At 46.9% G+C, this 128,119-nt stretch overlaps 2 protein-coding genes across 3 annotated transcripts; one reads left to right on the top strand and one right to left on the bottom strand.

Moving 5' to 3' along the window:
- The first annotated feature begins 28,453 nt into the window (after window positions 1-28,453).
- Window positions 28,454-61,199, top strand: LOC149335273 (uncharacterized). Of its 2 annotated transcripts, none has more exons than XM_089551939.1 (17): window positions 28,454-28,667; window positions 39,374-39,589; window positions 40,436-40,581; window positions 42,796-42,901; window positions 46,724-46,881; window positions 49,301-49,420; window positions 49,580-49,676; window positions 50,888-51,024; window positions 53,052-53,150; window positions 54,459-54,533; window positions 55,385-55,511; window positions 57,172-57,287; window positions 57,923-57,995; window positions 58,454-58,554; window positions 59,716-59,758; window positions 60,320-60,355; window positions 60,905-61,199. In XM_089551939.1, exons 1-17 carry the CDS (start codon window positions 28,610-28,612, stop codon window positions 61,048-61,050), a joined length of 1,854 nt encoding a protein of 617 aa, XP_089408065.1. In that variant the 5' UTR covers window positions 28,454-28,609; the 3' UTR covers window positions 61,051-61,199. The 2 variants fall into 2 exon arrangements, with proteins under 2 accessions (XP_089408065.1, XP_089408066.1); XM_089551940.1 differs by having other exon boundaries at window positions 28,455-28,667; window positions 54,474-54,533.
- Window positions 61,200-62,166: 967 nt separating this feature from the next.
- Window positions 62,167-126,430, bottom strand: LOC149335272 (sodium-dependent proline transporter-like). The gene is made up of 15 exons (XM_089551938.1): window positions 125,405-126,430; window positions 80,412-80,570; window positions 78,938-79,069; window positions 77,585-77,760; window positions 75,943-76,163; window positions 75,204-75,336; window positions 73,707-73,841; window positions 72,685-72,788; window positions 71,961-72,085; window positions 70,840-70,952; window positions 69,491-69,619; window positions 68,107-68,206; window positions 66,781-66,881; window positions 66,133-66,291; window positions 62,167-64,756 (listed from the first exon to the last, which is right to left on the bottom strand). Exons 1-15 carry the CDS (start codon window positions 125,439-125,441, stop codon window positions 64,610-64,612), a joined length of 1,971 nt encoding a protein of 656 aa, XP_089408064.1. The 5' UTR covers window positions 125,442-126,430; the 3' UTR covers window positions 62,167-64,609.
- Window positions 126,431-128,119: the final 1,689 nt, after the last annotated feature.

Genomic DNA, 128,119 nt, shown 5'->3' with positions numbered 1-128,119 from the left:
TTCGGTTTCTGTTTGGGAAGCCGTAGCGAGCTTCGATTTCAATTCAGTCAGCTGAACCACAGTAGCATCTAAGTGTGGCCATCACTTCAGTCGCGCAAGAAAAGTCTTTGCATGTGGTACATGCGGGAGCAGACTTGTTTAGAGCGCTGGAGCGGTGTGCTGCGGAACAAACCATAGCGCACAAGAGCTGTGCTGAGGGCAGTGTTCTCGTTCCATGCTGAGGTATTCAAACTCTTCGCCCGAAGATGTTTCAGTTGCTGAACAGCCGTAACGGTTTCATGCGTATGCATATCATCTCGGAGGTAAACGTCAGAGGCGTGACCAAAAAAGGTTAGCACAAGTGACACCACCACAACAACTAATTCGCACTCATCATAACCTCACAAGAGTGATAACGCTACGTCACAAGGGTGATAACGCTACGTCACAAGGGTGATAACGCCAGCCCGAGAGTATGAGCGAGCTCTACGTGTCTTGCACTACGTGCTTGCCCTGGTTATCACCCCCACACTCCAAGAAATCGCGTGGGTGTGGAAGTTTTGTTCCCACGTCACAGGTCTGTACGATAAAGCCCATTCATATACCGACTCCTTGCGTTCAGCCCTTTGAAGCAGTGCTTTGAGCAACATTTCCTTGGATACTTTCCCGTTCTTGCTTCCGTCTTGCTATCTCGTACAAGACGCAGCGGCCCTCCTTTCTGCAGATAGGAGATGTCACGAACAGCTGGCGTCATTTATCGCAGCTTAAAAGCAGCCGCGGCAGTGTCTTCGCCCCAAACCATTCCTGTGGCTGTGCTGTGCTAGTGATCACCTCGTTCCAACTCCCCGGGCATGGCTTTTACCCGCAATAGACCCAGCGCTCTTACTGCCGAGAAGTCAACAACCTTTTCCAACACCTCATCGTGTTATGAACCAACAAGAGAACAACTCCACATTTACCAGACTATTTATGCGTTTCTCATGGTCCTGCACTGCTGTCTGGCAACCGTAACATGTAAGTGTGCAGCATGCTTCTGGTATCTTTGGAATCAGTGTTTGTGTGCGTGCTCTGGGTTTCGTCCAGTAGCCTGTGAATACACAATGTGTAAATACTACTTTAAAGCTCCGGACTACGAGAGGTGAGCATAGTAAAATTCCTGAACCCTTTCTTGTTTTAGAGCGACAGCTATTAAGCGCCCGTTCCTGCTTTTCGCGTCAGTGTAGTAGTAGTAGTAGTAGTAGTAGTAGCAGTAGTAGTAGTAGTAGTAGTAGTAGTAGTAGTAGTAGTAGTAGTAGTAGTAGTAGTAGTAGTAGTAGTAGTAGTAGTAGTAGTAGTAGTAGTAGTAGTGACAGTGGTAATATTAGTAGTAGTAGTAGTAGTAGTAGTAGTAGTAATAGTAGTAGTAGTAGTAGTGGCGGTAGTAGTGGTAGTAGTGGTAGTAGTGGTAGTAGTAGTAATAGTGCTAGTAGTGGTGGTGGTGGTGGCGGTGGCGGTAGTTTGGTTTAGGGGTGTTCAACGTCCCAAAGCGACTCATGCTATAAGGGACGCCGTAGTGAAGGGCTCCGTAAATTTCCACCACCTGGGGTAATTTAACGTGCACTCACATCGCAGATTACACGGGCCTCTAGAATTTCGTCTCGATCGAAATTGGACTGCCGTGGCCGAGATCGAACCCGCGTCTTTCGAGTCAGCAGCCGAGCGCCATAACCAGTGAGCCACAGCGGCGGCAGGGGTCGTAGTGGTGATAGTGGTAGCGGTGGCGGTTGTGGTGGTGGCTTAGGAGGGCGGTTACCGTTTAAGGAAGCAAGCATGACGACAGAGGAGGAATGATTAATAAGAGGATGGTTATCACCGCGACCATCCGGAGGGAGATTACCGTGGAAGGAGAAGTGTATGGTGAGGGCGGAGAGATGCGCAACCGGTGGGTGCTTGTCACGGGAAGGACCCGGAGAGTGGTTAGCCTGGACGAAGGTTGGAGAGTAATATCTTAAAAGGTGCCGCTCAACATCGTGCTACTGTGTGGTAACCATCCTGTGACTTATTTTTTCTTTGTCAAATGTTTAGGGGAATCCCCCAAGGTGGAGTAAATTTGTAATAAGGGAGTAATTACTCATTGGCATCCACCCAAGCGCAGCCATACGGCTACAAAGGAAAGCTATACAGCTTTCTCAGAAACTTCGTAGTTAAAGAAAAATTAGCTCAGTTGGTAGAGCGACTGCTCCGGTGAAGCGGTGGTCTCGGGTTCGAACCCTGGACCAGGGCGAATTTTTCTTTAACTACGAAGTTTCTGAGAAAGCTGTATAGCTTTCCTTTGTAGCTGTATGGCTGCCAATAAGTAATTACTCCCTTAGTAACTTTTTTTTTTTTACAAAAATTCTTTGTGGCCTTAAAGCAACTCACCGGGGCATTGTGGTTCTCCCTGCGGTCTGATAATATTAAGGCATCATTTCCCACCGCTTTTCCGTTGAATCTGTGTACCTCGGAGGAAATTCACTTTAGGTCCGAAAAGCGCAGCTTGTGAACAACGTTTAATCTCTGCACCCTGTCTGTGTACCTTCGGTGATGAAAGATGTTCATGAATGTACAGATAATTTTGCTCGGGTAAAATTGGCGTTAACGAAAAAGAAATGTTTCAGAATTAGCACATGCAAAGTCGCTCAGTTAAGTTGATGTTCTCATGGCATCTGAGTCGCTGGTAACACGGCGGCGACCTTCTGGCTCAAGAAGCCCGGTCTTATACATCTTTAGTGGCTGTCCCGAAGGACGAGAACTTTGCTAGGCAGCTAGTGGTGCAACACTTCTCCGAACTTCGGCCACTTTTGCACCTGCATTGCGTTACGCGAGGCTTGTCGCGCGACATGATGGCGCATGATGTCCTTAGCTGCCTATGTGCCATTAAACCCAACACAACACAAGACAGAGCCACTCTCTTGCATCGAGTGTGCACGAACTCTGCCTATACGCCGTTATGTTTGCACAAGATAAACCGCGCCACCTCACCTGTGTGTGTACACTGTGATGTTGTGGGTGATCTAAACCATTTCTTCTTAGCGTGCCCGCGTTTTTGTGCCAAGCGTGAGACACTCCTGGAAAGCCTGAGGAGACTGAACGTTCCCGTGGACCACGTCTCACACATCGTGTACCCTGAGGGCTCCCGAACTATGCGAGTTGAGTTCAGTTGAGCTGAGTTGCTGTATGCTACAGGTGGAATTAGCCGAACTATGCGACGATTAGTGCCACGATCACTGCTGTAGTGTTTAGAGTACACTGGCCTTATGGGTCAGTGATAGGGAAGCAATCTGTTAAATCAGTGACCCAGGGGGACCAATTGCCGGCAGGCTTCTCTAGGGCTAATCCCTTCACGTATATTCACACCACCACCACCCATAGCATCTAGAGAAATACTGCAATGTATGTGTTGCTTCCCAAGCACGCAGGCGCCTAAGTGTGGGTGCTGAACCCCACACCCTTGCGAGTCGTGTAAACGATAACAGGTTTTCAAAATTGTACGCGTTTTCTTCCTTGCAGATGCCGCGCCACTCGCCTCTCTGTCTTATCGGCAAGCCGGCCTGCACACTCGAGTCGCTCCTTCTTTGCCTTCGGACTTCAAGATAAACGCGATGTGCAGCTCGTGGATTGACAACGATGTCAGGAACTGCTCGCTCGCCTACGCCCGTGAAAGTAGGGGCAAAGGAAACCTTCTGTACGTGAACTGCCTCTCGAAAGGCGTGAACAGGACCAAGCTGTACGACTTCTACAAGGACGTCCTTCTTGAGCACGATGGTGAGCCGCACTGTCTTCGGTATCAGCCCAGCCTTGAGACATTAGCCGCAGGTTGCTTCCCTAAAAAGTAAAAACAGCAAATTAACTTTTTAAGGGGATGCACTGTGTGAGGATTTGTTTTCTCCTTATTAGTTTTGATGCGTGGTTTATTTTCAGCAGAGTGTTTGATAGAGCGAAGCCTGTTACTTGCTAGCTGGCCGTGACGTTGCATCTGGCAGTGGCCAAAGGTACACAGGGGCAAAAGAAATCAATTACCACCTGCAATATTATCGGTTTTGCTGTCTGTATCTGCTTCACGACCAATACAGTGAAACATCATGAACGCCGTTTAATACAGAGGAAATCGCGGTACAGTGTCAATGTCCGTGTTATCTGCCGCCATCGGTCTAGTATTTCAGTCGTTGCTCTTAGTGTCCTGTAAATATCTTCGCCATCCGTTATGTAGACAGAATAAACACACTGGCCGGTTTTCTGCAGTCCACGGCTAACTTTTTAATTTTTTTCTTTGCAAGGCTTGTGCTCTCCTGTGGGCGATGCAGCCGGCCTCCTTGAGGTTTCGTTTTAACCATTATCATCACCGAGACCTGTGTGACTAGTTAGCCCAGACAGAAACTGTCTAATCGCTTCCAGTACCTTTTCATAAGGGTCTATTTTTTTCCCTTCCTACTGTTACCCTTCCCTTCCGTCTCATCCGCGGTATTAGCTAAAACCACTACTGTACCGCTCTTTGGCAACGCTTGAGTCATTCTCTGTAATTCGAACTAACAAGATGTCATTAACAAACTGAAAGTTTCCAAGCTGTCTTTCCTTAAATTTTGTAATTTCTTTTTCTCAGTCTTATGCATTAAATTCTGCTTTGAGCTAGACCGGATTCTACTCTTCGATACTGTCTCCGATTGCTAATCTCCCACTCATCTCGTTACAGACTAAGGTCGCCTAGCAGTTCATGCGCTTATTTTCTATGATGCCTCGTGAGCTTCCTTGATGCCTTGGAAAAAGAATATTGTCATTGCTCTGATCTGAACCGATTGTCTTGTCCTAATCTGTTAAGGCTGTTGATAGGGAGGCGTTTGATTAAAAAAGAGTAGTTTCTCTCATACTGAGCACATGAACACGGTCTATTCTTGACAACCATTTTCGAAGCCAGACTACCTCGTAGATTAATTGAAGTATAATTGGTGTCTTTATGTGATTCAGCATAATAATAATTGTAGTTTAATTGACCTACTTATAAGATTTAGCATAATATTAATTGAAGTATAATTAGTGTCTGTATATGATTTAGCATAATATTAGCAAATGTTTTGTTAACAGTAGGTTGATCGCTCATAATTTTGCTCATAACATCCATAACATCCCTCTTCTAGTAAGCAAATGGTGCACAGAGCTTTCTATGTATCTTGCACTGTTCATATCCTGAAACCCCGTGTATGCTTGCTGTGTGAACCGGTATCACCTACGTCTACACGCATCTTCTAGATCAGCACTACGGGAACATATCAATCAAGACAAAAAAGAAAGCCCGCGTCTAAATCATAAGAGGCAAAAAAATGTCATTGACCGAGTAAACAGGACAAAATCAAAGGCACAAGACTGAAATTCAGTGCTTTCTCTTGATTTGTGCTTACTTTTTAAGTACCATGTTATAGCGGTACATGTTGACATATGCGTAATCCTTCTGTTCAGCGACACTATGCTGGCAGTACTACGAACTCATGGCTTCGTCGGTATCACACAGGCGGAAGCGGGAAGACGAAGCTGTTCAAGGGGATCCCGGAATCTGAAAAGCACGACCTGTACTTTCCTGTGGAATTCCGTGCAGCAGTAAACCACAAGGTCTTCGACAATCCCGATTCTCTCATCCACTTCGTAGGAGAAAATAAAGTAAGATATATCAGCGTGTTTTCTTTGTATACTTCACTTGAAAGCGTAATTGCTCAGTCGACACTCAACAGCAGTTTTGGATGAGTCATGGAGATGGTCTACTCGAGGAGCATCCGCCTTGTATAAGTGTTAATCTTACCGGCGTGAAACATCTGCAAAAATTGCGATTCTGTCTATATGTTACCAAGCCAATGCTGCCTTTACGAATGCTCTGCCATCCAGCCATCGCAGAGATCAGTGCTTCATGGCAACGACGTAATAATTATAATTTACCTTCAGGAGCCTATGTTACCGTCTGCTCAATAGCGTCTCGCTGAGACGTAACCGATAGCGCCTGGTACAATTACGTTAATGCTAACTGCTACGTGGGACTTTCGGTGATGCGCCGCTTACTCGCAAACGCAGTGATACTAGCCAAAACATAAGCAAAACTCATTCTTTCCGAAGACAATACGTGAGTTGAATCGGCTGCCAGCCGATTCTGTGGAAAGAGCAACTACTGAATCATTCGCTGAAGGCCTTCAGTTGTACTTGTAAGCGCTTTGGGCTTAACCACGTCTAATTACACTATTTTGTTATACTATTTTGTTAATCCGCGCGTGCATTTCCTCGGTTGTTTGTGAAGATTTGTGGAGGTAGTCTTGCTGTGGTTTGGTTTGTTTTTCGCTTGTATTACTTGTGTCTGTGCTTCGTACATACCAATCCTGCTTAGAGCCTTGCCTTGAGGCTAGCAGTATTAAATAAATAAATAAGTTAACATTAACCCTTAATTGGCCCGAAGAAAAGAATGAAGAAATGTTTGAGTTTTTGTGCAGTTTTAGACACTGCATACAACTTTCTCGCCACCCCTTAACTGTAATTCTGAGGAGTAGAGTTTCTTTTCCATACAGAGGCCAGCGCAAGACTCGCAAGCGGAAACCAACGATTGGAATGTCAGCTTAAATGTCACTGTCCAAGGACAGTCTCACGAATGCACCACTCACCTCCTCTTCACGAGTGAGTATGCTTACGTCACTGTCTGAAGTTTCGGGACGGATGCTCCCTCACTTGCGCACCCGTTTTCGGCTTGCGCGTTGATTATTGTTTGAATAAATTGCTTTGCGATGTTCCGACAAAAATTTGGTTCCAGATGAAATAGGCAGGTTTCGAAGGAACTTGTTTTGCGTATGTTTAATGTTTCTGAAGGGGCAAGCCAGATGATTTTTCTGCTCTGCCAATGTATAGTAAGGCCCTCTAGTGTTGTACGCATAATCTCTTCAATACTAGCAAATACTCCCAGCAGTAAACGCCTTCCTACACATATCCTTAAGAGCCGGCTCGGAAGAGTCTAGGTATAGTAAAATATTCTGGAGGTAAACTTTCTTTAACGCAATAATGCAGAGGAGAGAGCCGGGACTCACTACTGCAACGGCCAGGCGCAAGTCAGGATTCCATGTCCAGACGTGCCTCTGAGTGAGGCGGTGGAATGCGAAGGCAAGAAGTTTGTCCGCTGCTATTTCAGTGGCTATGAAGAGAACTACGACCACAGCATCTTCGAGGTACGTGAAAGCCGTTGGCCAGTGGTGAACGACCAGAGGCATTGTTAATGCGAGAGCGTTGTATAGCTGTGTGCGCGTCGCCTAAAAGTGTCCGCAAAACGTGTCCGCAATTTTCACCGCATATCCCTGTTGTCCTATAAAGAGATATTAAAAAAAAATCTTGATTGTATCAGATGGAGGGCGAAAAAATATCGCTATGGGGCATGTTTGTGCAGCATGTTGGAAAATGTTTGTGCAGCTGGTCTTGAAATGATTGGTGGTTGCCGATAGATGCGATACAGTTGGGAAGATCATTCCAAAGAATAATGGCACGTGGAAGTGCAGATGAATTGAATGTTAGGGTCCTTCCGTAAATGCATTTAATGCTATACTGATTATGTAGGCGGCGTGAAATGCGTGAAGGCTCTTCGAGGGGCAAGGGAGATGGCCTGGTGCTGTGACGATATTTATGAAGTAAGCATAAAAGAGCGATGGAGCGACGAATATGTAATGGTTCGAGGGAGATATCAAGTTTAATCTTAGTGATACTGGACCGGGGGTGGTACTTTTGTGTGATGAAACGAGCGGCTCTATTTTGTACGGATTCAAGCATGTTGATCAGGTAATTTTGATAAGGGGACCACGCTGCGCATGCACTGCTGTTTTGAGCTCATTTTCAAGATTAATAGGCCCGTAAGCCTCTTTCAAGCAAAAAAAAAACGTGGTCGAAAACTTCGTTTAATTACTCTTTTAAACCAGCTAAACGATGCTGTTTACGTTTGTATGCAGCTACATTTGGATCTACCTAACCGTGAAAGGGACCCCGTGGAAACCAGCCATGCTTCATGTGAGTGGTTGCAGTCTCTCGATATTGCCTCATATAGAACAAGATGTTAATGTTTTGTCGCGATAAAGAAAGCGAAAGCTTCGAGTAATACCTTGAGATATTCTTTCTAATATCTTTAAAATGATGTTCTTGGAAGCGCCCCCCAAAACCTCGCACAGTCATTTGTAAGTTTGGGTGAATTAGAGCTGACCGGATTTACTTTCTGCCTGTATCTCGCACAGAGCATACGGCCTGCCTTAGCCCGCTGAAGACGTGAAGTCAAGGTAAGCTTCGCTTGCTGGCCATGCAGTGACCACGTACGAAGAGGGTAATGAACACGAAACATATTTTATAGGCTGATATCTAAAACTAGAATCGCGCCATTCGTTGCGTTATATAATACGTGCGTGGGGTGTCATCTAATTTGATTACAACAATGAAACAACCTTTATCATGGCATCAGTTTCCTGTCCCTAGTGATTAATCCAAAGGTTGTCGAGTAATCGTACTAAATACGTGTTGCAAAGCAACCAGTCTGTACGTTTTATGCTATGTCAGCCATAAAAATCTGAAAATGTTAGCGTCAAGTTTCTAAACCAAAGAGGAAAACATGATGCGAAAGTTACGGCGTCAACTTAAGAGCTTCAAATTTTCCTTTTGTTGCGAAAGCAACGCTATGCTAGTTGCCGAGCCATTTCACGGAGCTGACGAAAGGCCATACTGCGCATGCGCGAGGAGCAGTGACGTCACACGGCGCACAGCGGGCGCGCCGCCGCCTGTCGCTGCGCGGGTGACTCAGAGGGGCCGCCGCCGCGCTCGCCAGTTACGCATGCGCACTAGCGGAGCATAGCTAGCGTGCCGGGGCCGTCGCCGCTGCCGGCGCTCTCCATCGTCTCTCTCTACGGTCATGCGGTCGTGCAGTACGGTCGTGCAAGAGCACGCGAAACGGCGAGGCTGTGGGCTGTGTACCTCACGCAAAAATATATGGCGGTGCGCAGATGGTGCTTTCGCAATCCTCCAGGTTTAACCAGAGCTAAACCACAGCCATTTTTTTTTAATATTTTACAAGCTCCACCGGTGGTTGTGTTAGGAACGGCCACCATCGCAGGGCAGTGGTGCATCGCTTAACCGCGGCACCACTGGGCCAGTAGGGGTATGAGGACTCCCAGGGATCTATGAATGTAAAATAGAGAACGACTGTGTTTGCGAAGTATATGCAAAGAGATATCGAGGCCACTGAAGGGACTCGTTAATGCTACCGCATCAGACCCTTAAGGCGGATCTTGAGTGCCTCATCAAGCTATTGTTTCAAAGAAGCAATAACTTCCAAAACATGGCCCTCACGTTATTCTGGAAATATCATAATCTTCAGCCAACATCTTAAATTGTCCATCAACGTGTTGGGGACTGTAAACACTGTCCAAAGCTGCACAAATACCATGTTCTTACATTTTTACGATATTTTCCTATCATTCCAAACCTCACGTAATAAAAATTTCAGAAAAACTACGAACACCCATGCTCGCATATTGCCACGAATTTATATATTATCAACTAACTTAACCAATGCCCCAATTTGTGGGATTACGGGAAGATAATTACAAAAAATATCACAGAAAAAAAATATTGCTGAAAGCTTTGAAAAGCAGCAAGGAACCAATAATGAATGCCGGCTGTGTGTAAAAGTCTGTGGGCGGAATGTATACCCAACCTCTCTTTTTCTTTCTAGCTGCATAAGCATGTCGCGTGGTGGCAATCAGCAATTCAGAATGTGTTTTTTCGCTACCGGCGAATTTTATTACACGCAAGAAAATTCACATTAGCAATAGTTGTGCAAGCAGTACAAAAATGCAGCCCGATAAGCAAGAAAACGCCCCTCGCTATTTTTTTCATTGCGTTTCATGAGCAAGAACACCACTGACCTCTCTACTCATTTTCCTCATGTAATCTGCCGTTCGGAGCGGTGGAATATTTTCTGTTCCCTAAGGCAATGATGTCAGGGCTTCGACTTTTTTCTTACCGTGATATCCGAAACCTTTAGCATGTGTTCTAGGCAAGCGAGACGGCAATGGGCTGTACCTACGTTTCAGCCGCCTCCAGCCGCCCGTGATTCCGCATTTTGCTTGCTCGAGCCACGGAATTTGCGTAATAATATTTATATCGGAATTCTTTCATTTTATAAGTTGAACCCAGCAGTATCAATGTCATCGTTTACTCTTTAATTATTTAGTCATTTAAAAGTAGCGTTAACCTTGCACAAAAGAGCGAAGACCTCATGCACTTTTTATACCTGTTTACGTTGACTCAGTACCATAGAAAGTGTTTGTGGACCCTTGGGTTTGAAAGTGTGCAAAAACTTCTAAGCAACTGGCTCCCACAAGAAAATATAGGCCATGGGGTCTGGAACACGACGAGTCGGCGTGGTCGACAGCCAACGGCATGGAAAATTTTTGTCATGCTCGACTCGCAGAGACAAGTGGCCATCGAGCAGTCCCCAACCTACTATTTATCATGAGCATGCACCCTTGGTAGCTTCTGCGCATAAAGTCCGTGCAGTCGGGTTTAAATTTCAGAATAAAATTTCATGCCTCTGTAACGAGTTGTGACAGCACATGCCAAAGCTAATTTACGAGAGTTTCTGCCAGGACTCACACACTCGTACTCGGAGCTTACGTTCAAGTATACCGGAAAAATTCCCCGCCATTCTCGTACTCCGAAATCCATGTACACGAGCTGATATCGGTTAAGCCTTGAACAGGCTCTGCAGACAAGCCTGGAACCGTTTCTCGAATGCTTCACTTAACCCGGCCCCCCCTCGATGTGCTTTACCTGCGCAGGTCCCATGGCGGCGCTAGTTGTCATCATGGGCATCATCACTACGCCGGTCCTGTTCTTCGTAGGGTGGTGGTGGCACACAACAAGAGAGAAAGGACAATCTTCAAGCAGTCCTGGCGCAAACAGTTTAGAACTCCGCACATCACTGGCGAAGAATACTGACCTGTCGGACCCAGCTACCTGCAGCACCCGGGGAATCCGTCCTACAGGGAATGACGCCGTTAGCGATAACACTGAAACAAGATCCAACTCCCCTTCGGTTCCGGCCACCTAAGAGAAGCAGGCAGTTCTGATGCTGGCACTGAGAGCCGAGCCAAAGCAGCCTCTTTTTACCTCGGACAAAGAGGGCGCAAGTGCGCGATGAGCCAACATTCGATACAGTCCAGTGTCGCACAGTTCATGAACGAATATCCAGGCATCCCTACTCGCGGACGACGCCACACTTGGCACGCAATGCTCAGCGGCGTCGCAGCTCAGGAAGGCGGTGCAGAGTGTTTAGATTGAGAACTACGCAAGGAGGACAGAAGTTCAGGATCGCAGAACGAGTATTCTCCGCAAGTGACACCGTTATCCCTTACGTGACACTGTTGGAGGATCCCCCTTGGAAATGCTAAAAAGAAAACGAGCCAATAGGTTCGAACAGGTTGATGAACGGTAGAACCAGCCTGCACAATAGTGTTCTTAAACAGGTTCAAGGACAATGCTAAGCATTGAGAAATTCATACACACACACTGTGTTCTTTTCATTTGTTCCGGAAGTATATTTAATATAGAGTCAAATCCGGTTAGAGCGCCAGGCTTGCGCATAACTTTTATTGCGAAAGCAATACTCTCCGCGACTTTTGTTGAATTAACTTTTCTTGCGTCTTTCTTGCTTTCATGGTTCTTTTGTATAAGTTTGCTCAGTATTGGAATGCGTTATATTTTTTATTGTTTGTTTGTTTTGTACGCAGTGTCATCTACATGACAATGTATGCTTTGCAATTGTATCCCCCCTACAAAAATGCCCTCAACGGGCGCTGTAGGTACCTGAATAAATAAATAAATAAATAAATAAATAAATACCACTTTCACTTTCAAGCCTTTCACGGTGCGACGGCGGTGCACATGAAATGACCTTTCGCATGGCCTCTGTGTGACGTCACGCCGAAGAGCTGGGCGACCATCTCGCGCCGTCCGTGTGCGACGGCGGTGCACATGAACGGCGGCCTAACTCCCGCTCTCTCCGCCAGGAGGGCCACAGGTGTTGTGACGTCACGCCGAAGAGCTGGGCGACCATCTCGCGCCGTCCGTGTGCGACGGCGGTGCACATGAACGGCGGCCTAACATTAGACTAGGTTAGATTATATTGAATTGTATTGGATTGGATTGGATTTGATTGGATTTGATTGGATTGGATTGTATAACCGATGCACCCGCGGTACTTTAGTGGAGCGGGCGAGGTTACTTTCAACCTCAATCTACTTTCTGTCTGTATAACCGATGCATCACCACAAGTCTAACCACAAGCACCAGCACCAGCTACACTACCAGCTGTACCATGGCGTAGGTACGGATATTGCTTTCGCAATTACCGGGCTTAACCAAGCTAAGCCACAGCGAATTTTTTTATGCGAAGCATATTACTAGAGCTACACTACAGCCCGTCGAGCGCGGCGGTGGAGCTACCATTGACCTTTAGCGTGACCACGTGACACCACGTGACAACATGACGTCACAGCAGAGAGATGGGCTGCCGGTTCGCGTGGTCGGCCGCGGCGGTGGAGGCTCCACATCAGAGGCGCGGCGGCTGACCACGTGACAACATGACGTCACAGCAGAGGAGAGATGGGCTGCCGGCTCGCGCGGTCGGCCGCGGCGGTGGAGGCTCCACATCAGAGGCGCTGCAGCTGACCACGTGACGCTACAGCAGCGGTATAAAGCTGAGCTTGCCTCGCTCTCCGGGCACTTACGAGGCGGCCAGGTGTTGGGATGCCGCCTAGAAGCAGGGCTGATTTGAACGAGAAGCGAAAGCTTCAGCGTGCCACAGAGACCGATGAAGAGCGGGATGAACGTCAACCAAGGAAAGCCATGTATTACCAAGCCTAGCCATCAACATGCTTCGCATCTGACTAGGCTTAACCTTAGCTAAGCCTCAGCCATTTTTTTAGCCTCCTCCGCCTTTCCAGTCACTGTCGTTCGCCACAAGCGTTGCAATAAATGGTCGTTCTTGCTTGCGAAGGGGCTCTTTGTGGTTTCTTATTGTTTAGCTATCTTCTGCAAGAATTTTTTATTGCTTCTTTCTTTCAGCGATATATTTTTTTTTAAATTGCTAATCTAGCATTCATGTTAACGCCTCAGACGAAAACGAACAAAACCACAGTCACACGAAAACGTTACACCGCAATTCGCGCGCTTGACAGTCCAGGCTGGGCACAGAATCACGTGACCGCACGCATTGCTTTCATTGGCAATCTTCCACTCCTTTCGTAGGTGGCGGCGCCTCGTCGGCGTTTTTTTTTTGTTATATTTTGGCATGCATTGGCATTTCCGCGCAAATGAGTTTCGCCTCACTTACGCCGCGCAAGAGCCATCTACGCCATCTAATCGCTCGAAAACACCCTGCGAAGTGCGCACACTTCTTTTTTTTTTTGTGGTGTCACATTATGCCACTAGTACTGATTTCGCAGTTTAAAAAACAAAAACAAAAAGAAACGTAGCATATCGGTCTTAGCTCGGGTCATTGGTACAAAAACCCGAAATGATTCAGAGTACCCGCTTCATGGAATGAACATGAGGTTCAGTGTGAAAACAATGTGTCCCCGGAGGCCAAGAAAACTTCTCGTTTATATCGAATTCAAACGGCACGAACAACACAAATGAAATATATCATCCCTTAAACATAATTAGCTTCTCTGCGCTTACTTTAGCAGCTTAGTTGGCATGTAAAACACACTTATCGGTGTTTCTGCAGAGGTTGAGGTTTTAACCAGTTCGAGTAAATGCTAGGCGGTGTTCGAAGGAAAAGCCGAGCGGCGAAAAGTTTTGCCGAGGCTTCTCAACGAAGAAATGCGCCTGCTACTCCTAAGCACCTTAACATTTGAAAAACACAGGGAACTCAGCAGCATAAGCGACCAAAAAGTGGCACGAAGGGCATGCCTACACTTTCACTTTGTACGTTAAATATAATTAAGTCGCCCTGATTGCCAAAGGTCAAAGGTGTCAACAACTTGATCCAGAAAAGCTGATCGCTACCCGGCCCTAATTTGATCCTTAATGCAGTCTGAGAAAGCTGAGTTACGAAAGAGAACACAGGGAGTGTGTTCTTTAATGAAAAAATGCAAATAGCGTCTCAATAGCAATAACATGAAGTCACCGCTTTCGCTTCCATCATTAGTGCGCTTTGTATGCGTCGTAAAAAAAATAAAGCACTTGGGAATTTCACAATGACGTGTTTTGTGCTGCCACCTTCCGCAAGACAACGTCACTTTTGAACAATGGTATCCAAAATCTCCGTCTGAATATTGGGCGCTCGCGCTCAGAGGCATTCAATGTTTAGCCGCTGCTCGCGGGGTGGCGCTGGCTGTCCGTGTGCGCACATGTCTTGCACTGAGATCAGTCTCGCATCGTTTTGTAGGGCGTTGATTCAAACACCTCATCGGAATAGTCACTGCGACGGGCTGCTTAGTCTTATCGCTTTCTCTGATTTCGCGCTTCTCCCTCCACCAACATTCTCCCCTGGTCTATCTTAACGCCATGGTGAAAGAGGCCATTTTGACGACTGGCGCGAGCCCGGGCTATTGCCTTTCCATTTTCCTCTAGCTGCACACTTCTACTCTGCCTACCGCTTATTTATAGAGAGAGGCTGGGGGAAGAGAGGGAGTAGGAGTCATTGTCTATTCTCTGCGACAAGGCTAGCAGAGCTGCTAGAGCCTCTTTGGTTGACTGCGGGTTCTGCGCTAGTTCTGATTGTGTTGTAAATGCATGGGCACTGCAAGAGTGGTCCACGGAAAACAAATGGATAAAGGCCGTGCTACCGCCAAAAAAAGAAGAAACTTAGGGGACGCCTAAGCCACCTTAAGCCCGGAATGCGATAGCCTTAAGATTTCACATTTGTCTCAGCTGCTGTTCCAAGGTGTGGGTATTGACGTCAATACCTTTGCAGCCGGCGGTCCATCAAACGTGATATTCGGACTGCTAGCCGCGGTAGCAGGTATCGTTATGCTGTGACGGTGCCGACATTTGCTTGTATATTGCTTTCTCGGTGCTTTTCATTTTGGAACGGTGTTATTCATTTTGGATGGAAACAGCGCAAACGGACGAAAGACATACTCGCCTGTGCGTTCCTTGTTCCTTTTCTGTCCTTTGTCCGTCTGAGCTGTCTCCAGCCAAAATGAATCATTACCAACTAGCCAAATGGTCCATCCAAGGGAGGTCATTCAGGTCGATGCAATTAACAGGGACGCTAGCGTTATAACTTCACTTTTTATAAACATTTTCATCAAATGACGAGCCAGCCACACTCAAATACTATCACACACGAAGAGTACGGACAAGGAGACTACAAAGAACGTGCGACGGAGGCTACGACCGCGTGCTCTAACACAATGCAGAACGCATTCGAAAGACAGACGCTAAAAGATAAAAAAGGATAAAAAGCTGCAACGTTATCAAGGAGTCAAATTTGCGCTTCTCGTGAGGATATTGCGCAGTCATGAGCGGATGTGAGTGAAATAACTTTTATTTATCCAACATGGAGTTTTTTCGGATTTGTTTTCGGATGGAGTTTTTTCGGATTGAGCAAAATGGCAACATAACAAATGGTACGCAGAATAAAAATCAAACGCATTACGGAGAACGGAACAGAACTAGAAGAAAAATTACACATCACTTGCATTTTTAAAAGTTCCTGAAGTAATGTTGGGTTCATTTCAGTTGCGATTGCAGAAGGCAGCCGGTTCCAGTCACGAATAGTTTTGGGAATTAAAAATTTAGCAAAAGTGTTAAGTTCACATGGCGTGTGGTAAGACTGATCTTTAAAGGTGTGCCATGGTGTGGGAAGACAGCTGAGGGTGAGTATTGTGTCTTCTGGACTTTGGAGGGAAGGTAAAGAAATAAGGAAATTGGATTAATTTTTGTTTGTTTTTTAAAGTCAGTTTTTGTTGTTAGCGTCGGACTAATACTAACAGCAAGCTTTCACATGAGCAAATGGTCTGTGCGTAAGCTTCTAAGGTGTTGCATGCTAGGTGACAGGGGAGTATTCGGCTTGTCTTTTACAGCAGCAGCCGTCGTTTTCATTGTTTTGACGGACGTGGTTGTTGACGGGCTCCTATTCTTCCAAATATTTTCTTTGGCATCTTTTTGTAACCACTATCTATTGTTGGCACGCGGCAGTGATAGTGGCCTTGTTGGAGCCAGTCGTCAGGCCCGAACACTTTCCTCCCTTTTCGTCCTTATGTCTGAGCAGTGCGGCCGCAGCTGGCAGGGGACCGGGTTAATTGGAGAGACATGGGAGAGGCCTTTGTCCTGCAATGGACGTAGTCAGGCTGATGATGATGATGATAACGAATAACAGCCGCCATCGACCTTCCAGTGACCTCCCATAAACCATTCCTATAGGGCAGCATTAGCTGCCCTGTACTCGGCATTTTCCTAATCTAATGTTCTGGCCTTACAAACTACCTCTCCCTACAATGTGAGCCTTTTCTTGGAAACCCCTCCGTTCTACTAATTCTACCATTGCTTAACTTTTCAGCATGCATTACGTGCGTGGCCCACTTCTTTTTCTTTAATTATTTCAGTTAGGATATAATTAGGGCACGTAAACCGTCTTGGCCTGTGATTCATATGGAAATGTATTTCTATGATAGAGGAAATGCGGACAGCAGACAGCTTATGGAGTGTCAGAGTAACACAGCGGGTTCCGAACGTATGGAAACGCAGCTTGGAACGAAAGACACTAAGGTGAGGACATGAGATTATGAGATTTGTTGGAATAGAGTATAGGCGTGGCTGGCGCGAGACGAGGAAAATTAGAGATAATGGGAGTGGCCTGAGCTCATTGTTGTGTGTAATCTGAGAAACCATGATGACGATCGCGGCGATGATAAGGACGATGACGTTTCAGATCATGTGTTTACAGGTGTTGCACCACGATTGCTTAAAATCGTAAGAAAGACAGCTCAGTGAAGCTACTGCAACGCATTGAAAAACTTACAGCGCAGGTAAAAAGTACCCAAGCCACAGGGTCTTCTTTCAAGCGCTATATTCTGGTACTTAAGACATCTGCGAAACTACGAATGTACTAACAGTTGAGAGTGAAACTTCCCCTATTCCTTACCGGGATTTTAAGGTTCGGAGACGTCACAAATGACCCACTTCTCGGGTAAAGCCTTGGAACCTACGCCCTGCATTTCTTTCCCAGAAAGGCACACACTCGCTGCAAAGGATTGAACTTGATAATCGATTAGACTCCGTAGATACAACACTTGCTCATCACTTGTCTTGACTGGTTGCAATACATTGCGGTAGAAAAGCACAGAATAATTAAATAATATATAAACAACCTGCAACACCCAGCGATAAAGGAGCAGCGGCGCTATGTTGGTGGCTATGGAGTGGCGCTATCGAGCGTCGTCTGATTACAGCGCTAGATCGCCAGGCTTGGCGATTTGCGTCCATTGAATAGACGATATGCGAAATGCGCAGCGCCATCTCTCGACGCTCCGAGAACTAAGTCCTCCATGTTGGCACGGTACAGAAAACGAAACCGCTGCCCAGCGTTGGGTTAAAACGGCTGCGCTTCGTTTGAAAAGTAAAATGCCGATGCAGTGTTGCGCTACCCTCTCCACTGTGAAAAGACACTACGATGCGTGCCAGAACTAGGTGCGTTCCAGCTTTTCGGTTTTCTATTTTTTTACTCCGTCCCAACGTTTTAGTAACACAAAACGCCATGCGAGGTATCGTGTCAGCACGCGGATCAGTGCGCAGCTTTCGCTTTCTGCGCTGATTTTTGACAAATCTCTCGAGGTGATTTGCGTTTAAATTAAGATAAGGACTAGGTGTCCCTGCTACGGTGGCTGCACATCGCTCCAGTGAAAAATCTCGCCATCCGCGTAAATACGTTCCTTATACCAAGAGAACTGACTTCATACCATCTGAAGAAGCTCCCGAAGCTCATGCGCCGTCTGGCTGTGTGGCATTGACAGAATGTCCCACAGTCATCCCTGCAACTGGACTGTGCTCCGAGACTAGGCCTAGGGCCTCCGGTGACGCGCTGGCGGGGGTAACTCCGCCGGTGTCGCTCGTCGCGACGGCTTCAGCGGCACCTCTTCTGACAACTGAGCCTGGGTCCCAGCTCCTGGTTCCTACTCCCGGTCCATCAGCGGCAGCGCACATCCCGCCTTCTCCAAATGTTTCTCAGCCCGTGAGCGATCTGCCCTCTGGGCGGAACACGGCAATGGCTACCCAGCCTCCACTTTTGGACGGGGCCTCAACCGCGCTGCGTGAGGAGGAGAGCTCTCCAATGGACATGACTTCAGCACCTGCACCCGTGACTCCGGCTTCTCGCGGTTCTCAAAAGCGTCCATCAGGGGACACTGCACAGGATTCATCTTCGGCCAACAACAGCTCACAAGGCAAGCGTTCCTGCCTAGCAAATGCCAGCCACGTTGTATCGACGCCTGGATCGGCATCGTATAAAGTGGCCATTAAAGCTCTGGCAAACACAAGCCTCACAGACATCCCGAACAGGATCCTTCAGGCAAACCTGGACGCTTGTCTTGGAACCAAAGGTTTTCGTGGCTTCACGGCTAGAACGAAATCCAATACCATCGCTGTGTGGCTCCCGACTCTGGCTGCTGTCGAGCGTCTGCAAACGCTCAAGTGTATATCGATTACAAGCGAGATTTCGGTGCCTGTACAGGTGTACCTTGTAGAAGGTTCGGACCTACAACGGTGTGTTGTGTACAACGTCGACGTCGCCGAAGACCAGGCAACCCTACAGCGTGAGCTATACTGCCCTTCGCACCGTGTTATCCAAGCGCGGTATATGGGCAAAGGGCGCTCCTGTATCGTCACACTGCAAGGCCCACCAACTCCTCCAGAACGCCTTTACTATTATGGCTGTATTCTGCGACCTCGGCCATACAAACCGAGCGCTGTCTACTGCTACAGTTGCTTCAGATCTGGCCACATGCGCCGATCATGCCCTTTTACAACTCAAGATCAGGCTACGCCACAAGGCACACCGTCTTACCGTTGCGGACTTTGCAAGACCGACGACCATGAGATCACCTCTCCAACCTGCCCAACAAAACAAAAGGCAACTGAAAAGGCTCGGCGTAGGATACATAAACTCGTGCCTCCACCTGAAAATGCAGCCCCGATACAGACATCCAACAGGTTTGCGGCCCTCCAGTGGGATGACGACGACTGGCCAGAGCTTTCTGAGTCCAATCCGCCTGCAGCCTCTGTTCAACTGTCTTACAGAGATAAAGTGCGCAAGGATCGCCGTCGCCTTCAGGCTACAAACAATACCAGCATGCTGGAGCCACTGCCTGAGGACATGGCAGCAGTTGACGACCAAATCGCACGCCTTTTAGCCGAGGTTTCTAAGCTACGACAGCGCCGTGAGCTGCTTGCTCGTCGAAGACCAACAGCGGAATCCAACCCCGCGCCACTGAGTGCTGCCGCACCGTCGACTACGTCCAGCCCTCACGCATTGTTTGCTGACTCTACCAGGTCTTCTGCTGCACTGCGGGATAATTCTACAACATCCCTCCTCCGATTTATGGTAACCCAGTTATCTAACCTGACATCCGTTCTTTTACAACGCTTGGACGCTTAATCGAAAATGGCGAGTACACGTTGTTGCGGCGTGCTCCAGTGGAACTGCAGAGGCCTCTCCACAAAGGTGGGAGAGCTCAAATATCGACTTCGCATGAACAAGCTCCAGGTGTGGGCCCTGCTACTGCAGGAGACCAATGCCTTGCCATCCATTCCGGGCTTTAATGGGTACATGTCTCCATCAATGACCGACCGTCGTGTGCACACTGCAGCCCCTCCAGGAAAGGCGGCGGTATATGTCGATGCGCGCTTTCCTCAAGTTCGCCTCTCCCTAGAAAAATGGTGCACCTCATATCAGGAGGTAGTTGCAGTGGCCGTGAAGTTTCCCAAGACAACTGTTGTGGTCGTGTCATGCTATGTAAGGCCCGCCGGTGGAGCTTCCTCCCGCATTAATCTGGGGTGGTTATTAACTCTGCGACGACAACACCCAGGGTGCCCAATTTTAGTCGGTGGTGACTTTAACGCCCCTCACCCAGACTGGGGATACCCCACTTCTAGCCCCCGTGGTAGGCGTGTGCGGGACGCCTTCGCGGATGCGTTGCTTGTATTACTCAACCATCCCGATTCAGCAACGCGGGCTGTGCACCATGCTCGCAGTCCAACGTATGCTCCGGACCTTACGTGGTGGTCCGGTCCCGGCACTCCCTCGTGGCACCTGGAGCCTGACTGTTGGGGTAGTGACCACCACCCTATCATCATCGGTCTTCATCCGTTACGAGCCCGCCGATTACGCCGTAGGTGTTCTGTGGTCAATTGGGACACCTTTCGCACCACGCTCGAAGATCTCTCTGTGCAGTCATCTACACTAGGTATGGACTGCATACAAACTGCGCTCAACAAGGCTACAACTGTCACCTGGACAGACGTCAATCGTCCGGCGCCGGATGTGGGTCTGCTTAACTTGTGGGCTGCTCGCCGACAAGCGGAGATGGCAGCTTCCCGAGACTCGACTTCTGCACAAGCACGCACAAGGCTGAATTACCTTACTGCCAAGGCTCGCAGATATGAACGTGATCTATCGCGAAGGCAGTGGCATGCGTGGTGTGACCAGTTTTCAACACAGTCCTCGAATGCTTCTTTATGGCGAACATTTCGCGCTATGGAACGTGGTTCTCGTCGTCCTGACGCAGCGGCCACAGCATGCTTCGCTGCTAACTTAGCTCCGGATGATTTCGCAAGAGAAGCAGCGCGGAAGTTTTTTCCGAAGTATGACGTGTTGCCTCCAAGAACCGCAGGAGCCTCCTTGGCTGGCATTCCAGCATATGTCGACAGGCTTCCATCTACAGCCGACGCCGAGGGTATCGCAAGCCCATTTTCCATGCCCGAGTTGCTTGCAGCAATAGATGAGGCCCGTCGGAAGACTGCACCCGGCCCGGACTCCATTCCGTACGAGGTGTACAAGAACATGAGTTCCGCTCTACTGCCTCAACTCCTCGCCACCATCAACAAGGTATGGATAGAAGGCGTCGTACCAGAAACTTGGAAATCGGCTATTGTGATCCCCATCCCAAAGCCAGGGAAGCCGCCGACAGACCTTGGTAATTTCCGGCCTATATCACTTACGCCCACTTTGTGCAAGCTTACTGAAAAGATGCTTGCCACACGCCTGTCGTGGTGGCTTGAGCACCACGGTTTCTATCATCCCGCCCAAATCGGCTTTCGAACGTCCATAGGTACAGAAGATGGATTGGCTGTCTTGGCGTCATCAGTTCTAGCATCAACACGCAGCCACAATGTGCGTACCGTACTGGCCATGGACGTTGAAAAGGCGTACGACAATATCAGTCATGCTGCTATCCTGGAATCACTTGACATGCTGCATTTCCCCGTTAGAGTGCGCAATTTTGTAAAATCCTTTCTGGAAGGCCGATACTTTGCCATACGCCTCAGTGGTGAGGCCGTCGGATCCTTTGTACCTCTTCGCGGCGTGCCCCAGGGATCGGTACTATCGCCAACATTATTTAATATTACTTTTATCCCCCTTGCTTGGCGCTTACATGAAGTGACTGATATTAAGTTTTTATTGTACGCTGATGACATCACTGTGTGGAGCACCCACCACGACCTGTTGACTCAAGCCTCCGCCCTACAGTCAGCCCTAGATATAACGTCGACTTATGCCTCTTCAATTGGTCTTCAGCTTTCAGTGAACAAAACTACGTATGTGTCTGTTGCCAACCGCTGGGGACGCCGTAAACTCGCTGCGACACCAATTCGTCTCCATCTATCCGGAACTCCACTTCAAGAAAGTTCGATAGTCAAAATATTGGGCTTGACGATTCACGAGTCAGGAACAGGGACTGCTTGGCTTTCTCGAGCTAAAAAGCAAGCGATTCAGGCGTTAGGTCTGATTAGACGAATTGCTCCTAAAACAGGCGGCGCCCGCTCTCATGTTGCAAGGCAGTTGGTGCGGGCGGTTGTGCAACCGCGCCTCGTGTACCAAGCCCAATTCCAGCATTTGACGAGGGCTCAGTGGGATCGCCTTGAAGCCGTAAATCGAGAGGCAATGAGGGTCATCACTTGCCTTCCCCGCATAACCCCGATCGTGGCGCTCCAAGAACATGCGCAGCTGAATACTCTAGATGAGCTGGTGCAGCAAAGACGTGATGCTCGCCGGCTTAAGTCTAACCTTACACACGCAACGTGTGCACTCAGGGCGTATGCTTCCTCGCACTCCATTCGACAGCCGCCTCCGCCAGTTCTCCCTCCCTGGCATTTTGTGCAGCTAAGCGATAATAAACCAACAGATCTACGCCGGCCATCATCTACCCTCGCGGCGGCGTCGTTTCGCGAACGAATTACACAAGAAGACGCCCATCTGCCGCATGGCTCCATCGTTTTATACGTTGACGCAGGCATCCAGGCTTGCGAAACCACTACTGCAATTTACTGCCCTTGCAAGCCTGCCCTCAACAAAACGTCTAGGTTTCGCTTCCCAGAACCTCCTTCCTCCTTCTGTGTGGAGATGCTTGCCGTTCAAGAGGCACTATGCTCAGTGGCCGCCGTTCCCCTACTACCTACGGCTCGCATTGTCATCCGCACCGACGCTCTTCAAGTCATACGCCTACTACGACGCGTCAGTCGCACCCCAGGCATTTGCCAGGACATCCATCGTCTCGCGGCACGCATCCCGCAGCCAGTCCGAATACAGTGGGTCCCACGAGACCTCCTGAGTTCGCAAAGCCGTGCAGATTCTGCGACCCACCTTGTGACCCCAACTTCGTCTTCGCCTCGAGTCCTAACACTGGATGACACCACCCTCCTTTTAACAAAAAAGGAACACCTCCGGCGCCGCACACGTGCTCTAATCCCTCCGTGTGCGGTAACCCTCCCCCGTGGTCTTACCCGTGCAGAGGAGGTTGCGCTTCGGAGGATCCGGGTCGGGGTTGCCCTAACTCCAGCCGTAACACGAAAGTGGCCGCAATTTGAAGGTGTATTTCCCCGCCCCGGGTGTCCAGTCTGCAAGAACAGAAATCTTGAGGCCGACATTCACCACCTGCTGTGGGTTTGCCCGGCGCTGAAGCCTACAAGAATTCGGCACCTGGCGGCAGCGGGTCTTTCGCCCGAGAACAGTGCGTCATACACCGCTTGGACACAAGGACCTCATCATCGTTCACTGCTCGATTTCATTAGATCAGCGAACCTTTACTCATTTATTTAGGCATCCTCATTTATCATTACATGCCGTTTTATGCCCTGAGGCAATAAACATCGCATTAAAAAAAAAAAAAAAAGATAAGGACTACAGCCTTTGTTGTCTCTGATCAAAATTAGAAGCCGATTTCGTACATTTATCAACTCCCCGGTCGGGCGTGAATATATATAGACGCATACTTGAACAACGTAACAGCGAAGGTAATTTTTTTGAGCGGGCCAATCGCTCGTGCCGTGGCGAAATAAGTTCACTCGAAGAACCATATGCCGATTACTGCTTAGTTTGCTACGTGTTCAGTTAAGTTTTTCCCGCGTTCAATTAGTTTTAGAAGGGCGAGCAAACTCTCTGGACCATACGCATATGTTATGCGCGTTAAGGAGTTTTTGTGAAGCAATACACCCTACATATAAAAACTGAGGTGCGAATGCTTTATTTCTTGAGGATTCCTATACCTTCCATATCTGCGGCGACGAAAATCTAAAAAAAAAACCAATAATATAGCTACTTTATTATGAAGGAGGGACGCATTTCTAAGCTAGAAAGTTCGTGCAACAGTGTTCTGAAAACGCTTCAGGCCATCAGATTTTATTATCGTTGTGGCGAGCTTCAACAGCTTGCTTCGCAACAAAGCCATTTGTCCAAGTTTGGGAGTAAGCTAATTAAGTTTCGGAAGCAACCGAACATGCTAATTTCGCCCTTGCACACACAACTTGACCAGCGTATCGAGTCCGTGCAGGCACCTACAGCTGTACGCTCTTTCTCTAATCAAGCCGCCACGGTAGCTCAGTGCTTATCTGAAAAAAAAAAAAACTGCATCTTTGCTTACATTTTGAATTATATATGCCCACTTTCCTCTTGGTAATATCGATTGACAACATCGCAATACTCGCTTCAACTGCGTCTTAAGCAAGACGCGGTTTCAACGAATTGCGGCGAAAATCAACCGACGCCGGGCTCTGAAACGGTGACGTTGAAAACCGCAGATGCGCATTGCACATTACAGTAAAAGAATCGAATTACGCAGCTGGTCGAGGGTCTTGTGTGATTATACTGCAATGCACGAAGCTCCTCGCGTCGGCGCGAACGAAAGTTCGCACTATCACAGAAGTTTGTCAACACACGTGCGCACTCACCGCAAAATAACCGCTCGCTACCCTACCAGATGAATTCACGTCCACCTGGGAATAAAATAGCCATGATAATGCTTGATGCTTGAACTGGTGCTTTAATGCAAGCATTAAAACGACAACAGCACACGGTCACGGTTCGACTTTCCAACTCACTTTCGAGTGCCGATTATTGCGATCATCAGCGCCAGACTTCAAGCGAAGCTGAGGACGCGGTAGGAGTAATCTGGCGCTTATTGAAAGCACCTACATTTAGACAAAGATCAGCTGTGAAAACAACGCAGCAGCTGAAGCTTGCCTGTTGAAATTCCACTCGCAAGAAGAAAGTACGCATAGCAAACGATGCACCAGCTCGACGAGCTCGACCGCGCCAAGATGGAAACCGGAAGCTGTGGGCGCGGTGTTGCCAGACCGCCAAGCAATTTCGCATATCGTCTATTGCTCATGAAGAGGCAAAATACCGGATACACTCCTGTAAGGACCGCAGCTGTTTTTCAAGAAGCGGCATTTTTCTAATAAATTTTTCGAACCGCAGTGGCACCCAGATTCCATGTACCCCTTTTGTGCGATGACCTGCATTTTAAGAAAGTTTAACGTGGGCCTAGGATACCCTTTTTCAAGAAACATATTGAAGACCTAAAAATGATACAATGGCGGGCGGGAGCCGTTCGCGATAAACCATGCTTGTCGATCTTTTTGCTTCCTGACAATGCGTCACACAAAGTTATTTCGAATAAGAATTAGGGCGGATAAATATATATGCATGTAGCGATGTGATTTGGCGCTCCACCTTAGGTCTGGCTAACAGGCGCTTAACGCACGAGACCAGTGGGCGTTGTAGAAAGACGGCACTGGGGTCGCCTGCTTTTCCTCTTCGAGCATTGCGCCATCTTTTACCTCCGCCCCACCCCTAACTAGATAACAAACACGCAACACTCTGGCGCACACTACAGACACACTCTCTCCCCTCACCCCTTACCCTAGCCCACTATCATCCCTCCTTCCCCACTCCTGCTTGCGCCCTATGCCCAGAGCCCTTCGCTTCTTCCCTCCACATCCTTTCCCTCTGCCCGGCGGGCCCTGGACTGTTAGACCCTGGCTGCGCTCGGAGGACCCGGCCGTGCAGACCATCGCCACCGGCCGTGCTGCCGTTTCCTTGGGAATGTAAGCACTTGAATGCAGTGGGGTCGTGCGGGGACCCAGGGGTGCGCCCCAAATTCCTAAAAAAGCTTTTTTTTCTCTCTCTCTGTCGCTTGTGAAAGCGCTGCGGATATCAATCGCGCATTCATTTTATTCTGCGGTTAACTTATTGCGCTTTGGTAATTTTCCACTCAAAGTCTCACTAGAGGAACGCTAGACACGACATGAAACAGCTATTCTTCTTTTAGTTTTTTATATTTTAGCAAGAAATTCTGGGAACCGCCGTTACACGAGCACGGCTATTGCACGTGTTTACTGCGACCACTCTGTGTATTATGTTTACACTCGGCACAAGTTACTGTCTCTGCCGATAAATTTTTTAACACTGCCTTGTTACCGCTTATCCTTATTTCTGGTCATCGTACCTCAGCATGCAAACTCGCTTATGCGTGTTCAAATCCAAACACACAACTCATCGAATTCATTTCAACTGGCATCCTTTCAAGCGCACTTTACAGGCTAAGAAAAACCCAGGACTTTTTTTTTTATTCTTTATTTAAAGCTGTCGATACCACCACCGCGTCTCATCTTAGCCCATACTGAAAACGGCCAGAAATAATTTTCTACCAGGAAAGTGCTGTCAGGAAAGCTGCTTGTGTGCAATGTACTCCAAAGCTACGATATAGTCTCCAAATGTTTCTTAGTGTTTTGTAAACACTGAAAAAAAATTCTAGAAGAGCAGCATGGTCAAGCAGTTTCTCGTACGCATTTTTCAAGGAGCCACGCCGTAGTACAATTTAAGTTGAGTGATTATTTAATAACCCTTTGGATAAATCTCGCTCGCTTCGACTCATTACAAGAACAGTCTTTCAGTCTACCAATTCAACGACGATCATTCATGATGCCCTGGGATGCCACCTATTCGGCATCAACAACCGATATGCCTGTTACGCAGCAGACTGCGCTATCAAAGCTTGGGGAAGGCTCATGCAGCTGCAAACAAATGTATCAAGGCCTTGATTAGGCCCCGTGTATCTGCCTACAAACAGTGGCATACTCTGTTCGGTTGTAACACAGCAGTTACTAGAATAAGTGACAATTAATGGACAACACGATCAGATGAGAGTGAAAGTGAATGTTGCGTGCTGTGAAGGGGTTGCATTAAGTGTGCTTTTGATTTCATTCATTTAGCACCGCTTAAGCCTTAAAGGCAGTTCTGTGTCAATTTGTAACCTTCACGACTTCGTCGATTTATGAAACTTTCGCATGCCAAAGCTTCATACCCGGCCGAACGTATTAAGCACGCCTTAAGAGAGCTCTGGAATGCTTTGCACAACGCGATGTGCTCTAGCGCGTGCTTAAATCACTGAGACGCAGTGCTTCACAGCGATAACAGTTTATGACACTTTCCCTTGCGTAAACGGCTCCAGTGTTGCCGCCCTACTCAGCAGTCTGTACTTAGCTAATGAATACAACGGCGCAAAAGAACAACCCTGCTGAAACGTTCCATATGTGCCACTCGTATGGAATTATCGCAATACTGAGTCCTTAATTATGGATAATATATGGAAATCCATATATTATCTCTACAGAGTCCATAATCATTCTATATACATTCTATACGTGTTCCATACAGCGTACATGACGTCAGACATGTTCCCATAGAGTCCGTACCGACTCCATACGCACCATACTGACTCCATAAAAAAATTTTACGGAAACGTATGGAATTATGAAACTCGTCGTATGGAAACTTTCAGTATGGAAGCACGAGAACACATAATAGACAGGACTGGTGCCAACTATCAACTGATTTAATGTCTTGAAAAAAAAAACTGCTTATAACCACATGAGAGTGCACATACAAAACAACACAAGAAGCATAGAAAGGTAGCACACAGATTAAAACGCGGGCTTTAAATCGTTCAAAAATGCAATCCCTTCATCTGTCAGTGACACTGACGGCTTGCTCACGCAGGTGGGGCCACGTTGCTTGATCAAGTATTCCTCCGTTATTTTTTATTCCAGCCTATCTTTCGGCCGACCAATGAATCTAGCTTTTAAAAGCGGTACAGCAAAGACAACTTTTACAATGCGTCGCCCCGCGGCTACCATAGCCATTCTTCACCTGCGTTTTATATTGTCTCGCTCTACCGTTAAGACACCAGCCTGTCTGTCCTTGGTACCTGTTTGCAAGTTCATTTTTTGTTAAAACAGTGCAACAGTGGAACCGGCTCTCCGAAATGCTAGTGTGCTCCGCAAGTGAAGATGTATTTTTTGCCAATCTGTAACCCCCCCTGCTGAAAAGCCTTCGGGCAATGCGGGGTAACTCTTGAATAAAGAATATTAAAGGCCGCAGCTAATAGGAACGACATAAACCACATCATCGATGCACTCTGCGAACACAGTTTCGTGTTTCAGAAGAGTGGCGATCTGGGCCAGTTGGTACATGGTCTTGAACACTTACGTAAACGAGCCAAAAGACGAAGGACAGAGGACAGGCGAGGTTTATTTGTTCAATTTTCCTGTTCTTTTTTTGTTTTGCAACATTCTTTTATATGTTTTTCTTGTCTCTGTCTCTTCACCAACTAGTTCAAACCAGAGTTTTGCTGTACTCAGAAGCAGGTCGCCATTACCACTGAGCCAGCACAGCAGTTTCCACGATCTTTTCACAAACAGAAAAGTTCAATTATCTATGTGGAGGTGTCACCGCTTCAGCGAGGTTCTGAGGAACCGGAAATCCCAGGGAGTGGGGCAGGGAGGCATTCCAGACAACGCTTGCTGTAGAACAATGCCGGTGTTGCGATATCTTTGCTGGCGAAGCGTTCGCGCTTCGATCTCGTTGTGCGGTCAGATAAGGTCCGTTAGTGCTCCTTGTCACTCATTTGCCCCTCGGCCATTGTCTGGTGGGCGGATTTCTGCGGAGGCGGTCGCCAGTCTCCGGTTCAGAAGAGAAGCGCATAGTAGCGAGTATTCTTCCACCGCCGCCTACCGACACGCCGAGCGCATCCAGGAGGAGTGAAACGGAGTCTCCACCATGGCATCCGGCCCCTGCCTCTGCCTTGTTCTCTTAGCACTGCTTCAAATCACAGCATGTGAGTAAATTGCTGCTCCTGTGGCTTTCGTTTCATTTCATTTCATTTATTTTACCCTCAGGGCTTTCGCATTACAGAGGGGGTGGGACAGTGAAGAAAACAATACATAGATCAAAAACAGGGCTATATATACGAACAATATTGAAAGATCCTAGAGACATAGGACGAAAACATTGAGAACAAAAGTACAGGAGTAAAGAAATAAATAAAAGGATTACAAAAAAAGAAACCTTATGTAGTCTATATATGAGTAAACAACATATCACAATTGGTCTGATTCTAACAGTGCGAGTAATTTGCTTTTAAAACGCGCAGTGTCGCTAACACAGGTGGCTGTGGGTGAAAGACTATTCCAGTCACGACATGTTTTAGGGAGGAAGGAATTAGAGCAGGTCACTGTGCGGCAGTGTGGAACAGCTACTTTTTGATTGTGGTCTATGCGAGGCGAGATGAAAGATGGTGCCTTTACACAGATGGCTTTCAGGCAAGGATTGTGATAGTAAATTTTATGGAAGAGGCAAATGCGTGATAGCTTACGGCGAGTGGAGAGTAAGGGGAGTTTAAGATTAGATTTCATTTTTGTTACACTGGCAGTGCGATGGTAGTTTCCAACGATGAAACGGACGCTTCGATTCTGCACGGCCTCGAGTTCATTTGTTAATGTGATGGTGTCAGGATCCCAAATTGAACATGCGTACTCTAGTTTCGGACGAATGAGTGTAGTATATAATAGCATTTTCAATGAAGGTGGAGAGGATGAAAAATTCCTGCGGACGTACCCTAGCATGCGGTTAGCCTTTGAAGTAATGAACCTGATATGAGCTTTCCAAGAAAGGTTAGAACAAACATTAACGCCAAGATACTTGTAAGACGAGACTGGATTCAGCTGAGTGTCGTTAATAAAATAATCTGGGCTCGTTTGCTGGTTACGGGTTACGCGCATGCATTTGCATTTAGATATGTTTAATTCCATTTTCCACGATTGACACCAGTCATAAGTTTTATTTAAGTCTGTCTGTAGCTGAATAATATCATCAGTGTTATTAATTACTCTGTAAATTACGCAGTCGTCAGCAAACAAGCACATGTTAGATGAAATCTTTAAAGGTAAGTCATTGATGTATATTAGAAATAATAACGGGCCAAGAACCGACCCCTGGGGCACACCTGAATGTACTGGCACTGGTGATGAGTCGTGGTTATTGGCGAAGACGAACTGAGTACGGTTACTAAGAAAGGCACGAATCCAATTGAGTACATTAGGGTCAATGTTAAGTTGGCTCAGTTTTAAAAGTAAAAGAGAATGACTGACTTTATCGAAGGCTTTTGAAAAATCTAAGAATAAGCAATCAGTAATGAGTCCAGAGTCTAAAGAAACATGCAAGTCGTTAGTGAAAATCATTAACTGCGTTTCACACGAGAAGAATTTGCGAAAACCATGCTGTTTCGGAGTAAATAACTGGTCTGATTCCAGGAAATTAACAAGATGACTAAATATGATGTGCTCTAGAACTTTACATGGAACGGAAGTAAGTGAGATGGGACGATAATTACGTGGATCTTGCGTTTCCCCTGATTTGTGCACTGGGATTACTTTGCCGGTGAGCCAGTGATTAGGAAGGGTGTGATGGTTTAAAGACCGCGAAAAAATACAATGTAGAATAATGGAAGAATATTCTACGGTATTTTTCAAGAATTTAGTACTGAGGCCATCGATACCACAAGAGGATGACGTTTTAAGTTGGTTAATAATGCCACGAATTCCTTCTGAGGAGATGACGATGGGATCCATTGGTAGAAAGTGATATTCTATGAGCGAAGGTAGGCCGGAAGTGTCGGTGGGGCTAGAGAAGGCTTTGATAAAAGTGCTATTGAGAAGCGATGCGCACAGGTGGTCAGGAACTGGATCCCCATCCGGGGTAAATAGTTGTATGGTGGTATTTCCTTTGCCTTTCACTGTGTTCCAAAACTGCTTCGGGTCATTGCTTAGCATAGCTGGAAGAGTCTGATTAAAGAAGGTAAATTTGGTTGATTTTAATGCCTTTGAATAAGCGACTGCAGCGGCTTTATACGCGGACCACCTGACAGCAGAGTGTGTGAAGAGAGCTGTCCTGAAAAGTCTTTTTCTTATTGGAAAGCCTATTAAGATACCTGTTGTACCAGGGTGCAGCACTGTTGCTATATACCTTTTTGATTGGTATGTATTTATTTACGAGGTCAGAAACTTTAGATTTGAAGATCTCCCAGTTACGATGTACGCTACGGTCGAGATAAACACTCAAAAATTCATCTAAAAATAAAGACATATTGTTATTAATAGCCTGGAAGTCAGCCTTGCTGTAATCTCTGATGTATTTGAACTGCTTACGTGAGCGGGATAGGGGTAGAGAGAGGTTGAAGTTGATTATCATGTGATCGCTTAACCCAGGCAAATGAATGATAGAAGACACGATGTCTGGAGATGATGTGAGGATGAGATCAAGACGGGATGAGGCAGTGGCAGTGACACGTGTGGGGAGCTCAATAAGTTGCGATAATCCGAAATCGGAACATATGTGAAGGAAGTGGTTAGAATTGGAACACGAAGAAAGAAAGACTGGACTATCATGATTCCACTCAATGTCTGGGAAGTTGAAATCTCCTAAAAGAAAAATGCTCACATCCGGAAAGCGCACAGAAATTGTATTGAGGCAGTCGTGTAAATCTTCACAGAAACTAATGGGCTTGACGGTGGTCGATAGCAGACACCAATAACAATTTTCTTAAAACGGAAAGTTATACAGCACCACACAATTTCTAAACTAGTCACTACGGCAACACGAAAGCATTCAATTCGGTCGTTGACAGCAAGTAAAACACCACCACCTTGCCTTTCATATCTGTCACATCGAAATATGTTGTAATTTTTTTCACAAAAAAATAGTTCACTGTTGGACACGTTATCAGACAGCCATGTCTCTGTTAAGGCAATAATATCAGCGCTACAATCATTTATCAATGCACTCAAGTCATCTCTTTTGGGCAAAAGACTTCGTATGTTAGTAAAAACCACACTCAGACCAATGTTCTCAATGGCAGTACCACCACCCCTGGCGGGCCCCTACGTTACAGTACCAGCTAGAGTTCGACCAGAGCGAAGGGAGCGCGGAGACTGAATGGGTTCACTGTTTAGAGCAGGTCCAATTTCAAACACTAGGTCAGTTTCCGCATTATATCCATAGCATTTGCCATTGGCAATTAGTTTGTTGTGCCTTAAATTGACTTTTAAATCAAACTCTTTCGCATAGTCAATTAGCCGCTTTCTCGCCTTACGTGTCGCCGCAGAAAAATCTTCACTCATAGATACTTCCTTTTCCTTCAGCATCGATCGCTTTGAGTGCACCTGCACCTTGGTTTTATGCGCGGCGAATTTTACTACCACGGGCCTGGTTTTGTTCTCGTCGAATCTACCGATTCTGTGCGCACGAGCAATGCAGTCACTCGTTAAAGAGTTCTAATGTTTCAGCAATTAGGTTAAGAACTTTTTCTTCACATTGCTCGTTAGTCTCGGTAGAGCTATCATCAAATCCATAAAAGATAAGGTTGTCACGCCGTGAGCGGTCCTCGCTATCATCTAAACGAGCACGCAAAGCATGTGTTTCCTTTTGCACAAGTTCAAGTGCTTTACGTGTATCGCAAAGATCCCGTTGCAAGTTTTCAAAACCAGTCGCTACGTTTTCTACAGCTTCGAGACGCTTTCTGATATCGGCAATATCGCGTGTTGCCGCCTGTTGGTCTCGCTTCAACTCGGATAAGTCGTCAGACATTGTAGCCTGGGCTGCTTCTATGCGAATGGACCTTTGACGTATGTCATCCAGGATTTTCGAAATTTCCGGGAGCGAAGCATTTCCAGGACCAGGGTTACTTTCTATATCACCACATATCAACAAAAGAAGAACACTGAAGGGTTGCAGCACTGCTTCTGGGCGTGGAAGCACAACTAAACACCGGTCATCAGATTTAAAACATTCATAAGGAAGTTGACTGACCTGCACGAGGAACAGAGGCCAGCGTGAGGCCATTGCTGCTGCGGTGCTTCCACGCCCACTGACAACGATGCTCGGGTTGCTCGGTTTTGTTGCCGACGTCAGCGCCGCACTTGTCGTTGTCGATGTTCCTCCGGATGCCTTGTTTGCAGCGAAGTCTCCCAGCGCCACCACTTGATTCAAGCAGACGACGCAACTTGGCAACAAAGAGTTGAAGGCTAGCGCGTCAGGATTGTTGGGAAACAGATCCAAGGACGGGTCTGCGACGACGCTCCCGCAGGCCGGAGCCGATGAAGGGCCATACCGGCAGGGGTCCAAGAAAGCGCCGAGAAACTGCACAAGGAACAGAGGCCAGCGTGAGGCCATTGCTGCTGCGGTGCTTCTACGCCCTGCACGCGGTGCTTCCACGCGGTGCTTCGTTCATGTATCTTTGGTGTCTTCCACCAAGGCCTGAGTCTGTGTCCCCTGGTACGGGATCAAAATGTAGATGAAAAAGAGAGAGGACACATTAATGCCAGGGCAAGGTAAGATGCGGCCTGGGGAACGTATCTCTGACTTGCTACACTGAACTGGAGGAGGGAAAGGATATAGGCAATAAAGGAAAGAGAGGGAAGGCCTAAAACCATACAGGTAAAACCCGTGTGTCCGTAACTGTTTTTGTGATCGCCGAGCTGATTATTGGATTAAAAAAAACAGCACCTGAGCCGCTTGCCTCGAATTTATAGCGGGCGCTAACTGGGCTCTCAGTAAATTAAAGAGCTTACCAAACGGGCTGCCGACTGGTTTGCATTTTTCTGCTGCTGGGTTTGGAGCTCTCAGTAACGGTTCTAAAAGAATGCCATATTTACAGTTTGGTAAAATATCAAAAAGTCACGTGAAAGAAGCCTGGTGAGGATGTCTTGACGCTGGAGGCAAGTTTATTCAATTCGATAGGATATACAGTGCTGGATAGAAGTCTGGGATGCGGATTTGCTGCAAGAAAGTTATTTGGTCAAATGTTTTAGGAGAATCCCCAAGGTGGGATTCCCCTAAAATGCACGCTCTTTCATGGCCTCCTCATCGCTACTAGTGGTTATAAGGTAGCGGCATATATGTGTCCTACGCTGTGAATACTTTTCACTGCTACCTATACTATCTGCTAACCGCAGCTGCGTAATGTTGCGCATAATGACTATTTATGCTTCCTCTACCTCCCACTTCCAAAAGTCATGCAAATAGGCACAAGAAATAAAAATTAAAACTTGGTTTTGAGGAAAAGAAGTGACGCAGTAACACCTCTAGGTGGACACCTGAACCGCGCCGTAAGGGTAGGGATAAAGGAGGGAGTGAAAGAAGAGGTACCGCAGGGGAGGTCTCCGGTATAATTTCGACCACCTGGGGATTTTTAACGTGCATTCACGTCGCACAGCACACGGGCGCCTTTTACGTTTCGCCTCCAATCGAAATGCAGCCGCCGCGGTGGGGTTTGCACCCGGGTATTCCGGCTCAGTGGACGAGCGCCTTAACCACTGAGCCACCGCAGCGGGTCAGATAGGCACTTCATTTTCAATTTTTCTCCAACGCATCTCACTGGTTGCTTCTCTTGCTCATGACACTATCCTTCCCGGCGTGAACATTGCATCAGAAGAACAAATTTTTCGCACTTTCGCGGCAATTTCAACATCGTATGACACAATGATTGCGATTGGCACTTTGTCTATCCTTATCATTCGTTTAGTGCGCTTTGCCTTGATACCACAAGGTAAAAGTCATATTTACCATTTTCCCAGTTCAATCAGGCAATCACGCCTACATCTTCCCCTTTATTGTATCAGTTGTTTACTCGATCCCTTACTTCCAGTGGCGCCGACCTCTTCAAGCCGATTTAAGAGTTTTTTTTTCCTTCGGTCCTGACCGCCAGTGATGCAGAAATATACTGGCTGCAGTTGCAGCTGAAATAGATTTATCCCCTAACACGCGCATTAAACCGTTCCGTGCACTTAGAGGCAAGAAAGCGAACATCGTATTCAAATAATTTAATTTATTTTTCAGTCCACTGGATTCGTGTCTCTGCCGCTTGCTTTCTCCCCCACGATGTAAAAAATAACGCACAGGGAACACACGGGACGGAAAGTAAACGACGCAGACTTACTTTCCGTCCCGTGTGTTCCCTGTGCGCTATTTTTTACATGATGAACGTTATCCAACTTGCCCAACTTTCCGCTTTGCTGAATGTTATTTCTCCCCCACCTTCCTCCCACCCCTAAACCCAAGCAGACCTCCATGTCTACCGTTCCTGCCACCTCCTTACATTTTTTGCACCATTTAAAGCTGACCGCTGTCATTCCTCAAAGAAAGAACAGAGGTAGTTGTTGTAGCGGCGGGTGCCGCCCAAGTACACGAACTGCTAGCAACCAAACAAATCCCGCTTTATTGCCACATACAGTCATATATATACACATAGCGACACTGGTGCCTCTAGCGGCAGGTGATTCCCAAAACGGAACCGAAACCACATATACAACAGTAGTTCCGAAGCGTCGGATTCTCAGTTAAGCACTTCGCTGGAGGCTGCGCACCGCTCTAGTCTGCAAGTTGTACACTTCGTAAAGCTAATCAGCTCTTCCCATAGACGGCACTGAAGTGCTCGCCCAACGTCGTAAGTCCAACTAAATATCTTAATACTGCAAAAAGACAAAGGAAGTTGCCACTATTCTGCTCTTTCCATAAATCTTCATTTATCTTGAGACTTGAGCAGACGTCTGAGGCTTTACAATCTAATATATCCATGAGCTAAAATCAGTCTAATGCAAGAATCCGTCATTATGAGCACGAGCATTACTGCGACATAGAAAATCAGTTCACTCTGAAGGCTCTTTTAATGCGAAGGAAACAGCACCACATTCCACCCACTCGTTGGATGGCAGGGACAGCTTGCAAGCCGATTCCAGAGCAGAGTGTCGTATCGCGACGCCGGGGAGCCGATTAAGGCTTATCTGGGGGGTCATAAAAAGAAAGAAAGAAAAAAAGAAGCGAAAAGCGGCAGCGCTGCCGCACCGCAATGTCGGTCAGCTCGAGGACGGCTGATTTGGAGGGCGATGCACTTTTGATTGCCGTAGTTGCGCCGATTCGGCTACTGCGTATCTACTTTGCCGGTAGATATTGGGAAGCGTGTGGCAGTGGCGACCTTCTTTTTTTCGTGTGTGTGTGAGAAAGATTAACTCCTGCTACCTACTACAGTTCAACTTACTCATGCGCTTTCAGTATCGGGCTTTTTAAAGTGATAGATTAAGGTTTAACAATGTTACCAGTTGGATGAGGTGATCCTCAGCATTTATAGTCATGTTAGTAGCTCAAGGCAAGACTGGGTTTTTATTTTGTCATCGCCCTTGACTTTCGTGAATTTTAAAACTGACTAAAGATGATCGATTCTATGTTGCCGTTAATTATTTCTCAACTGGATGTATAAAGAGCCAAACGCATCCCTAGCACCAGACGTAACTGTATATATTAAGTATTTACTCTGCGTGTGCTCGGCGTGTGTGCGTGGGTCTGGCAAATAATTAGAAGAATTCTAGAAGAATTAATCGCAAACCAAATATAGGGGGAGGGAGGGGGGGGGGAGGGGGGGATGAAGTTTTTCAAGGAATTTGAACATTACTTCACTCTACACTCCTCGCGCATCTGAACTCGCCACTCTCGTGCGTCGTATAGGTCACGTGTTGTTCATATATTTCTATTCCTTTGATTCCTGTCCGCATCGCAACCAATCCCGCCCTTTTTCTGCTGTTGCAGCATTTAAGATGAGCTGCTACTCCTCAGGGTGTCGCGGGGACGAATCCCAGGCGAGGCGGCCGTAATTCGATGAGGGACGAAAGGCTTAGGCGCCCGGAGCTCGAAATCGAGTACCACGATAAAAAAAAGAATAATATGTAGCCCTTCAGTACGGCGTCTCTAGCGAACCACGTGCAGTATCGGGACATTCAACCCAACGACCACATCGTACTATGACGTTCTGTTCAGTGAACAAGTCGGAAGTAGAAACGGAAGCAGAAAGGAAGGAAGGTACGTAAAGGAAGGAAGGAAGCAGAAAGGAAGGTACGGAAGCAGAAACATATAAAAATTCATTCAGTGAACAAGGCTTCAGTACGGAAGCTTTGTTGACTGAACGAAAATTTGAGATATTCTGGCGTTCGTACGAACATTTTAACAACATCCTTCGGTCTGCATGCCTTACGTTTGACGTGAATGTACTATCCGACCAGACATCATGTTGTCAAAGCTTAAATTCGTAACATGACCACGTGAAGATTTTCCTCTTTACTAGGACAGGATAATCCCGACGTTGCGTAATTATTACTAATGTTTATCTCCTTGTTCTAAAGTCCAAAAAGTAAAGAATGTGTACGCCAGAGTGCATCCTGAAACTCCAAGGAGAAATGAGCATTTCTCCATACGCGGTACTCATTTTCCCGCTTCAGCCAGACTGAAAGCGCATTCATGTTAAAAAGAAAAAAGTCAGATTATCGCATCATCACGTGACCTCAGTACGTGATGATATCATGTGTTGCGAAGGATGCGACTTTTGTACAAGTCATTTCAGAGATGGCGCTGTGAAAAGCGCACAGCGCTAAAGCACAGCTCTACACTACGCAGTCATCAGTTGCAGCGTATCCAGCAATTATTGGGGTGCGGTGACTTCGACGGTAGTAAGGGAGCAATTACTCACTGGCATCCCTCCAAGCACAACAATACGGCTACAAAGGAAAGCTATTCCCCTAAACATTTGACCAACTTCGACTGTGTTGCTCTCCGCACAAAAGGGTTGCACGTGTTTTGGAGTTGCCGGGATCACCAGGGAGCTAAACGTTGCTCGAAAGCAACCAAAGATACGATAATACGCCCATTGTTTTCATCTTGACCCGTCGCACCTTTTCCGCTATCGCGCGTTGCACGGGCCTATTGACCAGGCTCAACGAAAGCGCATTCGCGCCGAAGTGAACTCTGACCTGTGATTCCCAGATAGATAGGCGCTCGAACGGTCTGCGGCACGAATTCCTCAGAACAGTAGCTCTGCGAATTCTGGATGCCTTCTCATGTGTACCAGCATCGAGTGCTTCTTGGAGACTGTCCTCATGTGTCTCTTGGAAACTCTCTGGCGATCAGCCTTTCCTGATATAGCAGCAAAACGCCTGAGACTACCGGTTGTAGAGAAAACAATTGCGTTATCGTGACATTATCAGTCCCATCTGTTGATCATACAGCATAGAATTGTATTCCGGGCTTTCAATGGGTTCTAAAAGTGGCACAACTACATGTCTGCAGGAGATCACCTATGCGTAAATTATGCTGCCGCTGCCGTGCTGCATACGGTACAGTGGTGATGAGGGCTGCAACTGCAACATGACACAGCGCTTACTCGAGGCATGGAAGTGTTGCATGTGTTGCATGTGGCGAGGAAAATGAGCTGAACGCTCCATTCCACGCGATTTGCAATCAGAACTTTCTTGCGTATACCCATACAGGCTATAGTGTCATACGCCTTTAATTCAGATGTTCTGTCATGCAGAGACCAGTTATCATTTCATCGTAATTCATTTGGCTTGCGCATTTTATTGTTTCCTTTTAGATGCTCATCCATATCACAAAAAAGGTATTGTTAATTTCACCTTTGGTGCTTTTTCAAATTTCCCACGCTCTCTTTTCTGTTTCGACGCCCAGAAATGAGCATGTAAATGCATTCTTAATATTGTTTTCTAGATTACATACCATGCAGTCGAGAGCGAGCTCCACATTTAAGCAGGCATGACGATATGATGCATTAAGGTTGACACACTGAGCCCCTGCTCTGGGTGCCGCTTGCACTATAGTGATTGCTGGGATGTTCGTACGTTTCAGCATAACCACATCCCATAATCATCTAAGGACGTCGTGCTGCGAATTCAGCTTCAAAGTGTTCAGTTCAACCCTCAGCCCTCGAGAACGCGGGTGCTACCCCGACTACGGCGGCCGCGTTTCGATGGAGGCTCCCGTGAGCTGTGGGAAATCAGTTCACGTTAATTATCTCCAATTCATCGAAATTACTGGGGAGACCTCCACTACGGCGGCTCTTTCTTTCTTCCCTCCGTCACTTCTTTACCTCTCCCCTTACGCCTTGGTTATCACCAAGGAGTGGGAGAATTACTGCGGCTTTACTTTCCTGAAAAACAGTTTTAACTTTTAAGGTTTATGGTTTATGGGGGTATAACGTCTTAAAGCGACTCAGGCTATGAGGGACGCCTTGGTGAAGGGCTCCGGAAATTTCGACCACCTGGGGTTCTTTAACGTGCACTGACATCGCACAGTACACGGGCCTCTATAATTTCGCCTCCATCGAAATTGGACCGCCGCGGCCGGTATCGAGCTTGCGTCTTTTGGGTCAGTTGCCGAGCGCCATAAACACTGAGCCACCGGAGAAGAAGCGTACGACTTTGAGAAGTGACTGATGAGCCCCTCCGGACCCCTGACACCATGCTGTGCTCGGCGGACTTGATGCACTGTGTTTGCGTGACCAGAATGGTACACTTATCTTAAACCGTTCCCCGCTGACAGCTGAGCAGGGGGTCTTTTTTTTTTTTTTTGCTATTTCACATCTGAATTCATCGCCATGTATCGTTCAGTGTATACCAATGTGGGTTCCTCCTTGACTTCTCCTTCTTGCAGGCCAAGGACAGACGAAAGCGCCGTTCCTCCCCTCGGACTTCAAGATGAATGTGATGTACAAGTCGTGGTTCGACGAGAACCTCTACGCCTTCACGGTGGCCTACACACGCCGGGGCATGGGCTTGGGCAACCGCCTGTACGTGTCGCGCCTGTCGCAAGGCGTCAGCTACACCAAGCTGTACGACTTCGAGAACGACATCCTCTATGAGGCCAAAGGTGAGAAGACTGACCCGAGCGCGCTGCTGTGACGTTGGAGACGAGAGACGCGTAAAGCATAAATTAGTGCCGTGACCTTTATGTAGACGGCTAACTCCAGTGCGAAGCAACACGAGCGAAAAATGGGGGGGTCAACGTCACCGTAACAAGAATAATAGCCGTTGATGTCACGAGCCTACACGAGTCATACACATCCCGTTGCCTACAGCACTGATTGATTGATTGATTGATTGATTGATTGATTGATTGATTGATTGATTGATTGATTGATTGATTGATTGATTGATTGATTGATTGATTGATTGATTGATTGATTGATTGATTGACTGACCGACTGATTCTTCTGTACTCAATTAAGCTGCTGCAGGGGGCAGGGACGTCCCGTAAAGCCTATACCTAGACTTTTTGTCCCCGTTCAGCACATCTCTGATTGGAAAAACCTGATTGATTTATTGATTAATTGATTGATTGATTGATTGATTGATTGATTGATTGATTGATTAATTGATTGATTGACTGATTGATTGATTGATTGATTTGACTGACTGACTGACTGACTGACTGACTGACTGACTGACTGACTGACTGACTGACTGACTGACTGACTGACTGACTGACTGACTGACTGACTGACTGACTGACTGACTGACTGACTGACTGACTGACTGACTGACGAACGGACGGACGGACGGGCAGGCTGGCTTGATGGCTTGCTTGCTGGCTGGCTGGAGATGGTTGAGTAATGCTATAATATTAGCAGTACTAGGATGAATCCACGAAATTAGTATCAATCACAGTACCCTGATCTTGATAACAATAAATTAAACGCGGTCGGATGGCACGCAGGCGATACGAGGCAGTGCACGACTACTCAAGGGATCCCTGAGTCCGAGAAGGAGGACCCGTACTTCCCTGTGGCATTTCGCTCGGCGAACGGAAAAAAGTTATTCGACACGCCAGACTCACTCATCCACTTCGACGGTGGCGAAAAGGTATTGTGCGCACTGCGTTCTTTGTACGACACGAACTAGAACGGCGAAGCCAAATTTAAAGCGGGAACTTTAGTGCTTTGTCCATTACGGCAGTGATTATGGCCCTAGTGCTTCATTTGCAGAATTTGCTAGCAGAGTAGACGGTTGAAATCTGTCTTCTGTTGCGGGTTGAGCACAGAAGGGCACATTTTATTAACCAATGACGACATGAACGTTCTGTGCAGAAAACAGAGACGTAATAACGGCACACTACCAAAAAGCTTTCTTAATACTGTTAACTTTAGATACGTGTGTGGAGTGCAAGCTGAAAGTCAGCGTTGCCAGCCGTACGTGAAAACAAGGCGTATGGGGCGCCAAAGAACTATTTGTGCCCTAAAAAGAATGCGCTGTTCTATTGGCTCATGAATGAAAGCACAAGCTTTTTTTTTATTATTCTCCAGTTTTCGTATATCGTAAATCTCTACGGCTCCACAAAGCTTCTGGATAGCCGAGGCTCTCAGCAAGTTAACGCCGTAATCGAGCTAAAAACGCAAGGATCCATTTTGACACTTTACACGAATGCTAATCAGGAAGCAATGACTCATTAGCATGCACCCAAGCACAGCCATAGAAGCTTCGCAGTTGAAGAAACATTCGGCTGGTCCGAGTTCACTCTTCATGCTGCCGTCATGTGTTCGGTGGGCCTTTTAAGTTCCGCGGGTGCACTCTGAACACTGATTACAGTTAGAAAAGGAAATACAAGATGTACAAGCCAAGGAAGGTCTGTATGCATAGTGCTTGTATCATCTCTTAATGAATGCCTGTTGCAGGAAACGTGCATGGACGCTAGAAATACACATATTTTATTGCAACTCATAATTCTGGCAGAGGTGAGTAGCATCCGGTTAATCGGGAGAAAGCGGGGAGCAGAGCGTAGGTTTGCGAGTGCTCCATTTGAAACGCTATCAAGCTGAGCTGTTTTACTTGACATATGGCATACCGATTGAGTCTGTGCGTGATAAGAGCGAAATATATATATTCTGCTCTTAAATTGTTCGGTGCCTTCATGTATGTTTTTAGTTGCTTATTTAAGAATACTCTAAGCCCTATTGTCAGGCAAAATGGCATACTTCCAGGCTAGGTGGTGCGATTCCATTTGAAAGGGCCAGAGTGAGCGTGGGGGACGAGGGAGACACATTTAACACATCGCTGACTGACAACTTTAATGAAAGAAGCGAAGCGACGCTAAGTATATTAGTTTAGTTTATTGGGGTTTAACGTCCCAAAGCGACTCCGGCTATGAGGGACGCCGTAGTGATGGGATCCGGAAATTTTGACCACCTCTGGTTCTTTAACGTGCACTGACATCGCACAGCACACGGCCCTCTAGAAATTGACCTCTTTAAGATGCACTGACATCGTACAGCCCACGGGCGTCTACAATTTCGCCTTCATCGAAATTCAGCCGCCGCGGCCGGGATCGAACCCGCGTGTTTCGGGCCAGCAGGCGAGCGCCGTAACCACTGAGCCACCGCGGCGGGATGAAGCGAAATATATAAATTGGTGGATGTGAAGTGGGACGAGGGAGAGGTGGTAGTGCACATGGCACAAGGGCGGAACAAAAACTATAGAAATAAAGGATAAGGTCACCTAGGCAGCGATGTGTTATGTCTCTCCTTCTTCCCAAAGTTCACGCCGGCCCTATCAAATGAAATCAAATGAAATCAATTGTCAGGCCCCCGCCGCGGTGGCTAAGTGGTTACGGCGCTCGGCTGCTGGCCCGAAAGACCCGGGTTCGATCCCGGCCGCGGCGGCCGAATTTCGATGGAGGCGAAATTCTAGAGGCCCGTGTACTGTGCGATGTCAGTGCACGTTAAAGAACCCCAGGTGGCCGAAATTTCTGGAGTCCTTCACTACGGCGTCTCTCATAGCTTAAGTCGCTTTGGGACGTTAAACTCCAATAAACCAAACCAAACCAAACCGATTGTCAGGCTCATACAGAGCGAGATGTAAAATATATCAAATTTTTTTTTGTACGTAAAGCTTCGCTCGAGGATTCTCGTATGTCTTATGCCTTCTTGTCATCTGTGTTCCCCCCAAGCTCTCAAAGTGCGTTCCCACGCAATGCAACCGAACTAGAACACATGTCCCGCTTCACTGTGTAGTCGGCTAGCCCGGAAACGACGACATGCTCATGACAGCCTTTGCGCGTGCACCTCTCTTCAATCACAACAGAAACAGGCTTCGGACGTTCCTGGAGGAGGGGACGAGTGGCAGACCGACACCACTGTCACCGTCCAGGGACAGCTCCACCACTGCAAAAACACCATCGTCTGGAGCAGTGAGTATACAGCAGGCTAGAGGAATGATATGCCAGCGTGCCACCTGCAATAGTTGAATCCTTCTACCCTGCAGTAATTGTCTTAGATTTAGTCTTTGGACTGACCGTACTCATTACTCTCCTAGAAAAAGCCTTGAAATGATTGCTATCCTCTGGATAAGCGAGCAAGCAACGAACATTTAACTGTTACACGCTCAAGCAGTGCCGAAAGATAGACGATGTGGGTAAAGTTGATTATGAAAAGTAACGCGAAGGGAATACTAAACACGGACAGGACGGCTTTGACAAGCAGAAGGGTGTCATGCGGAGCGGTGTCTTGCGGAGCGTTGTCATGTGAAGCGGTGTCATGCGGAGCGGTGTCATGGGGAGCGGTGTCATGCGGAGCGGTGTTCAGGGGGGCAAACATGCCGTGGTAAACGTGAGGCTAGGGGTAGACCTAAATTTGCCCAAGGACCAGCATAGTGACCTTTCTGCGAACTGCCACTCATGCGAAGAAATAAATGGAGAGAAAATAGAAAAAAGCATACGCATGTGATTTCTGGAACGACCGTCATTTTTAGACATCGCGACCTATTGGCCCGAGAAATCATGGTAGCATGATACATACGGAGCTGCTGATACGCATGTTTCAGCCGGCGCTCAGTTGCCATTGCAGATTGGGAATTTGATTTTTTTTTTGGCTTCCGCCTTGAACTGCAGCCGATGAAAGTTTCTCTGTTATATTAATCCCTCCTTTCCTGTGCAATGAGTGTCAGGTGCTGTGCTGCTATGTATTTCACCATTGGACTATGGCTTTCGAAGGAAGCCTGCTTGCCACGTGTTTTAAAAGGTATCAGGTATAAATTGCGTGTATTCCGCAGCAAACCACAGTTGTAAGTTAGCACTTGTCTGCGCCGTTCTGTCCGTCTTTCCTTCGCGCTATCTTTCACCATGTCATGAGGTTCAAGGTATGTTACAGTGCGCCGAGTATGTAAACACAGCGGTAACTAAAAAAAAAAGGGGGCAGATAGAGATCAGCGTTATTGCTATTGAGTTGATTCTAGCATCGGCATATCTACCGTAATGGAAGGAAGAACTCTTTTTCTGATTGTCTACAGTCTATGAAATGGTCTAGGCTTCCAAGAGCTGAATGGCTTTTAGAGCGTTAGTGTTGACTTTTACGTGAAGAACACCGTCATTTCCAACGCACTTGCGGAGCGCGCCGTATCGGCAGGTCATGATGTCTGCTGGGAAGGGGCTTCTATCATCGCCAATGAAAAGAACTGGATTTCACGTCAGTATCTCGAGTCCTAGGTGATTCAGACTAGTGCACTGCACGGGCTCGGGCCGGCCCGATCGAAAGCCCGGGCCCGGCCGGGCCGGGACATGATTTGTTTTGCCGGGCCTGGGCCGGGCCCGGGCCTGAAGTTGCGGGCCCGGGCCGGGCTCGGGCTTAAAGCTGCGGACCCGAGTCAGGCTTGGGTCCGTACAGAAACGGCTGGTGTCCAACTATTCACTCACTATTGCACAGTGAAGTACACAACTGCGGCATTGGAGCAGCGACACGGATGAGCTATGGGCCATGGTACGCGCTGAGAAAAAAACTAAGCTTTATTCATTGACTTATCTATTTCCTTATTTCCACGCCGCGGTGGCTTAGTGGTCAAGGCGCTTGATTACTGAGCCGGGGAACCACGGTTTGCTCCTAACCTCGGCGGCCACATTTCTATTTAGGTGGCAAGCAAGACAGCCATGTATTTTGTAGTATCATTGCTCGTTGAAGAAATTCAGGGGGTGGAAATGATACGGAGCTCTCTGCTTCGGTGTCTCTCACAGCCTGACTCCCCTTGGGCCCTTAAGCACCAAAAACATAGCTTTTATTTTATAGCTATATTTTTCTCATGTGGTAAAATTCAAAAACTAAAGCGCGTTTGGTTTTCTTTTTGATCAGCTGACCGGAACGTCTCGTAAATGAAATAGCCACAAAATCTCGTGAGAGTTTGTAAATCTCATCTCATAAGTCTATCCCTCCTCGCTTCTTCATCCTCATTGTCATGACAAGTGTTATCACGCGCTTCGCGCGTTATCTTCTGCTCCACCAATAAAAGTAAAATTCAATCGGTCTTAATTGGCAATTGATCGTTCGTCATCCCAAAACATACCTATACACTATTAAAATGCATTCGGGAAGAGCATATTAGTTTAGGACGCTTACAGTCTTCAAAACACGCACCGTGAAATACTCAAACCTTTCAGCTTTTTGTTTCTGCTGAAAGGCGACCAGATCGGCTATGAGTTCAACCTCTGAGATCGCGTCCACTAAAAAAAATGTCATCCCACTGCTTGCTAGGCAGCTTTAATGTTTATACGTCCGGGCGGCAAAATATAACTGATTAAAATCATGGGGGAATGCAAAGTAGTCTACTACGCGCGTATGCAGCTCCTTTTGTTTGGCTCTCCGAACTCCCCGAGTTTATCTTCGCGCACCTACACGAGATCACTGTCCAAATGACGGGCCTGCCGAGCACAACTCTTAATCACTTCCTGCTGGGTTAAAAATAGCCAACTTTTTGCAAGCCAAACTGTGGTTTCAGAACCTTTGTCGGCCAGTTTCTTATCGGTCCAGTAGCAGTCTACTTGCTCAGAGTGAGCTGTATACCTCAAGCGTTACTGTGAAACGGGCCGGGCCGGGCCCGGGCTGGGCTTCACTCTGGGATTCACGGGCCGGGCCGGGCTCGCTACAGCGATAATTTAGCGGGCCTGGGCCGGGCCCGGGCTTGAAGCCGCGGGCCTGGGCCGGACTCGGGCTTCAGGTCGCGGGCCCGAGCCGGGCTTGGGCCTCAGAAGAGGCCCGTGCAGTGCTCTAATTCAGACCACTGAAAAAAAGACAGTCGCACCGGCAGTCTCTCGCCAACATGCGCAAGATGCCTGGGACGATTATTAAAGCGTATTCAAGCTTCGCTCTTCCAGAATAAATTTCAATGAACAAGGCTTTCTTATGGAAGCCGAAACGTCTCGTTTTGACAAATACTTTGGTCGGCGTCTTCTTTTTTATTTTGAAATGGATTGACTTTTACTTCGGCGAAGGTTGTGTCTGGAGCTGGGCAGTGTCGTAGAGCAATTAGTTAGCTGCTTAAGTAGGCCCCGATATCTTTCTTGCTGCGCTTTGCGTAATGCGCCACTTGGCTGAGTGGTTCCCAGTGGCAGTGAAGTGTGGGAGCTTTCAAATGTTTGAGTTTAAGTTAAGTTTATTGGGGAGTTAATATTAGTACATCATAACAAAGAATTGCACAAAGAGGAGCAGTTGGGAAGCACTCAAATGGGAACTCGTGAACTATAACGCAAATAGGTGCAAAACGGAAGCAGCGACAAAATATCACCTGCACACAGTAAAGATAGAAGTAACATGCCTCAAAACAAATATAATAATGCAAGAAGATGGATGATAGACAATAATAGCGGAAAAATAAAGCTAGTTCAAATCAAAATATGCTTAAATGAAGAGATCATCATGAGAAATATCACAAAAATAAAATAACCGCACGTGAAGAACGCGTCAAACAAAGAACAAATACAAAAATGCACTGCACCAATAGAATTACGAAATGAATATCATGAGGGTTTCAGTTACGAAATTACGAAAGTGCACTGCTGTAGATTTGCTTCGTTGAGCGTTGTGTCGCCAGTTCAAGTGCTTTTCTTCAATTATGTGTAAAGCAGTAGCCGGCGCCATAACCAGGCGCCAACCCCTCCTTTTATGTTCATGTCAGTAAAGAAAGTGCACTGCACTGAACTGTGCCCATTATTCCCGATTTCTGAGCGTGTTTTCACAAAATAATGCAGAAAACGGCACCGGCACTCCTTACTGCGACCGTAAGTCGGAGAACTACGGCCGGTGTCCTCCCGTGCCCTTGGACGCCCTGGTCGGGTGTGAGAATGGAAATGCCATCCGCTACACCTTCGCCGACTTCGTCGAGATCTTCGACCAGACCATCTTTGAGGTACGTGTGAGACAGTGATCAGACATCAGTGCAGTCCGTAGGACGGCTTCGCGCCGGAGATGGTTTTCAGCTAGAAATGCTGCGTATCGAGATACCATAGCCTCAACCCGTTCCCAGCAACTATAGTTTTTGTTCGCAGCCAGTAGCAAACACCGCATAACTCAATGGTAATATTGGTAGCTCACGCTAGGCCAGCAGCCTTTGAATCATCTCGTAGCCATATGTCATAATGTCTAGTCCTTTCGCTAGCTGCACGAGTCAGCATTTTAAACTTGTAATTGTGAGAAAACTACAGAGTCCCAAAAAGATTCTTCGCGAACGTGGCGACTATCATGGGCAGCTCTTTCTCCTCGTTGCGAAATGTGACCGTGCCTGCACCGCACCCAACTCGCGCCAACTTCTTCTGACGGCCATAGAAATTGGATTCCAAAACATCTATTTCGTCGGAAAATGCAAATGCAGATTATCCGTGCGACCTGAGTAGCCCATTCAACGGCCCGAGTTTGAACGCCCAAGTCTGAGCTAACCAGCACGGTCTCCCACTGCTCGAGAGTAGGAACTTGTATTAGAGATCCTGGTAGCGGCTCCTCTTTACAGTTCCACGATATGTGATCTTAAGTGGCTATTTCGCCACGTAGTGTACATTCCGGGTCGTAATCACAGGGATAGAATTTTGATAGGAAGTAAAGACTCATGAAGGGTCGTGTCTGGAGTCGCCTCAAGTTGGCCTGCTGCTCCTTATCTAAGGCTTTGTCTCGAAGGGGTGAAGATCCTCCTTTCCAGCTTAAAATGGTTAGTAATGTCGGAATATGATGCTAGGCCGTCCCCGGAGAAACTCTCAGTAACTACAGCATCCCCTGCTAGCATGCGACGCTGTGCACTCAAAATAACCGCAACAATTTCGCATGCTCGGTACATCCTTTTTGGTTTTCTATGACCGGCGCACAACAAAGTACGGCCATAGAAAACCAAAAGGATGTACCAAGCATTCGAAATTTCCGCGGTTATTTTGAGCGGAGCGTGCAGCGTCACACAGCAGGGGGTGAGAGCCATGCAAGCTAGAAACGTTTGTTCATATTATTGGGGCTTGCTTTGAATGTTTTAAATTGAGAAGAGCCCAGCGAGCTTTCAAAGGATAAATCTTAGGTGTAACGTGAAGAAAAGAAGAGAGTAGCGTCAGTTACATAAGCAAGCGCCTCTTAAACCCACACCGCGAGAAAACTGTATCCAATTTCACTCTGAGTAAACATTCCGTTTAAGATTTATGGGGATATAACGTCCTAAAGCGACTCAGGCTATGATGGACGCCGTAGAGAAGGGCTCCGGTAATATCGACCACCTGTTGTTCTTTAACATGCACTGACATCGCACAGCACACGGACCTCTAGAATTTCGCCTCCATCGAAGTTTGACCGCCGCGGCCAGGATCGAACCCGCGTCTTTCGGGACAGCAGCCGAGCGCCATAAGCACTGAGCCACCGCAGCGGCCTTCTGAGTAAAAATGCATTCTCTTGTTCTTTTCGGCATGTTGATATTTGTACGGCAGCAAAAATACGCATTTATTGTTGAGAAAAAAATGCATTTAAAATTTTTCTCCCCAATTGATTCAAACTCATGAAGTCCGCACTCAAACGGACTCCGTGATTACCATTTTGAAATGAATGATAACGGAACCTCTCTTTTGGGATCGCCGCCCAAAAAAAACTATCTCAGCACAAATGGGCCCGTGATGTCGACTCTTGCATTTTGGCCTTCGGTAGTGTGCCAGTTTTGCAAATGCTCCGTTCATTGGGCTAATCTATTGATTTCGGGTAACTTAAATTTCTCCTGTGTCCATACATTGGCTTGGCTGGAAGCAAGGAGACGAAATTGACGCGTAATAAAGAAAACACCTGACTGACATAGCGTCAAAGTACCGGGATAGATTTTAGGAGAAGGGAAGTATAGCAGGAGGCAGAGGCAGCCTACCCAGTCTCCAATCAACGGCAATAGGGAAACCGCGCGAACACTGTGACGCGCTTAGTTGCTGGATGCACTTGAGAACTACCACCACGCGTTCTATACTGAACACTTTTCCGTTAATATGAATCGTTTAATCGAAGCCTAATTATTGGTGAATACATGTATTAATAGGCTTTCTTACTCGATATCAGTTAGACTCAGGCCTCACACATTATAGTTTCAGTGCCTTTCGCTGTAGTGTCCTTCGCGGATATGTGGCCTCTTGCTGTTGAGCACGCGTTAGCGGTTGTTATTCGCAGCCGCGAACAGCGGATTTCGATGAGGTCGGAAAAAGGAAACGGCACGGCTGCGTGGGTACCTTTCCGCATTTAAGCAACTCAAAGTTTTCGACTTCAGGCCAGTGAAATGGATTTGTAATGTATATACTCTTTATTTTTTGCATGCTGGACTTCTTCAGGAGCCCGTAGGGTTTTTCTGCGAGGGAGTGGACCGGGCCACGCTTCCCACACTTCCATCTGTCTTCACATTCACGGCCGAGACGAAGACACCCGACAGTCAGGATGTGCAGAAGAGCAAGGTTAGTGAGTTAGCCGCCAGAATAGGCAAGAACGAAACTAATACAATTGAGTGGTCAATGACTGGTGTCAGTTACTGATTCTTGCGCCCTCTGGAAAGTGCTTCGAGTATCTTTACCCTACGCGGAAGGACCTCGAGTAACGGCCCTTCATTTTTGCAGGTCTGGGCTAATCTTCCCAGCTTCCTGGTGGCTCGAGAGGCCTACTTTGTCAAGGCGGACACGCCGATGGTGAGGAGCGTCTTCGACTTCGCCACGGGCAAGTATTCCGGTGCACAGGGGAGGTGGTTATCAAGAAATAAGTTGAACTTCGTTATAACCAAGTTCAAAGCTCCCGGCGATAACTTCGTTATAGCCGTAGTTTCGTTATAGCCTGTGCCGACTGAGCTTCCAAGGGGAATCGTCATTCCTTCTTTATATCCATTATTTCTTTATAAACCATTTTGTTATGACGAGGTTCGACTGTTATAAGTCTTCGCAGCTGAAACTTGAACTAAGTATTCTTTTTTTATAGCAAAGTACCTCCTACGATATCTGCCCGCAATTTTGCTTTATGTTTTGCCCCGCTTGCATTCCGTGGAGTATACATGACAGTTCCTGGATGCGCTTTCCCGCTTTGCGTGTGACGTTATTTTGTGGCGTTCATTTTGGTGCCCACCGTAAGCGTTACTAGGTGACAGAGACGCTTGCGGCGTTCTTTATGAGTTTTTTTTTTTTTCAAATTTAAGCGTACGATCCACGATCTGCACTGTTTTTCCGAAGCTGCAAAAGGTGCTTCGGTAAAGCGTTAGTAGGTGTATGTTTCATCGCTGCAACGTCATGGAGATCACAATAATTCGTGTCGCATATGTCTCCTTCCCGTCCTCGACAATGTAGCTCTTTCACCACATTAGGGGGCATACAGACATAATTTGGTAACAACAGACTATAGTCACGCGGATGCCCAAGTGTGCATAGACAGTACCGCGACCCAAAACTCATTACAAACGCAAACAACCTGTAAATCTGACGCCCTGACGAGTCGGGACGACTGAGTGGTCTCCGAACTCCGCCTAAGACGGATATTGGACTGACGCGTTATTGTTCCGCTCGCAAAAGAAAGCAATAACTTTCTAGCCTAGGTATGAGCGCATGACACGGTGTTATCAGACAATATTACGGCTCGTGGTCGCTGCATTTTTATTGCTGTAGCTAATGAATGAACCTCTTCGTGCCCAATATTTTCTGATGCCGAATGAGCAGATTGATTCAGTTATTCTTTGATTATTGATAAATTGATTTCTTGGTAGAGTAGGTGGGCAGGCGAGTGGGTGAGTTGGTGGGTGGGTGAATGAATGAATGAATGAATGAATGAATGAATGAATGAATGAATGAATGAATGAATGAATGAATGAATGAATGAATGAATGAATGAATGAATGAATGAATGAATGAATGAATGAATGAATGAATGCTCCCGTTTTTTTGCAGGCATGAAGTACTTCATCACTCCTGACACGGGCACTTGCGAGGCGTCGGTCATGACGAAGGAAGAGCTGACTATACCTCAACCAGATGGGCTTGTGTGGGGAGCGGGGCGTGACTACTCCTACCAGAAGACAGGAGAGGTACGGCCGCGGTGTATGCATGCGGGACTTTTCTTGAGCGGGCAGCATGGCCATCGGGGTAGTGTGTCGAATTCAAGAACTCAGTTTTCGCTTGCTAGCGTATTCAGGTGCGACAGAGGGGAGCTGTATACCTTGATAAAGCATGCCACGTGATATGATCCAGTAGGCTCTCAACGTGGAATTCCTCATCAGAGGGCAGCGATGTAGCTATCACGGCCATTTCTTGACCTTAAAGGGTCATGGTTGACCAATTGCAGGTCCTTTATGTATAGAATACGACATTCTAAAGGCAAAGCCGTTACTTTCACTGGAAATGGAGCTTTATAAAGCTAGAAAGGGACAAACAATTAAACATAGGTGCGGCCAGCACCAGATAGTGGCGGCTAGGCTCAGCCGCCACCGAGTTCAAAAAGATGGTAACGGCATCATTTTCAGTGTACACTTCACGAGTTTGTGTAGGTTGGCGAGAAAATTTTTAAATGCAATTTTCTGAGCTATAGATGCGTACTTTCCAGCCGGACTGGCACCGGCATGCCTAGAAACAGCCATAGAATCGATTTTTGGAAAGAACAAAACATGAATTAAGGGGTCCTCACTGTCGCTTTAAAGGAAAGGGAGGAAGTGTTTAGGGGTATTCTGGCAGGCTGGCCATTACAAGCTCGTTAGTACGAAGTATTCGTCGTTCGCACGAAGTGGCGTTATCGGCAAGTAGCCAGGTCAGGTGATAACCTGCTCACTCGTTTAAACACAACTGATCGCGTGACCAACACGACGCGAATGTCCTTTGGTCGGGTCACACAGCCAATACACCCCTTACACAACACCATGACCCCATTGACATCTATGACATCTATGACATCCTCACAGAAAGTGACTACCTTTAGCCCGGAGAATGCTGAAATGTCGAGTGGTCGGGTTGTTGTCCTTACATTTCGTAGCCATGAATATCTACCACTACTACTACTACCTGCTCACGCAATCCGCCTCATAGGTACGACCAAGTGCTGCTCCAGTCTAGTGTTTATCAGCGAGCAAATTTTTGAACGCCAATTTTTTGGGTATCAGTGGCAATCGAACGCGAGACCTTCGGTTGCGATGCGAGTACGCTATAATAAGCCAGCTTGTTCGTTCAAGCTGAATAAAGATGGACCTAGGAAATGTATTGTGGTCTTTGATTTAGTGAAGTTTTTTAGAGAGGTGTACTAATGCGTACATTAGTAATTCTGACCATGCTAATTAGAAATGAGGTAAATGAGCGGGCGATGCGAATGGGACCCGACAACGCTATCGCATTCTACTCCTAGTGAAGCTTATGCTTCCCGCAATTCTTTTCGCCGGAGCAGTGACAGCGAAGGAAGGGGAATGAGGTTTCGCTACTGTAGCACCGATAACAATAGCAGTCGTAGCAACGACACAATGGTACTCGACAGCATAAAACTGTCGTTTTCATCGCCTATTGACACAGGTTTTCTATTTACCTCACAGAACATGGTGTTCAGCACAGATCGATATCCCCCCTTACTTTTTTTTTTTTTTTTGCAGCACGTGTTTGTGGCTCGAAGAGTCATTGGGAGTATTGCAGAAACTATTAAGCGAGAAGCGCTCTTTTATTTTTTACTCTTCTAAGGAATGTATTGCGAGATGGGAGAGCTAATTAACAAAGGCGTTTAAGCCGGTCCCAATGCGAAGCAATCGATGCAGCTGGCACTGAACAGCAGAGGGCGTTCGAAGCACATGCTTTACGTTCAGTCAGCGGTTCATTACATTCTCAGATTAGAGGCACTGTTGTCGCAATAGTTTTTGTTTTGAGAACATTAACTTGAGCCACGCGTTGTCTCAAGTCTGTCAGGGAGTGCTTCCAATGTACAGAACAGACCCAGGCATGCGACTAGCCCCAATCGGCATTCGCTTACGAGTTCCCTTTCGTATTGCTCGTGCCTGTGTCGTGAGGCTCATTTCTCGCATAGTAGAACTCAGAGAACTGGATGGTCCTGTGAAATATGTCCCCACACCCTCTGTTTACGCAGCGGCCTTGCCGGTCCTGGAACTGTGCTGTGTACGCCGGCATGGATAATAGAGCTGGAGCTCCGGAAAAGTCGCAAGTGGCCAACCTGTACTACGCTTACGTGAGTGACTCAACCTAACTAACCGACGCGTGATGCCGCGTCGAATTCGTGGCTTTGCACTGCAGCGCGGCAGCGAATGATTCCACAAAGTCAACAGTTTTAGCACAGCTTAGGAAGCATCAAGAACGGGAAGTACTATCTGTAGGGAAACTAATGTATGCCATTAGAGCTTCGGTTAAATTGCATTGCGCTGCGAGCTTCTGCAGGTGCCTGCTGTCGAGGCTGGCAAGGAGGTTGTTGTTTCTATTTATAGGCATATCAGTTTCTTCGTTTCGACCCGCGGCGCTCCTCGAAAACGTCGCTAGGAGTCGCAACTGTACCTAGGTGGGCGGTGGCGCGTGGTACACACAACTTTTGTTCTCGACAGTACATGCGAATAGAGTCACTGGTCTTTAATCTTAGCAGAAACTAAAGGGACAAAATGTACTTGGGTGTGGCACGTGATTACAGGAAAAAATAACCGATGGTCCGTTCGGGTAACAAGATAGATGATAGCAGGTAATAGGATGACGAAATGGGAACCAGGTTTGGGGTGTGGCTTGATCTCGACGAGCTGAGGAAACTATGCAACGTCTGAATACAAAAGGATTTGGCCTCCCTGATTTTATACTTGGCCACAACCCACTAAATTATCACGTCTTGCATATATTTCGCTGTAGCAACCGGTTACAATTACATACACTTCATCTAATATCTAATTGATTTCAGTGTCAAGTTACAGCTCCTATTCGGTAACTGAGCAATTAGATAATAGCAATTAGAAAATTTCTATTACGCATACCCAACTATTCTGAACGAAAGCATTTTTGAGCGCAAAACCGTTTATGTAAGCAATTTTTTTTTTCGTATTCTGTCAGATTTCTCTATAACAATCAATATATCCGCAGGTCACCCGACGGCAGTCTTGCTTTTTTTTTATCTATTAACGTTTTTGCTATCGTCAAAAGCTTCCCCATTGGTTTCCTACGGCAGTCTTAACTGTTCGAAGCGATCGATGGAAACCCGTTAAAAGAAAGATTTTGTTACACATAAGAAGAGGGGACCATTATCTTCAGTTTTCCATCACAGCACCTTACAATTTTTCAATATTAAAAATTTTTATCCCAGAATGTTGGACACGCGGACATTAAAAGTCGCATTTAGTGACTACGTATCAGGCTATTCATTTTCATGCTTAAGAAGATCGACAAACAACAAAAAATGGGATGAAAAAACACGTACGGTTATCAAACATTAAAATGTGTGGTAGGAATGTCAACACTGCACACCACGACAAGGTGCTAAGAAAATTGTGTTTCGCTGAAGAAGCGCCCTCTCTTTCAGGAGGACGAGCTGAAGGGGGCTTCGCTACCAGTCTTCATGGAAGTCTACGATGAAGCCAAGGCAAGCTCAAGTTCTTGTGTTTTTGTCTGGCTTCTAAAAAGAAATTTTAATGATTTTTTTTTATTCTACTGTTCCTGAAATTATCGCTTCAGTAGAATTCAAGTAGTTCCATCCTTTACGTTGCGCCAGACGCCGAGCAGCGTTCTGCCCATTTCTTTTTCTATCTGACCCTTTACACCAGTCATCTGATCAAAGTGAAAGTTAGAGATGAACCTCGTTATAGCGAAGTCAATTTCTTTGTTACCGCGGATTCTCCGTTACACCCGCAGGTGTTGGTAGCTAAGTCGCATACGAACAGTCTTACGACCGAGGATGGCCTAGTTAGTCTTTGCTAAGGTCACCTTTGTTTGCTTCCTATAACTACGTTACTTGTTGCACCGAAATTCGAGAGGGGGTACGTACGATGGCACATGAAATTACAAGTTCGGAGCGCTATGTAAACTGATTATCGTCGCGACTAGACGTTGCAGATAATGAAAATGGTGGCCTAGGATGCCTAAATTGGAAGATTGATGAAGGCTTCACTTTTTGCGCACTAAGGGTTCAAAACAAGGAGAAAAAATAAAGTTAAGTCAAATGCTAAATAAGGGAAGAAACTTTATAGGAAAAAACTGGAGTTATCAGCCTTGTAGTTTTTTCTGCTTTTTTGCACAAGTTAATTCACCGAACAAACTCATTTGACACGAGATTACTGCATTCGTGCTATATTTGAGCGGAACAAAGAAAAATTACTAGCTTCTAGCAGTGTCTCAAATTTTGGAGTTCAAAGTAGGAACCGAGATTATATAGAAGGCCCAGTGCAATTTTGAGCTCTGGAGCAACTTGCATCGTCGCCTTTCTGACGCACGCAGAGGGGCGATGTAATCGAGCGCCGGGAGATCTTTGACTTCGAGACGGAACTCAGGGACTGGTCGCCGTTCGACATCAGCGTCTGTTTCCATGCCCACGAGGCCAGGACCCTGATGATCAACGTTCAAGGCAAGTTCACGCACGCTCGAGTGTCACCGCATTTAAGCACCGTAACACGCATTCCTAGCACGTTGACATGTTATCATTTTGAGTAATTAAGGGTGTTACTGATCTTTTCTTGTGGAAATAAACTGCATTTGTTTTTCTGCAGTGCCAGTCTGTGAAGTGACCTATTCGCAAGGGTTCCGATTATGTCGTAGATAACTCTAGATAATACAGATAATTCCAGGCAATTTTAATCATTTATAATAGATAATAATAGATCATTCAACTCAACTCCAGGTAATTACCGAATACTACCGAGAGCAAGCAGCAACTTATAAGAATCAATAGAAATTTCATCCAAGAATCTCTCGGCTGAAAAAAAAAAATTCATAAAGGTAAGATGTTTAGTACAAATATATGTCAGGCAAGCGTGCATTCTACGATCCTAAAACTTCCACCATAGCACAATAAAATAGCGATCAAGCAACTTGTGTTGTGATTTCATCGCTATCTAAAATCCAGGGCAGTGCATGCCATTTGCACTGTGTACGCAGTGATATCTGATGCGGCATAGATAAACTTGAGCGTTACCGGTTTTTTTAAATGATCACCATTTGATGCCGATGATGATGCTGTTTTGTAGCAGTCGCCTAACTACGTCCGCTACAAAACAACGCTACAAAAGAAATTTCGTTGATTTGTTTCAATACTTCCTGTATACCAAAATAATGTTCAACAGTATCGGCAGGGAATAGTAGTTTAGAATTGGTAACGAGGTGCTCGTAAGGAATACGTCTAATTTGATAGCTAGTGATCGCAGATAAAGGCCACGAGAACGAAATATTTAGAAGAATAAGAATGGGGTGGAGCGCATTTGGCTGGTTTTCTCAGATCATGAATGCCAGTTTGCCAACATCCCTCAAGAGAAAAATATATAAGAATAGTATCTTACCGGTACTCACCTACGGGGCAGAAACGTGGACGCTAACGAAAAGGGTTCAATTAAAGGCCACGTAAGGAGCTATGGAAAGAAAAATGATACGTGTAGCGTTAAGGGACAGGAATAGGAAAGAGTGGGTAAGAGAACGTGGTTAATGACATCCTAGTCGAAATCAAGAAGAAGAAATGTGCTTGGGCAGGGCACGTAATGCGAAGGCAACATAACCGCTGGTCCTTAAGGGCAACGGAGTGGATTCCAAGAGAGGGCAAGCGTAGCAGGGGGCGGCAGAATATTAGGTGGGCGGATGAGACTGAGAAATTTGCGGGAATACGGTGGCAGCAACTGGCAACGGACAGAGTTAAATGGAGAGATATGGGAGTGGCCTTTGCCCTTCAGGGGGCGTAGTCAGGCTGATGATGATGACTATGCCAGCTCCTGCCACTTTATCCTCACAAACTTCCTAATCTCATCCTTCCACGTGGCCCTCAGCTATTTCTTCCTACGTTTCTTTTTTCGTTGAATCCACTGTTTTAGCCAAAAGGTCCATCGATTAGCGTTCTGTTCAATTGAACAACAGCACATTGCGTAAATTGGAGATCGAATAGAAGATGCCTTTGTCCTGTAGTGGACACAGCTGGGCGGATAACTGTAATGACGAGCGATAAATTACACCCGATTCCAAGTCCACTTCACTCTGATGGGTAGGTATTTCTCTCAATTGCTTGCCGTTCTCTTCATCCGCAGGAAACGCGGACTTCGGACCCGGTCGCGGAACCCGGGACGGACTCGCGCAGGCATTCAGGGCTCAACTCAAGAACGTGATGGGCATCGCGCAGGACATACGCCTCAGCCGCGTCTCTGTGAGTGCAGGAACAGCTATACCCGTTCAAAGGGCTTTTCATTGAATGACAGACCAGACACTGCCGTTCCAAACTATCCTATTCTTTAACATTTGTATGTACGCGATGGCCACGTCTGATGCTGCGAGCAGGATTCCGCATTTGACAATATGGCTGCATGCAGTTGGAGCATTAGATCTGATGCATATCGAACGTTGAAACATGCGCGAACTACTGACAGCTCATAATTTTAGATGAAGAGAAAACGTGGACGAGAAAAAAGAAACGCATGTACACAAGGAGAAGAGCAAGTCTGCTAACTTGGTGAAATTTCGATCCCAACTAACGTCGTTCTCATTTAAATACTCCGCAGCTGTTGTGTGGTAATAATTACATCTATATATGCATTACCGCACTATATATATATATATCTATATATATATATATATATATATGTAACCTACTGTCCACAACTTCGCCATTCCAGCAGTTCATGTACTAGCTCAACAGTGGCAGCTTTTCATACAACACATTTCTCTTGTCTACGCATAAGCGAACAAGTTCTCGCTTCCAGCTGTCTAGTCTCACATTCCTCACTTCTGCTTGGGGTGAATTGCAAAGCCACAGTGACAGCATTTATTTTTTCGTTCTTTCAGGTGTTTCCACGAGGAGACAACCGTGTGGTCGTCCTTGTGCGGCTACTGCCTGCAGCCAACACCGATCACTTGGGTGCGTGTCCCTAAAGTAACCAGGCAGTTTTTTTCTGCTACAATAATAGAAAACCCCTTTGCGACATTATCGATGCTTGTGTTAACTACTAGCATGATGGAGCAATCGATATCACGCCCCTATGTCATGATAACTACAATAGGATCCACTGCGAGAATCGGACGATCTGTTCTTGCATTCACACCTCTTCGTTTTCCCTCTAGCCGCGATGGCTTAGTGGATATAGCGATCTGCTGCAGCTTCTAATGTCACAGGGTCTGTTCCCAGCCACCCAGTGCTCGAATTTAAAAGGAGACGAAATACAAAAGCGCCCGTCTGCCCTGCGGTGTCCGAGCTAGTTAAAGAACCTCAGGAGGTCGGTGTTAATCCGGAGCCCTCCAACACACTCTCGCTCACAGCCCTAGCGCAGCTTTCGGATGTCGATATACTATACCGTACCTTTATCCCTCTATTTTCAGTGGTGGCGGACCCCACCATTGACGAAGCTACCAAGAAGTTGAACGATACGGTAATCGCCGGGAAATTAAGAGTCGTCCTGAACGTCACTGGCGCTGCGCAGGTGCGTGAGAGTGTATGTGGGTAGTATTGGCCGCATCACCTTATTTTACTTTTTTATCTGACATCACCTACTATACAAGTAATTCCTCACTCTCTTTCTGTAAACTAAAGCATGTGTTTCATGTTATGTTCAACGTTCGAACACTATAGGCTTTCCTGAAATATCTGTGAAAGGCCTGGAGTAGCATGCCAGGCTAATAACCAGGCAGACCTCTCCTTTATTCATTAAAGTCTTTCTCTCTCTCTCTCTCCCTCTGCACAAGACACGCCCTAAAATGCTCCCAATCCCCAGACCACCCGGATAACATTGTTTTCCCCGTTTTCATTGCAATGTCAACGACACTGTAATTGACATTGACTGTCAGTCACGATTGTCACTGAACATTGCCACTGAAATTGCGTGGACAATTCGGCGGCAGCACACTGTCCTCTCTGAGAAAAATGTAATGTCTGCACGCCGACAAATCCTGAATAGCTTCGGTATAGATGAAGTGTACGTCGACAGAGTATCGTTGTCGCCTCACGTGCCAGTTTCGCTTTACACTCTAAAAACGAATACGCCTGTATGGGAGTAAAAAAAACTCCCTCTTATAAAAGAGTGGGCGCTAGAGAACAGCTTACTCCCCTTTTTACTCCTTTTTTTACTCATTTCTGTTGAGAGTGTAGCTGGGGCTGGACAGAGACAATTATCAACTTCTGCACATGAAGGCACATACGTTGAAAAGAAAAGCAACATAGAAACGCCTTCGTGTAGCGAATATGCTAACCAACATTCAGGGCTTTCTTGGACAACTCCATGTGGTGTTTTCATTTGCCCCTTACTACTAGCAGTCACTAGCCCAGATAAAGGCTCGCCGTTCTTTCTTGTAACAGCCGCATGTATGCATCGACCTATTCTTCAGGGTACTGAACCCGGAGAAATTAGGCCAAATAGCTTAGGAACGGCTGTGCGTTCAAGCATGCACTTGCCGGATAATCGCGAAGTCATTTTCTCTTAATTACGTTTAATACACGGCCAGAATAAAAGTGGTCAATCTTTTTTAAATTTGCCACAAATTATAGAGAGGTGAGTGGCAAACGATGTCAGGACATTCTCGCAAAGCAGTTGCATATCCTATAGCACAATTAATGAAATCGTCTTTTTTCTTGTCGTGTACCACAGCACCCGGAGTACGTCGCCACAGAATTGACGTCTCGCCTACAAGGTAACGAGTTTCAAACTCTCGACAGTTATTGAACTTGCTCAGTAATGATCCATGCACCTATGCGCCTCCTTTATTTTGGCGCCCTTATTTTGGCGCCCTTATTTTGGCGCCCTTATTTTGGCGCCCTTATTTTGGCGCAAGCGTATATTAGCAGCTAGTTGAATTTAACAACGAAAACTTGCATAGATGTGCTGAGCCTAGACCTGGCCTCCCAGCCTGAGCTGGTGGGGCTAGCCGTCCGGGCGGCCCGGACTGCGGGGCCCTAGAATAGGGGCTTTGCGTTTCACCGGCTTTATTTCTTATATTCGTAATAATAAATGTTTCCACCACCGCCACCTAAAAGTGACGTTTCAGTATAAAGTTTGCTGGGTACATGGCTTTGATTTATCACCATGCACGCACTGAGCTTTCCCCCTCTGACTAACTTAAGGCCGGGCGCATTTTTTTTTTCTTTCTAAAAACTTGAGCCTGCGTAAAAGAATGCGCCTGCGTAGCGCTTCCCGCTTACAAGTTGAGCCTCTATCTTGGCGTGTTTGTAAACCCATTGTTCAATTTTCGCAGCACCCCCTCCTGATTCGTCCGCAGGCTACTCTCCAGGTGAGTTTAATACGCGAAGAACACAGTCCCACTGTGTTTGATACTATGTTTAATTGCATGCCTTTATTTCTTTATCGCGGCCACTGCTGAGACAACTTATAGCCAGCAGGTGCAATTTATAACCAGTTCTGACGGCGTTCGATTTCAGAGTTAGTGTCAGGCGAATAGCGTTGTAAACAGTCATTCTAGCTAAAAAATATTCCCGCAGATATTGCCATGCATTTTTTCAGTTCTCTTATCGGAGAGGCTTCTACAAGACCGGCGCAGTTTTCCTGCCTAATACCTGGCTACTCCTTCCTGAAAAAAAATAACTAAGCAGTATTCAGCACAGAAAAAGCAATGTGTGCGTCCTCGGGATAAGTGGACGGTCCTAAACGAAAGGACCTTATTGGCCGTACTATTTATTTATTATTCTTACCTTATTATTATTCATTATTGTATAGCATAATTATTCATTTATATTATTGCTCTTATAATTCATTTATTATATAGGTAAGGTAGGGCTTCAGCTCATTGGGTCTTACCTCTGAACGCCTTCCACTCGTGCAGGGAGCATGGCAGCGTTGGGCATTATGATGCTCCTCATCGGCATCGCCATCACTCTGGGCGTGGTCTACCTCGCGGCGAGGAAGTACCCCCAAAGCAGCATGACCACCATCTTGCTGCAACCCCGCAGCAGCGGCAGCGGGGAGTAGCCGTCGACCAATGGACACTTCGACCCGTGGCAATACCGAGGACGCTTGCAGCGAAGCATTGCATCGGTCCACAGTTTTGTACATACGCGTTCACTGAGGACGGTACTTCGCGGAAGCTAGCTCGCAACGCATTAAAGAAAAATTCAACACTGTGTGTCAGTGTGTGGATAGATAAATAGAAGCAAAGAAACACAGCTAAGTGTAGCAATGCTAAAAAAGGTGAGATGATGCTTTTCTTACCATTGTTCACAGCACATTAAAAAAATAGTATAGGCGCTGTACAGTTGATCCAAGCAGATTATGCTTGTCTTTATGATGGTATCCGTTACAGTGTTACGCTGTGCAAGCGAGGCACCTGCAAGTTTCTCCATTATTGCGGTCGCAGGCGTGTAGCTTACATGGGTATTTCTCATTTTTGGTGCATAGGTGTAACGAATGCCATTCTTGCTATGCAGAACACTAATGCTGTTCAGCACTGTAATGTCATTCAAACTTGTCTCCGAAGCTTACAGGCAGCTCACTGATGCATCGCACGTAGATTACTCTCCTACAAGCAGCAGCACTGCGACGTGCTTCCACGGATCGGTTTGGAAATATTGGTCTTCATTCCATACTCGAGGATACAAAGTTAAGTTCAGTTTTCCACGTTGTGGCTTTTCTCCTCTGCAAGCTTCGGTATGAATAGACGAATTTCCAAGTAGAGAAAATCTTTTCAAGCTGTTTCGATCCGGTAGTACCGTCTGGTACCAGGCTTCGGTAACGGGCGTAATCTAAGCATGTGACCGCACGTATTTGTACGAAGCTAGAAAGCGCTCCCAGCGCTGACCGTCTGCAAGAGGTTCGAAGATAAGAGCGAATGGAAAGAGGGGGAAGAGAGAAATGAGCCTTCGCTGACGCAAAAAAAAACTTTGGTCATGTGCAGCGCTTGCATTGTCAGGCAGCCGGTATACGAGAACAACGCAAGAGCTTACCGGTAGGTATTTAACCTTGTCGCCGTACATACATGGCAGTTTAAGATCATGAGGGGGCATGTATTTCACCTTGTAGATTCCTGAAAGTCGGGAACTCTTACTGTTGAGCGCAGGCTGTTGATGAAGAGAGATGGAAGAGAAAAGATGTCGACAGTGTTTTCTTTATTTATGCTAGTATTTGTTTCACAGCATCATTTCTTGGTGACTGGAGTCTTGCGAATACGGAGACACCAGCTTTCTCGGAGGCATTCCGATTCCGTCAGCCAGGGATAACGACCAGAGCTCAAAAACCATGGTGCGTCGGCTGGCCTACCATGTCAAGGTTTCCATAATGGCAAGTCAGCAATGGCAGAAGCACTACTTCCTCACGGGTCCTCAAAGGTTCGCAGAACGCCGCAGTTCGCCATCACCAGAGATCATAAGTGGCACATTAGCCTGCTATCTCCCAAACCTCCACGCAGGAAATACCTGAGCTGCAGTCTAGTTGTACCTCTTATATGAGAAAAAAAAAAAACACCAATATCAAAGGTAATGGTACTTTCCGCCGTAGATTTCCCCAAACCACAGCCCCCGAGGCATCCTGTGCACTAACGTCTATTACATGCGGTTTTATGACGAAATTGTTTCGATGTTTCTCTATATAAAAGTGAGTTCATGAAGATTCGTGAGGTGGCGACACCTTCTGCAAAACGTTAAGCAGGTAACAGAATAACGTCGCAGTTTAACTTGTTGAACACTGCTGCACGGGGCTACGGTACCAGCGCAGCGGCTCTCGGCGTGAAGAATAGGTAAAGCCAAAGCGCACAACTGCTGCTAGTGGATTACAGAGAACAGGAACGCTTTCCCGGCACGGTAAGGGACAAAGAGATTGGCTCCACTGGTCACGCGCTAAGCGGCATTCAAAACCTTGCGTACATGTTGCACCGGTGCCGAAGCTTTACCACAGGTCGTACCAGGAACGGGTACGTAACTGGTTAGAAAAGTTCAATCATCCTACCTCCCTTGCGACGTTCCGTCAACAGGAAAACCCGCGATCCAAGCGTCCTGCTAACTCTTACTGTCTACTGTTCACTATACTTACAACCTGCTAACAGAGATGCCCGAATGGTTCCTGTACACGGCGATAAGCCTCGTGGGATGGCACAGGCAGCTGCTAGTCAGCATTTCTTGTGTAATGGCTTACTAACAACTTTCCTGTCCCCGCTGCCGATAGTCTCTTTCCAAATGCGAACCTCAGTGACACCGTGGCTTTGACTACTGCCGGCGTATCAGGCTGGTTGACCGTAAACGTCGCTGTATATTCTTGATCGCTAGGCAGGTTTATGCATGTCTAGAGATCATAACATTTTTTTTGTATTAAAGAGTTGGTACCCGGTGGTGGTAGCTCATCGCCGAGGAAACGTCATCCAGGTGAACAGACGATGCAAGAGGTCATTTGTCACACCACGTGCGACAACCGTGGAAAAAAAAATTGCTCTTACAGAAAACGCTAACAGAATATGCACAATTATACTGTAAAATTCAACAACGTTATAGATGTCCTAAAAAAAAAGAAACAAATGCTAGGAAGTATGTAACACAGGAGAATATCGCTGTCCTGTAGAAACAAAAAATATAAACATTCACAGAATGTTTTGGATAAAAGCTCCGAGCTCGTGAAGCTTGCAGTAGAAACTTACAAAAAGGAACTGCATGTAGAATGAGATTAAGCACCTCAAGAACGAGGCCTCTAAATACATTAACGCAGCAGAAAAACCGCCATTTTTGCGGCCATCCTCGGCATGGAAATACCCCACTTCCTTTTAGCAATACGTCAATGTTTCGTAAACAAAGGCGGTATTGTTTAAGCAACTCCCGAAGTTCTCTGAAGGATTTTCTCTCGTTTTGCATTTCGAAGTCCTTGATGGGATGCCTGGTGCTGCGGAGAGATGTACAGCGGCGCAGATACTCCTGTCCACATCGACGGTACCAACTTCCGGCGTCGAGATGAATGATATCCGTCCACTTCATGGGCAATTGCACTCCGCCCGGCGTCTCCTACTGTGCAGCTCGTTCGCAGACATCAGGAACGTTATACGTGAATAAGAAGCACGCGCTCACACGACCCATTTGCCTTTGCTTCTCCAGACAGGATTGCTGTAGTTTCGTCTGCTTCCACAGGGCCATGATAACGGGGTTGTTACGTATCGTAGAACCTTAGATAACGACTTCATAGAGCGGTATTTATCCGCACGAGCCAATGAGGGCACGCCCACGGATGAACCAATCGGGGCTTGCCCAAGTTGAGCGCACAGTACTTAAGCATAAAGTTCGCTAAAAAGGTTTTTGCCATCAATAAATTGCAGGCTCCTATAGCCGATATAGCAGTTGATCCAGGACGCTAGCCTCGTTGAGCGGTTCCTGTCATTCTCAGCAGCCTTAAAAAAGTCGGTGCTTAGGTTCGACTGCGGCCACAGCAGACTGCAATCCATTGTGCGACCCTTGTAAAAAGGGGTTCTCATGTCACGCGGAGAGCAGAGGCGTCCTCACTAGTACTGACCGGAGAAGCTTGAACAAACGAACCCGGCGTAGCGCTGGGGCAGAATAAGTTAGGCCGCTCCGTTTACAGGCACAGTCCGTAGAGAGACATTGCACGTCCTGTCATCGGTGTTGGCCACCGTCGCTCGGTACTCCTGGAGAAGCTTCTTCTCTGCAGGACCCCACGTGTCAGTCGGCTGGAACGCAGAGCGGATGTTCTGCACAAAGAACAGGGAATGCGGTTAGATAGCTTCCGGAATTTTACAACACGTCTGAAAAACTAGTTCATTTGGAAGTCCCTTTCCTGCACCAGTAAGAGGAAGGGCTTCAGGTTAAAACATGGTACAGATGCGGACCTCTAACGTGCATCTAAATCTCAGTACAAAAGTAAAAGGTGATTAATTTCGCTTCGATGAAGACAAAGCAGCCGAAGTCGGGAAACGCGTCCGCGATCGCGTTCTCATGTCAGTTATTTGCTCATAGAAGTTGTGAAAATCCCAGTAGGGTGTAAGTGTTCCAAAATATGGATATTAGCCGACTGTAACGCCGTGTATGACATTTAAATGAAGCGCAGAGAGCTGCGATGCAAATGTAGGAGAAAGGAAGGCTACCACGCAGCAACAACAATTCACTGCCTAACTTCCACAAACAGGCCGTTGTGCACGCGCCATTTTGCAACTGCAATGACTAAAAAACTAAAAGACCTTCAGTAGAGGGCAGATAGAGGCTGGTTGGTACATGCTGACAGGAAGTCCAAGTGTATCTTTCATGAGGATTTGTTCGCAGTTTCACACTTTTTTCTGTTTATCTCGTTCCCTCTGTCCCGTCTTAGCGCTGTAACACCCTTTCGTTGGAAAAATTATGTTCGTAGCAGCAGAATGGCGTAACTCTTCAGCAGTAGTGTGGGCGACTGCGATTACATCCTTAGGTTTGCAACTTAGAGCAACGCCAATAAACGACTGAGCCGTAAATTATTTTCCATCGGGTTGCTGCGAGCTGTCGAAGGCAGTGAGAGAACTATTCACCATTCCAAGATGTACAGGGTTGGTCCAAAGTTCCCAGGCCACAGGGTCGGCTTTTCATCTGTATATCCTGGCACTTAAGATGGCGATAAGCTGTCAAGGATCTCAGAGGTTAGAACGATACTTCTACTTTCTACAGATATTGAGTTTCGGGAGTGTCGTAACTACCCAACTATACTGTTCAAAAGCAGACCATCTGGCCTGCAAAATTTTGACCGACCCCGTACAAGAGTCCATTATCGCAATCACGTCCAGTTAGTTAGTGGCCATTATAAGCTGCAGCCTTAAAGAAAGAGAACACTTCTGCACTGAAACGGAAGGGTAAGCCACAGCCAGTGCATGTGCATGCAAATCAGCAAACTTGGCTATCTTCGCTGTGCATGCACGAGTGGGTGCCACAAGGGCGCTGACTGTGGTAGGACCGAGTGTTGACTGCAAACACATATAGGCAAGCTGGTTTCAGAGCTAGATATAACGCGTATACAATTCACTGTAATCCATAAATTACCTGACTTAGCATTCTGTACGACTCTACAGCATGACATAAAAACTTCAGAAAGTCCACAACATACCTTTCTCGACCTGAAGAGCGCCACAGCAGCCCACAGAGGGATCTGTACCATAGAGAGCGAGGCAAAGAGCCAGCCGACCCTATTGGCCCAAGCTGGGTACGGCTCGACGTTGTTGTACATGACTGGTGCAGCCATGGCCAGACCATACACCACGAGAACCTGCGTGGCCACCGACAAAGATATGAAGTATTCAGACGTCGAATAAATGACATAGTAAAAAAAGTTGAAGTAGAATTTCGTGTGGACGGTGGTTGACAAACTGATTGTTCGTTGGAGTTAATAGTAGCAAGTACGTCGCTCGGTGAAGCTTACAGTGGCGGCAAAAAAAAAGACTAACTAGAACATAGAGGTATATTAGGTTTTTGTGAGCGGGTTCAGGGGAGAACCCATCAGTTAAACGTAAACTGAAATAGCTTTACGGGCTGCGGATTAACCTCATTGTTTTTAGAAAACCACATCAATGTCATTGAGTTTTAAAGCTGGAAAATCAGGTTAGATGACTGAAGCAGGGGAAAATATCTTAAGGTTCAAGGACAGAGAATCTTTCCAAGTTGATAATCTGCCTAGAAAATGTTAGAAAACGCGACACTTTGTTCAACATGTGTGCACAAAAAGATAGGCTGAAATACAAAAGAATAAGATACGTACACATAGAATGAGAGGCGACAAGAAGGCCCAGCTGAAGCGGAAGATCCAGGGTGGCATCTTGCCCAGCATGAACTTGACGTCGTTCGAGAAGCGACGCACTCCTGCGCAAGTAATCGGAGCCGTAAGGCAGCTCAAATAGAAGCCCATATTAAGCAGAAGGTATTTTTAGCGCTCGCTACAACACAACACTACAGACAAAACAAGAAACATTCTTGTACTAGCAGACATGTGTTACAGCACGCAGTAACCAAGATGCAGATCCCACTGGCCATTTGCGCAGGACTGCAAGCAAATGCAAACACTATTTGGCGAGACGAGGGCTAGCTGCATTATTTTGCCTCGCTTTAGTGGTAACTGCGCCCAGCTTAATATTTTCCTTGCCATGCGCACATTTACAGCCACAGGTAATGGAAAAGGGTACTGCCTACTATGTCTTTATTTCTAAGAATCGTCAGCATGCAGTTCTTCAGACAGAAGGCCTGACAAGCACATCAATAAATTCTGTATGATTTTTGCTGTGCTCAATTTGATGATATTGCCCATTACTATAAGAGTAATGAAAACCAATTCGACTTCACGCACCTACGGGGAGCGGTGTACCGACATTCTGAAAAGATTAATGTGAACTCAATATATCTATCAGTACGCCGAAGAAGTCTTCAAATGAGAGCGCTGCTCAAAATGACTCTTAGAGCTTTGAACTTTCAAAGGCCTCGGCAACTGTTTTCATTAGTGGAATTCCTCACGTTACAGACGTCAAATAGCTCTCAGAGCTTTGAACTTTCCCAAGCCTCAGCAACTGTCCTCATTAGCGGAATTCCTTACGTTACAGACGTCAAATAGCTCTTAGAGCTTTGAACTTTCCCAAGCCTCGGCAACTGTCCTCAATAGCGGAATTCCTTACGTTACAGACGTCAAATAGCTCTTAGAGCTTTGAGCTTTCCCAAGCCTCAGCAACTGTCCTCAATAGCGGAATTCCTTACGTTACAGACGTCAAATAGCTCTTAGAGCTTTGAACTTTCCCAAGCCTCGGCAACTGTCCTCATTAGCGGAATTCCTTACGTTACAAACGTCAAATAGCTCTTAGAGCTTTGAACTTTCCCAAGCCTCGGCAACTGTCCTCATTAGCGGAATTCCTTACGTTACAGACGCCGTCGCGGTTCACGCTTAATGACATCCTATTTGCATTTCAGCTATACAGTCGCCAATAGGTAGTAGCTTTCCTCCCTTCTACCAGGACAACACTCAATAAATATTTCTTCCTGAAACCCGTCCCTGAATCGAAAGACTGATGCGTTCCACAATGAGTGCATCTGGTCAACTCACCGTAGAGCCACATAAGAGCCATGACCTCGCACATGGCGATGAAGAGCGCCGACACTCCAGCGCAGTAGGTATCCAGTAGGTTCAGCACGTACTGGCCACCCTGCGTGAGCGCAAGAAAGAGTGACGTCAAGGAAAGACACAGCGCGCCTGCACTTCCAGACCTTAGCCCACTAAAAAGGCAACTAAATTACTTTAGAGCTTCTCAGCCTTAAAGGAGTCGAATATGTGAAACTTTTATGCTGGCGTTTCAAGTAGTGACGTAATCGCCACATCATGCAGGAACGGCTTTTGGGCACTTCCGCAGCGCTAAGTAGGCGGTGCATGATGACGTTACCTACTGCAGTGGCACATATGCACTGCTGAAAATCTTGCGTTGAAGAAATATAACGAACTTTACCGAAGGCAAATCTAGCAGAACGTTTTTTCGCGTAACCGAACGACGAACGGCAGGATGAAGGCGAAGGCAGCAGGAATTTGAAATCTTTTCTTTGATGACGTCATCACCGAGCTTCTCCGCACTTCGACGCTCTGAGGAGAAGCCTGAGCTCTATTGCGGTTTCAATCGGTTATTACGCCACTATTTTAAATGCTAGCGCAAAAAAAAAGAAACAATCATTCTAGGCTTCACCTACACTACTTCCTCGGCCCTCCGCGACCCACTGTGCTGCAAGTGCAAACAAAAATTTCAAATAAACGGAAAAAAGATATCGATTTTTAAGTGCTTCAGTACGGTGGCGAGCTGCACCAGACGTCGCTCTAAGCGTAGCGTCCTGGCACGAATGACATCACTGTCGTTTCAATGACACAGCCTAGAACAAACCTAGTCAGCTGTTTCATGTGAATGCGAAACAGTTCACGAGCGAATGTCAGGTATGAAGACAGATGCAATGCAAGCTATGCATCTACCTTAAAAAGTTCACTACAGATTTTTGCTCTGACTGCCCTCCGATGATGGATGTGCATAAAATGCCACAATGCCAGCAATTAAGAAGAGAAAAAATTTGTCCTGCGGAACTAACCTAAACATCCAGGTGCTGGTGCTTTAGGCACAATGACCTATGAACCGCGTGTGGCATACAAGCAGCCAGATTTACACAAGCACCAAATTTCTGCAAGTCTGCAATCGCCGACAAATGCGACAGAACACAGAGAAGATACCACAGGACCGGCGCCTGTATCTTCTCTGTGTTCTGTTTGTTCGCGCCCACAAATTCCATCATGAACAACCTACAACTAGCCCAGCTTTCCAAATGCAGAAACAGAACTAGTTCCAGAAGCCTTTCCAGAAAGTCTGCAGAAATTCGTGCACTTAATGCCTGGGAAATGAAGCTATTCATCTCGGAGAATTTCGCATCAAACACGTGGACAGCCTTTAGCCCCTCACCTGAGTGACGCAGGACAGTCCGATGATGAAGCACGTGCTGCAGGCGACGAGGGCGGTGATGCTGCGATGTTTGCGCAGTACCGGAAACGTGTCCGAGAGTACAGTCAGTGTCGTCTGCAGCAGCGGGAACTAGAGAAAAGAGGCAGCGTAACACTGTAATGGTTTCTGGATGCAGGCAGTTCTTTTGCAAGATGTACTTATTCTATGTTGGCACTTATCAAAGGATCGTCCTCTGTAGTTGAGCTTCCCCGCACGACCTTCCCGCAATGCCCGCCGTCCTCCTACACAAGCCCCTCAAGCCATGAACGGTGCGAGCATGACGTACCTCAGTGAAAAAATACGACAAAAATTTTATTGTCCTGTCGTTGAGGCAGGTTTTTCTCTTGTATAGAGACAGGTTTTTCTCTTGTATAGGAAATTGTCTGTGTTGCGACAGAACTGACTGTCTTTACGACAGGGGTCTACACAGCACTACCGAAAATTATGTTGTTACTACAACGAATCCTGTTCTGAGGTACCAAAATAGTACAACAAAAATTGTCATGAGAACAGAAGTTTTTCGATAGAGCACAGCGGAAAGGCGATGTTCGGTTTTCGGGCTCGCATAACTCGACCCGCGCAGAACCACTTTTCTCCAGCGGTGTTAACTTCGTGGGAACTGATCCCTTCAGCTCGACCTGGCCTTGTGCGCGGCGCAGGAGAACTTTCGCCCGTAACCTCGCTGCTGAGTCTGACATCCTTGACTGGCCAGTGCAACGCGTCAGAAGAATTTCTGCTTGTCTATCGCTATCCCTCTTTACTGTGCCCAGCCGCTATAAACGGTGTCGGTGTGCTAGCACTTCGTCGCAGTGCTTTGTTGCCAACAGCACGGGCCGCTGTGGTACTCTTGCGCGCTGTTGCGTTCGCGATCACGGGGTGGCGTAGCGGCGCAACGGCGAGCTGCGAAAAAGCGAAGAATACTTATTCCTCCCTCATTTGCCAATCCCTCAGCTAGGGCCTCTACAAGATCAATCATTGATCACTGATCAGGGCTGTGGGTTTCTAAGTGGACACAGGACACCACCCACCGCGGGTTCGAGCTTCGCGCGAGCCAAGGGCCCCGATCAGCCGTCACCACACACACACTGGGACACCGATGCAGTGCACTCAAGCAAGGGAAAGAGGAGAAACACCGCGGGAAGCCGGCACAGCCACGCAAAGGCAACGGCGGAAAGCCAGTATTCCCACAGGGGTGCAGCGCACATGTCGTGTGTGCCTCCACTGACTTAGACAAGCTGCGCGGATAAGGTTGAGAATACGCTTCAGGATTGCGCAGCTGTTCTAAATAATTATTCATTTCATTGGCTCACCTCGCTGTCAATTCCCAGCAAGTACAGCATGAAGAAGAAGATGAAGGACCAGAGTTGTGGGCACCAGAAGGTGGTCAGTGCTTCCGGGTAAATGACGAAGGCCAGGCCCTGACCTATAGGATCAGAGATAAAAAGAAAAAAGTGCGTTTTTAAAGAAAACTAAGAGAACGCGAGATTCGCAGCTGTAGAAGCGTTTTTAAATAAACTAAGATAACGCAAGATTCGTAGCTGTAGAAACGTGCAAAGAGAGCAGTGAGTATGAAGTCTTCAGTTGCTACTCATTAATTAAAGAATTTAGTTTGCTCGGTGCTTCCACTGCATCAGGATTACATTTAAGCCCCACTCTCTAGATCGGCTGTGGTAGTCAGTCGTGAGAAAGGACAGCCGAAACAGCGCGGTTCCCTTCAGCAACCCTCAAAGCGCATCTGACCAGACAGCAAGTATATACAGCGTAACTCCCGGACTATAACTCCACACCTCGTGTATTGTGCGATGAGCGTAATTCCCCAAAGTTCTTTATTACATTGTGCGAACTCGGTGTATAGTCTGCAAGGGTCAGGTGCAGACTTCGCGAATGTGTACGGGTGCCGAAACGTAGTGTTTTTTCCCCGCTTTCTTAGGCGTTATTTTTTCCTCGATCGCTGAAAAAAATTATGCCGTAAAAGAACCCATAACGACCCACATTATTCAGGCTCATGAAGCAAATAAGGTCTTTCATTTCTATATCAACCAAAGATTTGTCACCGTTATCTTCTTGGTGCCGATTTTATTCCTCGAGAGCAGACGTCTAGCTATAGCACTGACTTCGCGGCCTTTCTACGTGCAGATTGAAATAACATACAGCAGAATATCGTGTTGGCCGACTGTATTACCAGCAAGGTTATCTACGTGTCTTGTGAAATCAGGCGGCAATCAAGACCTTGCTTTATTTTCATTGTGGGCAGCGGGGAGCAGATGCACGGTAGTTGTTAGTGCCGATGATCATGCAAGGGACGAGGAAACTCCGGGAAGGTAAGAATCGTAAACAAAGAGCAAGTATGCCGAAAACAAAACTTCGTTGTAGTGAGAATTGCTTTCGGCAGTGCACGTTGTATTAGGCGACTTTGAAAGCAAGAACTCACCGGCCTTGGCGACTTCCTCGATAGGCACCTGCAGTTCGAGGGACATGTGGCCCAGCACGGCGAATATAGCGATGCCACCAATCAGGCTCGTGATGAGGTCAGCAACCACCACGATCGAGGCGTCACTGAGGCAACGAGCACGTCATTCAGAAAAAGTCAATGAGCATAGGAGAAAGTTTGGGCTCGCACTTCAAAGCGAGTAAAAGGCGCGTCATGAGAGCTCTGAAGTCAACTCCCCGAGCTTCGGGACGCGTTAGCTTATGCTGTTCCTCGCGCCTACAATGCCTCTATGTCTCTTCAAAGTTTCTATTTACTTCTCCTTTTAGGAAAACGCAATTAATTCACACCAGTATCACCAGCAGCTCACGGTGCACGAATCACGACCTGCCATGGTCAGAAAGCAACAAGACTAAAGGAACGGCCTTAGTAGAAAAAGAAGCTTTTCCTCTCGTGTTCGTTGGTATTTGGAAAGCTCAGCGGTTAACGAAGCCTCTAGATGTAAGAAGCACAGTATGAAGATGGGCTAGGGAAAGATTATGCATCAATCTCATTTTTTCCCCATAATAGCTGTGTAAGAAATTGGCTTCATATCTTATGTAAAACAGCTAAAACCTTGCAGATCTGTTCAAGAGACAGTGCCAATGGATATTCTGTCTCGGTAAGCGAGCTGGATACAAACCACATTCGTAGAAAATAGGCGAAAAATGAAATCCCATCTTCTCACATGTGAATGGCGTAGCGGAAAGGGTTGTAGCTTCCGGACATGATGAGGCCTCCCCACGAGATGGCCAGCGAGTAGAAGACCTGCTCCGTTGCTCGCCGCCATATCTGCAGTCGCAGTGGGAAGTACATGGAGCAAGCAACGGATTCTCAGCCCGGAAATGTTATAAAATCGCCGCGGAAGATTCAATACAATGCCGAGGGCGCATTATCGCAAGGAAAAAAGTTATAACTAACGAGTAGGAAAGGTTCCAACACTGGGCACTGCTCTGATGCTGAATGGAAAAAATCACTTTAGCTCCATCAATAGTATTTTGTGTAACATCTGAGAGGAAGAAAAGAAAAATGAAGAGCATTCGTAAGCCTCGAAGGCTACATGCACCTTTCCGTGAATTCAGTGGAAAACCCGAGGGCATTATCCTTGCCACACGAAACCTGGATCTTCAAAACAGATGCATATAACAAAGCCGTATAGAGATTGGCCGACCTTGACCTTCGTAGTGTAGGAAAGATTGGCTACAAGTTTAAGGTTAATGGTGCGCAAGGGTAGCATGTCGAAACAGCGGCGTGGCCATTTAGTTTGATAAGTTCCTGACAAAGACTTTCAATGAGTAGTGCATGGGATGAGGTGCCAGAAAAGTATACAGCGCTAAAGATTAAACGTTTGCTAATGAATGTCAGTAAGTGCGCCCGTGGCTCTCTATGATTTTTGTGAAGGACCAAAGTTGCCATAGCTTCGAAAAGTGCTTATGGTATACAGGGATAGGAAAATGAGGGGCTTGTTATGATATATATGGGAATAAAGCCAACAGCCTATCAAAAACAATGAAAACCTTAGGAGAGCTTTTTTTTCTGATGTTGTTAACGTTGCACAATTAGTAGCGTAATCTCTTTTGATTTGGACAACTTGAACAATAGTACACGAAAAGACAACTTATGGTAGTTTTTATAGTTCCGATATAGTGAGTGCTAACCCACAAAGAGCACAGCGGGTGCTGCAGGAGGAGGTGCGGGGCCGCCACTCACATTGAGGTCGGTGAGCTTGGAGAAGTCCGGCACGAGGAAGTAGGCGATCCCCTGCCCGGCCCCGCTGAGGGTCACTCCCTTGACCAGCAGTATGAGGAGCACCACGTAGGGGAAGGTCGCCGTGAAGTAGACCACCTGTTTCATTGGGCAGAGCACGCAAGGGGGGCCACCTCTCTACATGAGCACCTCTCTCTCTGGGGCATCATCTTGCTCTGCGAACGAACCACACACCCCAGCCCACCCTGTTTCTGGCGTTCCCTGCTTCGAGCACAGGGCGTGCCCTCGAACAAGGGGAACGGGTCGCTCGGGGTGAAAACTCATCAATGGCTTGGGGTTGCTTCACAATCGATGCTATGCGTCACATGCTAAAGTACCACTTAGGACTAGTTTAAAGAAGATGCGCATTCTCTTAGCCGCACTGTCAGCGCTCAGAGCGAGAGCCTGCCCAACATGGCTGACTGCGGACTGTTTCCCCAGCTGCTCCGTCGACTTCAGCGTAACCAAATAAACACCCTGTCACACTAACCGTTGTTCGGATTGCAAGCAAAGCGCTGAAAAGTCGACTGGCACTGTACTAAACACGGCTGTTGCTGCGACCAGATAATCTTCTCTCGCAACACAAAGGGCGACATCCAAAGACGTCGATTAACTAATAAACGTCTGCGTTAGCGGCCGCCTTCAAGAAGTTCTTTTCAAATTAATTGCTATTGACGCTCCTGAAAGTTATCGGCGGCATACCACTCATTAGCTCCGATAGCCTATCACCCCCACCTCATCTTCCACTAATTTTGTAACGGCTTTGAGCTCAAAGGTGTCGTCCATGTACCCCGAATTTCCTTTGCTGTATTTTATTTCGAAGCCTTTGTCAAACCTGACGATGGTCACTATACGACGAGTTTCATACTTGTGTCACAAGTGACTTCACCTTTTTTTCCATTAACGGCGCTGCACAGACAAGGACCGACCGAAGGAACGACAGGGCATGTACCGCTAGAGACCAAACACAACCACACCGTCACGTCGGCATCACAGCATTCCTCCTGTCATTCCTTCGCTCCCGAAGGGACCGTGTTCTCTTTTTAAAGAATGATCAAGACTACCTAACCTACTCTTCATAAACATTGGCGTCTTCTCTGCGTGCGTATTAAAACATTTCACGCTTTTGAGACCAACGTTGAGCAATCAATTTCTCAAAAAGACAGATTTGCTAGTAAGCGCATGTTGAAATGAAAAGATTCCACGAAAGCTTCTCCTTCTCAATCTGTGCATGCGCAGTTCGTCGCATGCAGCATGGTTCCAACTAGCATCGCTCTTGACAAGTGAAATGTTAAACGAGTCACTTGCAGGAATAACATCGACACTGTATACCACCACTTCTAAAAACTAACACAGAAAGCTCCGTCCACTGCGTCAAGCAAGTCTAAGTGCTATAATTTCCAACGTAGTATATATTTAGTCGCACCAGCAACGTCAGATCGCGGCCTTCTCTCAACCCACCTTTCCGGACGAGGAGACGCCGCGGATGAGGCACAAGAACACGATCAGCCAGCTGACGAAGAGGCAAAGGCAGAGGTCCCACTTGATGTAGCCCACCTCCTCAATGTTGCCGGACAAGTCGAGTACGTATTTCCTGCGAGATGCATAACACTCTCAGCCAGCGCGACAAACTAAACACGTATGAGCGAAACCGCGAGTCAGTCATGCGAGCGAAGTGCCTGAAAGTAAATTAGATACTTAACAAGCACACTTACCAAGTAGTCGTCTGCGACATTTTACACCGATCTTAGGACTGCCTGTCAGATATGAATACTTTAATGACAACGAAAGCTCATGGCATCAAAATACCATCAAGAAGAAAGCCGGAAGAGAAAACATGGGAAGCTGATCATCATAACGGTAATATTTTAGTCATTCTAAGCATGAAGACCGGATCGGCGTTTAGGTGCTGGTGGTTGATATGACTTAACTCTATGGTCTGATCCACATTGCGTTAAGAACAATGGCAGTTATTTTGCTGCTCTGGCTGCATACGATCATTCGAAACCATTGAAACGGCGATATTCAGCTCACGCTGTTGGAGTTTATGCGTAGCCCATGAAGCGAGAACCTTTATGACGCGCACAGGCGCTATTGTAAAGAGCTGCGCATTATGTCACAAGGAATTTCGTCTCATGACTAGCCTGAGAAAGTGTATATTATCTGCGAATTTGACCATGTTTTTATCGCGAAAACTCACTCCCAGAACTGTTCGGCAGCCGTTTGGGTAGCGTTGGAGCAGTTGGACATGATGCTGTAGAAGGCGTCGGCAGGAACGGAGAAGTTGGTACTGTGCACAGCCGATGAGACCCAGACCACGTCGTTCAAGGGCCCCAGAAGGCCACTGCTACTGCTACTGCTGCTGCTGTTAGGATTGCCGTAAGTCGACCATAGTACTTCCGGTACGTCTCTGCACTTGGTCTGCAAGGAAAACCGATAGATTTTACTGAAACACACAACCACGTGATTACCCTTTTCGGCCGATACTTGGATTGGGCTTGCACGAAGTGTTACGGCGCCCTTAATTAGATGTGCAGACTTTCGAAACCGCGCCGCTTTCAGCGTTCATGAAACTGAGGACCACGCACGCAGTCTCGGTTCACACCACTCATCTGCGGGAAAGATGATCCGTTGACCTCCTTACTGCTTCGTTTCGACGGCAGGCCTCTATCGAGGTGCGTCATATCAGGCGCATGGAAAAAGACGTGGATAGCGTACGGGCAGTTGGAGCGTTCCTTCGGTTTCTAAGCAGTAAATGCCTCGACTCGCGGCTGTGATCGCGAGCACTACTGATGTGTTTGCATTAGGATTGTGCGAATACCACTTTATCAAAACCGAATTGAATACGATTAGTTTCGTTATGCTGGCCAGTCGAATTTCAGCAATGTTGCCAAATACCAATTGATTACGAAGCGAATAGCGACAGAACCGAATCGAATACGAACCGACTATTTTCGCAAATATTCGCGGCTTGTGCGAGTATTAATACGTAACGATCAATGGCGCGAAATAGTTAAGCGCAAGCGCACTGGTGCAGTACGGCGCTATAAGTTGCGGGATTATAGTTATAGCTGTCAGAGCAAGCAGCAGTGATATCTGCTAGGAGCTATGTAATATGAAGTCACTATTTACCACTATCACCGTCATGTTATATTTATAAACAAAAATAACTTTTTACTACTGATGAGGACAGCGAGTAATCTGTCACTACATTTCATAATGTTACTGGTGCGATAGCTACAACCATAGCCTCCCATATTGGACATCGAACGAGGATTCGTCGAACCTCCCTGAGCCCTATACTGCGTCCACTGGTCTTAGAGGCGACGTACATACGTCCATTACGAACGCTGCTACCCAAATGAACCGCTTCGCGGCGCTGAATCCACCGCATACAAGATTTCCAGCTGCCTTCTGCGCACGCGCAATGGAACCTCCGCGGTCAGTTGGTTCGCGTAACCTGCCACTGCGCGAGCGCAGCAGGCATCCGGTAATCCGGCATAAGTCTACACTAATAAATATCATCATCATCTTCTTCAACCTGACTACGCCCACTGCAGGGCACAGGCCTCACCCATGTCTCTCCAATTAACCCTGTCCTTTGCTAATACATATACTTTAAGCAAAAACCGGCATTCTCCTGCTCTAATTTTATCAGGCCACTTCGTATCGCATATAAGCCTCTTTGCCGCTTCTCTTCTGATATCCTCCGGCATCGCATTTGCCACACTGTTGATAAAATATTCCTCTGAACACGTTAGGCACATCAGCCTGGCGAGACGAGGAACGCAAAGACAACTCCCACAAGATACGTCATGCTGGAGAAACGAGCAGCTGCTCACGTGGTTGCTGTATCTGTTGTAGCACGTCTCGGGGTCCGCGCCCCACCACTCGTAGCAGTCGGCCCAGGGCAGCACCGAGCGGAAGGACTGCGCCAGGTAGTAGAGGGTGTAGCACAGGATCACGTTGTAGTAGATGGCCACCAGCAGGGACATCACCACCATGGCCACGCCGATGCCTGCGCGCACCAGTTTGCGAATGCAGACGACGGCTTTCCACAGAACAATGTTTCCCGGGATTCGGTTAGGTCTGTTTTGATAGTGAGAAACAATTTTCTGACGATTTGTTAAACCACATGTAGCATGCGTTGAGAGCATGAACACTGGCTCACTGAGATGACGGTTTGGGCATCAGCTAATAACGTTCTATTTGACAGCTTCAGAAATAAACAAGCAGTAGGAACCATGAACAAGGCGAGAAAGCTGGGGACAAACCCACGCCCTAGTTGGTGAGAGTTGCAAGCCGCTACATATATACGCTGAGACATACAGACGACGTTAGTGAGCTTTTTTTTGCTATAATGACAAGTACGGGAGAGAGAGCTGTGAAGTTCGATATTTCACGAAATTAAGAAAGTCTGCCGCTGGTGTTTCGTTAGTAGCGGCAATTTCAGGGGGCTTCGACATGCGTACAATCCATAATCCAGGTAGATTATCATATTAGAAGGCACACGACATCCCTCCACCTATTCGCAATACTCGAGCATGGACAAAAACACAAATTGCTGCATCGATCGGAAACCACTGACTTTTTGTTTTGTAGCCGAACGTTTGCGTTCAGATGAATGCCAGTCGTAATTACTTCGCTTCTAATCTGTTGCAATCTCGGTCCATCTGCAAATGCCTTAAACATTGAACTAGCATCGTCCCTGATTCGACGGTTTGCTCACTTCAGCCTCATCCCGTTAAATAAATGTCGCCCGTTCTGCTTAGCTTCGTTGATACAGCACCTGCCTTGATGTGGCCGCGGCCGCTGTACTCGATTTTGGTTCTGGAACAAGACCAGTGTGCCTATATGCGAAGGTTCGAAGAACTACGGAGTATTCCTATAGCCGCATGACTGCTCACGTGCAAGCTAATGGTAACTTCTGCCCTGTCAGGCGTTAAAGTAAATCCGGAAAAAATTACCCGCACAGTCCGTTGTATATTATGGGTTTTGTTTCATCCATCATTAATAAATAAATGCATATCGAGCTAACGCAGCCCAAGCAGCACAAAATTTTCCCAACCTTGGAAACATATGGACAAATGCCGGTATTACAAAGGACCACAGTGAAACCAGCCATTTCCAATATTGGGTCCATATACCTGTGCTGCTTGGATGGTAGCAGTGACGCAGGTAGCACGCCGACTCACCCTGTGCCACTGGTAGGCACTTCCAGACAGCGATCGGTCCCAGGCTGGAGAACTGACCCAACGCAAGTTCCATAGTGAACAGTGGAATGGCCACGAGGATCATGACGATGACGTAGGCGGCGAAGAAGGCACCTGAAAGCCAGAATAAAGAAGGACAGATGTGAGCGCGAACTGTAGTGCTGTTGAAATCAAAGCGACCAGTTCCGCTATTCCCCCACAGGCTGCGTGCGTCGAAATCCACCATTCTGAGAGGCCCGCAATTTGCAATTCGGCAGATTGTTGCGCCACCTCAAGCACATATGTGAACTGCTCAGCGCTTCTCTAAGCGCGGAAAATGATGGAGAAAGAGAAACTGCAGGGCGCCACCAGTACCTGATTTCCCAGCTCCCAGGCGGCGCCACTATCTGCCAACATCCAAAAAATGGCCTCGAATCATTCCCGGATTTTGATTCGAAGTTTCTTAGCTGGTAGGATTAAGTGACCCTAGTTGGAAGAACATACAGACGTTACGGGTAACAAACACTTCACACTTTTTGCAGTAAACAGCTTGTAAGACTTGCTCAAGCACACTGCAAGGGCCTCGGCCTATAGTAATCGTCTGTTCCATTTTTATTACTTTTTTCACACGGTCCTATGCAACCCAAAGAGGAAGGCAACAGAATTAATTAAAGAGTACCACAAGCTAGAAGGGGGCAAGCTCAGGGACCAGAAAAGCAAGCGTGCATCGTGCGTGGCCCACGTAGATGCCCAGCCTTCACAAGGATTTTTTTAGACAGTCTATAGAATGTCCATAAACTATAGTCTATAAAGTCTATATACTTTTTATAGACAAATTCTGCAGACTAGTCTAAATGCAATATAAACCCTATAGGCAGTCTATCGACAATCTATAGATATATGGCGATACACTTTGGTAGGCTTTTCTTTTTTCTAGAGAGAGTTTATAGACTATGAATAGACAAAAAGAAATATCTATAGGAAGGCAGCGAAGTCTACATGTCCATAGACAGTCTGTAGACCATTGTTATAAAAGAAAAGGCCACGGTCTGGTTGTTCACCTCAAGCCCGCTTGTAACTCGGTACAGCAGGTGGAACAGAGAGTTTCTAATTACGCACACTCCACAGCCCATGCATTCCTCGTGGTCAAAGCACAATCCGAAAACGCTGATGGAGCAATAGGCGAAAAAGTCCGGTGTAAGGATGAGGTAAATAATGGAGTTCGAGGGAATAGAGTGGGCGCAACTGCGCACGACAGTATCATCTGGGGGTCGCTGAGATTAGCATTTGTACTCCAGGGGACGTATCTAAGCTCTTGATGATGACGATACAACACGGAAACCACTTGCTACACCCTTTATACCGGGAAATGTCTTACATAGCGCAAATACTGCGAATGCCATTTATGAAAATTAACGCAATAACATTAACATTCGCGGTAGACGCGGAGGTACAGCCTGCCATTCCGTATACCCACCTCCCCCGTTCTGGTAGACCAGGATGGGGAACCTCCAGACGTCTCCGATTCCGACGGCGAAGCCGATGCAGTACAGCAGCGACTCCATGCGGCTGCCGAACTTGCCGCGGTGGTCCTCGCTGCTGGCGCTGGAGCTCTTGCGGCCCGCATCGCCATCGGCTGCAAATCGGGAAGAGGCGCGAAAAGAGACGCGTGCAGTTAATTACGGAATTACTAGTTAATTCGGTAAAAACATGTGAACAACGCAATTGCGAACTGACAGCTTTATATCAAGCTGTCTGGTCTCTCTATTTTCGCCTTATGTAGTGTACCGGCCGCACTACGAGAGACATACACACACCGTCCCCGCCCGACCTTTGAGATGCTTTCTCGAGGGTCATTTAGGAGCCCGGAGATAATAACGAGAGTAGTGACAAACAGCACGCGCTTCGTAGAAATTTGGCTGAGCGAAACAGAAGACGGATAGAAATAAATTATGAAGAAACTAATGATGCCGCACTAACAATCATCATCATCATCATCAGAGGTTTGTTTACTTGCACTACGAATACCTTAAAAAGCAGGCAGGAACGCGAGAAGTGAACTAGTCAGTTATATAAATATACACACGCTGTTTGTCTCGTTTTGTCCGCCAGCTTTCGAGCCGTTTCCTACTTCCTAGTGCCAAATTTGAAGGGGCCCATATCGCCGCATTCATTCACAGTATAGTCTTTCTTTATAGCCATATAGCACCGGTGAAGATAATGTTAATTTCCGTTCTTTGGTTGGAGCCCACCGCGCTAGCATTGTATCCCGAAACCATTGGACTATGCAAAAAAAAAAAATTTGCGCACCTGCAGTCAACGCGGTACAAGATTTCCCTAATCAAAGTTGTTTTACTCGAAAAGAAAGTGGAGAGGACATAGCAAAGGGATGGCTGCAGCTCTACGGTCTTAATTTCCGAAGAATGCACGCAATGACGCAGCAGCCAGGAAGGAGCGGCGACAAAAACAAAACGTCACTAGAGGCAATCACTCGTAGTGAGGCCGGTACACTACATAAGGCGAAAATATAAAGACCAGACTATTGGCGCCCAGCCGAATAAGGCCCGGCCGAACGCCTGGACACGAGATAATTGACCAAACGTCTTTTCCGCTCCCCGGCAGAGTGGCGGCACTCGCACGAGACACACACACACACCGTCGCCGCCCGACCTTTGAGATGCTTTCTTGAGGGTCATTTAGGAGCCCGGAGATAATAAGGAAGCCGTCGTGAGAAGAGGCACACGTCGGCGGGCCACGATTACACGCCGAACAGCGCAATGCGTGTCATTTTCACGCCCAACACAGACGAAGCGACAAGGCAAGCGCGACCACAATAAAGAAACAAGGATTCAGAAGGGCGTGGCTTGAGTATATAGTACGTAGGTGCTAATTGCTTGCCACAGAAGCGCGTATAAATGCATCTAAAAAAAACATTTGGAGGACACTTCAGCTCCGCCTGAAGGGAGTGACGTCGTAGCGTTAACGGGCGCCTTCAGCGGCCTGGGGGCATCTTTGTTCATCCCTTTGGAGACACGGACATTGTACTTAATTTTTTAATTGTTTATTTGCTACAAGGAATAAAAAGCCTCCCTTTAACCAACTCGAACGAACGTTCCTTAGTGGCAGAGGGGTCTTATGCAATGTCCGTCTTATGAAAAGTGGATAATGCTGTGCTGTGAGTGAATGTGTGCATAGATGGTGACTGCGGGAGTGGCCTATGTTCTATTATAAGCGACTGTGTGCATAGCGGGGCAGCGCTGACCAGTTTGAGGATATTATTAACATTTAAGTGACGCTACGGTGGAGCAATTGCCGGCAGAATAAGCAAGGCTAGTTCCACCGTTAGCATACAGCAACTCAACTCAACGCCGAGGGGTAGCGCTCCCGGCTCACCACTTAAGGGGTAATCACCAGGTGAACAAGGAAGGGGAAAGCCTCTGTGTGCTTACCAACGTTTCGACAAGAGGAATCTTCTACGTCTGGGGTAGTCGGAGGCTACTCAAGAGGCAGTAATTCGAGCCCTGGCCCAACCATTTCTCTTTTCAACGCAACTGCCCACTACGTAATGGTTGTGTAATGACGTCACAATTCTGTAGACTAACGAGGAATTGTGTAGTAGCGTCATCAGTGTTGTACTGCGTGATCATTGCGAGGCGTTTGAATTACCCGCGCGAAGTAATGTGCTTGCGACGTCACGACGCTATGGATCAATCCAAATCTTTTCGATAAAGCATCAACGCCAACTCCAACCCGTCTTTTCGGCTGAACGGGGCGCTTAACGATATCGCGTTAAAATAATGTTTAATGGCCCCACGGAACCTTCCACATTTGAGTACAAAAGCGAGATCGGACCGGTGCTCAGCGTGACAGATATCAAAACGGGATAGCGTAGAGGAATGTGAAGCACTTCGTCAGAGCTGCCACAAGAGTGGGCCACACCCCCTCCCCGTTATCTATATTTGGCTAGCTTATTGTAATCGCTACTCATCCCTCGCATTCTTTCGTTAGAAGATTTATGGCCAACCCTAGGTGGAGATGGCAGGGGAGGCGCTCCCATTTGCACAATGATTTTCTTGAAATTCGTTTTCCCAAAATAAGGGGCCAACGCAGCTTTTTCTTGGAATACTTTGTCGTTCACGCGGGAACAAATCAAGCTGCAGGCCAAAACTGCTGGCAGTACGGTGTCGGTCCCTGGTCGACGTTTGTCTGAATAGTTATTTTGCAAAGGACAAATACTTAAAGGATTTTCAAAGCAAAAGCAACGCCCACAAAGCACAGGAGTCGGAGATACGTTGATACTGTGCACAGCACTGAAAGAGGCAGAGGACGTTGAAGAGGTATATGTTCGACACGCCGCTACTGATTAAAGCCCTGTAAGAAGCACAGGACGCTGGAGAGTGATAAGGAGACATTGTCCACAGCCCTAAAGGAAGCAGAGTGCTTTGAAGAGGAATGACTCCTATTATTCGTGCATGAGGGCCCTAGCTATCAGCTTTTCACAATATATGACAAAAACAAAACCGTTCTCGAACTGCGTTGCACACCCAAACAATTTCGACATGCGCGATGACATCAAGATAAACTTGTTTTCTCGTGTAGACAGCCAGAAAAATTCGCGTCGCGACATCTCCAGCGTGGAACCCCTAAGAGTCAGCTTACCAGCCCCCAGACGTTACGGGTTGTAGATACAGACAACAAGGAAGTTCGCGCAGCGTTTTTCACAGCGGACCCAAGCTGATGCGCTACCGGATCCTCCCATCATGGCGCAACCATTCTTGAACTGATTAGACAAGAAGACGTGCGAACAGCGTTATTCTTGATATTCTCTGCAATGCTCGCGAAAATGGGCTTTTTCTTTCTGTAATTATTGGGCAGCCAGTCACAATAACCGCCTTGAAACTCCTACCTTCCCTCTGCTGATTCAATGTGTGTTTATGGCCCTAAATGCATACATTCATGAAGCAATTCGTGACTCCAGTCTAACAGATACGAGTCTCATTTGCAGAAATGAAACGCGGCACACATGGTGCATTTAAGCACAGCTACCAAGCGCGCTCGATGTTTGATTCCTTCCATAATGATACCAAGCCAGCTGCATTCCAGGGAAGTTTTTCTGCGTGCAGTCAAATAAAACTCATCCGCAATAACTCCCACTGGATGCCATAAACTTGTGACAAAATGAACGCAAATTATATTGGCTGCCAACATACAGCCATGAAAGGGAATGTGCACGCAATAAGTCCGTGGAACAACAGCCCACTGTTGCACTTCACAGGAAAATAAAAAAAAATGTTAGCCTATTTTCACTTTTACATTCACATGCGCAAATTGAATCACCCAAACCTGTTTTCCGTCCACTGAAAACTGGACAGACAACCTGGCTATAGGATGTGGCGATTAAACCCAACACAATTTCCGATCCCGCGCAACGAACAGCTTTAATGCATGAGTTCATCAACCGACGTAAAAGTCGCGACGCAAGCATTCATAACTGTTTTGACCTCCTAGAGTTCCAGAAAATTATCCGCAAAGTATTGTGAAAGTAAAAGTCAGTACCCGAACATGTGCTGTCTCAGAGACAGGCCAAATCGCTGCGAAACAGAAAAAAAAACAAAAACATGAGCGCGTCCGACGCTGTATGAACTGGTGGATTAATAATCGTTGTTTACGATACTCTCTTTCCACAGTTCAACAATGCCTGTCTGTACTTTTCTTGTTTTAAGTAATTCGGAGAGAGTATGTACGGTAGTCTCTACCTGTCAAGGAGTTTACTTTGTACACGCAGTTCTTTCTCTTTACATCTCACTACCTTGAACCACGAGCGATAAAATCCTATATGCTAAAGACTAACTCCCCGAATTCATGATCTGGGGCACCCACGGGACCAAGCTCAGCAGTAAAGAGGAAATTACAATACGGCAAAAAAAAGAAAAAAACTGCCAACCATCAAAGATGCTGGGAGTTATTACCTTCAGCTGGCTTCGGTTCATCCATCTCTGTCATAGTGAAGAGCGACTGTGTGACTACTACGCTCACGGACCGCCGTTGACTGAAGAGCCAAGGCAGAACTGTCTTTTTAAGGACGTGACAGAAAAGGCGTAAAAAGAAAGCATGAAGAAAGGATGCCTAAGATATAAGTGAGCTAAGCACAGAAGAATAGCGGGCGAATCGCGCCGACATGTGTACCTTGCACTATACATAGGGGATTAACCCGGCGGAGAAACGCCCATCGGAAAAAAGAAAAACGATGTACATTACAAAAGACTAGCTCTTTGTGAATGCTGCTACGGCTGTTGTAGTGTACAGGCCAATGACACTCGAGATTATGCCGAAAGTCTCTTAAAATCGCTCTATCCAGTTTTTTTTGTTTTTTTTTTGGCCGGCGAACGATTATTTAAGACCCAGGTCAGCAACACATTCCATGGTTATCGCGGGGTTTGTAATCCTTACAATAGACTATTTCGCCTCGCTAGATGAGGGTATCAAGCAAGCTGTGGTGAAGGTTAAACGGTTTCTCCACCCACGCTCTATATCTGCACATATTTTGCGTATCCTACCTGCTCCACCCCTTGACTGCCCCTCCAATCTCAGTTTTTAACACAGGTTTCTTCTGTCTCCCTATCTACACTCTGAACACTAATACCCCTATATGGGAGTTAAAAGGGAGTAATCAGTCCTCTAGCGCACTCTTTCTAAAAAAGGAGTGAGTTAAAGCGCTACTTTACTCCCTTTAAACTCATTTCTGTTTAGGGTGTATCTTGCGCACCACAGCACCAATGAACCTGCTAGCCGAACGCCCTGAAACCGCCGCTAAGACAGCCAGCGCTTTAAAACACGACAGACTCATTTATACTGAATTCATCGAGCGAATCCGCTTTTTTCGCACGACCGCTCTGCGCATGCGCCCCTCTCCTCCTTGAGTCCCACTGGTTGAAAATCTCCAGCTTCTACCACGCATGCGCAGTTCATGTTGACGACAGGCGCAAGCAACAGATGGCAGCAGCTGTCAAGCACATACTTCCAACTGGCGCCTTGTGGAACCAGATCACGCCTCCGTCGCATATGTACGTTTGTTTTCAACCAGTTTTCCTAGACAGCAGACGAATTTTCGCGCACCATCCAGACGGCGCCACATCTTGTGAAGGAAAAGAAGGACTGGACGAGCGCTTTTTCAGAAGTGAGCCGCACGACACCCTTGATGCGCGGGTTGCAACGTTAGGAGCAGACATCGAAAAAGCGCGGCATGACGCAATACCTGTCAAGCCCTGCATTACAGCTGCGATAAATTTTGCTGCCGTTAGCTCTAGAGGACATCCACCTCCGAGACGGCGGCCGTGTTGCGCTTTCGTAATCGCCGGCGCTCAGTGAAAGCAGGTCAAGTTCAGCAGACTCATACTCAATTGGCTTTCAACGCGAAGGCAGCAGTTCTCGGCGGCGGCACATTAATCCTGGTCTTTTCCTTCCAAGGTCGTACGTTCGGCTGCCGCCGAGAGGTAGCAGTGTGGATTTTCTGAGGCAGTGCAGTGCGACTGGTTTCTCGACATGCCTTAAAGAACAACGCGCTAGAACCGGTCCGAAAGGGTCTCCACATCAGTGAAAAGGCGTAGAAAGCTGCTGGTCGCACAAGAAACTCGGCTAGGGAAGCGGCATGATTTCAAAATTGGAACGAGAACGTTTCGATTATATGATAACGAGCAGAATATGTGTCGTCTGCTGTAATATATAGCCTTCTGTGTATCGTTATTTGCTTACGAAGCATAAAAATAGTGACTCTAAACGTTTCAAAATCATTTTCGAAACATGCTGACTGCAAAGCGCAAACTACGACAAGGATGTAAAAATACATCCATAGCTAACGGCTCACAGCGCGCCTGGAACATATGGCACGACGTCGGTCCTCAGAATAATGTTTACAATTATGTAGAATAAGTCTCAGAGGCGCACCGTTTAACGTGACAGACGTTACAAAGCCGTTGAGCTTTTTTCTTAATGTAGCCCATGATTGCGGCACTACCCTGATACTCCGGATCGAGCATGATGTTAGACCAAGTGGCGATGAAAACGGTGACGCTACCCAGAGTGACGCGACACAAAGTGACGCGACACAAAGTGACGCGACACAAAGTGACGCGACACAAAGTGACGCTACCAGGCGGGACCCTATTAAGCGGGACCCTATTAAGCGGGACCCTTCCAACCGGAAGCGGTACTCTCTAGCATGATGCTAAACCAAGTGAAGCTACCCAGAGTGACCTACACAAAGTGAAGCTACCCAGAGTGACCTATACAAAGTGAAGCTATCCAGAGTGACCTATACAAAGTGAAGCTACCCAGAGTGAAGCTACATAGAGTAAAGCTACCCAGAGTAAAGCTACCCAGAGTAAAGCTACCCAGAGTAAAGCTACCCAGAGTAAAGCTACCCAGAGAGACTCTGCCACACGGGATCCTACCAAGCGGGATCGTACCAACATTGATCTCGCGCGAGCGCAAGGCTTCCGGCGAGTGAAACTTGGCAACCGTTTCCTAGAAAAAAGAGCTTGGTAATTCTAAGAACCAAAGTGCCACTTGTCTAATAAGCCACTTCTCCAAACATAGATCCCAAACCGAATTCTACAACAATTTATTCGTTTCCTCTGGACAGCTCCCTCCTTTTCTCGCGGTGTGGCACGTGCCACGGCGCCCAGATAAGCAACGGGAAGGAAAGCGAGCGTCGAGTGTTTCCTACCGCTAGTGGAACACACACGATAAACGGGCCATCACACGGCGGCATCGAAGGCTGCTTTCGCACCGTCGTCGCAGGGGCCCAGATCACCTGTGAAGGAAGCGAGACATCAGGGGCATCCATCTCTGCGAAGCACTGCTTAAGCCAGGGCCCTTTCGAAGCGAACTTGAGGCTCCAACGCTACTACTAGCCTTCACACAGTGGTCGCACAATGGCACCAAGAGAGAGAGAGAAAGGAATTTTAATGAGGGAAAGGTTGAGAGGTCGGCCGGTGGTAACATGGCCCTGGCCTGCTACTCCACACAGGGAAAAGGGAAGAGGAGGAAAAGGAAAGTGCGAATGAAGGCTGATGATGGCATAATACAATGAGTTTCACGGGTGATGTCTACACACACACACACCACACTGGCTGGCACTCGCAGCGCGGTTAGTAGACGCACATAAAACTCTAAAACTGGTGTCTGCAACACAAACACCGACACATGTCATTAACCATGTAGGTTGTGCACAGGCAGTCACAGAGGAGTATCCAGGCAATGACACCAAATATTACGAATACGAAGGGTGATAGAAGGCTAACAGAGAAGAACGAAGCGACGAAGTCGACGCGGCACAAAAGAAGGAACTAAGGAACAAAATTCACTGAACATACGAAGGAACAAAGAGAAGGAACCGAATGAAGAAAGTGAACACACGGTCATAAGAAGGAACCAAGGAAAGAAAGAGGGAAAAGAAGAGAACGGCGATAAATAGATAAATAAAAAAGAAGGAAGGAGGACCGCTGTAGGAAGAGGTAAACAACCAAGGCTACATAGTGGAAGTTATATAACAAGAAATGGGCCGGCGCTGTTCCGAAGAGGAGGAGGAGGAAGATCGTCTACTGCGACAACGCTCTCCCATTGCGCCGGCAGGCGGCCGGTCAAGGCTAAATAGTGTCGGCGGCACTGCTGGCTCTGCCGCCTGCGCGTCGACGAGCCGGTTTAATCCGGTTCCCGCGGCATCGCTTCGTAACACACAGATCCGCTCCCTCACTCCACAATGCGGCGATTCCTCCTCTCCCAGCCACCCTTTTCGATCCTTCACGCACGGACGGATCGGCGAGCTCTCATCGCAGGCGGATACGCGGCAGGCATATGGTCTCGCTCCGCCGGTGAAAATAGATGGCGCGCCGCTTCCCAGGGAGCTCGAGTATCTCTTCCCAGAAGAGCATGTAGCAGTCAGAGGCCACGTGGTGTTTTGATGCGAAGATGTAGTTCAACGGCTTCGTAGGAAAAGGCGCCGACCGACACAGATGTCGGCGAAAAACGGCCACACTGGTCCGACCGGCTTTTAATGAAAGGACTCTCGTGAAATTCTATTGCAGGCTCATACTTCCTCACCTTCGCTCTAGGCTGACTAGCACCACGCCTCTGCTAAAACGGGCGTTTATCTGAAGTGACTTTTTTTTTATCCTTCACTTGATAATTAATGAAGAAGTTCGCGCCAAAAACGAGGACCAAAGTAGGAGAGAAGACACAACACGAGCGCTTTTTCACAACTAAAACTTTAAATGGACGAACACATGACATATATACCCACCTCTTGAAGTAAATCAAAGGAACATACATGATAACGTCAAGATAAGTCTTACAGGGCGATACATCTGAAGAGTGCTCAGGTAACATAAAAGGTGCAAAAACAGGGAACATCATGGTCACAGTCACGAAGAGCAAACCCAAATGTCCAAAAAAAAACAAAGGAGGGAAGGTTTGGTTTGGTTTGTTTAACGTCCCAAAGCGACTAAGGCTATGAGAGACGCCGTAGTGGAGGGCTCCGGAAATTTCGACCACCTGGGGTTCTTTAACGTGCACTGACATCGCACAGTACACGGGCCTCGAATTTCTCCTCCAAAGAAATTCAACCGCCACGGCCGGGATCGAACCCGCGTCTTTCGGGACAGCAGCCGAGCACCATAGCCACTGAGCCACCGCGGCGGCAAAAAGGAGGGAAGGAAACGATATTAATTCCGCGTGTAGTCCAGGTATGCCAGCTCCTTTGCTGTTAAAGAAATTGAAGGTGCGCTTATGCATGAATTTCCCTGTCGCGAAATATAAAAACCCTCGGTAATTTCGCGCTGGAGGCGTTCTTTAAGAGAGTTAAGTGCTGCGGGGAGGGCGGTTAGAGCAGCTCCGAATACTTTTATTCTTATTAAAATTCATTCTTTCAATACTTCCATGGCCTGTGTGCGCCAGTCGGCGCAGCAGACGACAGCAATGAAAATGAAAGGAAAACAATTTTACAATGTGGTGGCCGACCAGAGCAGACGCCCTTTCTATTAATGGCGACCGTGCGATATAGCCAAAGCTTTTGCTGCGTAAAGAACCTTTTTGTAAAAGCTGACAAGCTGGCAGGTTAGGATTTACGAAACGCAGCGCCATTGTGCAGTTATAAAATTATTCCGGCGTGTCTTTTGCCAGCGACCCAAAACTGAAACGAGCGAAACAAAATGCGTTACTTCCGGTTAGCTTCGCACATCTGTGTTCAGTAGAAAACAAGTCTGCTTGGGCGTGCCGTGCAACATTAGGCCGTTTAAAGTGAGCCTGACGTCCGGTTCGAAAACTTGTCACACCAGATTCCTTCACAAACTGAGTCGCAACAGGTGAACGACAAAAACTACATCATATTTCCTTTAGTGAGATAGGCGTTGATCGTATCAGGCTTCCCGGATGCGTTGAATGGGCACTGAACTCGTTGCTTGTAATTCGGTTTGGTTTTATGGGGGATTAATGTCCCAAAGGGACTCAGGCTATGCGGAACGCCGTGGTGAAGGTCTCCGGATTTTTCGACAAGCTGGGATTCTTTAATGTGCACTGACATCGCACAGTACATGGGCCTCTAGAATTTCGCCTCCATCGAAACTCGACCGCCGCGGCCGGGTTCGAACCTGCGTCTTTCGGGTCAGCAGCCGAGTGTCATAACCACTGAGCCACCGCGGCAGCTCAGTGGTTATGGCAGTAGTTAATTCGAGCGTCACTATACCATGGACTCTCCTTAGAACCAAACCGGTAACTGTCGGCCTGTTTGATTTACTCGCTTCACCAGCTTATAACTCTCTGCCCCTATGCAATGCTTGTCCGAGAGAAGCATGTGTTCGAAAATAACCATTGGACTATGCCCAATATATGATAAACTGGCATGTAATCTATCTCTGCCAATCAGTTTATGAGATGGCTGGCCAGGTTTTTTATAAATTGTAGCCAGCTTACACATATGCAGTTCTGTTGTTTTTTGTTGGCGCTAGATAAATTCCTATCCGACAAACAGACAGACATGCAAATATGACAGAAGTCCTGGTGAAATAAGACTAGAGGCAAAAGAAATAATTATCCTTCTTTTAAGCAGACAAAGAGGAGTTTGGAGTATGGCCAACATCTAGTATATCGATTGTTACCCTTTAGTGAACAATTCAAGATAATCTGACGGTTGTTTGGCCGGTATGCAAGGGCGGAAACTAGTCGACATTTGCGCTTTTTTTTTTGTTTGCGTCAGTGATGAAAGCCTATTCGACGAGTAACCACCCTATAAAGGCCGGCTTTCAAAGAAGGACAAAAAAAGTAAATCGAAGCACGAGCCAAAGTTAAAACAAAAAAATAGGCCCTTCTGGATGCCTAGAACGTTTCGAGATAGCCTGCATATCGAAAGCCACGAGCAATCAAAACATCGCAGAAGCTTTCGTGTGTGATCTTCGTTTTTCGTCGAGAGATCTAGTAGCGTCTTGCGGCCAAGACACCTCGTGTCGAAAGTGATAAGACAGCGCGCCGTGAGCGATAAACAAACCGAAGCGTTGCGAAACGAACACAAGAAAGCTTCGTCGCTGCCTCATGGAACTGGATACCTCTCTCGGGAGCGTTCTCCCGATTTTCAGCTTTCGCTCGACGAATACATCCGCGTCGTAGTTGCTTTCTGTCGCGGTCTCGAAACCGGAGATCCCTTGCCGCGTTCGACTTCGGCCAATATCTTTCCAAGTTCGCACGACTACATGTTGAGGCGACAGTCGGAAGGGAACATAAAAAAAATAGACTGTAAGCAAGAAACATTTCGCTGCAGCAAGTCTCCACCTTATTGAAAGTTGTTCGCGTTGATTGCTTGAATTCGACTTTACTTTTTTTTGTTAACTGCGTACGACAAGTCACCTCTGGGGCAAAACATGAATCGAGCGTCCTTTTATTTATTTGTCTCACTTCATTCTTGCGTGCAATTTCGCCGCGTACGCGCTACCAGAGTTGGGTGGATGAGAATTGAGAAAAACGACTCCTCTGTGTCTCCGCATACGGCAGAGACGTTTGTCAATGAAATTAAGGTGGCGAAGACGGCAGTTCCAGTAAAAATAGAAGAAAAAGGTTGCCATAGACACGTCGGGCCTCTGCAAGCAACACATATGGAATCCGTCTCGTCGTCCGTATTGGAGCGTTGTATACATCACCGCAGAGAGTACGGAGTGCGCGTTGTTGACTTGCCTTTGCAATGAAATTTTCTATGCCGCTGCTACAAACGATACGAGAGCTGTGTAAGGTGGTCCGTAGTGGAATGCTTCGAATTAATCTAGATCACTTGGGCTTCTTTACCGTGAAGCTGAAACCGGTACACGATAATTTCTTTTTTTCAATTGTTTCGACACGTAAACTAGGCGCTCAGTATAAAACTCACTACATCCTGAAGCCGGAGGTCTTTTATGCGGGGAAATGAAAATACATGTTACGGGTGCACATATTCCGACAGGTTGGCGAAGTTGTTATGTTCAGTCGGGTTTGATATGAACTTTCTACTTTTCAATGAATATTCTATTAAAAGCCGGTAAATGATTCACTGAGGGTTCGGAACATGTTCAAACCCACGTATGCCGAAAGACGAAAGCCGACCACCCGTTTGAACACTTGGATCTCGGAGAAGCTCAGGTCAAAGGTGGCGCACGAACTATACTTTGATTCATGACCTTCGAGTGCCCTTGAAAGCTGCGACGAGTGCGCTGCAGTGCCTGTACTATCGGTGAACACATTTCAAATGTGGTAGTACTGCAAAACTATGTAAAGCACAGGGAGAAGGACAAGTTTTTAATGAGACTCCAGGTCCATAATTTAAGAATTAAGACCGCAGCGTCGGATACCATGTAGCGAGCAACTGTCATTTCTTCGACGTAGGGGGCGTTGTTTCCAAGCGGAATCAACCTATTCTATATAGACATAAAAGTTAAGAAACGCTCGATTCGGAACAACTCGTGGAAAGCAAAACACCATCAGTTAGATTTACAGGTGTCCCGCTTGCACTTTAATCGCACCACCAGTAAGCGGCGGATAAAGTTGATTAGCCGGGGGGAACAGTACGCTCAAAGCCAGAAAATGCCCAGGCTTAGCTTGGTTAAGCCAAGAATGCGTTGCATATTGGGCGGTCTTTTTGCGCGAGGTATTTGCTTGGCGGCACTCGATTTTCTCACCAGCTTTTCCTCCGTGACGTATGGATGGATGGATGGATAGGAGCGCCCCCTTTGAAACGGGGCGGTGGCAACCGCCACCATGCTTAGCCGTCCTTTTTTTTCTTTTTTTTCTTTTTTCCCTTTTTTGTTTTTTCTTTTTTTTTCTTTTTTTCTTTTTCCTTTTTCTATTTTCTTCTTTTTCCCCCGTGGTTTGATGACGTCAGGTCACCACGTGACGTCACCAAACCACGTGACGTGACGTCACGTGGTTTGGTGGCTGCCCGGCCGCGCCCAAGGGCTGAACTGAGTGATTGCAATATGCTACGCATAAAAATGGGTACAATGGGACTGAATACACCACTGAGTCCTTGCAACGAATGGGCAATCCGTTTAGGGTCTGGTGTCACTTTTGCAGTTCGTCTTTAAGCAACGGTTATTGTCTCAATACTACCAGTTATTGCTTACCGGTGGTTAATCTCTACAAGGACTGGTCGCCATTCAGGTAATCGAGAAACGGTTTCGCTTTAAGGGAGTAAAGGCTACTGCAACAGTCGCCAAAGAACCAACGCCTGCAGCTCATTTAGCGCCTTCTAACTTCTAGGGCACAATCAAGAATGACAGAAAGGCGCGTACACTTTTACTCTAAAGGACTGTGTGTACTGCGCTAGAAATCATGATATCATGATTAATTTCAATGGCAAAAGGGCAGTTTTGGCCAAACAGAGTCATGGCATAAGGTGTTTTGCATACACAAAGCGGATTAGAGACCCATTTTAAACAATTTTTTAAAAAATTTTTTACAGAAACCGAGCACCAGGCCAGGCGAAAATTTGCACCGATTGGAAACCGGTGGGTACCGGACGGCACTGAGAATAGAACCCCGAAACTCCCGCATGCGAGGCGGATGCTCAAACCACTGGATCACCGCTGCATTAACAATTAACAAGATTCACAGCCGGTGGAAAGGAATCCCGAAACCGATTACGTCAAATAGGCGTGCTTCAAATGAAACTAAGATAATAGCCTAGAGGGCTTACAGCTGCCGAGCTTTTTTTAAGCACACGGCGCAGGTAGGGGGTGGGGGGTCAGAAGTCCTCTGTCGACAGCTCAAGTGTTTGGCAGCAATTCGACAGACAGAGCAGCAGTCTTTTTTTAAACGCGAGGTCTTATCTACTTTTCATATTTCACAATAGAAGAAAGTGTCTTTCAGCTGGTGGTTCTAACTTCGTCATCTCTGTTTGTTTTGCTCTTTTTCATCGCATGGCAACGCCCACAACAATACGGACACGAAACAACAAAAAGAGCACTGCGAAATCGAAAAAATACGTTAAGGTTTGGTTAGCCTCGTATACAAAGAGCAGAATTCTCAGCCTCGAAAACGAAGCGCTGAAGGGTTTCGTCACTCCGGTTAGCAATGGTGCCAAGCAGCTCCGAGAGCCAACGACGCCACTGGCATATATTACGGCATCCGAGAGTCCCAAGCAGGCAGAAGGTGGCAAAACACGTGGCTTTATTGTTTACTTTTTTTTGTACATTTTCCAGCACTGTCTTCTGTGCAGTGGACGCGCCAAGAATGTAGGACGGCAGAGTCGTCTGCGCAATGGTTGTCTTACAGACCGTATATATGAAGGAGAAGCGTTTCCAACTAAGGGACATCCGCAAGAAAAAAAAAGCGCATGCAGCAGCGCAGACCTGTTTGTCCTCAATTGAAACGAAGTGCTAGTAAGGAAAACATTTTTATGGGTCGGTAAACAAGGACTTTTGCAAAATGCTTTTACTATTCACGCGTCTTCTGCAACAATCGAGGAGAAGAAAAAAATACTCTGCGTAGAGGCGTAATGCGGAATGTCTGTTAGTATTAATAACTGTAAGAATACCGACAACACGGAAATGTAGGAGCGACAGCAGGTCAAAAAGAAAGGTTAGGATAGAACAAAAAAATCAAATAACCAAAAAACAGAATTTATAGAAGAAATAAAATAGAATACAAAGAAAGAAAGAAAGAAAGAAAGAAAGAAAGAAAGAAAGAAAGAGAGAGAGAGGGGGAAATAAAGAGAGAGAGAAATAAGGAAAGAATAAAGGAAAGAGAAAAAGAAAAAACAAACAAACGAACGAAGAAAAGAAAGAAAGAAAGAAAGACAGAAAGAAAGACAGAAAGAAGAAAAGAAAGAAGAAAAGAAAGGAAGAAGGAAAGAAAGAAGAAAAGACAGAAAGAAGGAAATAAAGAAGAAAAGAAAGGAAAGAAAAAGAAAGAAAAAAGAAAGAAGAGAAAGAAGGAAGAAAAGAAAGAAGAAAAGAAAGGGAGAAAGAAAGGGAAAAGAAAGGGAGAAAAGAAAGAAAGAATGAAGGAAGGAAAGAGAGAAGGAAAGAAAGAAAGAAGGAAGGAAGGAAAGAGAGAAGGAAAGAAAGAAAGAAAGAAGGAAGGAAAGAGAGAAGGAAAGAAAGAAAGAAAGAAAGAAAGAGAGAAGGAAAGAAAGAAAGAAAGAAAGAAAGAAAGAAAGAAAGAAAGAAAGAAAGAAAGAAAGAAAGAAAGAAAGAAAGAAAGAAAGAAAGAAAGAAAGAGAAAGGAGATGTAAAGAGCAGCCCGAAAGAAAAAGAACGAGAGAAGGGGGCAAAAGGCAGACAAACTTACGGTGGCTTAACCTACTAACGTTCACCACGCACGTACGGAGATGTCTGGAGACATCTCCAGGGGCGATCGCCAGCACAGACGGTACCCGTACACGTGCAGTGCAGTTGAACGGCACCAAGTGCACGAGCCGCTGTGATAGCCACAGTACGTGTTCAGCGAATGAGATGAAAGTGTCCCGAGCGCAGAAGACCTTCCGCGTTCGCTACTTTAAGGGTTGTTCTCCCGACCGGCCACGAGGACCGAGTAAAATCGATGAAACCTTTAAACACGCCTCCTTCGACCATTTTCGCCCGCTGAAGCCGACCGAAGAAGGCATGCTTCTTTCCATGTCACTAATTCCAAAACCACTCGCTTTTCCTTTAATTATGAATTATTATAATTACTCATTATCTCACTTTTTGACAATTATTAAGGAGCTGCTCGCATTCTATTGTGGAAATAGCTGCGCTTGGGGTTACGAATTAAAACCGCTAAAAAAAAAGAGGAGAACCGGACGGAAACTGGGTGAACATGTTATCGGAAGAAATTCAAATTTAGGTTGCCTCTTGCCATATCAGAAAACGGAGGAAGGAGAGGAGGCATGGGCTGCGAGAGGCGCCGCAGACAGGGCTCCGGGTTAACTCGTCACCTGGAATTCATTAACGTGCCCTGAAATTGCACAAAGTTTGTTTTGCATGTCGTCTCCACAGAGATCCTGCCGACGCAGTCGAGATTCGAGTCGGCGACTAGGAGCTGAGCAGCCGAACGCCGAAACCACTGATCCACTGAGGCTGGTCGCATCTAGGAGTCTGACAAATTCTACAAAGCGACAAAAAACTGCAGTACAGCACACGCCTACATACTCACATACGCAAGTACACAAGACGAATCAAAGTCACGACACTATCTGAACAACGACAAAAAGTTTCTGTTTACAGCATTAATCAATTAATAGACACCTCATGCTGCTCCAAAATGTCCAAAGGGACAGTGACCGCAAGCATTTCGGTTTCGACAGTCGACCGGCTTCGTTTAATTCCAGGCAGCGTCAAATACGGTCACATGAGGAACCTCCTCAACTGATTTAATGCACGAGACAATGAAGCTCATCCCTGGAGGAACGCCCTAATACGTCACCCGCGGCGCGTTAAAATGACGCGAGTTGACGGTCTCGGTAGCCTTGAAGCGAATCGTAAGATTTATGGTGCCCCTGCTATTGCGTGATCAATGGAGAGGGCGCTTGGAGTTCACTTTTTTGCGTCGAATCGCTATCGCGCGATTTTCGTCACACTGTCTGTCGCAAGCCGCCAAATGGTAAATGCAGAGCAAAGATCTGATGATGCAAGACTTAATTTCATCATGCACTAGCCTAGACTCACTCCATACACATATATACGACGAATCTGAGTCTCGATACTATCTGTTCTGTGACAAAATGCGCGTGCTTAGATGTGTATATCAAGTAATAAAGACTTAACAAAGCTCCAAAGTATCAAACTCGTCAGTGACCACGAGCGACTCGACGCAGACTAAGCGATTCTTCGCATAGCCCTACTTTGTTTTACGGAGGCTATGGTATATAAAAATATGGAGTAAATGCGGTGTGCGCCGTACCTTTGTTTGCTGCGACGCTGAATTTATTATTTTTCTCCCTCAAAGTTAGTATAAATCACGTAAACTAGATGGTAAATAAATCGTAAACTAAATAAATCATGTAAACTAAATGTAAACTAAATCTTTGCTACTCTATAACGGGGAAGCTTGCGAGATTTTCTTTCCGAGAAGAAAATATTTTTTTTTTTTCTTGATTTGCTCGCACCTGTGAGTGCAGGGGGCATGGCACTAAAAAGTGCAAAATAAAGCAAAAGCGCCGTGCTTTATATCCCGGCTTTGACTCAGCTCCATGCCCGAAACGCAGGCAGTTCCGAAATTGGAGTAAAGCGGTGTCAGACAGCAAGCCACGGTTAAGAACAACGTTTGCATAACGTCGCTGCTGCGCCCAACTTGTATCGCTGAAGCCCACTTTTCTCAAAAACCGAACGGGCGCAGTGAAGTAGTGATTTGTATGCACTGCATTCTCCTATGCCTTGCCACAGTCCTTGCAAGGGCCGACAGCCTTGTCGTCGCCGATGTCTGTGCAGATACCCCGCGTAAACCGGAAGCTCAAAGGCCACGCCTCCGCAGCTGCTACTGCAGAGGCACTTCAGTGGCGATACCGAAACTTACTCGGACATGGAACGCGTTTTGTTTATCAGCAACACCCTTCAATTGATCGGAAGTATAATTAGCATCAAGGTCCGTCATTTTCGCAGCCAGAGGCTAGAGAAAATATCTAGGCAGCTTTCTTACCTTTCTTCTCTCGTTAACCCTCCTTTCCAGTGCGGAGTAGGCAAGAGACAGATTCCATCTGACGGCCTCACCACTTTCATGCCACATTAAGGTATTCCCCTTTGTACTACACAATAGAGTTTTCTAAATCTTCGTTGCTGAAAGACAAGACGCATTCACGAAATTTTCGTTCTCCACTGCAATATTCATTCCTATATATAGTGCAAATAGTTCAGAAAAATGCAAGGGTTTCCTTTTTGACGGTGTCGTTAGACAAAAACTTGGTACAAAGCTTGGACAGTTGGTATACAAAGGTTTTTTGGAAATCAGTGAGCGCACACAACTCAATTCACACAGAAGGGGACAATTACAAGCGCTCTGGTGGATGTCAATGAGTGTTTACTCCCTTAACAGAAGTATACCACATGGCTGGAGAGTTCTAAACGCCTTGTATTCTTTAGAATACTAAACACAAAACAAGAAAAATGGTTTTCGTGACAGTATGCTTGGCACTGATTTTAGGGGAGTAAATAATCTACGAGTGCCAGGACCGTGCAGGTCACTGATTTCTTTAAGTGACAAATATGGCTGCGTTTAATGCCTGCTGATGCGGACATATAAAAAATAATATTCTGAAACGATTTCGGAAAGAAAATGGTCAAGAAAAGTCTCAAACAGCAAAACGGACCAAGATACTTGACCCACCAAAAGACGGCCATGGCGGGAGACGGCTTACGTACGCCGAAACGTGAAGGAAAAGAAAGGTTGGTTTGGTTTGGTTTATGGGGTTTAACGTCCCAAAGCGACTCAGGCTATGAGAGACGCCGTAGTGGAGGGCTCCGGAAATTTCGACCACCTGGGGTTCTTTAACGGGCACTGACATCGCACAGCACACGGGCCTTAAGAATTTCGCCTCCAAAGGAATTCTAGCCGCCGCGGCCGGGAGAAAAGAAAGGCTCACATAAAAACAGGCTAGAATCCCCGAACACCACTGCGCCCTTGGCAAAGCCTTCGGCTTTGTCTGAGTAAACAAAAACATGGTTTCACCACCTTTTTTTTTTATTCTGATGTTGTAGGGTTTGATCTTACGAATTACTGCGGTCAGGATGTCACAAGTTTCCATTTCTTTTTTTCGCTCCGCAAATTCAACCAAAGTAGTCGCACCGACCGAATGCTTCGTCTCGAGAGAATTTTCCACCTTTCAGCACGCTTACATGGCCTCCATCTTAAAACTTTGGGCTAATTGTTACACAGACAACCATCTCTTTACAACGCAAAGCAAGCACGAACATACAAAAAATCTTAAGTGGACACTTAACTCCGCCTTAAGGGTATGACACGATAGAGTCAACATCTCCTTTCAGCCGCCTGAGGTCCTCTTCGTGTGCTGCTTCGCAGAAGCGGCCACTGTTCTGTCTTTTTCCGTCACATAGCGCGCTTAACCTACCCTCAATAGTACATTTCAGTGAGGAGGTTGTGATGACGTCACCAGGTCACGTGACCAAGGCGGCAGATAGGCCGCCTGCTTTTCTAGACACGCTGACGATGTTGCCGCTGACTGCGACCCTTCAAGCCATCGCGTTAAAAGAACCGATAAGCTGAGCGCTTGGCCCGTACATTCTGCTGTGTTGGCGCCCGTTTTGCGCTGTGTATGTCAACAAATGGCGCGGGTCTATAATATTGCTGGTGGGAAACATTGCTGCACACGGCACGCATGCATACAGCTGCAGTGGCGGAATGCACTGACGCGTCACGTTTGCAAAGACATGCGCGCCCTTGTACAGCCACCACGCTATCTCTACTTCACTGAGGATGCCTCACAGCTCAGATCACGTGACAATAACTCGCGGCAGCTAGCCAGCGCCTCTGGGGCCCACGTGACCCACACATAAGGGACTGTACGAAAAAAAAAAAGCTCTCGTAAAGTGCCGTTACGGTCGCTTCTAGCTGGCGTTATGAGGCACCCGTCTACAGAGATTATGAGGGCAAACGAAACAGCAGCCAAACAAGAGGAGCGCTCGGCAAACGAAAGACGTTCTTTAAGCGTTAAGTGGAAACGCTTTCATGCTGGGTAGGCTCTAGTGTCGCCAGCAAACGCATTGCTTTACGAATCTAACCCGTTCTAGGGCACCAAGAACGCATAATACTCCTGGTGCTGTGGCAGTTCTTCCAGAATGGGTCTGCAGTTATGCTCAAAGGGTGCTACAACCAACCTGAAAAGCAGCTGGAAGTAAAAGTTCATTCAGTCATATAAGAGAGGAACGGCTTTGAACGCAGGCAGGAAACAGCCAATGCAAATAAGAAATAAGCATGCTGAAGGTGGTTGGCATGCGGCTGGATTCCCTACCTCGCGGCTAGAAAGTAACATGCTGAGAGTCAGTGCGGTACACCAGGTGCTTAACATAAGATGTTCTGCTCTTCTAAATATAGGATTTGAGTTAGAAGGGAGCTTTTTTCGATATACCATCGTCAGTGGTGTACCGTATCAGAATACAGCGAAGATGCTGGTTAACTAATACTGGATAGTTGACCTTTTAATTATTACTGCTAATCTCCATTTACTGAGAGCTGAATAGCCCACCATAAGTAAAATCAATATCAGTTAATTTCAAAAACGCAGTTACCCTCAGCACTGCGGCACTTGCTGTTTTCCTAAAATAGTTGATATTTTTGCGGTGGGCTATGCGCCTCAAAAGTAAGGGCACTAATAGTAATCGCTGAAAAGTTAGCGATTCAATACAAGTTAACCGGCCTACTAGTCAGCAAGCTTTAGCCGTTTGGTTTGGTTTACGCGTTTAACGTCCCAAAGCGACTCAGACTATCAGGAACGCCGCAGAGAAGGGCTACGGAAATTTCGGCCACCTGAGGTTCTTTGAAGTGCACTGACATCGCCCAGTACACGGGCCTCTAACATATCGCCTCTGTCGCAGTGCGACCGCCGCAGGCCGGGATCGAGCAAGTCTAAACTGAATTCTGATGCGTTACACCGCTGAGAATGCTCTGCCGAAAAAAAAAAAGAAATAAACGCTCTTCAAACTCAAATAGTCCATTTTTAAAAATTGCGGACAATCTGAGGCTAAACACGCTGCATACGGTGCAGTTTGACGCCTACAGAGCATCGCCTTTTTTTTCATTCGAGCACTGAAAAATGTGCCACTGACATGAACATCATTTTCTCCTGATCTCAAAACGCCGAAGCCACGAAGAAATGCTGTTTCCATCACATCATAGTTTCGCTCATGATAGGTGCCTCCGACGGTGCGGCGAATAAACGTCGCTTACGGTTTTGGAAGAGTTATACGAGCGTTCCACGGCGTGACCTGCAACATTCTGAACGGCGCATCAACAACACAGAAGCCAGAACACGATGTAGATAACAGCGCAGGACGCCACAAGACAGATGGGGTATGTATGTGCTACCACAGCGGGCTATTCCCTGCAAATGGGACCAGATAACCCGGCTTCGTATGTTGCCTCTCACCAAAAATATCCGGCCCGGCAACGGCTGTTTCCGAAGAAGCAGCCCTGAACTCTTCGCTGACCGTAGCCAAGGTCATGATGAACCTCTGCCCGACGCTGTCTTGCACTTCGCGGTGAGACGATGGCGGCACCCTTTGGTAAGCCTGGTCTACCTGACCGGGCCTACATTCACGGAAGCGATCTGTGTGCCCGATGTTGTAGAACCAACGTCACGATACCCACTTGCTGAAGTGAAATCGCTGGCGGTTCTAGCACGTCGTGCTGTGCACCACAAGGGAACGGAAACGACACGAAACTAAAGCTACCGGGCCAGGTAGAACGCCCCAGCTGCTATATCACTGCCGGTTTGAGAAGAAATGAAAAAAAAAAACACGCTGTCGCTCTCTAGCGACGTCATACACATGTGCGGAGCCACCGTGAGTGGAAGCAAAGATACACAGCCTAGCCGAAAGCACAGAACGCCCACAACTGGCGCACGAAAGATAGCCTTGGTGCTGAACGGCGCGCCAGGATGTAGTACAAGCGCGTGCGCTATTGTTTTTGTCAGCGACCGGTGACGTTCCTGAAGCTGAAGAAAAGCTTAAAAGACAACAAAACGGGCGCATAACTTCACCTCGAAAAGAGCGGCCACACAGTTTTCAAGGGTAGAGAGGAAGCCGTGCCCGAAACAGGGGCAGCTGATAAAACGAAAATATTGCGACTGCTCAGAAGCGCCGATGTTTACAGTTATAGCGAATATAACAAAGCTGGAGACTCTCGGGGTACAACAAGCTTCGGCAGCTGTGCCAACTGCACTACCTGTCCTCCTATTATTATTTTTATTGCTCTGCTCGTGGCGACATAGATGGAAGCTTTGTTATAACTGCTGTTGCCGCTCGCTCTTTTAACGAAGGTACTTATCAGCGTCAATTTAACCGCACTAAACAATATGTTACTATCCAGACGCGCAGCTACATCCTTGGATACTCTAGACGTCTTGTACTTGTAAAACTTAGTGCCAACGTAGATACACCGCAAAGAAAGGCGACATACACAGATAATGTCAATCAGTTTATTGGCGTAAGGTCGAGCGTCATATTTAAAAAATTAATACAAAAGAAAAATGAACTTATCGCAGAATAAACTAATCTTCTTTATGCTGGACTTAGAGATAATCCCGTCTAAAAAGTCGGTCTCAGTCGCGTATACAGAGATAACGAAAGCGCGATTAAGCACTCGCTATCGGTTTTTATTTTCTATGTACTAGGCATTGAAAATTGAAGCGCACCGTCTCGTCCCAACTTTGATCTATACGATTTCACAGCGAGTGCTTTAGCACGCATACTTTAGCTTAGCACGCGATCGAGATTTACTTTTTAAACGCGGTTATAGTACGCCCAATGTTAAGGAAAAATGATGATTTTTTGCCTCACGCCACTGCGTTCCTGTGCCTACGTTCTTTTTGTTCTATACTAGCATCTTTTGTTTGTTTGTCTTCATTTCACGCAACGCTTCTGCTGATATATAAGGTGCGACCTTCCGCAAATACGCCAGTTGAGAATTAGCGGCTGTGTGTCTCGTCTTCCTTGTGTTGTGTATATGTTCGCGCGAATTATTACAAGGTCGAGATGCGCCAGCTCGCCCAAACTGCCGCTACACATGCTTCACGAGCTGGGATAAATGCGGAATAAGGCTAAGAGTGATAACAGCTGAATAGTTGCAAGCTATCGAGAACCGAGAGGTATTCCAGAGAACCCCGTAAGCATTTGCGGAGTGTTATTTTGGTAGTCCTCAGTGGAAACGTCTGATTATCATTTAAATAGTTAATAAACTGACACAGGAAGATCCGGATGAGTAACTTCCGTAGTTTTTCGGTTCAGAGACCGTGAGTTCGCAAGACTTCCCCTTATGAAATCGACAAATATAATTAGGTCACACCATTTTATAATGGTCAAATGATTAGGAGAATCCCCCAAGGTGGAGTAGATTTGTAATAAGGGAGTAATTACTCATTGGCATCCACCCGAGCGCTGCCACACGGCTACAGCTTTCCTCTGTAGCCGTATGGCTGCGCTCGGTTGGATGTCAATGAGTAATTACTCCCTTATTACCATTTTATGTTCCCTTGCTCTTCCTCCGAGTTGGTTACGTTACTTTTCTTGCAACTTCAAAATGGCTCCTAAGAAATTTCATATGAGGTAACTTTTTGCACTAGCACAAAACCCTAAAGTGCGAAATGCTCGTATCGACGTCGACAAGGTTAGACGTTTATTTCGCCTGTCGTGCAGCTAGTTGCTTGCAGACTTGGCTGGCTAGTTTGCTCATATCGCAATTTCCACAGAAGGCGGTTGGCCTATACCTACGGGTATCAACTGTTGACATTGCCCGACGCAGGTCTTGTTATTCGCAATAAGCCTGCTAAGAAATTTGCTAACCTTGGGCCAAGGTCGGCGAAAGCTTTGGTACGTAAACACACATGCTGCTCGTGAGAAACAGAGCTGGAACAAGGAAAACACAAAATGTGCTATTGAGCCTGTTTGCTAACGGTCTAGATGTCCACGAACGTCGGTTTTATGCCCAACATACCAGAATGGAAGAAAAAAGACAAAGCCGTTACTACGGTTATAAAAGAACGGAACTGTTGGAATACAAAATAAAAAAGGAAACGCGGCCGGCGTTTGCGAACAGAGAAAGAAGAGAGCCACGTGTCTCGCGAAAAGATGAAAAAAAAGGGTAAAGCAATGCAGAACAACACGTGGGCAAATATCCACCAACGTGCGCTGAAAGCATTGAGTGCGTGCAGAAAAAAAGGATAGAAGATACACGTGCGACACGCTCGCCGTTGCAAGTGCTGCAGAAACGCATTCCCAACGAGCCTTCCTCTTTTACTCTTCTTCTTCTCCTAGCCTTACCTGGATAACACACAAAAATTAGCCTCCTATCTACACCACCATGTATGCAGGTTGTCTTTATTGTTACGCATCTCAGCTTGGATCGGCATTGTTACTCATGAGGGTGAGGTCTAAAAGCGTGGACTCAAAGGTGGGTAAAAATCATACGTGCAAGTCGTATAATGCATTTATTCGCTAAAAACGCGAACAAGTTGACCTCACGGCGATGGTGACGGCAGATCTCTAGCCGCACTCCCAGGCGATCAGGCCAGTGCTATAACGACACGCATGTCATGCATTTAAAGGTTGTCACAACCAACAAATGCAGAGGAGTATAAGTGCTCCGGTACGAAACAAAACAGTGGTAGACAGAAGATTACGTATTTTTACTTAACCATATTTGCTACAGCCTCGCAGTTCATTACGCATTTGTTTTCCCGCTGGTCCATCAATATATCTTACGAGTTCTTTTCTACAGAAGTGAGTGGTACTCTTAAGGTAATTTGTGACGGAACAGCGCAAAACACCGGGACAAGAGACAAGCGCTGACTTACAACTGGTTTTTATTTCGAAGAAACACTGCTTCTTATACCTTCTTCACCCTCTCAAAAAACACATGCGTCACAACCATATCGTTCAGGCGTCCAAAAAACGTAAGACAAATAATCACAGAGATTTATAATCACATTTTTAACATGTCAAATTCTTTCTTTGTCAAAGCAACAGACGGCGTGCTGACACGATCGTCGCGCAGACTTGCTATCGAAGCTGCCTCGATTATTTCCCGGACTAACTGGTCTTTGTGATTAGCCAAAGCTTTGCATTTTTGGAAAACCGGTGAAATAAAAACCAGTTGTAAATCAGCGCTTGTCTCTTGTCCCGGTGTTCTGCGCTGTTACGTCACAAATGAATAACCAACATGCCCAAGCTGCTGTCCTGTCTTAAGGTAAGCTCACGAAGTGCTTGTTCTCCATTATACTCGATAAGCAAGTTAAAAAACGATTTTGGTGAATTTGCTGCTTATCGTAGCCGAGTGTGCAGGCAAGGCAAAAGCCGTGTCGGTGTGATTTTGACTGTGAACGCAGGAAAGGCGCAGTAGCGGCCTCACTCTTGGCGAACACCTCAACTGCGCCGAGGGGGAAGGGAGGAAGGCGGAAGTCAAAGAAAGAAGAGAGAAAGAGGTGCCGCAGTGGGGGCTACTGAATAATGTCGAACACCTGGGGATCTTTAACGTGCACTGACATCGCACAGCACACGGGCGCCTTTTGCGTTTCGCCTCCATGGAAACGCGGCCGCCGCATCCGGATTCGAACCCGGGTGCTCCGGCTTAGCAGCCGAATGCCTTAACCACTGAGCCACCGCGACGGGTGCGCCGTGAAGGAAGGAATGAAGGAGAGAGTTTAAGAGGGAAGAGAGAAAGAGGAACCACAGTGTAGGGATTTGTGAGTTTCTAAACGGCATGGGATAAGCTAGCGTGCACAGTAGTATGCCACACAAGCGTCTTATGCATTCTGCCTTCGTCGAAAAGCGGCCAGCATGCCCGGGATTCGAACCCGCGAAGTCCCAAGTCTACTCAAGCCCGCACGCTGTATACTGGTGCACTGCACGCGCTTCTGCCGTCGCTCGCCACTTCGGGCGTCCCCGGAATGCAAAACAACGTCGTAACTCTCGTCCACTCGAAGAGGCAACGATAAGCCCTGGAGAGCTATGATAAGCCGTCGGTCTATATAGTACAACCTTCCGCCGTGTACACAGGAACATTTCCACGGCCCTTGTGTTCATGATTCGTACTTTGTACTCTTTAGATACTGTGACTATTTTTTTCCTACTTACCATGGTTTGTTCCTGTGTTTCCTTCAATAATGTGACGAAGAAGGCGAAGCTGGCAATGGCGCGGGACGGAGCGCTCGCGTTAAGCCAGCGGCCATTAAATCATCTCATAGCCCCCAGTCATCTTGTCTGATTTTTCTACTGGCCGTAACGTAACATTATCATGAAGCCCATACTTCATGGATTTTGTGGTGTCAAGAAAGATAGAAGGGTTTTCTTCGCATAATGCCATGACTGCGTATTCACTCATGCTATGTGAAGGCACAACTGTACACACTTCTTGCCATGTAAAACCTGCGTTACATAATGGAAAAGCTCTGAACGCCGCGTAATGTGACCGAACCACGCCGACTGGAAGAGATGTCAGTGTCATTCAGTCGAAATTACGGCGTCCGGATTACAAAAACTTGCGAGTTAATCCCATTTCGGCAAGAACGCGAAAGAAATTCAAAAAGCTGATTCTACATGCTGCCGATAGGGGGCGAGGGCCGCCGAGTTATTTGAGAAGGGGTGGTTGCAGCACACCCGCGGAATCCACCAGAAATCTAGATGCCGACTCTGCGAATAACGTTCTGAATGCTTCCTTACGTTGTTCCAAACATATGAGTGGACGCAGCATGTTTGTATTTTTTCGCGACGTAGAAGTGCCCGATGTTTACAACCGTAAACCCTTTACGAGGAGACAAGCAGATGTTCCAGTGAGCGCGCTGCGCAGCCTTTTTATGCGGAAAGCAGCGCACGCGAACGCTGTTGAATCGTCCTACGCGTTACAGGATCCTCCGCCTCCGTACGGCCGACTCATTGCGGGGTTACGGCAGAGGGCGTTAGCGAAACGCTACCCACGAATGTGACCTGGTATACAGGAACCGTAAAACCCGCTCACGCGTGGGATTTGTTTTCTCTTATACTTTCGCTTGGGGTCACTGACCCCCGTCCCTGAGAGACTCGACTCCCGTTCAAAGTGGCACCGCTTGGACGAAGATTTTCGCTTAGAGCCTGCTGAGCTTAACAGACCTTTTTGTACAGAGTCTCTTTTATGATGACGAAATACAACGCAGTGCAAGTATCTGACCGAGTAATTTCCCCATATGCATACTTTTGCAAGTGACCCAAATTGAATCGGTCTCGTCCGATAAGAAGCGGAAAAAACTATTGCTTAGGAATGAAAAAAGGCGTATTCTCTGAAGTGAGTTCTGAATGCTGTCTATTTATTTATTTATTTTATTCATTTTTATTTATTTCAATACCCTAAAGGCCCAATGCGGGCATTACAGAGCGGGGGATTCATCAAAGAGAACAACAGATATACACACAGAATACAAACGGCTGAAAACAGGAGTAAACAAGTTAAGAAGGCTGGTACAAGTTAATAAGAGGAAGGAAAAAAAAGGCTAATATGAGGTATTTGAAAAAATGCACATGTAGCAAACCCCGCAAAAAAAATCAAGAAAATTTCCGGCTTCGAAGGTTACTAAACACAGCATCTAACATTTTGCGGAACGTTACGGCCAGCACACACACACACACTGGAGCAGCCAAAAAAAAAATCAATATCAATAAAAAAAAAAAAGTCAATAAACCGGAGACACGAAGCAACTTTTATTCCAATGAGACATAAAGAGGTGGTACCAGGGAAATAATACTGCAGTAAATTTGATGATGGCTGCAGTATTTTCCTGTGTTCTAAATAGACTAATGAAATGGGAGGAGATATATCCTTGTGTAGAGTGAAATGTTTCAGCCCTTGCCTGTGTTGTAAAGCGACTAATCAGACAGCGAGATATATAACTTACTCTAGCGTAAAATGATTCCCTGTGTTGTAAGGAGCCTTTTGCGTCTTTGTTCGCGTCCTATTGCGCTGTTTTAAGATATGAGCAACCAGCTATAGCCCGCACTTCAACCCTTGCAAGCCTTTACGGCTTAAGCGCAAATATTGACGGGAAAACACTGACAGCTAGAAGTAGGCAGTCGTCAGCGAATAGTATACACGCAGTCGTCACGCAGTCGTGCATGTTGACCTCGGGGATTACAAATAAACGTTTAGAAAGGAGAGCTGAGGATATGTTGAAGCAACTCAACACAGCTATGAAGAAATAGTAAGATTGAGAGAGAGAAAATAAATAAAAACATCTAACGATAGCAAGTGTATTCCAATGCACGCATCAGTTGACATGAAGAGGACTCGAAACCACTATAGAAGGAAGGAAACAACCGTTCGGAACAATCAGCTGAGGCATGCCCAGCTTTCGTGTAAATCGCCAACTGCAGCTTGTCCGGATATCCGGGGCATGAAACTCGACCCTGTGGGGGCGCTGAGTCGATGTCGGCAACACTGAACCCCGCGAAGTCGTATCGGAGGCGTGTTGAACAGAACACAGTACGCGCAGCAATCAACATCGCTTCCAGCGCCGAAGACTACTCGCTGCTTTGTATTTCGATTTCTTCACTGGCCCTTTTGCAAAGAAGCTTAGTGATATAGTTGGAACTTCTTGCTGCGAGTCAAAGGGGCGCTGATTAGTCTTTTCGGACCTCTGTGCACCGAATTTTTTTTAATATGTTCCCACGTTGCGCAGAAATTTAGTACAAATTAGTGGCACCCAAAAGGAATCGCAGTATTCGAGCCCGCGATAATATAAAAGGCTTACTTTCCACAGGCGACTTTCTTGTTACGTGCTCAGTCGGTTGTTACTTTCATAGACAGTACAATAGCTGGCAGGGCCTCTTATCCCTTGATCAAGAACTTCCGACCTTCTGAGCATCCGTAACTCTGAATCGGTACCCCATACTAAACTACTTTGCATTAAGGCACTTCTTACTAGCCATGGCCTCGCTGTTTAACATCTCTTCCCTACCAGGCGTCTACTCACCGCGATGCGAGTGTCAGCCTGTGCGTGTGTGTGTGTGTGTGTGTGTGTGTGTGTGTGTGTGTGTGTGTGTGTGTGTGTGTGTGTGTGTGTGTGTGTGTGTGTGTGTGTGTGTGTGTGTGTGTGTGTGTGTGTGCGTGCGTGTGTGCGTGCGTGCGTGCGTGTGTGTGTGTGTGTGTGTGTGTGTGCGCGCGCGCGCGTGTGCGCGTGTGCGTGTGCGTGAGCGTGAGCGTGTGCGTGCGTGCGTGTGTGCGCGCGTGTGCGCGTGCGCGTGTGTGTGTGTGGGGGGGGGACATCACCCATGAAACTCATTGTATTGTGCCATCACAACCTTCATTCACACTTCCGTTCCGTTCCGAGGAAACGGAACCTTCATTCCGTTTCCTCCCCTTTCCTTTCCCCAGTGTAGCAGGCCAGGGCCATGTTACCACCGGCCGACCTCTCCTCCCTTTCCTCTCATTAAAACTCCTTTAGTTATTATTCAGACTAAACTCTCTTCGTGCTGTGAAGAATCTGCAATGCTAGCCAGCTGCGAAGGGTCTGGAAACCTCCATAGGTTTCCTCTGTAACCGCGCAGCTTTGCGCGTGCTGATTATAACGACTAATTACTCTCTCACTCGAAAAGCCTACTTTCATTCATTTTCTTAAATACACTAGATGACGTCACATTTATCTTTTATGACATCCTTGTAGTTACCCTTGATGACATATAATGCTATCGTGAGATCGCAGTTTCAACAAAGCATTCTGTCTTGTCCTAAACATAACCTACTTTTTCATCTACCTTTCTTGCAAGCATATCTCTGCACACATTCCCATGCCTTAAAGAACACTACCGCAACTGTTCCCACTCCATGTCGACTCCATGTCACTCCATCGCAGCTTGCTGCGGTGCTTCGGGGTGCCGACGTCATGGACAAACACCGCATGAACGTTACGACGTAGAGTGGGACCGTGCGGTGGTCCAGGGACCCAAGGGAGGTCTAAACACACTTGCCATGATAAAGTTTTTCTCTCTCTCTCTCCATGTCGACAAAAGAAACGAGGTCGATCGACTTCGCATACAGTGTTGCTTGCGAAATGCGATCGCGTGCGGTTTACACTCGCTTCCGGACAAGTGTCTCATAATGGCGTCACTAATGCGTTCGCAATCTAAATACGGAGAAAGCAGTGACATATCAAATAAGAGATCAAAAAATAACGGAATAGCCCTCCGACATTCGGAGCACGCGTATATGCGCTCTGGTTGGACGAACCCCGGTGTAAGGGCACAGAACACCTGCTGCCTTAACGCGCGTTTCGCAGAGAAGTACATGTGTGGGTGAATGTCGGCAGTGCAAGGGAGAACTGGGCTTTCTGCGCAGGTCTTTAATGCAGTGCGTCGGAAAACAACGGCAGCGCTATAGAGCTAGAAGAGTCGGCAGCGGATCAGCCCTTACAAAAATGGTCTATAGACAGTCCATAGACTTCTATAGACCTTATTGCCTTCCTACATATATTTCCTTTTGTCTATTCATAGTGTGTAGACTGTCTATAGACAAAACTCTACTAAAAGTGTATGGCCGTTACGGCACTCGGCTGCTGACCCGAAAGACGCGGGTTCGATCCCGGCCGCGGCGGCTGAATTTCGATGAAGGCGAAATTCTAGAGGCCCGTGTACTGCGCGATGTCAGTGCACGTTAATGAACCCCTGATGGTCGAAATTTCCGGAGCCCTCCACTACGGCGTCCCTCATAGCCTTAGCCGCTTTGAGACGTTAAACCCCAATAAACCAAACCAAATCTATAGATTGTCTATAGACTGTTATCCGGGATTTTTCTAATGAGAGTCTATAGACTTGATAGGCAAGTCTATAACTGTCCAAAAAAATTTTTTGTAAGGGAGGGCTCAAAATTCACAATGGTTGCACTGCGTGAAAACGGCTCCGGATTGGCTAGCGCCTCGGATTCGCATGGCTACTGACTGCTTTCTTGCATGCATAAAATTTGAGGAAAACTTGCGTCTGCCTACGTCCACGGCGGAATGTATGACAGTAAAGGAAAAATGCAGCGACACTGTGAGAAGTTGAGAAGCGGTACGGAATGAAGTAAAGAAAAAGGCGAGCGCTGAGCAGATAACAGTAACAAGAAAGTTTCAAAAAAGTAAAGAGCAAGGCCATAATAACGCACAGCTTTGCTGGTCGGTAGCTCTGTTCCTTAAATAGCTTTTTTGGATTCGTATTTGTGACTTGAGTATCTTCTATGACGATCGTTGACTAGACAGAGTTGCTATCAGAGGGACCATTCGACAACCTGATCCATTGCCTGAGCCAGACTAGAAGCCCAAATGAGAGCTGCTGTTGAGCTTGATCTTCATCTTTAGCTAACGATAATGTCGTCATTGATAGCTATCATTATCATTAGCGTAGCAGGGGGCGGCAGAAAGTTAGGTAGGCGGATGAGATTAAGCAGTTTGCGGGGACATGGCGGCAGCAGCTGGCAAAGGACAGGGCTAATTGGAGAGACAAGCCTTTGCCCTGCAGTGGACGCAGTCAGGCTGAATGTCATTATCTGATAAAAAAAAAATCGCGCGGTCTTTGGAGTCAGAGTATAAAGGGTCTCTCGATCCTAATATTTGCAAATCAGGTCTCAACGTCCGGCGAATGCACCTGCCCATGGGGATAGGGAAATGTTCTTCCAAGCGAACCGTTTTGTGTATCCAGCCCCCGACTACATGTGAGTACAGCGTGAACTTGAAAGCGACGCACATTTGTTGGCGAGAGAACGGGGGTGAAGCAGCTGTTGTGGCACCTTTCTGGCGTCAAGGGGCTGCGTTGTAGCACAGCGACCTCGTTCCTTTGTTACTGCGCGCACGTGTCACACGCCCAGACACACGCACACAATAAAGGGCGGTTCTGTGCTCAGAGAACAATGACCTAGCTGTTAGCATGAAAGAAAGCTCCACACAGCGCCACGGCTCTTATTTATTTGTTGATTTCGTCAGTCTTCTATTCTTTCTTTCTTATTTTCATGTTTCATTTCTTTCTGTAGTTGTATAATTATGCGTCCTTAGTTTCCTTGTTTGTTTGTTTCTTTGTTTGTTTGTTTTTGTCTAATTGCTTGTTTCTCTGTTTTTTCCGTCTTCCCTTCCTTCCTTCTTTCATTCCTTAATGAAAAGTAATCAAAATAAACAACAAAATAATTAATAAAATCTGATGACATCATCGACATTGCGTTCTATGTCGTTAGACAAAATTTATTAATTACAATTAATTCGTTATTTGCGTAAAAACTTGAGCCTAACCAAAAGTAGAAACATTGCTTTACTGCCGCTTGCCGCAAGTCGCTGCGACTACTGTCAATAAGCGAAGAGCCAAAAATACAACCTAGCGTTACGAACAGCAGTGGACTCCCATAAATGATGAACAGCGCGGAACACAATCGTGCTGTTAATACTTGCAGGCATATGGGGCCGAATCAATTTAACCCAACATTTAGTGGAAATTCAGCGCAAGTTTCAGACAGGGACAAAGAAAAGACTGACACCTTTCCAGCTAGCCCGATGAGCCACGCTTGCTACAGGCAACTCAGGGCTTTCAACACAAGAAATCGCGATAAACCGACAGGTGGCGTCCAAAGCGTCAGGTCAACACGAATCTACACTACGCGCGTTAAAAAATTTTAGCTGCTTGAAAAGAGGCTAAATGAGTAGCATTGTAACTAGATTTCTGAACAGTATTTTATTCTGAAATAAGCTAGATCTCCAGCTAGATAGAAGACCACTAAATTTCCAGCTACCTAGAGACTGCGAAGAATATGGATTTGGTTAAAAAAGTATCTGAATCTGTTACATCGGTTGATTGGATATCAAGAGATGTTCAACTAGGAAATTGTAATTCCCTTTTATGACGTGACAGGGTTTGCACTCCCGAGCCCTCTTCTCCCAGCATTCTATGAAGGCCCAGGAAAAAGCTAGCGGGAGAGAATGTAGGGGAAGGGTTTGTAACGGAAGCATGGCATCTGCCCTATGCTGCGCAGTGAAAGCCCCATGTGCGCTCTTCCCGCCATGGTATCTATCTTTCCAGCTTTTCACAAAGAGCTAGCTTTCGTGGAATACAACTGCGATTGCTGATTACAGTGCAGTGCTCGCGACTGCTGACGGGAAATGTCTAGAACACGCCACAGGACGTCCTATGTGTATCACATATAAGCGACGTATACAGGGTGTCTTTTTCTTTAACCGTTTAAAGATATTTAAAAAGAAGGCGCTGATAGTATCGTGAATGCCGCCTTCACGGAATGTATATTCGGCTCGGTGGACACAAGATAAGGAAGTAGAGGTCAAAGTTAATTAATTAATTACCCATATTTTGTTCATTATTTTTTTACTCTTCACTTTACGCTGCATATTGCAATCGCAATTTTGGAGGCTGTAATGATTCAAAGTAAATGCAATTTGCAGCATTTCCCTAAGTGCAACAGGTATTGAGATATTCACGATTGAATTTTCAACATTTCAGAATTTTCAACTGAACGCTCAGGGTGCTCTGGAAATCCCACCCACGATACTACGTAAGAGATTGACGAAATGATGACGACAGCCCACTGCACAAAGGCTATAGCTGCGACAGCGGTAAGCAGGCGCTCGAGAAGAGCGCATAGTCACTGCCTCCGTGAGCAGCACACTCTTTTTCGCCACTGGCATTGAACTTGGAGGCACGTTTCCGCGCCATCAGCGGCTTCGAAAAAGGAGCACGTTGATAACACGCAAAATTTCCCTTTCCGCTCTGGCTCGGCCAAGAAAGGACCCGGTGTGCAAGTTGTTCGCTTGTGCGTTACTATTTTTCATCGAAAGCAATTTCAAAAGACGGGAACTGATGACTGTTGCTACGTCGTATCTCGGTGGCTATGTTTTATGCATTAGTGATGCTCAAAGCGCTTGCCTTCAGCCGCCACGCATGCCATGAATCTCTCCTTCATGGACTGCAGCACTCGTTTCACAACCTGCAGGGGTATGTTCGCACATGCCTTGGTGATTCTTTGTTTGAGGTCTGCCATGTCTTCGGGTTCAGTTGCGTAGACTTCGTTCTTGGCGTAACCACAGAGAAAGAAGTCTAATGGAGTTTGGGTCGGGTGACCTAGGTGGCCAGAACATGGTTCCACAGAGCCCTGTCCACTGACCGGGGAAGTTGCTATCGACCCAATCCCTTGCACGCGACAAGAAGTGCGCAGGCGCCCCGTCGTGCTGAAACCACGAGCCGTGGACTTGATTTAACGGGATCTCGAACATGAAACCGCTGACAGCATCACTTAGAATGCTAACGGTGTATGACTTTGCTGTTAGAGTTCCTTCCAGAAAGTACTGCCCCACTACTCGATTTGAGTAAATGCCACACCAGACATTCACTGACCACCGGACTTGGTGGTGGTGTTCCCGGAGCCAGTGCGGGTTCTGATCAGGCCAGTAGTGGGCGTTGTGTACATTGACTTCCCCATTACGGCAAAAGTGGGCCTCGTCCGTCCAGAAAATTTTCCTAAAAAAGTCGCAATCTTCATCACATTTGATCAACACCCGGTTGCTGAATTCATACCGCTTTTATAATAGTCTTCACTGAGATCCTGATGCAGCGATATGTGGTAAGGATAAAACCTTTGCTTCTTGAGCACTCTCCAGACTGAATAGCGGGAGCGGGAGGACCCAACGGCCTCGATGATTTCACGGATGCTGGCTTCGGGGTATGTACGAACGTAGGCGAGAACATTTATCTCGAATTCTTCCCTCGGGATAACTATATTTGCCTTCCTTGAATGAAGCACAGATCCTGTGGTCCGGAACAGTTTGTGCATTCTAGCGAACATCGTATGTGACGGAATCGGGCGGCCAGGATTCTCGGAGGCGTCGAGTCTACACGGGCGTAAAGTAACACAGGGAGAGTTTACACAGGCGAAAACCATCTGCACATTCTCGGTCAACCAGTATCGCGGTTGCAGATGCCCTGCCATTCCAACGCACATTCAGAGTTGATATGTATAGCATTGCAGCAGCCTTGTTCGTTCTGTTAACAGAATCGACAGCCAGCAGCGGACCAGTGGAGCTTCCGGTGAAAAATAATGAATCGCAAGCCGACAAGCCACCGGTCCTTTCTTGTCCGAGCCAGAGCGGAAAGGGAAATCTTGCGCGTTATCACCGTGCTGCTTTTTCGAAGCCGCTGACGGCAGGAAACGTGCCTCTAAGTTCAATGCTAATGACGAAAAAGATGGCGTGCTGCTCATAGAGAAAGATATTGGTAAAGAGCGGACACTCGGCGAAATCTGGCCCCAGGAAATGACGCGCAATCCTCCTCCTCCACTAGATAATCTTCCAACTCCAGGATGGCGCCACCAGTCTCTAAACGCGCGCGCGCGCGCGGGCGGGTAGCCGGCGCGGCGGCTCAGACCCATCCGAGTGGCAGACAACGGAGCGTCGTGGGGGCTGTTTTGTGCGCGTGAAAGCGTGCGGCGTATTTGTTCGTGCGGGCAGACCGCAATTTTTTTCGTCTCTCTTGCCCTTCGACGCAGAACTCCTCCTGGTTATGACGGCGGCAAGGTGAGAAATGTTTATTTGTGGAAGTACGCTGTATTGCATGCAATTTAGGCGGCCGCGCCGGCCGCCGTTGCCTGTCTGCAGTTCGTGAAGCGGCGCGCTCGCTCTGTGGCCAGCCAGCTGTTGTTCATGGCATTCTTGCAGTTTGTGACAACGTCAAGGAAGGAATGTTTTGTTTTTGCAAAAGTACGCTACATTTCAAGCACTTTATGCAAAATTACGCTGCATTTCGAGCACTCTAGCTTAGTACGCCGGCGCAGTTGTGAAGGGCGCGCGCACGCTGTGTCATGCTACGCCGTGGCGGGAGCGGCGGGAGGAATGATGCTGCATGATGCAGCCTCGCCGGTCGGTGCGTAGAAACAAAAAAAAAAACCTGCCCACGGCCTGTGGCCCGACGCGCTGTGCCTAGCGGTTAGTTTTGCTTGGTTTCGCGCTTTCTCGGGACGTCACGTTTTTGTATGGCCCCCGACAATATGTAACTTCTTATGGGTGACATTTGTCGGTGTAAGGTTAAAATGTACTTTTTTGAAAGTGGGCGAACGGCGAAGACGACCGTTCCCGCGCAGCAAGTACGGGACCGTAGTTTTCAAGACTGGTGGAAAAAAAAGATGACGCACGAAAAGCTCAAAAACCTTACTCTTGTAGTACGTATGTATGTATGTAGTACGTGTGAAAGAGTCCGTTATCTACGCTCGTGGAAACGCACATTTCGCCCGTGCATTGACAACACAGGGATGCGCTTTTGAAAACCGGCAAAAAAAGGCAACGCGTCGGGCTTTCTAAACTCTAAAGAGCTTGAAAACCAAGAACTGTTGCGTCGATAGTTTAATTTTCTATGCTTCTTAAAACATACGTTGCACCCGTGTATTTCTCAGTGCCCCTAACACATTGTGTACTTCTGGTTCGTAGTCCGTGTTGTGGCCGTCTTTGTACGAAATATTCTCGAACAAACCGCGTACTCTGCTGTCCACCTAGGTTTTAGAAGGTAGACAATAACGTCGGGGAATGTAGAAATGCTTGCAAAAAGCTGATTGGTATCTGCCGTGTAGTACGGTATGTGTATTGTACTTTGCGCAACGACGTTCAGCACGCGAGTTTCGCAAAAACATGTTTACTCCGCTCGTAATTTCGTTCCCTCGCCGCTTTCGCACCTTTTCACTGTTTACAGAGTTACAATATAAGGTGACTGAGAATGACCATACTTGCGAATTTTTCAGGTGATGCCACCCGTCGGCAACACCTGCTGTGTTCCGTGGTGCCGCAACAGGATCACCTTGAGCAGGAGGCCAGGAACCATCTTCCGCATCCCACGGCTTTGTTTATGTTGCACAAAATAAATGTTCTCATTTCACTCAAAACCTGGTGTCTTTTGTGGAGTGCTAATATTTGGCAAAGGCTGTGATGCAGCTGCGTTCATGGCTGGTCAAAAGCACTCGAAATCTATTTAATTATACGCTGCCAACGGCGCAGCGGGGCGCGGCGTATGCTAACATTCAAACCGCGCGCCCCTGAAACCGGAACCGGAAGTCGTCCCAGGCAGCGAGGCGCAGCGCATGAAGCCATTCAAACTGCGCGCGTTGAAACCGAAACCGGATGTTATGAGACTCCGCCCGCTTGGTGCGCTGCAGACAAATGGGCCGCTGGGCCCTATGGGAGTGTCCGCTCTTTACCAATATCTTTCTCTATGTGCTGCTCACGGAGGAAGTGACAATGCGCTCTTCTCGAGTGCCTGCCTGCCCCAAACGGAGCTAGACTTGGTGCCGTCGGTTGTCGTCATCATTTCGTCAGTCTCTTACGTAGTATCGTGGGCGGGATATCCGGCGAACTCCGAGCGTTCAGTTCCCGAAACTAATCGGAAAGGGCTGTAAATTCAATCGCGAATATCTCAATATCTGTTGCACTTAGGGACATGCTGCAAATTACATTAGCTATGAATCTTTCCTCTTCATTATTGCGATTGCAATATGCAGCGTAAAGTGAAGAGTTAAAAAGATAATTCACAGAATTTGACTCATTAATTACATAAATTTGACCGCTATGTCCTTATCTTGTGTCCGCAGAACCGAATATAAGTTCCGTGAAGGCGGCTTTCACGATACTATCAGCGCCTTTAAAAAAAAAAAAAAAAATCCGTCGACGGTTAAAAAAAAAAAAAACACCCTGTATATAAGCGAGCAGCCAGCCTTTGTACACGGCCGCAATCCGTTTCTGCGCGTTGTATGATCATAATGCGTTAAACATGTTTATGCCAAGGCATTTGCAGGCCTATACCGTGTACTTTAGGAGCCGAGTTTTCTTCTTTTTTTTCTGAGGGGGGGGGGGGGGGGGGGGGTGTAGGAGGGGAAATAGGGGGCAGAAGCAGAACTCTCACCGATGGAGGGTGAAAGGACAGGGAATGTTGCCGCAAAGCTAGTCGCGCTTCTAATTTTCTGTCGTGCGTTGTACTGTTGCACAATAGTTGATGTACAGTCTTTGTCAAAAGTAACCAGGCTGCATGATTTGCATCCAGCTCGTACAGTGGAGCCCTTACAGCTTCCCTGAAGCTAAAACGGTCGTTAAATGTAAGGACTGGGGGTCTTCTCAACTTCCAACACCTTTTGGTCTTTAGGAAAGCCACAAGAGCTCCACTATACAAGAAGCAAACCATGCAGCATGGTTACTTTTGACAAAGACGCTACGTGTACAAAGTCGAGACAGCCAATCGCACTTTGATTGTTACCGTTATTTCACATATGTTAGCACATCCGAACGGTGACCTCCAACACGGAGGGCAAGTCAGAGGATTAAAGCATCGCGCTTTGCACGTTCGTTTAGTGTGACGAGCCTACGGGTTTTCGCATTCTGTCCGGAGCGAACGTTCGCGACAGCTCGCTGATATCCGCTGTAGTCACACTGGATGAAGATATTTAATGGCAAGTTAACATACCACCCGATGGTTGTCTCAGAGACAGAGATTTGTTTGGTTTGGTTTTGTGGGGTTCAACGTCCCAAAGCGACTAAGGCTATGAGAGACGCCGTAGTGAAGGGCTCCGGAAATTTCGACCACCTGGGGTTCTTTAACGTGCACTGACATCGCACAGCACACGGGCCTCTAGAATTTCTCCTCCAAAGAAATTCTAGCCGCCGCGGCCGGGATCGAACCCGCGTCTTTTGGGTCAGCAGCCGAGCACCATAGCCACTGAGCCACCGCGGCGGCTAAGAGATTTGTGGCCTCTAATATTAGAGTATAAAAGGAGGCTATCATTAAAGTCTCGTTTCTAAGAACACAACACAGCGCAGCGGTCCTTATCAGTGCGAAAGCATTAGAATTCTATGTCGCGTCGTCAAAACTTATCCGCACGACTGTGTCGTCCATAAAGACAAATGTGCAAAAACTTTGATTCTGTTAGATAGTGCGCGATGAGATCTTGCTGTGGGAAAATTTGGTTCACGAGCTGTAATTGGTTAATTATACGCGAAAATTACACTTGGACGTCAAAATAGCCTTGAACGTCGATATAGTACATGGACGTCACAAAAGCCACGGACGTCGACAGAGTATGCGAAAGTCAGGACAGCCACGGACGTCGATAAGTATGTGAACGTTATATGATCCCACCGAGATGCTTAGCTCGGTCAATTCCTCATAAATGTCTCGTTTACCGGAGATGGCAATTTGCAGAACATATACAATGTCCCGCGACTGACAAATACTCAAGCGCAGCGAACACCGAATTACGTCGATCTGCAAAGCAAGAAAGATATCGCGTGCGGAAATAACAGACTAACAAATAAAAAGAAAATGAAACACACGGTCTTCGTACGAGGATCCCATCAACATTGCTTAACCGGACGTCCGTTATATGGAACTCGGGCAGGGTCGTAAAGTAGTTTCGCAATGTTAGCATATCGTATGAGAGGTACATCGTCCTCCCTTGAACCCCAGAAGGCCCATCGAAGACGTTTGAAAGCAGAGACTGCAAGAAAGCGTCGCCAGCAGATAGCGGAATCTCTCAAAAGGACACAGCCCCCACCCACAGGCATTGCCGGACAGACGCTACTGAGTTCGCGCGTGTTCTCGGGACGTAGGAATTATCGGGCATGGCTGCGCGGCGGAGGAGCTTATCAGAGCCGTCTCGCAGGATGGACATTTTTTTTTTCTTTGGCTTACTTCTCAGAGATTACGGCCCCTCGCGATTCGGGCGTGCTTCGGGGAAGCCGCGGCTGCAAACCTCTCCGACGCACCCGAAGCGGTGGTACTGCAACGCGTGTGGACTCCTAGTGGTGGGTTCGATTCCCTGCAATGGTGATCGAGATTCATCCAAGCGGAATTTTGCAAGCGCTTGCGCATAATCGATCTTTATTTCAGGTGCCCAAGAATAAACATAGCAACTTTGTACTGGTACACCATACACGAAGCAAACATTCTGCAATGGCAATGTGCAGTGTAGCAGGCATGGCACCTAACCGGACCATGACTGAAGTCACGACGAAAAAAATAGGGAAAAACAAAGAAAAACAAAGGAAATTTGATCATGTGCACGTGTGAAAGGCAGCTAAATTACTTCAGTTGTCAATTCGTTCCAGAACAAGATAAAGGACCCTTGGTAAGTATGCGTCTATAGACTGTCAGAGTAGGCATCATGTGATTACTGTAATCTGTCAGTTTTGTTGATCATGAAAGTGTTAACAAGCGTAAAGAGGCATATCGCACAGGGTACTACTATGAACTAGTCTTCTAAAGAAAGAGAACATCTGCCCACATTTGCCGACACCACAGAGTAGGAAAACGTGTCAAGAAAGGAAGGTAATATACAGTGAAAAAAAAAAAACAGGGACAGCAGAAAAGACACAAACAACAGGACTGACAGGACAGGACTGTTTGTGTCTCCTCTGCTTTCCCTGTTTTTTGCGCTGCATATAGTTTCCTTAAGATTAGCCACCGACTAGCCCATACCGTGTCAGTGAAGACATATCACCGTTTGTGTTGTGTGTACTTTCAGGTGACGGAAACGGTGCCTACAGATGGTTTGGTTTGGTTTGGTTTGGTTTCATGGAGGTTTAACGTCCCAAAGCGACTCGGGCTATGACGGACGCCGTAGTGAAGGGCCCCGGAAGGTGCCTGCAGACGGACAGCTAGATTATTATGAACGCTTTCGATGTGGTCTTGGCTGAACTTAGAGGTTCCTAATATTTTATCTGCATTCGAGAAGAGGTTGACTTCGAAAAGTATACAAATTTATACAACTTCAATTCATCAATTAATCAGTCAGTCAGTAAGTCAGTCAGTCCAGTCGGTCGGTCAGTCAGTCAGTAAGTCCCTCTCTCTCTTTCTCTACGCGTCAGGCTGCAATCTCAAATCGCCGTCGTCTTCATCGCAAAGCACAACATGCCGCCAGGCTCGAATACGATGCTCGGTCAGTGAACCCCTGGCAGAACAGACAACGACAAGCACTGGACAAGTAGGGCGCGTCTAGACGCGCGGATTTCGCAAACACGCGGGGCTGAATGCGACACTCCTTGAAAAGCCGCCGCCCAGCCAGATCCTCTTCCAGTGTCCACCCTGCGACGAGTCCTCTCAAGATGTCGCTAATGGACGTCAAACGGAGATAAAAGAATAAAGTGCACACCGGCGCTGTGTGCTCCCTGTAGCCCTCGCCGCTTTCTTCAGTGCGGGCTTGTTGTACACACAAAGAGCTCGTTGGGTTCTCCGAATGTGTTTTACCACTCCGCGTCCGCGAATGGCGTTCTAAATGCGGACATACTGTTGTCACCGGCGTGAGTATACAGGAAGTACTCAACCGCCGAGCATACGACGAAAGTGGCTACCGGTCTGCTAGTCGATTTTAACCCGCGACCATTCTGGACGAAAGCATTTTTGAACGGGAAAAGAGTTTATGAATGCAACTTTTTTCATATATTGTAAGATTTCACTATAACAATCAACATATCCGCAGTTCTCGCGTCGATAGATTTGTTTATTTTTTTGCTATTCACGTTTTTGCTATTGTCAAAAGCGTTCCCCACTAGTTTTTTGTGGCAGTCCTAACTGCTCGATGCGAGCGATGGAGACAGTACAAAGAAATATTTTGCTACATATAAGAAGAATGGATCGTTATCTTCAATATTTCCATATGATTCCCTTAAAATTTTCCAATTTGTTCAAGAATGTTGGACGTGTTGCCGACGAACGTTTACCAACGTTTTCCCGATAAAACAAGAAAGTATCAACTTTACTATTAGTTAAACATAATTCCTGGCATATAATTTCATATTCGCATAATTATAAGCCAGAATATTCAGATATATTAATTTAACTGGGGTCTAATGATATACAACAGGGCACTTGTTCAGTACTTTGTGGCAAGAGCTAGACAACTGCATTTCTGTTGAAGCACAAAAAACAAAGCTTATCATTAACAAACCGCACGTTGCCTAGACAGTCCTAGACACAAAAGCAGCTGCCAGCACGTCGAGGCTGAACTGTTCGTTAATCATTCGTGACGATCCATTCCCAGACGCTTTCGTTCATAGTGTCGCATTAGAAGTCACCTGACAAGCGGCACTACCTGTCAGACAGTCCCATGTTCTCTGCGGTTGGCTGGACAGATGGTGGCGAACACGGAGAAAGAAAAAAAAACAGCGAAAGGAACAGAAACACCTGCGAAATGAACACGTATGGCGCGGTCGAGCTGTTGGCTTACCCCTCGCTGAGGAGTACTGCTGTAAGCTAGAATATAGTAAAAGCGATTTCAATTTCGCAGCGTGTTAGAACTGAAGAGTCATTTGCATAACATCTTAAGAGATCTGCACACTAATGCGCTTCTCGAGGTACGACCAGACTACGGAGAAAGCCGGCTAGAGATCGTTTGTATCAGGAATACCGATGAGCTGCAACGGCTTCACAGCTCGGGGAAGAAAATTAACATTGTTCGCCCCCTTTTTTCTGTTTTGCTTGAAAACCGTAAAGAGTTGCCGATATATTTTGCATACACCCTCTAAGTTGGTTTAAGCGGACACTCAGTACAACTCCATCCACTTTCTGTTCTTTGTAAAAATCGGTTCTGTGGCTTTTTCTGGGTGCGTTACGCTTCTCCGGCAGCAAAATACATATTTATAGCGAAGCAAATTGCGTTTAAACTTTTTCCCGTCACTCGATCCAAACTCGGGATATCTACACCGAAAAGGACTCCGTGATTCCTGTTTTGAAGTGAATGGCGGTGTAGCCTAGACTCTGGGATCCGCACCTAAAAACCGTGTTGATACGCACGAAGTTTAGTTTTGAAATCAACCGATGATGGCGACACCTGTATTTAGTTTATTTGCCCTTTTATAGCTTATAAAAGCTGCGCTTTCTGTGTAAGTAGTGTCTTCGTCTTTAGAATGGTTAATCTATCGGCCCAGATCAACTTCAATCTAACCTCAGTGTCTCTTTAAATGACCACTCAAATAAACGACAGCTCACGTCGCGGTTTTCCGTGGGGCATGCAATTAATTCCATGTGACGAAGCGGAGAGTTAAATGCGCCTTCACACCTGTAGATCCAAAGCAGTGTTCATGGATAATCCGGTTGTCTTGGCTCCACTGGCTGATTCGGAATCCTATGCGCAATTTTCGGCAAACGTGTCCTAAACGGTCAAGTATGCTCATTAAAAGGAGGATAACCAAATGGTGACCTTTTTAACATATACACGCAAAATAAAACAGAGAGCAAAGATTGTTCAGTGTTTTCTGCATCCGCGAACTGTTTCCGATATTCGTATAGCATTCATACTAAAAGCGAAAAACGTCCACAAGCGCACTCGCGCGGATATTAAAACCATTCCTGCGAGAATGCGTTCGTTCCTGATGGCCGTTTTCTTCTAAACGGACTTCGTAAACATCAAGGCCGCATTCGATATTCAGATAGCATAGCCGCCGCTGGACATTTTGACATTGTGACAATGAGCAGCTGCTTTGCTCGTCGTGATCAATCTCTGACCCAGAAAGACACCCATTTTATTTCTTTTTTTTTTGTTTCGTTTTGCAGAAGTCCGTCAAGTAATAGGTCATCCGGAGTCATCCACACAGGATCCAATGCGCCGCTACCTTTGCGAGGTGAACGCTGCCGAAACTGGACGCGCAAAAGCATCAGCTCAGTAGAAATTGACATTAATACCGTTTCAACCGTTTAATCCCGAGGTGGCATGGATGGCAGTATATATTTTTAATAGGTCAGTTCACGACGCACCCTCTTAGGAATACTTGATTGTCATGTTCATCACAAAACTCAAGGCCTAAAATTTCGTTTGGGACATACCGGAAGAGAAATAAACGGAATTGATACCCGACACATTTTCAACTGATCGAACATGTTACATTACGGTCTATTGAAACAACAGTATCTGGAAGAATCTTACTACCGAGAGATTAATGCTGGAAGTATCCTTTTGTTTTCTCTGTAATTATTAAAATGCCAATTATTGAGAAACGCTGTGGGTAATGAATGATATAAATATATTGTATCGTTAAGGACATAGCACGACTCGTTATCCACATTTTAGACATGCTTGATATTGCCTGCATGTAACCAGTGAAGCTGAGAATAGCAGCACGCCTGCCCGTTGTATGTCGCATACTGTGCGGGCTGAGACACATTCTTCTTGTTTCTTTTTTTTTTATTCCCAATATAACTTATGCATGTCGTATATGTTGGAACTACGGTACCCACCCTGCTGTTAGCTCCGGCACAAAATCACACTTTTAATTAATGATAAAAGCAGCTGCCCCACTTCGTACTTTTTCGGCTCCTGTCTCAGTAAAACTGGCACTGCTACATCCTTCATTCATACGTCTGCAGGCGCGAATTGCGTCAATTTAAACGTTGCTCCCCAAGATGCTTGACGCAGTAGCGCAGACAATAATACGTGTTCTTTCTCTTACATAATACGCGCTTCACCTTTCGCCAAGCCTCTTTGACTAACAAATTGCGCGACAGAACTTCGCACAAGGGCGCCGCGGGGGTTCACCCTCTGTGTTCGTACGTGAAGGAGCCAGACACAAAGGCGCGAAGTCAGTCGTGCATGCCTCCGATGCGTAGCGGCGTTCGCAACGCAGGAGGAAAGCCCCAGCTGCTGTTTGCAAATCCCGCGTCAACACCTCTGACGTCACAAGCGCTCACCACGTGGCGCGAAATTTTGAAAGCGTAAGCAGCTCAACGTATCATCCCTTCATATTAGCACGGAACAACTTCAGGGTATATCAACCGGTGGAAGCAGATTTGTCGCCCGTCGAAACTTATTTCTGAGCCCACTAAAATATTTTTAAAAAATTCAGGGATCGATTCGACAGACTGTAACCGCAGCTATAACCTCATGATGGCGGCAAAGCGCACAAGTAATTCCAGTCGAAGCACCTAGGTTACACTGCCAAGAACAACTGCCAACTCTATGTTGTAACTTGAGAATATGGACGACACAAGAACGAACAAAATTCGCTCTTGAGTCAGAGTTGCTTTATTAGTGACTTTCACTTCCAGTGACAGAAGCCACAGTGCTGACACTCCCCCCAACCTTTGTCGTTCCTTGACGTTTTGCTTTTCATTAACGACAAGCAAAGCGCTATTTGTGCCCTACGATTGTTGTTACAATTCTCAGTACCCCACAGATAAGCTCTCTGAAGATGGCAATCCATTTCCAGTATTTCATAGCATATCCATCCAGCGACATATGTTACACACCGGCGCATACGACAGCCGGTAAAGAGCCAAGCGACGTGGACAGAATAGCTTCACTCACCTGTTTTGTTGAGCGAAGTGTAGCTGCCGTTTTGCATTGTGGTCTGCAACGGTCGTCGAGCTAACGCCCGACCTCTCTACTATGTACTACACGACTTCCGCACCGGCGCGCCGACGCACACGGGGGTAAATAGAGTGGCGGCAAAAGAGACGCCGGCGAAGACCCCGAGAAGTGCGGACGCAGAAGCGCACGCGGCCGCTCTAGGCTCTCAGTGAATGGGGAAAGGGAGCAGGGAGAAACCAAACGAGCGGCGCTACGCGAGAACAGCAGCGCCGCTCGACGCGAGCAACAGGAGGCTGATGCAACTCCGTCGACGAAGCCACAAGCCGACGTTGCCGGTTTCAGGAGCAGCTGCGGTTCCGGCCTACGCGGCGACTGCTGCTCTGACGGCACCAACCAACTGAACGAAGGGAGAAGCTGGCGCGTGCCGGAGTGAAATAGCAAGACAGGAGAGGGGAACGAGATGCGGGGGCTGGATAAAATTTGAACCAGTTCGAAGGACACAGCCGTTCGCATATAACGCGCTTAGAGAAACGGTGCAGCTCGCAGGAATGCGAATCGAACGAGAGAGAGAGAGAGAGAGAGATGTTTTTGTGAAAGGCCGGGAAACAGCTGAAAATACAACGAGTTGTACTATTCTTCTAATATATCTGCTATGAGACAAGCCGACAATGAAACGAGGCGGTTAGATCCGAGTGAGACTCAATGACGAATAAGCGACCCACGTAAGCGTCGTCAACGCGTTGAATGTACCGGTCCCACGAGTTCAGGCAAACTGAAGTTCTTCGTAAGGACTGTGATTCCCAATAGGAACAATTAAAGACCGTAGCAAGGCTCACGGTGCGCCCGCGAGGAGCGAAACGCTATCACTGAATGGACTGGGCACTGGCGGGAAGACCGACAGGCAGGGGAGGGACGTCCCGACGTCGGTGACACTTTGTAGATGGTGCGACCGAGCGACGCGCGGGCGAGGCGTGAGTAAGCTGGGTCGGCTCACTGGGTCACCACGGCCAGACGCGATCCAGAGCGGAGGCGCATATGCCCAAGCTGGGTTCGCGACGACGCAGGGCCCAGCATCCCGTGGGCGCGTATTTTTGGGATGAGGAGAGGAGAGAAGTTCGGCTGCGAGCGCGCATGCACGTTGCCGCTGACAACGCGCCGACACAAGAAGCAAACTCCGGCGCGTGTTTAGTGCTGCGCCGATGTGGCGGTGAGCGTTCGGCAGGGAAACCCCAATTGATCCCAGTCAACTGAACTAGCTAAACGGCACAGTAAGGCAAAGTGTATGGGTGTGTCAGCGCTACCAACGTTTGCGGGCCCTACCGCAGCACATAATAAAAACGTGCTCGCTCGGAGGAGCACGCAGTTCTGGATGCGGCTTGAAGCAAGAAGTCTAGAACTTCTCGCGCCATCTGATGAATATACTATTAAACGCAGTGCCGTCTTGCGATAACCTTGAGCGGTCCTGCAAGAAAGTGACACATTAACACATAAGAGAATGCAAACACAGAACTGCGTCGTTGTTTCAGCTTTTCCGTTAATTTACCTAGCAATATTACTGCGTTGGGATACAGTACAGCAAAGCTGCCCTCACTCTGCCAGTTTTTCCAAATTGTCAGGAGAGAGCGCTAGCAGTCGTTTCATTTTTTTATTCTTGAGCAGACGATTCATTCGTGCAGACGAATATCCTCAACTTTCATATCTTCATGCCTTCGCCTGAACTTTATGTATTCTTTAGAAGCTAGAACAGCAGTCATGAACCTATCTAGATGAACCATAAGGTGACTTAAGCGGCGTCCTGTGAAAAACGAACGCTTCGCTGCTTCCACGCAGCACGTGTAACCGGATAGGTGAAACGGGTAGACGGCGTTGCTGACACGACACCACGCGGCTTCCCGGCGGGTTCCCACGCATGCTGTGTCCGGCCTTCTGCTCGGCCTTTGCTTATTTCGCATCACACGATGCTGGGTATACTGCGTCGGGTCACGCACACTGGTGGCACGCAGTAAGATAGGGAGCGAGCTAATGCTGCGCGTGTTGCACGGTGTAAACAAAACTCGTGAGAGACTGGTGCCGCCATCTGTCGCGGGACTTGACATGCAGGAATGGACGCGGGTTATTTGACATCGACCTGTTCTTTCTTTGTTTCTATCAACGCCGTGTTTTATCCCCTGCCATTGGACGCTGCCCAAACTGCTCCCTTATATAGACGAAATAAAAGAGCGGGCCACCGCCGCAGAAATTTGTTACAAGGTTAGTATTTACAAAGTGAACAAGGGAGGGGAAAGGCCCTAAGGGAACTTTTTGTAGGTCAGCTGGTTAATCCTCTTTAGCAGCCATCATTCCTGGACAAGATTCCCGCTCCATTTAACGCCGTCCCTTCCTTTATCGTGCCTTCCTCCCCGGAGTGAAGGCCCTATTTAAACCCCGACAGTGACGAGCGCATTACCCAGACGAATACAAGTCTTGTCGAAACGCTATAGGCACCCTGAGTCTATTCCCTCCCTTGTTCCCTTTGTGAGCGTGAAGAAAACATCTGCCTGCCGTCTCTCTACCATGGATTACAACGTTAGTGTAAGATATAGACCTGCTTCGAGTTCTGCGTCAAGTGCTGGCTTACTCTGCCCGCAGTAACCGCAAGTAGTGGGATCACTGAATCGCATACAAAAGTTGAAAGGGGAGACAGATGGGGAGTGAGGGATGACTTTCTGCACT

The sequence above is a fragment of the Amblyomma mixtum genome, chromosome 7 (genome assembly GCF_055824585.1).
Source record: "Amblyomma mixtum isolate Tamu chromosome 7, ASM5582458v1, whole genome shotgun sequence".
NCBI lineage: Eukaryota > Metazoa > Arthropoda > Arachnida > Ixodida > Ixodidae > Amblyomma > Amblyomma mixtum.
The sequence above is the reverse complement of the archived record's forward strand: the minus strand, read 5'-3'. Positions and strand labels throughout refer to the sequence as shown.

Excerpts from the sequence above, each read along its gene's own strand:
- LOC149335272 (XM_089551938.1), bottom strand. The coding sequence starts at position 125,441 with ATGCAAAACGGCAGCTACACTTCGCTCAACAAAACAG. Across the intron at positions 80,571-125,404 it reads CACTTCGCTCAACAAAACAG|CCGATGGCGATGCGGGCCGC; the intron begins GTGAGTGAAGCT and ends CCCGATTTGCAG. Across the intron at positions 66,292-66,780 it reads TGTCGCCTCTCATTCTATGT|GTTCTCGTGGTGTATGGTCT; the intron begins GTACGTATCTTA and ends GTGGCCACGCAG.
- LOC149335273 (XM_089551939.1), top strand. The coding sequence starts at position 28,610 with ATGGCATCCGGCCCCTGCCTCTGCCTTGTTCTCTTAGCACTGCTTCAA. Across the intron at positions 46,882-49,300 it reads TCGACCAGACCATCTTTGAG|GAGCCCGTAGGGTTTTTCTG; the intron begins GTACGTGTGAGA and ends GGACTTCTTCAG. Across the intron at positions 51,025-53,051 it reads CCTACCAGAAGACAGGAGAG|CGGCCTTGCCGGTCCTGGAA; the intron begins GTACGGCCGCGG and ends CTGTTTACGCAG.